At 52.7% G+C, this 140,942-nt stretch overlaps 2 protein-coding genes across 4 annotated transcripts; one reads left to right on the forward strand and one right to left on the reverse strand.

Moving 5' to 3' along the window:
* Nucleotides 1-4,666: 4,666 nt before the first annotated feature.
* On the reverse strand, nucleotides 4,667-95,124 carry LOC143842846 (solute carrier family 12 member 9-like). 2 transcript variants are annotated; one of them, XM_077348106.1, is made up of 13 exons: nucleotides 94,598-94,952; nucleotides 71,727-71,861; nucleotides 66,523-66,660; nucleotides 64,675-64,974; nucleotides 63,151-63,258; nucleotides 62,894-63,005; nucleotides 52,441-52,598; nucleotides 47,803-47,885; nucleotides 40,183-40,307; nucleotides 17,427-17,619; nucleotides 10,898-11,072; nucleotides 6,903-7,049; nucleotides 4,667-5,986 (listed from the first exon to the last, which is right to left on the reverse strand). In XM_077348106.1, exons 1-13 carry the CDS (start codon nucleotides 94,800-94,802, stop codon nucleotides 5,181-5,183), a joined length of 2,685 nt encoding a protein of 894 aa, XP_077204221.1. In that variant the 5' UTR covers nucleotides 94,803-94,952; the 3' UTR covers nucleotides 4,667-5,180. The 2 variants fall into 2 exon arrangements, with proteins under 2 accessions (XP_077204221.1, XP_077204220.1); XM_077348105.1 differs by lacking the exon at nucleotides 71,727-71,861 and having other exon boundaries at nucleotides 66,523-66,683; nucleotides 94,598-95,124.
* A 19,846-nt stretch (nucleotides 95,125-114,970) lies between these two features.
* Nucleotides 114,971-137,503, forward strand: PRSS56 (serine protease 56). 2 transcript variants are annotated; one of them, XM_077348108.1, is made up of 17 exons: nucleotides 114,971-115,184; nucleotides 116,803-116,964; nucleotides 118,791-118,991; nucleotides 119,160-119,213; nucleotides 121,915-122,104; nucleotides 122,312-122,420; nucleotides 122,531-122,690; nucleotides 123,444-123,586; nucleotides 124,460-124,619; nucleotides 126,157-126,345; nucleotides 127,518-127,679; nucleotides 128,061-128,160; nucleotides 129,072-129,213; nucleotides 130,174-130,303; nucleotides 133,703-133,792; nucleotides 135,385-135,509; nucleotides 136,288-137,503. In XM_077348108.1, the coding sequence occupies exons 1-17, from the start codon at nucleotides 115,079-115,081 to the stop codon at nucleotides 136,459-136,461; spliced, it is 2,397 nt and encodes a 798-aa protein (XP_077204223.1). In that variant the 5' UTR covers nucleotides 114,971-115,078; the 3' UTR covers nucleotides 136,462-137,503. The 2 variants fall into 2 exon arrangements, with proteins under 2 accessions (XP_077204223.1, XP_077204222.1); XM_077348107.1 differs by having other exon boundaries at nucleotides 130,174-130,301; nucleotides 133,695-133,792.
* Nucleotides 137,504-140,942: the final 3,439 nt, after the last annotated feature.

The raw sequence follows: 140,942 nt of genomic DNA on the forward strand, positions 1-140,942 counted from the left end.
CTGCTCTGTGAGGACAGCTCTAAGAGAACTGTGACTGGTCTCTGAGTACCTTGCTCGCCGTGAAGGAGGATTTCTGGGGTCTGGGATTTGGAATTGCTGTAAGTCAGCAGCATCGCTTTTGAAGGACATGTGAGCAGGGGTATTTCTCTGAGCATCCGGAAGGTTCCTTGCAGTGCACCTTAAAGCAGGGGTAGTCAACCTGTGGTCCTCCAGATGTTCATGGACTACAATTCCCATGAGCCCCTGCCAGCGAGCGCTGGCAGGGGCTCATGGGAATTGTAGTCCATGAACATCTGGAGGACCACAGGTTGACTACCCCTGCCTTAAAGCATTAATGGTTGTTTGTAACTCTGCTCAGTACCAGGCATGTCCAGGAGGAGGGGAGGGGGGCAGGCAGAATGAGAAGGGACCTCCAAGGTCATCTAGTCCAACCCCCTGCAGAATGCAGGAAACACACAAGTATTTTCCCACCCTAATTCCGTGCCCAGATGCATTTGCATGGGCTCGTTTCCGGAATCTTTTTTTTTGGCTGCTCGTTCCTAATATTTTAAGCCGTTTCGTTTCCTTTGCTTTTTAAAACTGTCGCTGTCCCTGAACTCCTTGGATGAAGGAGGGATCGACAGGCACCGATCCGGTCACCTCCTCCCCGGTTGCCTCTGTTCACATCGGCTTTTTTAGAAAGCTGCCGATGCTGGGCGAAAGCTTCTTCCTCCGTTCCAGCCACGGTGAAGTCACCCTTCTTTGCTCCCAGAAATAATGGCAAGATTATCGCTCAAGGAAGAGAGGGAGATTTATAGCTCCTGGTGTTTGCTGTAGGATGCGTAAAATGCCACTAGCTTGCACCGCGTTTAGAAAGGGGAAAAGGTCTGCCCAGGGTTTATGGAAGACAGAGCTGTCGGCAGCAATTAGCCATGACAGAGCTTCGGTGGGTAGAGGCAGTCTACCTTTGTTGCCGAATACAAGGGAGCGGGGAGTCGACAGTGCTTTCGGGCTTCTTTTGTACTGGATGGCCCACCGGTATGATGCAGAGAAAATATTTTGGGGTTCCTATAAGGGGAAGGAAAGCAGAAGAGCATAAGCCAAAGAGAAGCCGTGTTGGATCAGACCACTGGTCCCTCTAGTCCGACATTCTGTGTCACACAGTGGCCCAAACCCAGGTGCCCTCACTGGTGGGACCAGGATTCACATAGTCCTTCCACTGTGGGCCCCCAAGCACCGAGAATACAGAGCATCACGGCCCAAGATATAAAAGGAACCCTGTTGGATCAGGCCAATGGCCCCTTGAGTCCAACACTCTGTGTCACTCAGTGGCCAAGTCCAGATGTCATCAGGAGGTCCACCAGCAGGGCCGGAACTCCGGAAGTTTTCTCATGTTGTCCTCAAACACCAGGAATTCAGAGCATCACGGCCCCAAACATAACATAACAGAAGCCAAGGTGGGTCAGGCTAAAGGCACATCATCCAGCACTCTGTGTCACACTGTAGCCAAATCCAGGAGGCCCACCGGTGGAGCCAGAACCCAAGAAGTCCTCACACTGTTGTCCCCAAGCACCAAGAATCCAGGGAATCACTGCCCCAGACGGTGAGGCAGATAAGGCCGAGAGGGTTCTGAGAGAACTGTGACGGTCCCAAGGTCACCCACCTGGTTGCACACGGGAGAGTGGGAAATCCAACCCAGCTCTTCAGATCAGAGTCCGCTACATTTAGCCACTACCCCATGATGGCTCTCGCTTTGTCTCTCCACAACAGACACCCTGTGAGGTAGGTGAGGTTGAAAGAGCTCTGAGAGAACGGTGACTAGCACAAGGTCACCCGGCTGGCTGCATGTGGCGGCGTGGGGGAATGAAATCTAGTTCTCCTAATCAGACTCTGCCGCTCTTAACCGCTCCAGCCTGCTGGCTCTCGGGTCTGCTGTCTATGCTCTCCTAGCAAAACTTTCCACGTATTTTCCTCTTCCCGAGGGCTTGAGGGGGCACCGGTGCGGAAAAGGGCTTACGAGCCTCATTTAGCCGGAGCAGGAGGGCTTCTAATTCCCTCTGCGCTGGAAGATCCCCGCTACACCTTCCCAAGCCCCCTGGCCGCTTCCGCAGCTCCCCAACGGGAAGGGAAAGGACAAATTATTAACTCCCTCCCCGTCAGGTGGCACAGCGCCTTCACAGAGCTTATTACCGAAGTCCCAACCCCAGCGGGCGCTTCTGCCACGTGTTTCCTCAAGGAGGACGGACGGCACAAGGGGGTGATCGGGGGTGCCTGTGCAGAGGCAGGGCTGCGGTGACAGCCGGCGGTGGCCTGTCAGGAAAAGTGACAGGCGTGATGACGGGAGGAGAGCCCCAAGGGGAGCCGTTTCTTGCGGCTGGCAATGACACCGGTAATTGAATCCTGCCAGCTTGGTGGATGGCCCGCGCCCTGCCCGCCAAGGAGAAAGGAAACTGGGAGGGAGGCGGTTTGAGAACGGATGGGGAAAAGAGGCACCGTTCAGGTTCGGACGCAGGAAGCGGCTGCTTGCGGAGTTGGGTCCTTGGGCCTCTGTGCAGCATTGCCAGCTCTGACTGGCAGCTGCTCTCCAGGGAGCTCCTGCTGAGTATTTTCACATCAGTGATTCCCTAGGTTTTGGCCACGGTGTGACCCAGAGTGCTGGAGTGAATGGGCCATTGGCCTGACCCAACATGGCTTCCCTTTTGTTTTCTGTATTTTTCGTGTATGGGGGGGGCAGGAGTGGGAGGGCTTCTGGAGTTGTGGCCCCACTGGGGGACCTCCTGATGGCTCCTGGGGTTTGGCCATCGTGTGATCCAGAGCAGGGGTAGTCAAACTGCGGCCCTCCAGATGTCCGTGGACTACAATTCCCAGGAGCCCTGGGAATTGTAGTCCATGGACATCTGGAGGGCCGCAGTTTGACTACCCCTGATCCAGAGTGTTGGACTGGATGAGCCCTGGGGCTGACCCAACCTGGTGTGAGGTTTCTACCGATTGCCACAATAACTTGACTCAAAAACGTTGGGGACCCGAGACAGACAATTTTGACCGCGATGGACCAGTTACTGGATTCAGGAAAAGGCAGCTTCCTACATAAACAGCTGGCGAGAGGAGAGGGCCAGGCAAAAAGCTAGCCAGATGTTCTAACCGCTGCGGTTGGTGGCTAGAGCGCCACGGAAAGGAGCAATGCAAGAGCGCATTTGCACGGGGAAGACAGATCTTGGCACATTCACTCTTCCAAGAGGGCAGCCGAGTTGAGGGACGTCTAGTACCAGACACAGGACGGTGACGGCTTTTCGTTTTTCTTCTGGCACTTCCAGCGACGCTGGCAAAGAGCCTGTCTAAAGGACACTGCTAGGGTGAGGACACCCATACAATTTCCAGTGTGGCTGTGAAGGGTGAATGCATCTTCTCGACCCTGAAAACAAACTTATCCCGGAACAGGCTCTATTTAAAAAACAGCAACAGATCTGCAAGCGTGTAAGGAAGTCGCGTACGATGGGCATCTATTGGCTAGCGTCTGGAGCCCTGTCTGCTTCCTCCCTTTGTTCCCAGAGCTATTTTGGAACGGGCTTCCAGAGCACTTGTGAGGATCTTTTAAAAGGGGAGTGATGGACGCGCAGCTGAACGGATTGAGATGTAACTAGTGGCGAGATCTCCCAATGACCCCCCTCCCCTGTTGACTTGCAAAGTGTATAGGCGTAAGAGGCCGTCTGTAAGGTCATTTTCACATACTGCAGGAAAAGGAAGAAGAAGAAGAAGAAGAAGAAGGAGGAGGAGGAGGAGGAGAAGAAGAACAAGGAGGAGGAGAAGAAGAAGAAGGAGGAGAAGAAGAAGAAGGAGGAGGAGGAGGAGGAGGAGGAGAAGGAGAAGAAGGAGGAGGAGGAGGAGAAGAAAAAGAAGGAGAAGAAGAAGGAGGAGAAGAAGAAGAAGGAGGAGGAGGAGAAGCAGCAGCAGCAGCAGCATCCATATCCATTTGCAGAGGGTTGGACTAGATGTCCTGTATGGCCCCTTCTGACTCTATGACTCTGTGATTCTATGAAGAAGAGTTGGTTCTTAGATGCCGCTTTTCTCTACCCGAAGGAGTCTCAAAGCAGCTTCCAGTCGCCTTCCCTTTCCTCTCCCCACAATAGACACCCTGTGAGGGAGGTGAGGCTGGGAGAGCTCTGAGAAAACTTGGACCTGCCCAAGATCACCTGGCTGCCTGCCTGCCACTCCTCTAGGAGAGGTTTAATTGGGGGAATGAAAATAATTGAGTGAGTTTTTCCACGGTATTTTCATCTTCTTTTTGATTAATTATGTTGTTTTTGTGTCTGTGGTTTCAATGGGGTTTTATTCAGATACTTGTTACCTGACACGAACCGGCTGGGAATGGTGGGTAATAAATTGAATAAACAAACAAACAAATAAATAATAATAAACTGAACCCGGTTTCCCAGATTAGAGGCTTCCGCTCCTAACCATGACAACAAGCTGGCTCTAGAAGTGTGCATCTTATCACTTCCCCGGATCACAACTGGCCCTTCGTAGGACCCAGAAACCAGCAAAAGTTGCCTAAAAACACAGGCATGGTTCACAGGTCCAGGGGAACTAAGCAGCACCTGAAATGGACGGCCAGGCCCTCACTGCCCACCACTCATGCGCCGTTCAGGACCCCAGCGAACGTCACCCCAAAAGACTGCTCGGACCCAACTTTAATTTTACTCCAACTTTAATTTGACTGCCATTTCTCCAGGTGCCCTCTGGACTTTTATTTCCATTTTTGACGTATAAAAAAAGAAAAGCGGTCGCTGGCAGCGTTCCCAAGGCCGCTGACCCCTCCCAGGAGCCTCTTCGCCGAAAGGTCTGGATTCAGGGCCCCCCGTGCTGGGGTGGAGGCCCTCTGAATGCACCGTGACCCACCTCTGCTGGGGCGTGCAGAGAATTCCGGCTCCGGGGAATGGAACGAGGTGGGGACCCATTTGTGGCCTGCGCCCTTGCTGGGGATGGCTCTGCCATGCGCAAGGCCTCAACGGCATCTCAGACCGCAAGGAAAAAAGTCTGAATTTGGGAAAAGCCAGCGAGGGAGCCCAGCCTGGCTGCTTCCAGCTCACCTCGGCTCCACTCCTGGCTATGCCTTGCTAGTCCGGGGGCTACTCACTGACCCCGCGACGCAGCAGGTGAGCCAGTCAGCAGCCACGGCCCCCTCGTTTGGGCCGGGTTCACGCCTACAGCTCTGTGCTGGTGACTGCGCTCACCCCGTGGACCAAGAGGGTGGGGCCCAACCCCCGGGTGAGCACGTCCAACTGTTCCAAGTACCGCGGGTAGAGGCTGGTGTCCGCGGGGGGACGGGTCAAGTAGAGGAAGCGGACGGTGGGAGCCGAGCTCTCCTCGAGGATGAGCCGGTTGACGGCGCTCAGGTAGTCGTCCGAGACGCAGGCGATGTTGCCGGGGAAGTTGAGGCCGGCGTCGCTGGCCGCCTCCTTCCGGCTGTGCCAGTGGAGGGCCACGGCCTCATCCCAGGGCACCATGTGGATGTCCGCCAGGATGCGCAGGTCTTTCAGGAGCTGCCGCAGCTTGTCCTCCTGGCCGCGGGGCCGGGTGCCGCTCTCCACGCAGAGGAAGAGCCGCAGGTGGGCCCGGCGCCAGGCCCGGGTCATGGCCAGGACGCACGCCATCTGCAGCAGGAAGAGGCTGCAGGTGTCCACGTAGCGGGCGCTGTCGGGACGCAGCAGGTTGATGGGCCAGACGTCGATGAGGGGCTGGGCCCTCCACCCCAGCTCCTGCGGCAGCTTCAGCTGGTCGAAGGCTCGCGCCAGCAGGACGTTGCGTTGCATCTTCACAGCGTCCGCAACGATGGCCACGTACTCGTGGGGGGTCAGGCGCCTCCGCTGCGCGGAGTCCCACAGGGGAGGGAAAGGGAGCCACGCCGCCGGATCCTTGCCGCCTCTAAAGGCAGGGTGCTGGGGCAGGCCGTCCTGGGAGGGCGCGTTGTCATAGAAGCCCAGCGCGATGGTGTTGGGCCTCATGCCTCCTGCGGGGAAAGGAGAACTGCTGAGTGGAACGACAGGTGGGCCTTAAGACAGGTGGGCGAGTCAGCCCACCCCCCTCACTGGGGCTCTTGGGTGTCAGACCTGGCTTTTCTCTACACCGGGGCTGGGGGGGGCGCAAGCTGTGGCTCTCCAGATCAGGTGTAATCAAACTGCGGCCCTCCAGATGTCCATGGACTACAATTCCCAGGAGCCCCTGCCAGCATTCGCCAGCGAATGCTGGCAAGGGCTCCTGGGAATTGTAGTCCATGGACATCTGGAGAGCGACAGTTTGGCGAACGCTGTCTACACTGAGGAGTCTCAAAGCGGCTTCCCTCCCTCTCCTTGCCATGGGCACCTTGTTAGGCAGGTGACGCTGAGAGAGTTCGGAGAGAACTGGGACGGGGACAAGGTCACCCCGCAGGCCTCGCATATCCCAGAAAGGCTGCCAATCGCCATCTCTCCGCACTGCACAAATGTTCATTCCTTAGTTACCGATGGAACGGCTCACTCCCTGGCTCGCAAGTCTTCCGGATTCACGCGCCAACGCGCAAACGGTTTTGAAAGAAAATTTTCTGGGTTTACCCCACCCCCCGACAAACTCCTACTGGCCCCGCTCCCTGGTTGTGTTGTCTGTACATCCATTATGTTGTTATTGTGCTATTGTGTTCCCGAGCATTGTACCCGTACATCCTAGACTCTGTTATAATGTTTTAAATGTTCTAATGCTTTGACGCTCACAGCTTTGGGGACCCGACGTGAATGGAGAGGCAGCGGTGAAATGCTTCCAACAGATAAGAAATAAACACAGGCGCACACACACACAAAGATAAGATTAAAAGACGGTCTAAAATCCACACAAGCACTCCTAAAAGTAGAAGACGCCTCCCCCACTCTGGAGTCCGCAGCCCGGCCACTCACCCAAGCCAGAGATGAAGAGGAGCTGTTGGGTGCCGTGCCGTACGGAGTCGGACAGGGTCAGGTTGACGAAGGCCTTGATATTCAGCCGGTCCACGAGCTGCAGCCATGAGTCGGACTGGGCCGGGAGGGGATCGGCGGGCAGGGAATCTGAGAGCACGGGGGAGAGCGTTAGCAGGCCCTGAGACTCAGTGGCCGAGGAAATGAAGGCTGGAGACCTGCTCTAGCAGGGGTGGGCAAGGAAGGAGGATAAGCAGGGGGTGGGCGGGGGAGGGTCTGGCTTAGTGCTAGAGCATCTGCCCTGTGCGTAGGAGGTGCTAGGCTCTATCCTTGGAGGTGATGAGTTCTCCTTCTTTCTCCTTCTTCTCTCTCTCGACCTAACCTACCCCACAGGGCTGTTGTGAAGATAAAACGGAGAAGGGTGGATTATTCTAAGCAATCCTGAGAGAAGCGGGGTATAACAGAAGTCCATAAACGGGGCAGGGCTTCACCTGACCTGAACCCGCCTCCAAGGAGAAGGCTGTTTTGTGCGATATGCAGATCGGTACATACAAGGCCAGACTCGTGTCAATATGTGCTTGGATCTTCTGGTCAGATCTCTTTGGTGTCCATTCCCCGCCACTCTTGCTGCCTCATGCTCAATCGGACCCTGGGACCCTCAACCTCAGTATCGTCTGCTCTGACTGGCAGCAGCTCTCCAGGGTCCCTTTCGCATCACCCACCACCTGGTCCTTTTAACCGGAGACTGACGCGGGGGCCTTCTGCATGCCAATAAATAACCATCAAATTTTATTTTTATACCCCACCCTCCTCGAGTCGACTCAGAGCGGGCGACATTGGGTAAAAAGCACAATACTATCTAGCACATAAATAACAAGTGGGTCAATATCAATTGAGTTTTAAAATTGTATTAAAACCGCCTCCTTTACAGTTTCCAATCTTCTGGAGGGGTTAATCGATGTTCTGCCAGGGAAGGCTTGGTGGGTCCTCAGGCCAGGAGGCCGCCATGATGCTGCTTCCTGCACCTCCCCTCTCCCGTTTGCATGCGCGAGCATGTCTGCACACAGACCCTTAAAACTGAAATGGACAGGCCCGTGTTGACGGCCATCTGCCATCTCTGTTGGGCCAGCTGGTGTAGTGGTTAGGAGTGCAGACTTCTAATCTGGCATGCCGGGTTCGATTCTGCGCTCCCCCACATGCAGCCAGCTGGGTGGCCTTGGGCTCACCACGGCACTGATAAAACTGTTCTGACCGGGCAGTGATATCAGGGCTCTCTCAGCCTCACCCACCCCACAGGGTGTCTGTTGTGGGGAGAGGAATGGGAAGGCGATTGTAAGCCGCTTTGAGCCTCCTTTGGGTAGGGAAAAGTGACATATAAGAACCAACTCTTCTTCTTCTTCTTCTGTTAGAGCCCTTCCCCACCAACAGAGCCACCTGTTGGAATGTTTGCAAGCCTTCCGTGACCTCCGCTGCAGAACCCGCGGCCAGGCAGGGCCCGTTTCCCTCTGCTGCACTTCGGAGTCACACTGACGTTAGCCGCAGACGGCTCAGACCACGGCACGTCCTCGCGTCGGGGCTTTCGTTCTATTGTCCCATTTATCTGATTGGCAGAACCATTCTTTCTCCGGCAGCCTATTTAAAGATCAGCACAGGGTGTCCTGGCCTGAGATACCGGCCTCTTGCTTTGTCAAACTCCCCGAAACTCCAATGCTGACCCCGCTGATGAGGGCTGCAGAAAGCGTGGTTTGTGGCCAGCGGTCCGTTTGCAGAGGGGCTTGACAACTGGGCCCAAGTCACCCCTTCTCCGTGCAAGAGGTTCCTGCCCTGCGCAGACGTGCCCCTTGGGGCTAACCTACCACGTTTATGCTCTCCGATCTGCACAATCATTGAGATTTGATCTTTCTTTTTTGGCGCGGTTGAAAAATGAAATTAGCAATTCCCCCCTCCTGGTAACTTCTCCCCCGTTCAGGAAAAAAAAAAAATCCATTAGTCACCATGGAAACCAGAATGGCTCCAGGAGGGGCCAATTTACAGCCTTCAGAAAAGCGGCAAAGAAATCAATTTGGAGCACAAAGGACAGGAGTTAGGCAAACACGGGCCACCGTGCAGGGGGAGCGCACCCCTGTGGGGCTTGGGGTGTGTTTAGCTGGCGTCTGCGCACCTGTGACTGGGGCGGCTGTGAGCACGTTACCTCCCAAAGGGTCATATGCGGCTCGACATGAGCAAAGGCCTGATTGGCCAGTGTCAGCAACTGCTTGACCTCCAAGAGGTTCCAGCTGAGCGGCTGTGAAAAATTGTCGAGTTGCCTCATGCTCGTGTCCCGCACATTGCCGGAGATGACGATGAATCTGCCAAAACAGAACTGGTCGCCTGGATGACAAGACAGGTTCCGGGCCTTGTGCATTCATCGTAAGAACCTCAGAAGAGCCCCGCGACATCAGGCTGGTGGTCTATCTAGTTCCCCCACCTGCCTCACACAATGGCCAACCAGTTCTTAGGAATGGCCAGCCACAGAGGCTGAGGACTTCATAAGAACATCAGGAGAGCCCTGCTGGATCAGACCTAGTTCTGCATCCTGTCTCACCAGGGGACAACTAGGGAGGCAGGATCAGGGTACCGAGGCTGAGGACTTCATAAGAACCTCAGAAGAGCCCTGCTGGATCAGACCTAGTTCTGCATCCTGTCTCACCAGGGGACAACTAGAGAGGCAGGATCAGGGTACCGAGGCTGAGGACTTCATAAGAACCTCAGAAGAGCCCTGCTGGATCAGACTTAGTTCTGCATCCTGTCTCACCAGGGGACAACTAGAGAGGCAGGATCAGGGTACCGAGGCTGAGGCCTTCATAAGAACCTCAGAAGAGCCCTGCTGGATCAGACTTAGTTCTGCATCCTGTCTCACCAGGGGACAACTAGAGAGGCAGGATCAGGGTACCGAGGCTGAGGCCTTCATAAGAACCTCAGAAGAGCCCTGCTGGATCAGACCAGGGAGGGTCCATCTTGTCCAGCACCCTGTCTCACATACTGGCCAACCAGTTCCTCATCAGGATGGCCAACGCTGGGGCATAGAGGACTTTCTCTTTTGTTCGTATGTAACTAATCCTGTTACTGGGGAAGGGCATCTGTAGTGGGGCACCTGAACCGTTGCCCCAGTTCAATGCCCTGAATTTATATATTATAACAGGAAGAATACAGGTAACTTAGTTTAACAATAATGAAGTGATAACAACAAGCCACATGGAACAGTAGGAAAATGTTAAATTAACTCCTACTGATAGCCCAGTGGGTTGAGCGGTGTTATGGTGGGTGCCATAGCAGGGGGCTCAGGAGGTGGGCCAATTGGAAGTGGTGGTTCTGGTCAACCTCAAGCAAATGCCTGGTGGAGGAGCTCCCTTCTGCAGGCCCTGCGGAACTGTTTAAGCTCCATCAGGGCTCCGATCTCCTCTGGGAGCTCGTTCCACCAGGTGGGGGCCAGGATGGAGAAAGCTCTGGTCCTGGTTGAGGTCAAGCGGGCTTCCGTGGGGCCAGGGATCACCAGGAAGTTGGAAGTGCTAGAGAAGGGGTAGTCAAACTGCGGCCCTCCAGATGTCCATGGACTACAATTCCCAGGAGCCCCCTGCCAGCATTCGCTGGTGAATGCTGGCAAGGGCTCCTGGGAATTGTAGTCCATGGACATCTGGAGGGCCGCAGTTTGACTACCCCTGTGCTAGGTGTCTTTAGGGGGGTAGGTGGGGAGGCGGCTTCTCAGGTACACTGGGCCAAGACTGTGTACGGCCTTAAAGGTGATAACCAGAGCCTTCAGTCTGATACAGCAGGGGTAGTCAACCTGTGGCCCTGCAGATGTCCATGGACTCCAATTCCCATGAGCCCCTGCCAGCGTTCGCTGGCAGGGGCTCATGGGAATTGTAGTCCATGGACATCTGCAGGGCCACAGGTTGACTACCCCTGTGATACAGGACATGACTGCCAGACGCTTCCTCCCTCGGCCTCCGGTCCCTTACCTAAGTCATCCAGCTCCACGTGGCCGAGGACGTACAGGCCGCTTTTCTTCAGGTCGTTGATGAAGCTGATGAGCCGCATGGATGTCCGCGGGTTCCTGACCATCAGGAGCACCTGTGGGCGCCAAAACTTGACGTGCTCTTTGCGGATGTCCAGCATCAGCAGGTATTTGCGGACCTGGGAGGGAGGGAAGCAGAAGGGGGGTTGAGAGGACCCTGCAGGAGAATCCAGGCCTCCAAACCTTCACACACACTCTGCAAGTTTCCACACTTTTGATGGTGGATGGAGGGATTGGCTTGGTTGTGTAGATGAGGCCTCGAGGGTAATCTCTGCATGCAACCGGAGAAGTCACCTGGCCCGCTGCCCCTACAGAGGAAATTTACTTTACAAGGTTGTTGTAAGGATAAGAAGAGTTGGTTTTATACTCTGGTTTTTACTACTCTCAAAGTTTCTTTCCTCACAGCAGGTGGTGAAGAAGAAGAAGCAAGAAGAAGCAAGAAGGAGAAGAAGGAGAAGAAGAACAAGAAGAAGAAGGAGAAGGAGAAGAAAGAGAAGGAGAAGGAGAAGGAGAAGGAGGAGAAGGAGAAGGAGAAGGAGAAGGAGAAGGAGAAGGAGAAGGAGAAGGAGGAGAAGGAGAAGGAGAAGGAGAAGGAGAAGGAGAAGAAGGAGGAGGTGGGGGGAGTGGGGAATCAAACACAGCTCCTGCTTTTTTCCACCCGCAGAAGTCTCAAAGCGGCTTTCCATCGCCTTTCCTTACTCTTCCCAGAACATACACCCTGTGAGGTAGGTGAGGCTGAGAGAGCTCTGAGAGAACTGGGCCTGACCCAAGATTACCCAGCAGGCTGCACGCGGAGGAAGAGTGGGGACCAAAAGGCAGATTTCACCAGTTTTCGGGATCAGCCTCATGGACTATTTGATATGTGCAGAATATCCCTAAGAAACTATTTCTCAAACCTTTTTTTACCTCCTGTAAAAATGTTACAGAAGCTTTGCTCAAAGAGAACCTCAAATATTGTTTTGAACTGCCCCCAAATTAAGAGTTCAGGCCATGCTAGGAACTTTCCGGTAGCTTCCTGAAGGAGTTTCACGAATTCTCTCCACCTGTTGAAAGGGAACGACAACCCTGCAAATCATCTTGGCCTTCACGGTGCTACTGACTCAAACCCTCAGTTCCCTCAAGACCTTACTGGCTGCTGCTGGAGGTTCCACCGATACCGAAGCTGCGGAATGAGTAGACTTTGGTTCAGATTTTTACCCTGGGAGAAGTTTCAGACGCAAGGCCAGCATCGTTTTGTGGTTAAGAGCGGTGGCTTCTAACCTGGCAGAGCAGGTTTGATTCCCCGCTCCTCTACATGCAGTCAGTCAGGTGACCTTGAGCTCATCACAGTCCTGATAGCACTGTTCGCGCCAAGCAGTCCTCTCTCTCAGCCTCACCTCAGACCTCTCAGCCTCCCCTCCCTCACAGGGTGTCTGTTGTGGGAAGTGGAAGGGGAGGTGATTGTAAGCCACTTTGAGACACCTTAGGACAGTGAAAAGCAGGGTATACAAACCCAAATCTTCTTCTCCTGTCGGCTACGTCCAGTTGGCAGCCACCAGCTTTCCCTTCTTTGGCCCTCCCTGGATGGGGGCCTTCCCCCCTTTCTGCCGGCCACACTTGAACGGGCAGCGTGAGGAGGCAGATGGGGAGCGGAAGCGAACCACGGCAGCTGCCTGTCAGGCCCCGGATTGGCAGCAGGGGGGTTCTGCCTGAGTGCCCCACTGCCCGTGAGGCGCTGAGGGGATAATGAGGGGCGGCAGCCGCTGACAGGACCATATGCTGGCGGTTCCGCCTTGACGGGTGGGTGCGGCTCCGTGATGGCGCCGGCTTGTTAGCGCCTCAGTGGGCACGAGGAAGGCTGGGAGGGGAGGTGCCAGCTGGGGGCCCGGGAGGTTCCCTTCCAGGGCATTGACGTGGGGCAAGATTGTGCCCACACGCTTCTAGTCTTCAGGTTTCACACACAGACCCATTCCTGACCGTGTGGCCTGGAGGGCCCAGTGAAGGGACGATTGCAGTGCCGCCTGCTTCCCATTTCCCACCCCCTCGCCTCATACGGTCTTGGCTCCCACACCCCTTTCTGTTGCCGTCTGCTTCTAAGATGCCTCCTCCTCATCATGCCTGCTGCCTGAAGCCCCTTATCTCAAGGACATCAAGAAGAGCCCTGCTGGGTCAGACCAGTGAGGGTCCATCTAGTCCAGCCTCCTGTCTCACTCAGGGGCCAACTAAGTCCTCTGGAGCAGGGGTAGTCAACCTGTGGTCCTCCAGATATCCATGGACTACAATTCCCGTGAGCCCCTGCCAGCAAATGCTGGCAGGGGCTCATGGGAATTGTAGTCCATGGACATCTGGAGGACCACAGGTTGACTACCCCTGCTCTGGAGGGACAACAACAGGGCACAGAGGCTGAGGCCTTAATAAGAACATCAGGAGAGCCCTGCTGGGTCAGGCCAGGGGTCCATCCAGTCCAGCCTCCTGCCTCACACAAGGGCCAGTCAGTTCCTATAACAGTTTGCTACTGTTTTAAAGGTGGTGCTACTATTTCTAATCTGGACAACTGGCCTCTAATCTGGCCTCTATTCATTCTTTCTTTCTTTCTTTCTTTCTTTCTTTCTTTCTTTCTTTCTTTCTTTCTTTCTTTCTTTCTTTCTTTCTTTTTCTTTCTTTCTTTCTTTCTTTCACACACTGGTATCCTACTATTTGTGCAGATACTGGGAACTGAACCTTGGTCTTTAAGGTGCCACATTATTAAAGAAGAGGAAGGAGGAGGAAGAAGGGAAAGAAGAGAAGGAGGAGGAAGACGATGAGCTGGTTCATTGTACCTCAATTCTTATAAACTGAAGGAACGTCCAAGTAGCTCCTAATCGCCTTCCCTTCCTCTCCCCACAACAGCTGCCCTGTTGGGGCTGAGAGAGCTCCGAGAGAACGGGGATCAAGGTCACCCCGCTGGCCGCAGGTAGAGAAGGAGCGAGGAACCCGGCACTCCAGATTAGAGGCCTCTGCCCCGAACCACTATACCACAACTGGCTCTAAAGTCACATCCCCTGACTTCTCTTCCCAACCTTTCGAAGGAAAACGCAGAGCCCAAATTCGCCTTGGCCTGAGCTGCTGGCAGTTCCTGGGCTACGGAGCGAGGAAGGCACGGGCCCCTTCCCCTTCCCCTGAGCGCCAGCCGCTGCCTGCCTGTTTGTGCGCATTGCGTGTGTCGCTTTGACAAGCCAGAGCCCGGCTGGGCTAATGCATTTATGTGCTCAGCTGCCGGCATTAGTCTTCACTACCGAGGACATGTGTGTTTGATCAGCGCCCGTCAGGGCAACATCACCCCGGAGAGTAAATGTTATTACCCCAGACGCGCAGTGGAGAAACTCATTCTCTGCCTCCCCGGCCTCCCCCCTCCCCACCACGGCATCCAATCTGTCGCTGGCTTCGGGCCAAGCCCCCCCAGCTCTGCCTGGCTGCTAACTAGAGGTTGCAAAGGGAAAATCCTCACACCGTTCCCGGTCCTTTCCTTTATCTGCCTGCTCAGGGCCTCCTTTTCCTCCTGCTAAGCTGCCAGAGTGAATTGAAGCGGACGGACGCTTGCGGTCACCTTCCTGGCCCCGGCAGAACAGGGAAGATATTAGGAAGGAGGTGGAAGGGGGGAGGTCTCTGGGTTGCCAGCCTCCAGGTGGGCCCTGGAGATCCCCTGGGATTGCAATTAATCTCCAGACGATCGTTACTCTGGAGAAAACGGCCGCTTTGGAGGGAAGATGAGTGAGGTTTGTATACCCTGCTTTGCTCTGCCGAAGGGAGTCCCAAAGTGGCTTACAATCCCTTCCCCTTCCTCAGCTGTCACCTAATGAGGCAAGGAGAGTTCTTGGAGAACTGAGAAGGCCAAAGGTCACCCAGCAGGCCTCGTGTGGAGGGGGAGGGGGAAATCAAACCTGGTTCTCCATGGCTCTTAACCACTATGCTAGACTGGTTCTGTGTACCCCACTGAGGTCCCTCCCCATGTTCCACCCCCACATCTGCAAGATTCTCCCAACCAGAGGCTGGCCACCCCAATATTCTGTTCCTGACATGGTTGGTTTATCTATCTTCCTCCAGGAGGGATGAGATGGACTATTGGTCTGACCCAGCAGGGCCCTTCTGATGTCCTTAGGAAGTCCTTAACCTCTCTGCCTTGTTGTTGGCCCTCCAGAGGAACTGGCTGGCCCTTGGGTGAGACAGGAGGCTGGACTAGAGGGACCCTCCTTGGTCTGACCCAGCAGGGCTCTCCTGATGTTCTTATGAAGGTCTCGGCCTCTCTGCCCTGTTACTGGTTCTCCAGAGTTACTGGCTGGCCACTGTGTGAGACAGGAGGCTGGACTAGATGGATCACTGAGCTGATCCAGCTGGACTCTTCCTCATGTTGTGTTGAATGCTTTGGCTTCCCTGCCCTTTGTTGACTCTCCAAAGGAACCTGTTGGCCCCTGCAGGTATTAGCGCTTCTTGTGACCAAGCACCCGAAGACCCTGTACAGGGTGCTCCACAGTCCAGGTACAGGAGCCCTAAGAAGCGTTCAAGTCCAAGCAGTTACTCAGGATTCCTCAGGAGGTGGTCGGCTCTTCTTTGAAGCAGGGCCTGTTGGCCCCCTCACAGCTGTGATTCACTATGAATTTCGGTAGATGGTTTGAGTGAGGGGTGGAAGGCATGACCCAGTGCTCAGCTCTCCTGGCCCTTTCCTACAGGCCTGCGGTAATGCCAATCGCAGCTTTGAAGTCAGGAAGGAATATTCCCCTAGGCAAGACTGGTCTGCAGACCTTGGGGTTTCATTTTGTCTTCCTTTGGGCAGGGGGCGGAGTCGGGGTAGCTGTGAACTTCCTGTGTGGTATGGGGGGGGGGGTAGGACTTGACGTCCAGCTTGACGCTTCTGTAAGCCCCGAAATTCAGAACCTGGCCCGGTCAAGTCAGGTTTGGCCTGTGGGGGACATCAAACAGCAGCTGGCAAATAAGAATATTCCATTAAGCGCTGACGGGATTTTTTGAGTGCATGTTTTTTATGACACCAGAATTAAAAGGCTGGGGATGGGCAGTGGGCCCAATTTGTCGGGGCTGGGAACGGGGCCCAGGGAAAAGAGGCATGCCGGGGCTGGGGGGGGGGGGGGTGGCGAGGCACGGGGACGCTGCCAACGGGAAGGACAACCCGGCAAAGTGAGATGCAAAAGGACGTGCTCTCCTCTCCCTCCACCCCCCCGAGGAGAAGGGACGGGCGGGCTGAAAAATTAATTACTGAGCTGGAGAAATTGATCCAGACTGAACAGACATAGCTACCTGCAAGGGAGTCAAAAAGGTCCAGGACTCTCAAATTAGAGGGCAACCCTCTCCACCACCCCAGGGAGGTGAGGAGGAAGGCAAAGTTCCTGGGGGAGAGGGGGGGGGGCTGCTCATAACCCATCCAAGTTGGGAGCACGATGATCCCCTATTGCAGGGAGAGACATTCTTTTCTCTGTTTCTCAAGATACAAAAGTCAACGAAATTACGAGGCTTAGAACAGAGAAAAACTCCTTTGCTACCCAAAAGACTCATTCACACATGGAATTCACTGCTGCAGGAAGGTGGGGGCAGCTGCAAGCAGAGACGGCTCCAGGAGGGGATTGGAGCAACACCTGGAGCAGAAGCCCATCAATGGCTCTTGGCCCCAAGGTATAGATGAAACACTCTGTCTGGGGCAGCGATGCTCTGTCTACTTGGTGCTCAGGGGTCAAGAGTGGGAGGGCTCCTGCAGTTCTGGCTCTGCTGGTGGGACCTTGTGATGTCACCTGGGTTTTGGCCACTGCGTGACACAGGGGGTTCTACTGAATGGGCGACTGGCCTGACCCAGCATGGCTTTTCTTTTGGGAATCTGAATGCCACAGTGGTTAAGAGCGCCAGACTCTAATCTGGAGAACTGGATTTGGTTCCCCACTCCTCCACCTAAAACCTGCTGGGTGACCTTGGGCCACTCCCAGTTCTCTCGGGACTCTCTCAGCCCCACCTGCCTCCCAAGGTGCCTGTTGTGGGGAGAGGAAAGGAAGAAGGACATAAGCCGCTTTGAGACTCCTTGAGGAAGAGAAAGGGGAATGAATATAAGAACCAACTTTTCCTCTTCTTCTCTTAGGTTCTTACGATTAGCAGCAACCTCGTTCGTACGGTGACCCACCAGTCCAAATTTACTTGGCACGGTTACCCATATCCAGGGCTAGCCCAATATTTTTTTTTTGCAGCCTAGGCAAACTATGACCGTGGCACCCACCTTGTTCAGTATTCCCCTTTCTACAGCAGCCAGCCAGAACTTTGGGGGAAGCAAACACAAATGGTAGCTAGGAACCCCAAACCCCCTGCTAGGAACCCCAAATCTCTATCATTCTGACATACACAACTTTTGGAAGTAGAGGCTCCACCCCAGGCTTTGATCACCCCACTCTTCCCCAACAGCGCATTTCAAGGGTCTTTATTTGTTACGATTTTTTAACGAGGGAAACGCAGGCGGCTCTTACCTGGTGGAAGATGAGGGCCTGGCTGATGTATCCCCAGCTGCTGCTGGGCGACAGGTAGTGGAGGGCCAGGAGGAGGACGATCATGAACGCCACGCTGGCCGAGGCGTAGATGGGGCTGATGAAGAACACCATGACGGTGCAGCCTGCGATGCCCAGAACGCAGGTATGCCAGGTGAAGTACCGGAAGGTGGGCCTGGGGAGGGAAGGAGGAGAGCAGGGGTGTTACGGGGCAGGGCTTGTGTATCCCCAGGGCATCCGAGACTACAAAGGGGGCTGTGAAGAACCCCTCCGGCCCAGCTAGGATTGAGGGCACGAGTGTGGGATGCATAGAGTTGCCAAGCTTGTGGGTGTGTGTTGGGGGGGAACAGGGGGACAACTTCTGGAATTCCGATCCCACCAGTCCAGTGGACCTGCTAAGGGCACCTGGGTTTTGGACTTAGGAGGTCCACTGGTGGGATCAGAATTCCAGAAGTTGTCCCGATGTTCCCCCCCAACACACACGCACAAGCTTGGCAACTCTATGCATATATAAAAGATTAACTGCCACCCATTCAAGAAACCCTTCCAGGGCTACCAAAGCCCCCCGGGATTTCATGAAACCCTGGTTGAGAAAGCCTGCCACAGACGTGTGTGGAAGACTAGACTGTCCTGTGTTACTTCCAGGACAGGATCGAAGGGACAAGGGCAAACTGGAGCTCCAGTGGGGTGCCAGGCCTGCCCCACCCCCAGTGCTCCCACGGAAGCCCCATGGACCCGAGGGAGGCCTGGTAGCCCTTGGGGCTAAAGCCAAGGCTGCTCCGGGACGGAGCTCCCGTCAGGGTTATATTAATCACCTTATCTAACTTTAACTTCCCCCGTCTCTGGAGTCTCACGGCTGGTTAGCAGCATTTAAAGGCAATGAATAGGTAATAAAAATACTTCTGTCCCAAAGGAACCCTTAGGAGAATCCGGCATTCATCTCCAACCACAAGAAGCTGGCTGAGAAAAGTGAGGCGGGCAATTCACTCCCTTCTCAGGCAGCCTGGGGTTTATATGGGCCAGAGGGGCACAAAATTAATCTCTGCAGGTTGAAGGGCAGCGGCCTGTGCAAATTCAGCAGCATCATCAGGAGGAGGAGGCAAAGAAACTGGGTTTTTATACCCTGCTTTCACTAGCTGGAGGAGTCCCAAATTCACTCAGTTGGCTGGATATCGGCGTGAGATGTCAAACCCAGTTCTCCAGATGAGAGACTGCTGTTTATAACCGCTACACCACGCTGCTAAAAGGAAGAGGAGGGGATCCATTGAGCCCAGCCTCCCGTCTCACACAGGGGCCAATTAGCTCCTCTGGAGGGGCAGGAACAGGGCAGAGAGGCCGAGGCCTTAATAAGAACAACAGAAGAGCCCTGCTGGATCAGGCCAGTGGTCCATCTAGTCCAGCCTCCTGCCTCTCACAGGGACCAGCAGGTTCCTCTGGAGGGACAAAAAGAGGGCAGATAGACCAAGACCTTTCTAAGATTATCAGAAGGGCCCTAATGGATCAGACCAGGGGTCCACCTTGTCCAGCACCAATCTACCCCATCGCCAGTTTTCACCTTTCGACCCACAAAGACCCTTGTGAAAACAGGGCCAAGCCATTATGGCCACCAAATATCTATAGCCATTTTTTGCAGTACCAGTTGAAAAGATGGGCAAAGCTCCAGTACAGGGGGCAGTCTGTCTGAGCCCCCAGCGTTTCAAGAAATAGCTGCATAAACTGCAAAGATGCCTGCAGGCCAAGCTCTCCCCCTTGCTTACAGCTCCATGCTGGTTGGGGGGGGGGGGATCCAACAGTTGAATTTCTGCCTGCCAATATATTTTAATGGCGGTGTCAGGAAGGAGGAGGGCAAACAGGTTCTAAAGCCAGGATCCCCAGTGGTTAGACACAATGGCTTCGCTACAGGAATTAATCAGAGCCAGTTTGGTGTGGTGGTTAAGAGTTGTGCCTTCTAATCCGGAGAGCCGGATTTGATTCCCCACTTCCCCTTCCCATGCAGCCAGGAGAGTGATCATAGGGCTAGTCAGTCCTGTTAGAGCTGTTCTCACAGAGCAGTTCTGTCAGAGCTCTCTCAGACCCACCTGCCTCACAGGGTGTCTGTTGTGGAAAGGAAGGGAAGGCAACTATAAGCCACTTTGAGACTCCCTCAGGAAGTGAAAAGTGGGATATAAATATCAACTCTTCTTCTCCTAACTGGTACAGAAGGAAAGTCTAAAAGCGCACCAGCGGACCAACGCGTCTTCATTTTATTTGCTTTTTTGCTACCCTGTCTTTCTCTCCAACGGGAATCCCAGTCAGCTTACACAATTCTCCTTTCTTCAGTTTTGTTTTCACAACAATCCTGCGAGGTAGGCCAGGATGCAAATCTATGCCTGGCCCCAGGGCTTCTAGTGAGCTTTCTCAGCACAACGGGAATTTGAATGTGGGAATCCCAGCCCTATAAACACTACACTGCTTTTTTTTTTTTTTAGGAGAGCCAGTTCCAAATTCCCATATTTTGCAAAACCGCATATTGCACAGTAGGCGTCTCCTTTAAATGCCAAACACCCCCCACCCCAATAATTGCATCACACACTATTGTAAAAATTAATATTTTAATCACACAACTCTAGCGAAGCTATTCCCACCCACCCTGGTCCAATTATATGTGTAATTAACATTAAGGGACCAGTTGCTATTCACTGGAACGTTTCTGGTGCATTCATTGGGGCGAAGGATGGAAAGGAAAATTTTCCTCTCTCTTTTGGAACTCGAGGGTGTCTAAGGGAGCCAACGGGCAGTAGGTTCAAGATGGGACAAAAGGAAATATTTTTGTACAGAGAGAGTGATCAAAATGCAGGATTCACTTCCAGTGATGGTCACAGGAATACACAGCTTTAAAAGGGGATTAGCTAGATTCACGAAGGATAAGTTTATGAATAGCTACTAGCCATGGCGATTGAGGGGAACCTCCATGTTCAGAGGCACTAAACCTTTGAATCCCAGAGGCAGGAGGCAACCTCAGGAACTGGTTGGCTCCTGTGTGGGACAGGAGGCTGGGCTAGATGGACACTCATTGGTCTGATCCTGCTGGGCTCTTTTGATTTCAGAATAGTTCAGCCGTGGAATGGGCTGCCTAAGGAGATAGGGAGCTCCCCCTCCCTGGTGGTCTTCAAGCAGCGGCTGGACAGATCCTTCTCCTGGATGCCTGAGGCTGATCCTGCACTGAGCAGGGGGTTGGACTAGATGGCCTGGATGGCCCCTTCCCACTCTAGGATTCTAGGAGTCTAGTTCAGCAGAGGAAGGGGCTGCCTAAGGAGGTGGGGAGCTCCCCCTCCCTGGTGGTCTTCAAGCAGCGGCTGGACAGATCCTTCTCCTGGATGTTGGAGGCTGATCCTACATTGAGCAGAGGGTGGGACTAGATGGCCCCTTCCCACTCTAGGATTCTATCTCCTTGTGTGTGAACAGGCACACAGAGCTGGGGTAATAAAGCAGTTGGGATTGTCTGACCAGGGAGAATCAAGTCCGAATTCCACCACAGCTACGTGATTTTGCTGTGGGGCCATCCGCTGCCACACCGTCTTAATTGGCCCCCAAGGGCCGCTGGGCCAATCCAAGCAGGTGGCACCTCTAGCACGTCGCTCGACCGACCAGCGGAATATGAATTGCCCTGAACTTTTCTAACGGAATTGGTTTTATGGACCCGGCTCCCCCGGAGCTGTTTATCTGTCCCCAGGGAGATGGGGATTCAAATTCTCCCGCAGTAATAAAGGCCGGTTGTGGCTGGCGCAGCCCACAAACACTGTCGGTCTGAATCGCGCCGGCCGGCCGGACCCAGCGAGGTGTTTGATTGTTTTTAATTCCAGCCTCGGTTTTTAATTTCGGCTCCTGGCGGGGAGGAGGGAGAACGAGGCAAAGGGGCTATCAATCCCATACGGGGGGGGGGGCTCGTGGACAGGCCGTGGCACCGCAGCCAAGCAAGTCTCTGCTCCGGGAGCGGAAGAACTTGGCAGCGAGCGCCCCGCTGGCCAGGGCGCCGGCTAAGCGCCGTGCGTGTGTGTGTTCTTTTTTTGGTTTTTGTTTTCAATACGGCTTAATTAAATTGTTCTCATCTAACCCGCTGTCTTATCTATATTGCTCTGGAAGATTTAAAAAAGCAGCGGAATGCTAATCATTTCCGCTGTCCGCTCTTCCGCCCCCCCCCCTTTCCGCCAGTGTTGCGGAACGAAACCCCCACAAAGGAAAAGAGCACAAAGAGAAAGACGGGGATGGGGCAGGGGGGAGGGAGGGAGGGAGGGGAGGCGCATCTTCAGAGAGGGGGAAAGGTGAGGGAGAAAACGCAAATTGCGGGTTAAGTGCGAAATCGATGTGCATAAACGGGGCACTCTCCTGGGCCTGGGGGAGGTGCTGGTGGGGCTGGAGCATGCATTATCGCCGCTCCAAAGCATGCGGATGTTAACCCACTCGTGGGGCTGCCGCCGGTCTGCTCTCCCAAAGAGTCAGCCTCTGGTTCCAGAGGCTTAAAGGGACAGCTCGGTGTGCTGAGAGACCTATGTTTGGAATCACGCAGGGCTGGAAGGGACCACAAAGGGCCACCCGATCCAACCCCAGCCCCGCCTTAGAGATCCAGCAAGGTGCAGTGGTTAAGAATGGCAGCTTCTAATCTACTGAGACAGGTTTGATTCCCTGCTCCTCCTCATGCAGTTAGATTGGTGACCCTGGTCTAGTCACAGTCCTGTTAGAGCTGTTCTCACAGAGCAGTTTCTGTCAGAGCTGTCTCAGCCCCACCACCCTCACAGGGTATCTGTCATGGGGATACACACACACACACACATTTTGTTCTTAATTCTTTCCCCGAGAGCAGTGGTCTATAAATCATCAAACTATAAATAAAATAAATAAAAACATAAAAATAGACCTGTTGTTAGGAACACGCTCACCTTGGGCTTGGCTCACGCATGAAAAAGAGCGAGATTTGAATCCAGGAGCATTTTGAGGACCCAGAAAATTTCCACGGAATAAGCTTTCCCGAGCAAAAGCTCCCTTCTTGAGATTATGAATGAAGTCCCTCAGTGGCCCTCAGGCATTCAAACACAAATGGCCTCAGCCCTGCATCTGCCTCCATTCCTCACCTTCTTCCTGTCCTGCTTGGGTCTGCCGCCTTTTCACACTCCTTACACTCCACATGCCCGCTTGAAATGGCGGAAGAGAGCAATGGGCTCTATGCTCAACTCTCTTCCGCCTGTCAATCAAGCCAGGCAACCAATCCCCTTTCTCAACGTTTTAAAGGGCCCACGATGCCCGCTAATTTTTTTTAAAAAAAATTCAAGCCTTCTCCGTTGAAATGCCCATGTATCTAATCATAGATGCATAGTTCTCTTTGAATGTCACCCATTATGGAATCATGAGTCTTTTGATATCTTAAAAAATTAATCCTGTTCCTGATTTGGGGGGGGACTTTAGAGAGGCATGCTCTGTGTGACAACTTTTGGGAAAAAATTATTTTTCGCTTTCCTTGCATGCTTGTATGCCTATTCATTGCTCCAGGCAGTTTGCTTTTAAAAAAGAAAAACACTCCTGTCCGCGGGAGAAAGGAGAGGGAGGTGGATGCGAGAGCAGGACAGTGGAGGCAGAGATTGCGCTTCTTCACCTCCATACATGTCTTTTGCTGGCGGCCTGCTGGTTGCTCTCCTGTAGCTCGTGCTTTTTAGGTTGGGGAGTCCACTTTATGTGATTCCCCAACTACCACTTTAAAATGGAGGATGTAGGGAGCAGTTTGCTGCCTGGACACTGGATGTTGGCGACGTCATGGGGAGCGTTCGGAATATAACGACTACCTAAGGTAAGCATTACACTATATTTATTGGGTGCGGAATTGCACCAAAGGTTCTTCACACCCCTGGAGCCTAACCCTATTCATGGGCAGGTGGGTGTGCTACCAACGCACAGGAGGGGAGAATACATTACTAGGTGTGGAATGAAAGAGTCTTGTGTGTTTTCTCCCCCTCAAAAAAAGAATAAGTTCCTGCCCTAAAAACAGTAAGTCTCTACTGCAAAGTGACACTAAAAAGTGTGTGGAAAATACCGTCCGGCTTGCAGAAGAGAGAGCACAGGACTTCCAGCAGATGGGAAGCTCCGAACAGCTCCCTCCCGCCCCTCCCTGTGTCTAAATTATGCATAAGTAAATCACGCACATTTGCGCCATTTGCATAATGTAGACAATTATGCAAACTGTTAACGCAAATCCTCCCCCACCCCTTACTGGAGCTCCAGCGCTTTGGTTGGCAGAGGGAGAGAACTTTACGTTTTCGAAGGGTCAACGCACCAAGCTCTGGCTGCACAAACGGGATATAGAAATATAGGAGGATCATTGAAAACAGAGAGCTGCCCATTCCACAAAGACACAGCCCTTGTAGTGCCTGCAGACCTGCTAAGGAACAAGCCTGAGGCCCCAGGCAGGATCGTATCTTACAATGAAATTGACCCCTGTGTGGCTAGATCCTGCCTGCCAGAGTTGGTTCTTATGTGCCGCTTTTCTCTACTCGAAGGAGTCTCAAAGCGGCTTCCAGTTGCCTTCCCTTTCCTCTCCCCACAACAGACACCTGGTGAGGGACGGGTGGCTGAGAGAGCCCAGAGATTACTGAAGAAGAAGAGCTGGTTTTTAGATGCCGCTTTTCTCTACCCTAAGGAGTCTCAAAGTAGCTTCCAATCGCCTTCCCTTTCCTCTCCCCACCACAGACACCCTGTGAGGGAGGGGTGGCTGAAAGAGCCCTGAGATTACTGAAGAAGAAGAGCTGGTTCCTACCCAAAGGAGTCTCAAAGCGGCCTTCCCTTGCGTTGTCTTTCTTCTTGGGCCAGTCACAGTCCTGATAGTGCCGTTCTCACTGAGCATCCTGTCAGAGCTCTCTCAGCTTCAAGGGGCGGGGGTGGGGGTGGCTTGAGGGTTTTTATCTTTGTTAGTAATCTATTCTGATTTTTCTCTTGATATAAACCACCTTGAGCCAGGTAGCTGCAGGTAACAAATACCACAACAACAACAGCAACAAGAGAAGCCAAGCAGTCCACCAATGGCTGCAGTCGGCGGGGGGGGGGGCGTCCACCGCTTCTAGGGCTGTTTGCAGCCTTAAGCCCCTCCGTTCCCCTCGAAGCCAATTCTATTTACAGGCCTTATCAAAAACTCAGTTTCCAATCGGAGCTGTCTTGTCCCATCTTGACAAAAGCATCTAAGCCATCAGCATCGCTTTCCCCTGGTGGCAAAACCACTCAGCCAGCTCCAAACCCACTTTCTCTAAAACAGGCGGCCTGGGGAGGGGGGGGGGCGAATTCTTCAAAAGCCTCGTTTGTGAGCTCTCCTGGGAGGGAGGGGGGCGGTCTGGCATTGGGCCTCAGCTAGCCTGTGGACCAGCAAGGGCAACGAGACGACCCCCCCTCCCAGTTCCAGAACAAGTAGCAGAAAAAGCCCTGAGCTGCCTTCCGTTTCTCAGAACAGCTGTGGAAATTCCAAACCAGGCCTGAAGTCCACATGTGCATTTCGCGAGGCGTCAGGCGAAGCGCATGGGGACAAACATTCCCAGCTTCAAGTCTAGGCTGATGGGGTTTGAACTTGCGGAGGTTGAGACAGAGAAAGATCTTGGGGTCACAATGGGGAATGCAATGAAAATGTTGAATGGGCCTGCAGTGGTGAAAAAGGCAAACCATGTGTTGGAGGAGGAGGAGGAGGAAGAAGAAGAAGACATGGTTCTTTTTCTGCCAGGAGTCTTACAATCACTTTCTCTTCCCTCTCCCCACAACAGACACCCTGGTGTCCATGGACATCTGTAGTCCTCTCCCCACAATAGACACCCAGGTGAGGCTGAGAGAGCCCTGAGATTACTGAAGAAGAAGAAGAGTTGGTTCTTAGATGCCACTTTTCTCTACCCAAAGGAGTCTCAGAGTGGCTTATAGTCTCCTTTCCTTTCCTCTCCCCACCACAGACACCCTGTGAGGGAGGTGAGGCTGAGAGAGCCCTGAGATTACTGAAGAAGAAGAAGAGTTGGTTCTTAGATGCCGCTTTTTCTGCCAGGAGTCTCAAAGCGGCTTACAATCACCTTCTCTTCCCTCTCCCTACAACAGAAAAGAAACGCTCCTTGACACAGAGAGGTGGAATTCACTTCCAGAGGATGCAGCGATAGCCACAGAAATAGCTTAGAAATGGGATCAGACAAATTCACAAAGGAGAGCTCTGTCAATGGCTACGTCCCATGGTGGCTGAACAGACCGTCCCTCTCCGAATGCCTGAGCCAGGAGGCAATATCAAGGAAAGGCCTCGGCCTCTCTCCCGTTTTTGAGCGTCTCGGCGATCACCGAAGCCTGAGGTGGCCAGTGCCACGGAGGGGAGGGACAGTGCCGGCAGCGCACCACTGCCCCTCCCCTCCGCGCCACCGGCCACCTCCTGCTTTAGTGACACGGCCAAACTGCACTGAAGAGCTCACCTAGTCTCCACTGTGTTGTTGCTGTCCAAGGTGCTGAAGTCTCCCCCCCCATCCTTCTCCTGGAGAGCTCTTTTGAGGACTAGCAACTCCAAACAGGAACGAAACAGCTGCGTAAGCACAGCATATTTTGGCGGCAAGAGAGGGGCCAGATTCCCTGGACGGCAAGTCTGCTTCACGGACTGCATTCCCGGCACTGCCATCTTGGTCTTGCTAAGGGCCCTGCGCTTTGTCCCATGCTACACACAACGGGGGCATATCCTCACCCCACAGGTTTGCACCCATGAAGGCAAAGGGGACAGGAATCGTCGGTCACTACAACCTGTCCTTCCCTGTCCTTCTGTCTATACCGTCCTCCTTCAACTTCTTTACCATTGAGAACCCCCTGAAACATTCTTCAGGCTTTGAGAAACCCCAGAAGTGCCTTGACCATGAAGAATATGAATCATAGAATCATAGAGTTGGAAGGGGCCATACAGGCCATCTAGTCCAACCCCCTGCTCAACGCAGGATCAGCCCCAAGCAGAGTTGGGAAGCAGAGCTGTGGACATGCTCACCCAGGGCCTCTTCCCTTCCCACCGCCTCCAGGCCTGTCCTTGGCCATTTGGGGAGGGGCGGGTGGGTCAGAATGACAATACATGGTCATATCGCCTGATAAATGTTTCATGAATTTAACCAAATATATAAAAAATTAATTAACTCCCACTCACTTGGGAAACCCAGGGCCTTCAAGAAACCCCAGGGTTTCACAAAACTCTGGTTGAGAAAGCCTCATGAATACCATACGTGCGTCCGATGCCCCTACTGAGCTTTCGTATTCAGCAACCTGAGAAGCTAAGCTTTAATTTCAAAAAAACAACAACAAGGTTCTAGTCCTCAATGACTAACAAGGCAATGCCTGCGGAAACCGCAGAAACCCACCGGGTTTTTATAACATGAAGCTTCCTTCTACTGAATCAGGCGATTGGTCCACCGAGTGCAGTGATGTCTACTCAGGCCGGCAGCTGTTCTCCGGGGTCTAAAGCAGAGGAGGCCTTTCGTATTATCTGCAAACTCTCTGGGATCTCAGGCAGCAGTTTTTCACCTGAGGACGCTGGAGGCTGAAGGCCCTTTGGCACGCCAAACAGGAGATCTACCAATCAGCCACGCCACTCCCCAAAACACACAGGCATGACCACAAAGCGGCCTCCTACAGAATCAAGCAATCAGTCCACCAAGGTCGGTCCACCAGGCTGGCAGCATCTCTCCAGCATCTCAGGTGGAGATCTTTCAATCACCTGCTGCCACATTTTTTAACTGGAGATACCAGGGATTGAACCTGGGACTTTCTGAGTGCCAAGCAGATGTTCTACCACTAAGCCACAGCTTCTTCCCAAGCACACAGGAATCTCTACTATAAACATCCCTCCAGATCAGTATTTTCTACTCAGACTGGGTCTCCAAGGTCTCAGGCTGAGGTCTTCCCCATTCCCTCCTGCCTGGTCCTTTTAACTAGAGATGCCGGGGATTGAACCTGGGACCTTCAGCATGCCAAGCAGGGGCTCTGCCACTGAGCCACAGCCTCTTCATAGAATCACAGAGTTAGAAGGGAACTCCAGGGTCATCTAGTCCAATCCCCAAACACACATGAAGCTGCAGTATCATGAACCAAAAATCTCAGCCCTTAAGGCCAGTTTTTCCTACTCACTGGCAGCTGCACTCCGGGTTCTCAGGCTGAGGTTTTCCACATGACCTCCTAGCCAGTCCCTTTAACTAGAGGTGCCGGGGATTGAACCGAAGTCCTTCAGCAGATCATGGAATGCTCTCCTTTTGAGCCTCGGCCCTTTCCCCAAACACAGGTGAACACACATAAAGCTGCCTTATGCTGATTGGTCTACCCAGGTCGACACTGTCCATCCAGAGCAGGGGTAATCAAACTGCGGGCCTTCAGATGTCCGTGGACTACAATTCCCACGAGCCCCTGCCAGCGAACACTGGCTGGGGCTCCTGGGAATTGTAGTCCATGGACATCTGGAGGGCCGCAGTTTGACTACCCCTGATCCAGAGCAACAGCATCTGCTACGGGGGATTGAACCTGCGATCGTCCGTGTGCAAAACAGATGCTCTTCCACTGAGCCACAATTCCTCCAGCATGGGGGCAGGGGAGGGCAGAATAAACGGGGCCAAATATATACAAACCCAAGGCAAATGCACTTTATTTGCTGTCGCCACCAAGCCGCAACTGTCTCAGCGCAGAAACCAGACTTTGTTTTACAGCAGGATGTAAACAGCTCTGTTCATCACGCAAACTGTCTCCGTGCTTCTCCCTCCGATGCATTCGCCGGCGTTGTCGGCCCGCAGCTTGGCTGGGCACCAGCGGACGAGGTGGAGGGGCAGCCCACCGCTCGGGACGGGACCCATGTGGGCATCTTCGGAGGCAGAGGGCCTCCGAGGAACAAGTACCCCAGCTCACCGGCCTGCCGGTTGTGCAGGAGACAGCCGGTGTTCCCGGCGCCTGTTCTCCACAGCGGCGCAGTATATCAAGGCCCTTCTTTGTGATTTACAGAGCACGGTACAATATAATCACAACTTGGCAACAATGTACCAAACAGATTTACTTCTCCTGAGCAAATATGTCTCGGAGTAATTCATTACCCGGCGGGAGGCCCGTCCCGTAATCCATCACCCGCCTACTAACCAATGGGGACACAGCTCACGACTCATCTCCGACTCCCCCCCCGTCCAACGGGACCGGGACCGTGGCTTCATCATCCGCGGGCCGCCCAATGGGAGAAGAGCGGTCCGCTTCCCCATCGATCCGCCGTCCAATGAGACGGCTGGACGGGAGACAGGCTGCCCCCAAAGGGGGCCGGAGCCTGCAATTCACCATTAAGTGATGCGCTTTGGGTTTATGGAAGCCGAGATTTACGGCTTCTAAACAACTTATTATCCGACACGTTTCACCTCATTGAAAAACAGAACTGCCGGTCGTAAACAATTCATTATCCGTCGTGTTGCCAATATGCGGGCAGGCCGAGGCCGCCGTGAATCAGGCGACGTCAAGAGCGATCAGCGAGCAGAGCGTGTGGCGGGGAGGCGGAAATCGGGGCAGAGCCAGCCGGGGAAGGGCCGTCTCAACATGGCGGGGAATCCCCGTGACGCCCTGCCCACTTGATGCCTCTTCACCTCGGTGCGCAACTCTGAGCTCCAGTTCCCTTGATTTACAAGAGGATTCCCAATGAGAACTAAGGTCCGGATAAAACACCTCTTGCTTGCTCCACATCCCGAAAACCATCCCAACAGGGCAGCCCTGGGACCTTGACAGAGCTGCGCCTGCATGCGTGTGCCAATTAGCGCGCCGGCACCAGTGCTGCCCCTTCCCCCTCGGGCCGTGGTACTGCTGCCTGCTTCGGGCTAGAACAGCCTCTTTGGTGGCCAAAGCACACAACCCTAGCCTAGGCCCACCCGAATCCCTACACAGGAAGGAAGATGGCCATGCCACAGCAGTGGACTGCTCCCGAGCCCAAAGCACAGGTGAGATTCGCACCTGGGACTGGGCAGATCAAACTCATCCTCTGCATCTAACAAGGAAAGTTGTAGCTGATGCTAACTCTGGAGGGCAGAGTTGCAGGGGAGTTGCAAGGGCTCTGAGCTCACCTTCCTCTTTTCCGGGACACGGTCCCGCTGACTAAGAGACCTCTCCCAACTTCAAGAAGTCAAAGTTAGACCGCCATTCATGGAACAAGAGAGAGGAGGGAGGAGAAGCATGAATCAGATGTAGACGGACGGTGCATGGCGTACGCGAGGCGTGTGCACTGGCGCACATACGAAGAGCTGAGCGTCTGCTTGCACACAGGGAGGGGAAGATGCTGTCTTGCAAGCACCCACCACCACCAATGCTCTCCGTTACCGCTGGCAGGTTACTCCGTGGGCTGATGCTATTCAGAGACTTCTGGGGCAGGCGGGGGGAGGGGAGCGGGGCCGGAGAGCAGCAGGGTGCTGTCGCTCTGCCTGAAAAGCTGTCAATCCCCCCCTTCAATTTCCCCGCTGTGTTCCCCAACCAAAAAAAAACCCCCTACCACCCACTCACTCCCATTCGCGGGCTCCATAATAGAACTTAATCATAACAGCCATTAGCTGGCCCCGAAAGGCTACAATTATGACCATCTCCAACGGCAGAGCTCTCCCCCCCCCTCTCCCCAGCAATAATGCACCCAGCTGGGATAATGGCTCTCAGCTTCTTTGTCAACAGGGAAGGGGCTCCCCCCCACCACCCCACCCCCTTTTGGGGCATTTGAACAGGGAGTGAGAACTGCCCTGGGTAGATGTGATCTTTCATGCGCAGCGCAACAGGCACCGGTCGAATCTTTGGCTCCTCTCCCCCTCCCCAAAAGACTCATGCAAACCCCCCAGAACAAGCAAGCGAGAAAACCCCATAAGTGTTTCCATCTCGAGATTGACTTCCAAGTCCCAAGAGCGGCCGGCAACGAATTTGAGAGTGGCTTTCTGAGCCAGGCAATTCGGCCAATCTGAAAGGCTGATTAAACGCCGCCCTCCCCCAAATTTCAGAACCAGGCCAGCCTCCCTGAAGACCCCTGGGCGCTGAGCCCGGGTCAGACTGCATTACTGGCCAATCTTTTCCCTCCCCGCCTGAATTTGTGGGTTTCCACCCACCTCCAAGATTCGATTCACGGAGGCTCTCTGGCCCCAGAACACTAAGGTCAAAACAGCACCGAAGCTCATGGTGAATAAAGCGTGTGACATAAATTCCCCTGGATGTTAGTAGGGTCGCGGGCTCTAGATGGCATTTGGGGGTGAAGCCGGGGCGGGGGGGAGAAGAGCAGTGCCATGCCGAGGGGGCGCCCCAGCCATGGCGGCCGCTGGAGAGCACCAAAGGTGAGCTGGCGGCAGAGTGGCAGGGCAGCCCCCGAGGCAGCAGTTGGAGAGGAGGACGAGGAGGACCCGCGGCCCAATACCGACTGATCCACGAACCGGTCCCGGTCCCAGGACCGGGAGTTGGGGACCACTGATATAGAGGATGGAACAGAGTTGTTCTCTCTTGCCCCGGAGGGACGGACCAGAACCAGTGGGATGAAATTAATTCAAAAGAAATTCCGTCTAAACCTCCGGAAGAAGTTCCTGACAGTCAAAGGGGTTTCTCAGGGGAACAGGCTTCCTTGGGAGGTGGTGGGTTCTTTCTCTTTGGAGATTTTTAAACAGAGGCTGGAGAGCCGTCTGACAGAGAGGCTGATTCTGTGAAAGCTCAAGGAGGTGGCAGGTGACAGTGGATGAGCGAGAGGGATGTGAGTGTCCTGCACAGTGCAGGGGGTTGGACTAGATGACCCAGGAGGTCCCTTCCAACTCTATAATTCTATGATTCTAAATTCCGTCTCAACGTCCAGAAGAAGTTCCTGACAATTAGAGCGGCTCCTCAGGGGAACAGGCTTCCTCAGAAGGTGGTGGGTTCTCCCTCTTTGGAAATGTTTAAACAGAGGCTGGAGAGCCATCTGACGGAGAGGCTGATTCTGTGAAGGCTCAAGGGGGTGGCAGGTGACAGTGGATGAGCGACAGGGTGGTGAGTGTCCTGCATAGTGCAGGGGGTTGGACTAGATGACCCAGGAGGTCCCCTCCAACTCTATTATTCTATGATTCTATGGAGAGGAGGGATCCAAGTGGAGTATAATGCCATCCAGACCAGCCTTTTTTCAACCTTTTAACCATAAGAGGAGCCCCCGAAACAATTTTTCAGACTTTGAGCCCAGGAAGTCACCCCTGGATGGGAAGGAATCCCTGCTGTAGATCAATAGTGATAGCGGCAGAACTCCAGCTACCGCCTGGAGGTTGGTGACCTGTAGATGTGGCTAACAGTGAAATTTCCCCTCTCAACCTCCTCTTCTCCAGGCTGAATGTTCCCACATGTGAACACTCCCCCGACAGGATCAGGCTCCAGTGTGGTGCAGTGGGTTACAGTATTACTCCATGATCTGAGAAACGCATTTGCAAATACCCACACTGCCTTGGACGCTTGCTTGGGAACCCCTTGGCCGGTCATGTGCTCGCCGCCTAACCCACCTCACAGGGTTGTTGTGAGGATACAAACTGGAGAAGGGGAGAAGGACGCAAGATGCACTAGGCCCCTGTTTGGGGAGAAAGGCGGGATAGAAATAAAGTAAGTAAACCAATAATGCCCTGAATCTTCCCCCTTCTCCCTTGCTCCAGGCTTTAGGGCAGGGGTAGTCAAACTGCGTCTCTCCAGATGTCCATGGACTACCATTCCTATGAGCCCCTGCCAGCATTCTTCGGACTTTTTAAAAAGACCTTCATGGCATGACAGACAGCCAGACAAGGGAGCGATCTCGTTTTTTGTGGCTGGCTCTGCCTCCAGCAGCTCCTGTTTTGTGGCTTGTGCCTGCCATGCTGGGTCCAAACCCCCAAATTGCCTGTAGGTTCCAAAAGGTCGGGGACTCCAGACGTCGGGGATCCGGTTTCCCCTACCGGAGGTGGCCAGGTGGACAGAGGCTGAGGTGTGGGGGATTCAGGGCAGGTTAGGGCTGATCTAGACTAGATGGCCTGTATGGCCCCTTCCAACTCTATGATTCTATGATTCTATGAAAGGAGATTCCGCACATCGGAGAAGCCGGAATAACGCCCTGGGCGTGGGTGGGCGTTGCATGCATGCGCGAGAAATCCATTAGAAGGTTTAAAGGCCCCGTCTGTGAGCAACGGACCAGGCGGAGAAATGCGGAGTGTGCGTGTGTGTTGGGGGGGGGTGGCCTTTTGGCCCCCCTTTCCCCCCTCCATTCTGCACTCAATGCTGGAGTGTGATTAGCCAGGCCGGGGGCGGGAAGCCCACAGGCTGTGATTTTCCCTAATTGTTGTTTTTGCTGAAAGGTAATTAAAATCCCTTTTTATTCCATGTGTGTCAGAGACCTCAGTGGCGGCTGCAACACAAGGGGTGGGGGAGAGATGGAGGGACAGAATTGCCCTTTTAAAGTTTTTTTTGGGGGGGGGAGAGGACAGCGATGGGGAGGGCGGTTTGAGGGAAATGAAGCCCTGCCTGCTTCTCAACATACTGCCATGCCAGGGCTAAAGCTTGGGCTGCCAACCTCCAGGGGGTGGCTGGAGATTGCTCGGGCTTACAAGTCGTCTGCAGGTGACAAAGAACATAAAACAGAACATGGCTGCCCTTCAGTCTGCGGCAGGAATACTCTGTCTTCTCAGTGCTTGGGGTCAATAGAGGGAGGGCCTCTGGAGTTCTGGCCCCACTGGTGGTCCTCCTCATGCCCCAGGGTTTCCACCACTGTGTGACATTCAGAGTGAGACTGGATGGGCCATTCCCCTCATCCCACATAGCTTCTCTTAGGTTGTTATGTTGCCCTGTGTTCTTCTTGGGGGGCAAGAGTAGGAGGTTTTCTGGAGTTCTGGCCCCTCTGGTGGACCTCCTGAAGGCACCTCGGTTTTGGTCACTGTGTGTTGGACTGGAGGGGCCACAGGCCTGACCCAACAGGGATTTCTCTTATGTTCTTATGTTTGGGGTAGTGATCTTCTGTCTTCTTGGTGCCCGGTGGGTCAAGAGTAGGAGGGCTTCTGGAGTTCCTGCCCTGCAGGTGAACCTCCTGAGGGCATCTGGGTTTTGTCCCCCTGAGTGACCCAAAGGATTAGACTGGATGGGCCCTGATCCAGGCTGTCCCTCTTATCCACTGCACTACACTGGCTCACTCAAGCCCTACAAGGCAGTCAGGGGCGCCCCTCTGAGTCTGGTGCCCTAGGGCAGGGGTAGTCAACCTGTGGTCCTCCAGATGTCCATGGACTACAATTCCCATGAGCCCCTGCCAGCAAATGCTGGCAGGGGCTCATGGGAATTGTAGTCCGTGGACATCTGGAGGACCACAGGTTGACTACCCCTGCTCTAGGTGACAGCCATAGGGTGTTTGATTGGTCCAGCTGGCTGTGAGGCTGCTATGCTTCCTGCTGGAGGTTCTGCAGTTCTTCCTGCCAGGGCCCAGCGCCCAGACCTTGAACACAGGACCCTCTGCATGCAACAGGTGGGACAACCCTCTCTGACTTGCAGATCTTGGGTGTCTTTTATTGAAATTGCGTGGGAGGTATGCTGCTGTCCCCTCCAAATATTGCAATCAATTCAGCTGCTTTACAGAGATAATAAACTTTCCCCATTAAACTTAAGAGCCCGCATCTTTTCCCCCGAAACAGAGATTCGGGTCCTATATTGCAAGGATGCAAGCCCATAATTTTTGTTTAATATTAATCTGACACTTGAACAAATCAAGACTCTGCCTCAATTCTACCAAGTCAGACTAACAGCCCACCCAGCCAAGCCCCCCCCCCTCGATCAACAGCTCTCCAAGGTCATCGGCGGAAAAGGGACGTCCCACCCCACCCTCTCATTCCCAAATCTTTTCAGCAGAGCCAGCATTTTAAAAGAGAGATGTGTAAAGTACTACATTTGGGTAATAGAAATGTGATGCATAAATATCAGATAAGGGACACCTGGTTTGATAGTGGTACTCATTAAAAAGAGACTTAGGAGTTCTGGTGGACAATCAGTTGAGAATATGCACCATGGGAATTGTAGTCCATGAATATCTGGAGGACCACACGTTGACTACCCCTGAGCTACAGCACTGAAAGGACGGCCTCCAACTCTGCCAATTGATTTCCTCTCCAGACTTGACTTTGAGGTAAGGCTGGAGGGAAACAGTTAGGGACCCTCTTTGGTGCTGGCACCTCACCACTGGAACACCCTCTCCGTAGCACTTAATTTCTTTCAGCCTCTAACTAAAGGGGTATTAGAGACTGCGTCCGGCCTGGGAATAATTTTTATTGATGGCTTTTTAGGTTGCCCGGTGCAAAGCTCAGGGGCTTTACGATGACGTCAGCCGGCTCCTAGCAGCTCCTGTGACGGATTTGCTTCGTCTTTTTTTTTTAAAACTGGTTTTGCAATACTAGTTTTGCTTTATCGGCTGAGCTGTTAAGTCATCTCAGGGAGGTCTCCGGAGAGGCAGTGTGTGCATGCTCTAAATCAGGGGTAGTCAAACTGCGGCCCTCCAGATGTCCATGGACTACAATTCCCATGAGCCCCTGCCAGCATTCGCTGGCAGGGGTGTCTGGGAATTGTAGTCCATGGACATCTGGAGGGCCGCAGTTTGACTACCCCTGCTCTAAATAAATAAGTGAGCAAATTATCAGCCAGCGGAAGAAAGCGAGCGGACGCTGGCAGGGGCGTCTGGGAATTGTAGTCCATGGACATCTGGAGGGCCGCAGTTTGACTACCCCTGCCCTGGAGGCTGGCACCCCAATGCAAAAATGTCCTCCCCCCCCCCCCAAGTTCGCAGAGATCATCTGGGACAGAGAAAGGCACGTTGGCATCTTAGACTCCATTAATGTTGCACCTTCACCCTTCAAGCTGGCAAGAGCTGGAAACTGAGTTAAGGGGGGGGGGCAGGCAGCCGTTCCAGGAATGCTCTCCACCCCCCCAAAGCTCCCAACCGTCTCCTGTTCCCCCTCTGTTTAATTACCACTAATGTAAACTGTGCTCCATAAAAACCGCTGGCGCACCGCCCCGAGGAGCCGAGCGGGACAAGTCCCATAAATCCACGGCAAAGAGCTGAAAGCCCTCCCTGGGCCTGTTCTCGTCTCTCGACGTGCCCCCCTCCCCCCCCCGCCCCCGCCTGACGCCCGCCTTCCCTTTTCCCCTTCTTGGCTAAAAACGGTATTTGCTCAAGGGCAGAAGCTTTTTAAACAGGATCATAAATGCTTATTACACGGCCAATGTGCTCGGCCTGATGGGATTAAGCAAGGGGGAGAAATTGATCGGCAGCCCTTCTCCCCCCCCTCCTCCTCCTCCTCCTCTGAACGGAGCAGGAGACCGCCTGCCTGCAAGGGGAGGGGGATCCCCGGTTAGCTAGCCAAGGGGGGGGGAAGAGTGGTATTTTCTGCCAGCAAAGAAGAAGAGTTGGTTTTTATACCCCGCTTTTCACTACCCGGCGGAGTCTCAAACAACTTTCCCTTCCTCTCCCCACCACAGACACCCTATCAGTTACGTGGGCCTGAGAGAGCTCTAAGAAAACTGGGAGTGGTCCAAGGTCACCCTGCTGGTTGCACGTGGAGGAAGAGTGGGGGATCAAACCTGGTTCTCCAGTTTTTTTGTACCCGGCTTTTCACCGTCTCAAAGCGGCTTACAATCGGCTTCCCTTCGCCTCCCCACAACGGATACCCTGTGAGGAAGGCAGGGCCGGGAGAGCTCTGAGAGAGCTGCGCCTGGCCCAAGGTCACCCAGCTGGCTGCATGGGGAGTATGAATCCAGCTCTTCCGATTAAAAGCCACTGCTCTCTATCCACTATATCATGCTGACCCTCAAGTAGGGGAGGAGAGAGGAGGGAGGTTTGCTCCTCCCCCACCTGGAGGGGCACATTGATTACAGCTGGGAACTTTTCCAGCAATGTCACTCACAGGGTGCATACAAGGGGCCCGCGTCAATATAACTCAAGACGGGAAGCTGCCAGGGCTGTCTAGATTTGCCATAGCTTTCCTCCCCAGGAGCAACCGCCTTTTAATTTCTTTGCTGCAGTCCCCATCTGCAGTGAGCCCAGGAAAATAAAATCTGTCACTATCTCTATTTCTTCCCCATCTATTTGCCAGGAATTGAGAGGGCCCGATGCCATGATCTTCGGGTTCCACCCCTAGTCTCCAGCGATTTCCAGAGTGGGCAGCCCCTAGGAGCACTCTTAGCAGCGCTAACTCCCACCACCTGGAACATTGGGGGAAAGGTGAGGAGACACTGTGGGCAGCTGTGACTGCAGGTGACGGGAAGTTTCCCAGTGGGTAGGGGAAGGACACGCAGGGAGGTGGGTGCAAGAAGGCTTAGAGTAGGAAAGCCTGAGGGAAAGGCAGAGACCCGGGAAGGCCCCGAACGGATGCCCAGCCAGCTCAAGGTCTATTGCAGGGGTAGTCAAACTGCGGCCCTCCAGATGCCCATGGACCACAATTCCCAGAAGCCCCTGCCAGCGAATGCTGGCAGGGGGCTCCTGGGAATTGTAGTCCATGGACATCTGGAGGGCCGCAGTTTGACTACCCCTGGTCTATTGGCTTGATTTATTCCTTTGCTTTGTTCAGACCTGAACTCAAATTTCCCAGATCCTAACTTGACCCTTTAACCATTGCGTCCCCTACCTCCTGGGAAGGGTGAAAGTTCCTCTGAGGAACAGGCTTCCTCGGGAGGTGGTGGGTTCTCCATCTTTGGAGGTTTTTAAACAGAGGCTGGAGAGCCATCTGACGGAGAGGCTGATTCCATGAAGGCTCAAGGGGGTGGCAGGTGACAGTGGATGAGCGAGAGGGTTGTGAGTGTCCTGCATAGTGCAGGGGGTTGGACTAGATGACCCAGGAGGTCCCTTCCAACTCTAGGATTCTTTGATTCTACGTCACATTGTGGCCCAATTTGGGGGGGGAGGGCTGTTGTATTTGCACATAAGTCTCTGGCCCAAAGAAGCCAGGGGGCCCCGGTCTTGAGGTTCTGCTTCAACTAAGCTGGTGTTGCATAATGGTGAAGGGTTCCGGACCGGCATAATGGTAAAGTGTGCCAGAGACCTGCGTTCGAATCCCTGCTTGGGCCACGCAAGCTTACCGAGTGACCTTGGCCCAGCTCAGCCTCCCCCCCCCCCCCAGAGTTATGTAGTTAGATGGAGAAAAGAACCGTGTAAGCTGCTTTCAGTTCCCGTTGAACCAGTTGGATTTCTGCTTGAACGAGCAATCCGTCCCCGAATTTCCTTTTGGGGATTTTTCAGAGCCTGATTGGTTGGAATCCCTACATCAATGTCCTGCCTGTTTCTGGCTTTTTTTTTTTTTAAGTTCTTGTTTCGGAAGGCTTTTGAGCAGACAGATGGTGAACCATGATTTTTTTTAGAGCTCAGATTATTTTATGATCGGCTGCTGTGTGTTTCTGAGACCGTGTTCAAGGGTTTTATTTTCGGGGTGTCATAATTTGTCTTTTTACTGCTTGGAAGGCTGCCATCTGAGCATACGAGCAGGCCAGGCAGCAGAATGAGAACTTCGGAGATAAAATCAGGAGTAGTCAAAAGGTTTCTCACTCCCCTGGCCTTTTCACCCACCGTTTTCCTCACACCGCCCCCCAAAACCTCTCGTCTCCTCAATCGTCTCCTCAAAACACTGAACCCACAAAAATGTTCAAAAGGTCCCCAAATATGTTTAAGCCTACAAGCTCCTTAGGAAATCTGACACGGGCTGGTGGGAGCAACCACAAAATGGCTGCCGCAGGAGGTGGAGCAAACTGCAAAATGGCTGCCACATGAGGAGGAGACAGGCGCAAGCTGGCCACCAAAGGAGGTGGAGACAGGCACAAAAATGGCGGTTACAAGAGGCAGAGCCAGCCACAAGAGGAGCCGGTCGTAAAAACGTAAGGGAATGAGGTTATGCGTACATCCAACAGTAACTCCCCAACATACCAGAGAGAATATCTTTTCTAACAGGATGCTTTAAAAGATGAAACTATTGTTTAACAATCACATTCTTGCATACACACGAGTTACCTCCAGCCACATGGAGATATGTATGTGTGGTGGTAGCAGTTGCTGTGGTTTTAAAACCTGCACAGCCAATCCGATCTCCTCTGGTCAGTCAGAAACCTTGCTGGGCAATTACGCCAATTGGCCCAATCCATTTTCAAAAAGCAACTGACAGGTGTCAGAAAGGTGTCGGCAGACACCTCGGTGCCCCTGGGCTCCCTGTTGGTGACCCCTGATTGGGACAAACCCTAGCATCCTTGTCCTAGTCAGCTGCACATCCCTACTCATATTCCTGGTCTCTACAGCTGCAGTAAACCAGTTGGCCCACTCTTCAACCTGTCTAATGTAGTTAAACACCGCTACCCTAACACCCCTCGCCCTCCTCTTCTCCAGGCTCCAACCTCACCTCATAAGAGCGTCTTGTGGCGCAGAGTGATAAGGCAGCCGTCTGAAAGCTTTGCCCATGAGGCTGAGAGTTCGATCCCAGCAGCCGGCTCAAGGTTGACTCAGCCTTCCATCCTTCCGAGGTCGGTAAAATGAGTACCCAGCTTGCTTGCTGGGGGGTAAACGGTAATGACTGGGGAAGGCACTGGCAAACCACCCCGTATTGAGTCTGCCAAGGAAACGCTAGAGGGCGTCACCCCAAGGGTCAAACATGACTCGGTGCTTGCAAAGGGGATACCTTTACCTTTACCTTTTACCCATCACCCCTCGCCCTCCTCTTCTCCAGGCTCCAACCTCACCTTATAAGGAGTGGATTCCAACCTCTCACACGTCCTAATCACCCTTCCCTGAACACGTTCCAACACGTCAATATCCCGGCTCTGAATTATTACAGGAGACGGATTCTCCCTATACAATTTTTTAAACTTGCAATGTCTGCACGCTGGCAGATGTCACCAAAGGAAGAAAGAAAGGCTCACAAGCCCCTATTAATTAATGAACGGACATGCATAAAAGGCATGGATTATTAGACCACAGGATACCCCTGCTCCATTCAGCCCAGATAATTCATCACGATTTGCGTTCCAAAGTGATTCTCCCACTTTATTTTGTTCTCAGCCTTGTAAGTCAGACCTGTAACCCCATTGTCTTCCAGACAGGATAGATGGGGTGCGGAAGAGCAAATGGCTTAATACCGGCAAGTAAATGCAACACGGGGAGTTGAACTGGGGGAGGGGGGGGATATCCCAAATTACAGCTCATCCCCTTCCCGCTTTCGCCAAACTAGTTTCTCTTGTTTCTGTGTCCCATGCCACGAAATCTGTTAATTCAGAACATCAGAGGAGCCCCGCTGGATCAGACCAGTGGTAACTCGAGTCCCGTATCCTATCTCATACAGTGGCCACCCAGTTCTGCTAGAGGACCAGCAATACAGCAGAGAGGCTGAGGCCTTCATAAGAACATCGGAAGAGCCTTGATGGATTGGACCAGGGGTCTATCTAGTCCAGCATCAATCTGCCCCATCGCCAGGTTTCACCTTTCGACCCATAAAGACGCTTGTGAAAACAGGGCCAAGCCATTATGGCCACCAAGTATCAACTCTATAGGCGTTCTTTGCCGCGCCAACTGAAAAGACGGGCAAAGCTCCACCACAGGGGCAGTCTATCTGGTGTAGGGCAGGGGTAGTCAAGCTGTGGTCCTCCAGATGTCGTCCATGAACATCTGGAGGACCACAGCTTGACTACCCCTGGTGTAGGGTCTACTTTCCACTCAAGGCATTCCCACCCCCCTCTGCTTATCCACCCCTCCCACCCATCAGAACGCGCCACACACCTGAAGTTTGGAGCAGACGCCCATTCCAGCGCGAGGCAGGCCAGATCCACGGTGGCGTAGACCAAGAGAAAGAAGATGGTGACGATGGCGGCGATGGTGTTGAGCTTCCCGGAGAAGAGGACCAGCTGTGAGGGAGGAGAGCAGCAGAGACGGGTGCGGGTTACAAGCAACCGTGGAAACAGCTTCAGAACCCAGGAGCCCGACTCAGGGGCTTTGGGCCCTTCACCAGAGACAATTGAGACACCTGGTGATTGAGCCCCGCCCTCCTTCCCCTTCTCCCCCTGGCCTAACCCCTCCCCTCAACACCCACAGCGCAGGGCACTTTCCTGAAGGCCTCTGAGCATGTGGCGAGTGTCTTTCGCTCAGCACAGAGTGCTTGCAATCGACACCTGGGTTATCACACACGCCTATGCCCTGGTGTTTGTCTTGAGATGTTAAGGAGAGATGCTATGGCAGAAATAAGGCTGATAGCTTGTTGGGTACTGCCATGCACCAAAAACCCCTCCATTGGTTCCTGCAGGGCAGTGTTATCCATTTGGACTGGAAGCAGGACTCCAGGGTCATAAGAGTATCCACCTAACACCTCCCGATCCTTTGACGCAAGGTGCCCCAACACGGTGCCGACGGGCACCATTAAGCCTGGCAGTGCTTTCCCTGGCGTCTGCTGACTTTTGCAGGAACTGTACGGCACAGCTTGTTATTAGCTTGCCCAATTGCAAGATAGTTTTTTTTTTTAAGGCTGCTACAGCCACTGGAAGATCAGGTGAGCTGGTAAAGGCCCGGGCTTCCCTTAATCAGTGCCTGGATTCGTTGCCCCATCACAGCTTCTGTTCTTTGCCCACCACTTTCTCTTTCTACCTTCCTCCTCTTTACCCTCTCTTCTGAGGTTCTTTTGCAAAGCACACAGGCCAGTAAAACCTCTGGCCCTTTCTCCTGTGGCAGCTATTTTGGGGGTAGCACTCACCACTCCCTCTCAAAATCCCCAAGGCTCCAAAAGTTTGGGGACCCCCCATGTTCATTGGAAGTGCCAGGGAAATGAGCCTCAATGGAAAACATGCGCTCAGCCACTGAGCCATGGTCCCTCTCCACACGGGGAAACATGGTCCCTGGTTCAACCCCCTGAAACTTCAGCTTAAAAAAGTCCTTGAGAAATGAGGCTGGGGATTCTTAGTGCCTGATGCTCCATGGAGCCTTGGAGCATGGATAGGCAAAATGGGGCATTGGCCCTTCAGAAGCATATCTGAGTTAAAACTGCTTGCAGGGAACCCCAAAATAGATCAGGGGCCCGGTGCACTCCCCTCAGTTGCTTCTAGCACCTCCTCTGGCACTGCTGGGGCGAATGGGAGAAAAGCACAGCAAGGACCTGAAGACGGTCAACCTTGCAAGTCAAAGGGGTTCGTGGCGGCTTTTTAAAACCGCAAAAAGACATGCAAGTACAGATTCCCTGCTTCCCAGATTCCCTGCTTGAGTTGCTCGCTCAAAGGAGAAAACGCCGGGCTGGGCGGATGGACGGAGTAACGCGAAGATGAAACAAACAAACAAAAAGAACGGTCCGTGTGGCTTGTTTAAGACCAACATATTTTCATCATTTACTTAAAACACATCTCCCGGCCTCTCAATACGCCTTCACCAGAGGCGAGCCATGCGCCTGTCGCATGTTCTGCCACCGCAAACTGAACACCCACGCCTGCCCCCCTCCCCCCCCCCCGAAGAAGGCATTTTAGACAGTTCATGTATATTCAGATGGGTCGATTTTCGCTCCCCTGCAAACGTTCTTGCAAGGACGGCGCACCTTCCGTGCACTTCATCCTGCCACCGATCCACATGTCTCGTCATGCTCCGCTATGAGAAGAGCCCTCTCTCTCCTGCACGCGCATCATGTGCACGGCCAGCAGCCCGTGGCCCTTCCCATGGGGGCAACCCCCCCAAGCACATAGCTATGCAAACTATTCTCCGCCACTCCCTGCTGCTTCTTCGGCCGTAGCTCCTTCATTCCCAGCACAGCCCGACCCGGAGAAATTGCTCGGGTCGGGAGGGGGAGGGGGCAGATTATTCAGACACACTTAAGCAATTGGGGATTTTCAGCCGGTTGTGAGTTAATAGCGTGCGCCAAGCGGAGACCGTGCCTGGACCCTCTAATGGGTTCCCCCCCCTCTCCCCGCCTTTGATTTATAATTCATTTAGCGGCTTGTCAAGGTAAAAGGAGCCATTGCTGAAAGGTATCTTGCCCCGTGCGCTGAGGGAGGGCGGCGTGAAGCCCGTGCGCAGGTGTACATAGGGGTAGGGAGGGGGTGGAGAACGGCAGGCCAGGCTGGGCAAGGGGGCTGGTATCGACGGGCATTTTGAATGGTGGCAGATGGCAGGAGCGGAAGGTCCAGGCGCCAGCAATGCTCCCCGAGTGGGAAGATGCGCTTGGGCGAGGGCAAGAAGACTTGGCCGATGGGGACAAATCACGGAGAAGGGAGAGCTGGGTAAGACCTAAATGTTTCCGTCCTGGCATTCCTGTTATGCGCTTGAGGGCCGCTGACGGGAGGGGTTCTGTCTCACGGCGAGGGAGTCAGCCTAGACGGCTGTCGTTTGCAGTTTGCATTTCCCCAACCTTGCATTTATTTTAGGGGCGGGGGCAGTGGTCACGGTCGGTCCGTGGTTACAAATGCACTCTCCCGAGGACCCCAAATATGTTCTGTTTGAGGTGGGGAGAGCGTTTCCCCCTCCCGGTGGCTAGTGGAAATAATTCCACCCTCCTCCCCAAGATTTACTTCATTTATACCCCACTTTTCTTCACAATGGGGACCCCAAGCGGCTCCCTTTCTCCTTTCATCCTCACAACAACCCTGCGAAAAAGGTTATATCGAGAGCGCATGGCAGTTCTCCCAGCAAATCCCAAGGCAGGGCAGAGATTTGAACCTGGGTCTGCAGTCTAACCGCTACGCCGTGCTGCAGAGGATGAAAGAAGAAAGGAGGAACGGAACAAAGATGGCGTTGGATTCTTTTGTTATATAGCACAAACCTGCCTGGAAGGGCTTGCAGGACCCTGGTGACGTGGCGGTGAAGAACGCACGCTCTGCTCATGCTCAGAGGCGCTCTTGAACATTTCCAATGCTCTTCTGCAGAGTCTTTGTCGTGCAAGCAGGTTTCTTGGCTGAGTCCCGAGAACCCAAAACATAAACGAAGTGCTGGCCATGGTGCACTGAGGACGCTAGCTGATCCATGCTGAGAATTCATGCCAGTCGGATGACGCCTGCCGCTGGCCAAAGGTGCCAGCCAGGGGCTCCCTGGTTTCCCCTGCGCCCTCAACAAGACAAACACGCCGCGAGCCCAGCCAGAGCTGTCTCCTTTGGCTCCCCCTTGCTCTTCCGCGCCGTGAGTGACTCCTCCAGTGCTGGGAGCTGATTTTGATCCACGGCGGCTTCAATTGGGGCTGAAGAACCTAATGGTCTCCCCCCTCCCCTCCCCCCCCCCCCCGAGTGCGGCAATGTTCCTTGCCGGCTAATGGGGCAATTTTTTTTGCATTACATGTATTTGTCCAATTTGGCGGAGCGGCGCGCACGACGGAGGGAGCCGAGGGCTGGCGGCTCCTGCAGATTAGCTGATGGGAGTCTCCGGGGTGCCCCGCCACAGATCCGTCTCCCAGGCAGAGAGGCGCATCTCGTGCGGATGCACTCACGCAGGCGGTGGCGGGCCGATTGTTCAATGCACCTGGGATGCCTTGCGCGGCGCTTGATACAGATCTCACGTCGGGACTGGGCTTTCCGGGCGGCTCCTGTCTCAGTCCAGGCTTGCCCAAAGGGAACAACCAAGAGGCTCTAGAGCAGGGGTAGTCAAACTGCGGCCCTCCAGATGTCCATGGACTACAATTCCCAGAAGCCCCTGCCAGCATTTGCTGGCAGGGGCTTCTGGGAATTGTGGTCCATGGACATCTGGAGGGCCGCAGTTTGACTACCCCTGCTCTAGAGTGATTCTAACTTGCTGTAAAGGGGTCCCTGTGATGCATTCATGCGCTCTGTTTGGGGCTGTCCTGGTGCAGCTAGTGGAGAATGCTGCGTCTACATGGCCAGTCAGGGTCGGCTATCAGGAGCATGTGACCCCAATATTACACTTTTAAAAAACTTAGAAGTGCTCAACAAACAGTTAGAAGAAGAGTTGGGTTTTTTTATACCCCGCTTTTCACTACTCAAAGGAGTTCCAAAGCGGCTTACAAACCACTTTCCCTTCCTCTCCCCGCAACAGGCGCCCCATGAGGTAGGTGGGGCTGAGAGAGCTCTAAAAGAACTGATCTGTGAGAACAGCTCTAAGAGAACTGTGAGTAGCGCAAGTTCACCCAGCTGGCTGCATGTGGAGGAGGAGTGGGGAATCAAACTCGGCTTTCCACGTTAAGAGTCCACCGCTCTTTAACCACTGGTTGTGAAGGGTGAAAGGCAGCCTTGACTGACAGGATGCTCCAAAGAATCTAATCAGTTAGTGCCCACTGAGCAGAGAAAGACTAGAACTGGATGCTGAGTAGAGAATTGGTCAGATTTCAGCACTATCTGAGATGAATCAAGTGCTGACAGTTTTGAAATTCAGTCCCGACTAAGAGCAGTTTAACACAGACAAGAAAACTGAGGAGGCTGGCAAGGAAGAGTGGGAGGTTAGGTGAAAACTCCCATTTGGACCAAGGAAAGGGGATAGATTTTTTAGAGAGAGAAGAATTTCCTCACCCAATTGAAGCTGGGATTGGGGAGATTCCCAGACTAGTGTGGTTAGAGACTGCCTTGTGAAATCTTATGAGTCAATTAAGATTTAAGAATAGTACCAATGTCTTTAGAAAAGGGGTTTTGCTACTGGAAAGAGAATCCCAACCTCTTGGGAACCAGAAGAGCCAGTGAATACTTAAAGGAAGTGTACTGGAGTGTTTGGAAAATACTGAAACAAAAGCCTCCCAAATATAAAAATTCTAAGTAACTCTGAGTAGCTTCAGAAACTCTCAGTAACCTGAAATGTAAGAACTAAAGTCTGTGAATGTACTGATTTTATCTCAGAGTTATCTATATTGAATTACCTCAGGAAAGTAATCCCCGACTTCGCCTGTCCTTTCTGTTGAATAAAAATTTTCTTAATTTGGAATATAAAAGCTTCTTGAGTGCCATTTTAGTCATATAAAAGGGGGCTCTCCCATCCATTCCCTCAAGTATTTTGTACCCTGTTTTTTACTACCTGACAGAATCTCAAATGGCTTACAATCGCCTACCTCTCCCCACAATAGATGCCCCGTAAAGTAGGCGGGGCTGAGAGAGCTCTGAAAGAACTGCAACTGGCCCACGGTCACCCAGCTGGCTGTAGGCGAAGGAGAAGTGGGGAATCAAACCTGGTTCTCCAGACTGGAGGCTACTGTTCTCAACCAGGGTCTTGGAAAGAGGTATTTCATGTCACCTCCTGCCTGGTCCGTTTAAACTGGAGCTGCTGGGGATTGAACTTGGGACTTTCTGCATGTCGGGCAGGTGTTCCACTATTGTGTCCCTCTCCAAACTCACATGAAGCTGCTTTACATTGAATCAGACCCTCTGTCCATCAAGGTCCGTATTGTTTACTCAAACGGGCAGCTGAGGCCTTTCCTATCACTTGTTCTCTGATTCTTTCTACTGGCGATGCCGGGGATTGAACCTGGCACCTTCCCCATGGCAAGCAGATGGTCTCCCGCTAAGCTACGGCCTTCCACCTCACCAAAGAGCCAGCTTGGCGTAGTGGTTAAGAGCTGAGGCCTCTAATCTGGAGAAATGGCTTGAATTCCTCTCTCCTCCACATGCAGCCAGATGGGTGACCTTGGGGCAGCCACAGTTCTCTCAGAGCTCTCTCCGCCCCTCCTCCCTCACACTGTGTCTGTTGTGAGGAGAGGGAGGGGAGGCGATTGTCAGCCGCTTTTGAGGATCTTTTGGGGAGTGGATAAGCGGGGTATAAGATCCAGTTCTTCAGAAATCTTTGATTTGGTTTCTGCTTTGGGCCACAGACAAAGCATGCGATCAAGGGAGACATTATGTCCCTCCTGTCCCCCCCCCCTTCCAAGCAGCAACCAGCGACTGCCTACCTCCTCCCCCCTCCCCGGCTATTCATCTTCTCTCACACCGATTTCCCATCTTTCTCATCTAATGCATTTATTCATTTATGTGCTGTTTTTTTTTAATAAAAAAAATTCTAGACTGCTCTGAGAGAATGGGGCCCTCAAGGCAGCTTACGACAAACATAAAATGTAGAAATCGAGACATTAAACAACACTCCAACAAACCCCAGTCGCCTTCTTAAATATAACAGCAATATTAAAACAGCAGACGTAATTAAACATTTTTAAAACGTGGCTGGGAAAAAAAAATTCGGATGGAAATAACCAAATTATGTAGGAAATGCCTCCCCAAAGACCTCTATGGACTCGACAATTTGGAGTGTATTTTCAAGGAGCTCAGAGTTTTGTAAAGCATGGTTTCTCCCCCCCCCTTTATCTTCACAACAACCCCACAGGGTAGCAACCAGGCCATGGTTGGCCAGCGAGCTTCCATGGGAGAGCAGGACGTTCAAATCCAGATCTTTCAAATCCTCATTTGGATACTGTAACCTTCAAACCAGGAACCCCTCACCTTTTTGAGAGTGTGGGCACCTTTGGAAGGCTGATGTGGGATTGTGGGCACCAGACACAAAATGGCGCCTACATAATGGCTACAAAATGGCACCCACATAATGGCTACAGCTAGAGGTGTTGCTGGCCCAAAATGGCAGCTGCAACTTCACTCAACATACAGAACCTAGGCAGAATTTCCCGGTGCCCACCAAGTGTTTTTAGTAAGTGGTTGAGGCACTTGCCCAGTAGGACTTCTGACTGGCCAGGCAGATTTAACCAACACTGATTCCATGCAGCTAATACCTACACTATTGTTTTTTACTTCCTCTTCTTTTTCCTGGGGGATTTCATAAATTTCCCATCTTCTCCCCTGCACTTGGGCTTCCTTTATATGTCTGGCTCTGCATCTCAGGGCAGCCATTTTGTGGCAGATGCCATTCCCTTTGACAGCTATATCAAAGTGAGCTCCACTTCCTGTGGCAGCCATTTTGTGGTGTTCTCCGCTCCCTGTGGCAGCCATTTTGTGGCGTTCTCCGCTCCCTGTGGCAGCCATTTTGTGGTGTTCTCCGCTCCCTGTAGCAGCCATTTTGTGGTGTTCTCCGCTCCCTGTGGCAGCCATTTTGTGGCGTTCTCCGCTCCCTGTGGCAGCCATTTTGTGGTGTTCTCCGCTCCCTGTAGCAGCCATTTTGTGGTGTTCTCCACTCCCTGTGGCAGCCATTTTGTGGTGTTCTCCACTCCCTGTGGCAGCCATCTTGTGAGGGCATCCATCACTCTTTGTCAGAATTCGTAAGGTTCCCACAGGCTCAAAACCCCCTGCTTTCCTAAACAGCCCCACCTTCTTGCCTGCCTTCCAGCCGCCTGTAAAGTCTGCACCAGCATTTCCTTCCAAACCTCCATCCGATTTTGCCAGGCCTAGGTTCTCACTCAGCTGCCCATGTCCCAGGAATGACAGGGACCCCACTCAAAAAGTTGGGCATTAGATGTTAACCACAGGAAAAGGCCCAATCAAGCAGCGTGGCCCCCACACTCACCTGCACCAGCACCCAGGACAGAACCACGGCCACCCACGGGTTCCCACCAGCGGACGTCCGCTTTGCCGGGACTAGAACTTTGCCTTTGTAGGGAGAAAAGTGGGGGGGGGGGGGAAAGAGGGGAGTGTCAGAGTAGAATGTCCTTTAAAGAGATGTTTCCCAAAATACGCAAGGAGGGGATGCAAGACAAGTAATGTCAGATCAGGCCAGCAGTCCATCCAGTCCAACATTCTGCATCTCACAGTGGCCAAAACCTACGTGCCCTCAGAAGGTCCATCAGTGGGTCCAGCCCTCCCACTGTTACCCCCACCCCCTGCACTACGGAGACAAAGCATCATGGTCCCAGACATAATAGAAGTCATGTAGGATTAGGCCAATGCCCCATTCAGTTCAGAACTCTGTGTCCAAATAGTGGCCAAACCCAGATGTTATCAGAAGGTCCACCAGAAGGGCCAGAACTCCAGAAGCCCTCCCCACTCTTGCCCCCAAAGCACCAAGAAGACACAGCATCACTGCCCCAGATAGTGATTCACCTATAAGAACATAAGAGAAGCCATGTGGGATCTGGCCAGCAACCCATCCAGTCCAACCTACAGGGTCACTCACTGGTCCAAACCCAGGTGTCATCAGGAGGTCCACCAGCAGGGCCAGAACTCCAGAAGCCCTCCCATGGTTGCCCCAAGCACCAAGAAGACAGAGAATCACTGCCCCAGACATGAGGACATAAGAGACGCCATGTTGGATCAGGCCAATGGCCCCTCCAGTCCAACACAATGTGTCACATGGTGGCCAAAACCCAGGTGCCACCGGGATGCCCACCAGCAGGGCCAGAACTCCACAAAGTGTTGGACAGAATGGGCCATTGGCCTAATCAAATGTTCTTATCTACAGAGGGTCTGGCATAACTATACTACACGGGAGAAAATGACGTTCTAGCCTGCTTCCCATTTCTCCCAAAGACCTGGCATCCCAGACGCAACCGTGACTGGTGGGACAGCCTTCAGACACGGAAGAAAGCCAGTAATTTTTTTAATCTTCTGGCAGGATGAGCCCAGGTTGTAACAGAGATCCTCTTATTGGCCGTTCCCCAGTTGCCTGGAGCCGAGGACTCCTCGGGCTTCCAAGAGGTCTACGTCTCCGCTTGGGAACTGAGCCCCGCCAGCACCTGCCAAGTGACGGCGTGGGCAACCCGGGAGCTTCCAACGGAGCGCAATGCTGTCCGGGCAGCCCGCCAACAAGGCAGAGGACTTCGAAAGGACGGCCAAGCTGGAGCGGGGGAAGCCGCCGGAGAGCGACTCGGACGGAGAGCCAAGTCAGATGAGAGGTAGAGGACATGGAAAACAGGCTGGGAGCTAGAGACCGACTTTTGGTGCTAGGAGCTCATTGCAAGGGCTTCTAGAATTCCCCCAAAGCAGTTTGCCTTGCAGGGGTATTGCAGGCGAGTGTGCACGATGGCTAATGTCCGTATCAACTGTTACTGAGATACCATCCTCAATTGTGATGTGTAGCCTCTGCTCCTTAACATTCAAGTGGTACTTAGAGGAGCTGCTGGGAGTCTCTCAGGTGGAACACAGAACCCCACCTAGTGGATCGTGAGACCCTACAGAGCTGCCTCCCTCCAACCCCAACTTTATGACAGTTCTGCTGATAAACCAAAACAATGAACAGCCCTGCGGGATCAGGCCAGGGGTACATCCGTTCCAGCATCCCTGCTCCCTCAGGGGCCAGCCAGTTCCTCCGAGGCCTTCATAAGAACATCAAAAGAGCCCTGTTGGGTCAGACCAGTGAAGGTCCATCTAGTGCAGCCTCCTGTCTCACACAGGGGCCAACCAGGTCTTCTGGAGGGCCAACAACCAGGCAGAGAGGCCAAGGCCTTCCTAAGAACACCAGAAGAGCCCTGCTGGGTCAGACCAGGGGTCCATCCAGTCCAGCCTCCTGTCTCACACAGGGGCCAGCCAGTTCCTCTGGAGGGCCAGCAACAGGGCAGAGAGGCCGAGGCCTTCCTAAGAACAACAGGAGAGCCCTGCTGGGTCAGACCAGGGGTCCATCCAGTCCAGCCTCCTGTCTCACACAGGGGCCAGCCAGTTCCTCTGGAGGGCCAACAACCAGGCAGAGAGGTCGAGGCCTTCCTAAGAACATCAAGAGCCCTGCTGGGTCAGACCAGGGAGGGTCCCCTGTAGTCCAGCATCCCGTCTCACCCAGGGGCCAACCAGTACCTCTGGAGCACAAAGGCCTTCCCCTGATAAGAACATCAGAAGAGCCCTGTTGGATCAGATGCTGTTAACGTGATGCTGCTAAGCTATTAATAGGTTTTCAAATCGTTGGATTGTTAATAATGTTTTTCTGTTGCTTTAATTGCAGTTATTGGTAATTCGGTGTCTGAGCTGGTCTCAGGAAGGCAGTCTAGAAATATAATAAATATAAAATAAAGAGAAAGCCAGTCTGAACTCCGTGGCTGGTCTCCTATCCAAGGGCCGACCCTGCTTCGCTTCTGACATCTGAGGAGATCAAGCTGGCCCGGGCAAGTTTCAGAATTCTAGATTTTGCCACAGACACACAAGTTGTCCCCCCGTATCATTGCAGCCTGCCCAGAATGGTAATTCTGAGAACGCGTTTATTGTTCTGCAAATGGAGTGGTTCACGTGGGCATTTTTTATAATGGAAACAGGATGGGTAGGGAGCAAGAAAAGATAAATCAAAAGGGAAATGTTCAGCAAAGCTCTTATAAGAATAACAGCACCATCTTTTTGTGCCTGAAAAGTGTACACCGTTTTTCCCCCTTCGCATTCATTGCCGGATGAATTACACTTGACTTTGTTTAATTCACTTACGCCCTGCCTTTTGCCCAACAGGGACGCCAAGGCAGCTTTGATTATTCTCTGCTTGTTTTATCCTGACAACACCCCTGTGGAGTGGGTCAGGCGATGGACGGATGGCTGACAAAAGGACACCCAGAGCCAGGATTCGAACTGGGGTCTCCAAGATCTCAGTCTGACACCCCTACCACATCATACTGGCTCTCTTCTGCGCTCTCTAATTTGGCAATCTGCTTTATTATTTATTTAATTCATTTGCACCACACCTTTTCCCCCCCATGGGAACCCAAAGTGGCTGATGTTGTTATCTCCTCTATTTTATCTTCAAAACATCCCTGCGAGGTAGGTCAGGCTAAGAAAGCATGACTGGCTCAGGGACACCCAGCAAGCTGACACAGCACTAGTGAGGATTCGAACCCAGGTCTCCTAGATGCTACTCTGATCCTATTCATCACTGCACAACTGTTTTTCATACATATTCGACGAGTATTACTGTACGAATCAGACTAGCATTGTATGTATTAGTCATTACTGCATTGCTTTCCTTGGCGTAGCTGTTAAGAGCAGCAGCTTCTAATCTGGAGAAACAGGTTTGATTCCCCATTCCTCCACATGCAGCTAGCTGAGTGACCTTGAAGTAGTCACAGTCCTCTTAGAGTGGTCCTCAAAAAGCAGTTTTGTCAAAGCTTTTCAGTCCCACCGACCTCACAGGGTATCAGTTGTGGGGAGAGAATGGGAAGGCCATTGTAAGTTGCTTCGGGTAATGACAAGTGGCATATAAAACCCAAATCTTTTTCTTCTAATTCTGTAATCTGCCTTGTATCCCAATAAGAAAAGCGGACTATAAATGTAGCACATTTAAAAAGGAGTGTACAAGTACAGAGCTTGCCACTGCCCTCTGCTGGACAACGTTGATCCAGCACAGACTTTCTCCAGATCTTTCCCAGATTGTCCGTCCCCCACAAGAAAGCTGTATCTGTTTAACAATCAATACTATGAATTCAAACATAAATAGTGATCCACTGGTACAATGTCAGACAATCCACCACAGTTAGCGCTGTGTTTCAAAATGTTCTTCATCAGCAATAAAGGTAAAGGTAAAGGTAAAGGTATCCCCTGTGCAAGCATCGAGTCATGTCTGACCCTTGGGGTGACGCCCTCCAGCGTTTTCATAGCAGACTCAATAGGGGGTGGTTTGCCAGTGCCTTCCCCAGTCATTACCGTTTACCCCCCAGCAAGCAAGCTGGGTACTCATTTTACCGACCTCGGAAGGATGGAAGGCTGAGTCAACCTTGAGCCGGCTGCTGGGATCGAACTCCCAGCCTCATGGGCAGAGTTTCAGACAGCTGCATTACCACTCTGCGCCACAAGAGGCTCTTCATCAGCAATAGCAAATTCAGAAACAGAAGTCTTTATAGGGGAAAATCTCAAATGGCTCCAAAATGTATCTGTGGGACCAAAAACTCTAAGGCAGCATGCATGCTTGCAAGGCTTTTTTTGAATCTGGAAATTGCTGCTGCTGCTGAAGGACAATTCAAAACACAGCATTAATTGATGGCTTATCTGACATTGCACCAGTATATCAGTATTTATGTTCAAATACGTAGCACTGATCGTTTTGAAATTCAAGTCTATACCAAAAATTGAAGCAAATCGAGAATTTCTAACATTGTATTTGGAAGTATCAGCACAGCAGCTGCATTTTGCTGGTAACTCACAGTTCCCATCACTACCGTGACTCTATTGACTTGACTGTCCCTCACAAGAGGCATTCCTCATCACCTCTGGGCAGGGGTGCCACTGGCAGCCTCAGGTCACTCACCAAAGAGGTCGTCCTTGGCCAGAGCGTAGAGGATCCGGGAGGCGCCAATGAGGTTGCTCATAGCAGCTGAGAGGGTGGAGCAGTAGACCCCAATGGTCACCAAGGGCGACCAGATGTTGATGGCCTTCAGGAAGCCGTAGTCACGCTGGAGGAGGAGCCTGGGGAGAGACCCAGAGAGGTCATCAAGGATTGCCAGGATGTGCTACTGGAGCAGCCGCAGAGAGGCAGAATCTTTACGGCAGGGAAGGGTGGTCTGAGACAGGGGTAGTCAACCTGTGGTCCTCCAGATGTCCATGGACTACAATTCCCATGAATCCCCGCCAGCAAACGCGTTTGCTGGCGGGGATTCATGGGAATTGTAGTCCATGGACATCTGGAGGACTACAGGTTGACTACCCCTGGTCTGAGGCACAGGGTGGTAGGTGACAGTGGATGAGCGATAGGGTTGTGAGTGTCCTGCGTGGTGCAGGGGGTTGGACTAGATGACCCAGGGGGACCCTTCCAACTCTCTGATTCTAGACAGCGAGCCCCGCGAAGGACAGGATATCCGAAAACTAGGGAGGAGGGGACATTTGGCAGGAGAAAGGATGCCGCCATGAGCGACAGGGTAATATATTGTGGACTCATCTGTGATTTCAGGGAAATTTACAATGGAAACTTACAATGTCAGATAGGGATGCCACCTCCAGGAGGGACCTGGGGACCCCTGGAATGACAGCTCAGCTCCAGACTACAGGGAGAAAATGGCTGCTTCGAAGAGGGGGGGGGCTCTATGTAGGGATGCCAGACTCCAGGTAGTAACCTGGGGATCCCCTGGAATGGAAGCTAAACAGGGTTGAGTAGTCAGAGTAGGTGAGTGGTAGAAACGGCTGCCTCAGGAGGAGGGGAGCTCTCCCCCCCTCACTGGCGGCCTTCAAGCAGCGGCTGGACAGATGCTTGAGGCTGATCCTTGAGGCTGATCCTGGATGCTTGAGGCTGATCCTGGATGCTTGAGGCTGATCCTGCACTGAGCAGGGGGTGGGACTAGATGGCCTGCATGGCCCCTTCCCACTCTAGGATTCTAGGAGTCTAGTTCAGCAGTGGAAGGGGCTGCCTGAGGAGGTGGGGAGCTCCCCCTCACTGGCCCTCTTCAAGCAGCAGCTGGACAGATCCTTATCCTGGATGCTTGAGGCTGATCCTGCATTGAGCAGGGGGTGGACTAGATGGCCTCGATGGTCCCTTCCCACTCTAGGATTCTAGGAGTCTAGTTCAGCAGTGGAAGGGGCTGCTTAAGGAGGTGGGGAGCTCCCCCTCACTGGCGGCCTTCAAGCAGCGGCCGGCCAGATCTTTCTCCTGGAAGATTGAGGCTGATCCTGCATTGAGCAGGGGGTGGGACTAGATGGCCTTCATGGCCCCTTCCCACTCTAGGATTCTAGGAGTCTAGTTCAGCAGTGGAAGGGGCTGCCTAAGGAGGTGGGGAGCTCCCCCTCACTGGCCCTCTTCAAGCAGCAGCTGGACAGATCCTTATCCTGGATGCTTGAGGCTGATCCTGCATTGAGCAGGGGGTGGACTAGATGGCCTCGATGGTCCCTTCCCACTCTAGGATTCTAGGAGTCTAGTTCAGCAGTGGAAGGGGCTGCTTAAGGAGGTGGGGAGCTCCCCCTCACTGGCGGCCTTCAAGCAGCGGCCGGCCAGATCTTTCTCCTGGAAGATTGAGGCTGATCCTGCATTGAGCAGGGGGTGGGACTAGATGGCCTTCATGGCCCCTTCCCACTCTAGGATTCTAGGAGTCTAGTTCAGCAGTGGAAGGGGCTGCTTAAGGAGGTGGGGAGCTCCCCCTCACTGGCCATCTCCAAGCAGCGGCTGGACAGATCCTTCTCCTGGATGCTTGAGGCTGATCCTGCACTGAGCAGGGGGTGGGACTAGATGGCCTCGATGGTCCCTTCCCACTCTAGGATTCTAGGAGTCTAGTTCAGCAGTGGAATGGGCTGCCTGAGGAGGTGGGGAGCTCCCCCTCACTGTCCGTCTTCAAGCAGCGGCTGGACAGATCCTTCTCCTGGATTCTTGAGGCTGATCCTGCCCTGAGCATGGGGTGGGACTAGAGGGCCTTCATGGCCCCTTCCAGCTCTGTGTACCTCATGGCAGGGGACACGGCCGATCTGTTTTAAAAGTCACAAGCCCCATTTTGCGTGGCAGCAACTGATTAAAAACTTTGGGCTCGCAGGGAGGTGTCCAGCCAACATTCAATACAAGGAAAGGCGGGCGGGGGACGGGCAGAACGTTTGCTGACATTATTAAAGTATACAAATGGCCAGGCCTTAATTGGATTTTAACAAGAGGCACCAGGCAGGTGGGCGATAAATTAGCACGGGCTCTCAAACGCCACTGTCTTTGACCAATTAATACCCAATTACCTTCCCAATCGATCGCCCGGCACATCGGAGGGACCGGGGGGATGGGAGCACACGGGCCCGGTTGGCGGGGCCTTCCTTGGGGGCGCTCCCCACCCTGATGAGTTTTGAGGGAGTTAGAATCACAGTATCATAGAATATCAGAGTTGGAAGGGATCTCCAGGGTCATCTAGTCCAACCCCCTGCACCATGCAGGACACTTGCAACCCTCTCGCTCCTCCACTGTCACCTGCCACCCCCTTGAGCCTTCACAGAATCAGCCTCTCCGTCAGATGGCTCTCCAGCCTCTGTTTCAAAATCTCCAAAGATGGAGAACCCACCACCTCCCGAGGAAGCCTGTTCCACTGGGAAACTGCTTGAACTGTCAGGAACTTCTTCCAGATGTTTAGATGGAATTTCTTTTGAATTAATTTCATCCCATTCGTTTTGGTCTGTCCCTCTGGGGCAAGAGAGAACAACTCTGCTCCATCCTCAACATGGCAGCCTTTCAAATACTTGAAGATGGTTCTCAGATCAATATACAAACAAACAAACCCTTCTTTGCTTGTGACGGGCATTCTGTGCTTGGCTCCGCCTTCTGTGGCAGCCATTTTGATCGAGAGCCCACTTATTTGTCTGTTTGGCAGTCCAGGGTATCTGTAAAACTCTCCTTCAACACTGTGTGTCAAATTCTAGCAAATTAAGCACAGTTCGGCTAGTCAAAATGCGAAGTGTGAACTTCTTGACACAATCTACAGCATCAGACGATGGCGATAGTTCCGCCGTGTGACAGGCAAATGCAACACAACAGATGTCCCCAACCTGGTATGCGTGGGGGCCACAGTGCCCTCTGACACTTTCCCTGGCACCTGCCAAGTGATTTTAGAAAGGGGATGGGGCCCGATGGGGCTGTTACCCAGCAGGTCTTCGCGCTGCCCACTGAGAATCTGAGCGGCTGAACAGATTCTTTAAAAAGTTGCTTTGGTAGCAGCCAGCATGAAGATCTCAGCTGCACTACTGAAGAGTATAAATAATGTGCTTATTTTTGAAAAAGAATCCTGTTAATGAGACTTCTTCCTCAAACACTGAAGAAGTTATGTATAACCTCACTCCCTGACATTTTGAAGCCGGTTCTGCCTCTTGTGGCAGCCATTTTGTGCTTGGCTCCGCCTTCCGTGGCAGCCATTTTGTAGCCCCACCCATCGCCCTGTGTCAGAATTCCAAAAGAGTCCGCAGGCTGCAAAAAGGACAGGGACACCTGGACTAAAAACGTATCTTAAAAAGCTTTTCACACAATCCAAAAGAGAACCAATTCTGAATCCAAGAGTACCTTTAAGACTAACCACGTTTTATTCAAGGTATGAACTTCTGTGTGAAGGAATACTGCTTCAGATACAATGTCAAGATGCATTGTATCTGAGGAAGTGTGCATGCACAGGAAAGCCCACACCCTGAATAAAACCTGGTTGGTCGTAAAGGTGCCCCTGGACTCAAAATTAGTTCTGCTGCTTCAGACCAACATGGCTACCCACTTGAAACAACCCAAAAAAGAAATTTCTTTTGTTTGCTTGCTTTGTTTGACATTCCCTCGTTAAATCTTATTAAGCCCTCCTCCTGGCTTGAGGGTTGTTTTGTGTTCATATTTTTTTTTACACCTTTGTGTTCTGTTCCATTTGCTTTAGATATTTTATATACGTGTGTATTTCAAACCTTTTTAATATTTGAAATGTTTAAATGTGCCCTGGAATTGCATGGCAAGGTGGCCTATGGAAGAAGAGAGTGAAAGAACGACAGAAAGAAGGACAGAAGGAAAGAGGGAAGGAAAGAAAGACAAGTAAGAAGCAGGGAGCGAAAGAGAAAGAAAAGTATGAAAGAAGGAAAGGGGGAGGAAAGGGAAGAGGGAAAGAGGGTAGGAAAAGGAGAGAAAGAAAGAAGAAAAGAAGGCAGGAGGGAAAGAAACAAAATAAAGAGGGAGAAAAGAAGGAGGGAGGGAGGGAGAATGTGTATTAGAATTTGTTGTTTTTTGGGGGGAAATATTGAAATTTAGACCCGAACCAAAAATACCTAAGTGGAAAAAACCACACACCTCAAACCTTGAATAAAATGTGGTCGGCCTTAAAGGTGCCACCACATTTAAAACTTGTTCTGCCTATGTTCTTTGTAATGTTTAAAAGCAGGTATCACCATGCTGAATGAAACCAGTTATCCCTTTCCCCACTCCCATCCCAGTCACGGCTTTACCTACACCTTGGGGTGCCAGCTAGAGGTTGGCATGAAACCCTGGGTCCAGAAACCCAGGGTCAGACCCCCGGGCGTAAAGGGCTGCTTGGCTGGACTCTGCCCCCCCCCTCTTCAAACCCCGTCCCCCCTCAGCTCCACCCCAAAAATCTCCAGCGGCTTCACATCTGAGTTCTCGCTCCAGTTTTCTGCTCAATATCTTCGCTTGTCGATGAGGATACGATTCATTGGCCGATGGAATTTATGGCCCATCATTTCCACAAAGACACTAGGTGGCTCATGTCAGAGGAGTCGATATGCTAGATGGGAAGGGACGGTTGACAAACGCTGCCAGGGATCAGAGTTGCAGGCCCAAACAGAGCATATGCAAAGCAGAAGGGTGACTGCGACACCTCAAAAGATGCAAAATTCCCTAGCGAGGGCAGCAAGCTGTGCACAGTGGTGTAAACTGCAGTTTTGGGGTTGCCAGGCCCCCACGGGGCCGGAGGAAACCCCGTTTTCCTGTGGCTCACCTTCCCTGCTTAGGGCTTTCAGAAACCAGCGGGGGAAATCCTGCCCAAACAGCTGTTGTGCTTGTAGATCAGGGGTAGTCAAACTGCGGCCCTCCAGATGTCCATGGACTACAATTCCCATGTGCCCCTGCCAGCAAACGCTGGCAGGGGCTCCTGGGAATTGTAGTCCATGGACATCTGGAGGGCCGCAGTTTGACTACCCCTGTTGTAGATCATCACTTGCAATGTAACTGACTAATGATTGGCCAGATCCCTTCTGCCGGATCCAGTCGGTTTAAACTGAAACTGACCAACAGCGTGGACTGGTGGGAAGATCCACTGTTTGCTTGTGTTTATAGGTTGGGGTGTTTCTGGGGGATTTTCGGCTCAGTTCATGGCTGAGATCAGTACTTCTTGTATAATTCTGGCGTCCTGGTTAAGCGCTCAAGTCTCTGCCAGTGTCCGGGTCACCTCTGGACTCACGGATTTAACAACGGCCACTTTCGCGGTGATCCTCGCCTGCCACCCGCAATCCCAGGAAGATCGATCAGCATGCTGGGAGAATGCTTTGGGCTGATCCTGCGTTGAGCAGGGGGTTGGACTAGATGGCCCCTTCCAACTTCTATGATTCGATGTGGTGCCGTGGTTAACAGTGGCGGTTTCTAAGCTGGCAAGCCGGGTTTGATTCCCTGCTCTTCCACAGGCAGCCAAATGGGGTACCTTGGGCCAGTCACTGTCCTGTTAAGAGCTGTTCTTGCAGAGCAGTTCTGCTAGAGCCCTCTCAGCCTAACTCGTAGGGTGTCTGTTGTGGGGACAGGAAGAGACTCCCTCGGGTAGGGAAAAGCGGGGTATAAAAACCAAATCTAATTCGGTGGTTCACTTTTTGTTCGCTTTGAATGCTATCCGGAAACCTCAAGTCAACAATGCACCTAGAAGGGAATCTGTAACAGATCCTCGATCAAGACTTCCCCAGCCTTTTACTTGCATCGGCCCAGGATTCTCCTGGGTTTGAAAGTGACTGGTGACCAAGCAAAAATTCTTTGGGTGGGTTTATTTTTTGACACCTACTTGCAGCCAGACCTAGAAAAGAGGTGAGGAGCGACAGAAAAACGAACGAGGCAGAAGCAAAGGGAGAAAAGGGGAGGATCAACGAGAATGGATGCGGTCAGGAGAGGGCTCACTGCCTCCCCACCAACTCTCACAGCCTCTCCCCCCCACCCTCCAATCCCTTCACGGGCAAACCCTGAAAAAACTGCCGGCACATTTCCCCTTCCACTCCTGCAACAAAAAGGGCAAGAGACTCTGATTATTACTTTTTAAAAGCTGAGGAATTAGAGGTAGGTGTGGCCTATTTTGAGGGGGGTGTTGCTCCCCAATTCCCCCCGATGGTTCTGGATCTGCAGTAACCTCATCTTACAATTCCCAACCTTTTTAACACTGGTGAACGCCCCAAATCCCAGCACCCCCCTCACAGTGGCCCGGGGGATTTCAGCTTCTCTTTCTTCCCCTTCCTCCCTTCAAGGCCCTTCGATCCCATGATACAGAACAGCAGATAAAGAGCTTTTACTCCTTCAAGGAAAATATGGACGAGAGAGAACCGGCTGCCATCAACGTAAACCTTGGGCCTCTCCCCACCAACAAACAAGGGACTGTATTGCCTTTTATTGCAGGAGAAGGTAATTTAGTTAAAACCGGGGCAATCTAGACATTGTGATAAGCGTTCCAGTGAGGACAATCCATTGTCATACGCAACGGGGAATTAACCTTTTCCAAATCGCATTGGCAAAGCCTGTCCAAACTCATTAATGATTTCGGATGAGGCAATAGGTTTATTGCTCGGATTTGCAGGTGACAATACACTGGGTGGGGGTAGCTAATGCCCCAGAGGAAAGGACTGCTATTCCAGGAGATCCAGGTAGGTTGGGGAAATGGGCCACAGCCGACAATGTGAATTTTAAGAAGGAGGAGGGTAAAGGATGCCATCTGGGTAATAATAATGGGAGGCAGAAATATAAGATGGGGGATACCTGGCTTCATCGTCGAATCTATGGAATGGACTTGGGAGTTCTGGTGGACAATATGAGCCAGCAGTGAGATAAGGCAGCTAAGAAGGGAATGGGGTATCAAGGCTGCATTACGTGGAACTTAGAACAGGGGAATTAAAATGCCACTCCATTCCGCATCCAGTTCTGGGCGCCACACTTTAGGAAGAAGAAGAGTTGGTTCTTATATGCCATTTTTTTCTGCCCAAAGGAGTCTCAAAGCGGCTTCCATTCGCCGTCCCTTTCCTCTTCCCACAACAGACAACCTGGGAGGGAGGGGCGGCTGAGAGAGCCCTGATATTACTGAAGAAGAAAAAGAAGAAGAAGAAGAGTTGGTTCTTATATGCCGCTTTTCCCTACCCAAAGGAGTCTCAAAGAGGCTTCCATTCGCCTTCCCTTTCCTCTCCCCACAACAGACACCCTTGTGAGGGAGGGGAGGCTGAGAGAGAAGAAGAGTTGGTTCTTATATGCGGCCCGTAAGAACCAACTCTTCTTCTCCTTCTCTGTCAGCCCCACCTACTTCAAAAAGTGCCTGTTGTGGGGAAAAGAAGGGAAAGGCAATTGCAAGCCGCTTTGAGACTCCTTCGTGTATTAAAAATCAGGGTATAAAAAACACCAGCAGTTGTTCTTCGATGATAATGAAGGGAAAAATGGTGTATGAGTGGGGGGGGGGGGACATCTCTTTCTATAAACATGGCCCTTGTCTATCTGGGGAGAGGAAGAAGGGGGGTGAAAAGAGAGCCATGGCTGAGTTTTGGGCCAACGCATGGAGAGGCGCAAGTTGCCCACTTTCGATCCTGGACCTTTCCAATTTCACCGAAAGGGTCAGAGAACGGGTGAAGTGGAAGAGCTCCGCCTGAGACCCTGGAGAGCAGCTCTGCCTGGCCTGTCTCAGCAGGCGGCTGCAGAGGAGGGGCGAGGGAGGGAGAGGGCCCCGCTCCGTGTCAGGCGCAGTCCTTCCCTGACACCCTGTCCCCTGTCATTATGAGCAATGGCCGTGCATTAAGGTATTAGAACATGACAGCTATAATTCTAACCTGTTCCTGCAGCCTGTCCCAGCACGGGCACAATTTATAGCAGCACTTTCCTGAGCAGAAAATTAACAAAGCGTGTGCTCTCCGGAACAAGCTGCCCGGACGCGCAGACATGCGTGGCAATTGCACCGGGCCCCCGCTTTGATAATGGTCCCCCCTCCCCAGGTCGAGGCAGACGCTGGTTCACCCACGACCCTTACATCTTCGATGCTGGTTGTGGGTAGAGTGGTCAGCTAGGACCCAGGCGACCCCAGTTTGAACCCCCACTGGATCCCTGCTGGATCAGACCAGGGAGGGTCCATCTAGGCCAGTATCCCGTGTCACACCAGTTTCTCCGGAGGCCCAACGACGGGACACAGAAGCTGATGCTTTCCCTCGATTTTGCCTCCTGGCTCTGGGACTTAGAGGTTTAGTGCCTCTGAATGTGGAGGTTCAACCTCAGCCGCCATGGCTAGTAACCGTTGACAGCGTTGCCCTCGAATCCCCTTTTCAAGCTGTTAATTCCTGCGGCACCTTTAGGATTTTGCCGTGACTTCTTGGGCAGTCACAAAATGGCTGCTGCAAGAGGCGGAGCCAGCCCCAAAATGGCTGCCGCGGCTTGTCTTTAGTCACACGCTGAAGAACTTTGTGCTGAGGCGTCAGCTGCTGCCGAAGCACCGTTTAAAAAAAAATCTGCCCAGCCTGTCAAATCTTCAGCAGCCAATCGGAAGCCTAGCTGAACAAAAGCAAGCTCCACCTGGCCCTGCCCGTTTTCTAAAACCAGTTGGCCAGCACTGTGGTGCCCACAGGTGCCACCTTGGGGTACCCTGGATGACATGGACCCTGGGAGATCAAATCTGGCAGAGCTCTTCCCAAATAGCCAGGCCTGGTGATGTTCAAAAGCCAGAAAATAAACAGGAGTGGAGGGAAAGCAGCCACGCACTAAAGACACGGAAGCATCCTTTTTAGCCAAAGGCAGGGCAGACAGAAGGTCAAGGAGGTACCAGGAGACAATGACCTGCAAGCACACGAAGGAACTGGACTGTCCCCTGGGGAAGGAATCCTGGAAATTTAGCACACCAGTCATCCATGTGTGTGCATTTGCGTGTGGAGTGGAGGAAGAACTGCAGAGGCAGGAAGGAAAAGAAGGGAAAAGGCTGCCAGTTCTTCAGCAGGTCAGCATTCCTGGCATCTATGTTCTAGCTGGCAGTAAGGGCAGGTCAACGCAATCCGAACTGCACTGAACGCTCCACCCTCTCGCCACTGGCCTGATGTCCAGGTTTCCAAGAACGATGCAATAAGTGAGGTGTTTGTGCATGCTGGGATAGAGGGGCTCGCTAACAAAGTCGCCATCACTTAAAAGTTATTTTCAGGAAATAATTCCTTTGTTCAGTACACATTTCATCCTCTGCCTAGAGGGAAGAGGACCATCGTCTCTAGTCCAGCTCTTCTGATGCAATCTCGTTCTTTGTTTTCGTTATTCACCCGGATGAAATGTTTTCTGAAGAAAGGATTATTTCCCGAAAGCACCTTTAATCGGTAGCTTTTCAAAGCTCAGTTCGGAAGGATTCATTCATTCATTCATTCATTCATTCATTCATTCATTCATTCATTCATTCATTCATTCATTCATTCATTCATTCATTCATTCATTCATTCATTCATGTGTTTGTTTGTTTGTTTGTTTGTTTGTTTGTTTATAGTCTGAGCAGTTGGGGGATTCCTGTAAAGACGCTTGGGTCAGAAAAAAATTACATTACAATTTATGTCCATTCCTATTATTTGCCTCTCACGGGATTTTCCAAGCCCACCTGGAGGGCGTCAACCCTAGAGGGGCATGAAGATCCGAAGAGGGACATGATCTTTTGGAAAGTGAAACTTTCTCCTACTGCTAGCTCGCTTCCTTCTCCATCAGATACCGATCTTCTACACCCAAGGGCATTCCCCGCCTCCTACAGGAAATCGTTCAAGGACGGAAATCCCCACCCATGCTCGGAAGTGGTACAGTCCGGGAAGAGCGCCACCATTCATTCACTGGCAGAGATGCAGAAACTAGCTTTGGTGCCTTTCAATCTCTGCTTGAAAATCCCCGAGGCAGTGGGAGACAACCGGAAACTAGCAGGACAGCTCATTTGAGTGATTCCCGGCCACCCCAGAAAAAAGCCTTAGATAAAGAGCCTCAGTTTCCCAGCCTGTAAAATGGGGAAAACGGCAATTTGCCTCAACCAAGGGTGGAACAAGCAGGCTGAAAGGAGAAGTAGCAGCAAGCAGCTCTCCCTGGTGGCCGGCGCGGCACATACCTCTCGCAGGTGCAGCTCAAGAGGACGGCCAGGAAGTTGTACACGACGTAGGTGAAGACAACGGCGATTATGGTGCCCCGGGGGATGGAGTAGCTGGGCCGCTTCAGGTCCCCTGAAAGGGGGCGGGAGGAGGACAGAGATCAGGGCAGCCCATGCCCAGAGAGACCCCTCCCCTCTGGGCGCATGCCCAGAGCATCTTCCTTGGCGCACCCTCCTGTCTCAGCCTTCTCTCACCAGACCCGCAACGTCACACTCACCAGACATGTTGGAGCCGGCCATGATGCCCGTGCAGCCGTTGAACATGACGGCAAAGACTGTGCTGAAACTCATCATCCGCCCAGTGGTGTAATCCACAGTGTAACTGGCTGCGGGAGATAGAATCATAGAATCATAGAGTTGGAAGGGGCCATACAGGCCATCTAGTCCAACCCCCTGGTCAATGCAGGATCAGCCCAGAGCATCCTAAAGCATCCAAGGAAAGTGTGCATCCAACCTTTGCTTGAAGACTGCCAGTGAGGGGGAGCTCACCACCTCCTTAGGCAGCCTATTCCACTGCTGAGATGGGGGAGAATGGAGGGGGGTCATATAGGGGTAAGAGCCAGGGGAGGGCGAAAGCCCCCAAAGACCCTGTCACTACCAGCAGTCAGGCTACATTCCATTAACCGTTCCACAGAAGACTCTGAAGACTTTCACACTGTCATTCTAAACAGGATGTTATTTGTTGCTGGCCCGGTTTTGAGTACAGCGATACAGGGATGGGGATTTCGTACAACGAATTTGCTTTGTTAATAAGCCGTCTCTGAAGCATTGTTCATTTCACACCCTCTGCTCCTTTTCACCATGCAAACTTTCCTGGATTTTTAAAAAAGGAACACTCTAAGCTGAGCGTTATAGCACTACGTTCTAATTTGCGCGCTGTAGCACTAAGTTCTAAGTGGAGTACTATAGCGCTAGACTAATATAGCACTTCAGTGCTGTAGGGTCCATTAAGTAGAAAGCGCTACAGATGTTTTAAACATATTTGAGTCCACTAGCACCTTAAGAACATCAGGAGAGCCCTGCTGGATCGGACTAGGAGTCCATCTAGTCCAGCATCCTGTCTCACACAGTGGTCAAACAGTTAGTCTGGAGGACCAACGAAAGGGCAGAGAGGCCAAGGCCCTGCTAGTGATCCACCTCATCCAGCATCATGTCTCACGGTGGCCAACCAGCTCCTCTAGGGCTGAGCTCCGATCAGAGGAAAGGAAGGGAGGTCTAAAGCAGAAATTAACACACTGACCTGCAGCTGAAATGAGCACATTGACCTGCCCAGCCTCAGCTTGAGGCATTGCTCTAACCTCTGGGCCTTCCAGCTTCAGCCGCTAAACCTGCTCTCTGACTGGGAGCGTGGGAAAGCCACATGTCTTTGCTGTTTAGCCACAGCCAGTTTACGGCAACGAACACCACGTTTTAATCACTTCCTGTGTAAAGCAGTCTTTCCTTCTATCCATTTGAACCTACTGCCCATCAACTGGGGAGAGGAAGGAAAAGTTCTTTCGGACAACGTTCTCCATTCCCCCCCCCCCCAATTATTTTATAAACACCTGTCAATGGGGGAGGCTGGGGATAAAACCCACGACCTTCTGCATGCCAAGCAGAAACTCCAGTACTGAGCCACAGGCCGTTCCCTGAGTCTCAATGTGTCATTTTGGATCCAGCAGGCAGCAAGGAAAGGGCAGTCCAGGGAAGACGGGGCAGGAAAGCAAACGGAAGGGAAAGAGTCGGACCGCCGCACAACTCACCTGCGAGGTTGTCCCGGAGGGTGCTGAGGTTGAACCCGGTGAAGGAGGCGCTGTCTACGCCCGTCCCGTTGCCACCGCCCCCAGGCAGCAGCACTGTCCGGGGACCCACCAGGACGAAGCTGAGGCAGACGGTGCCCAACACCCCCATCACGATGACGAAGATGAGGAAGGTGGCTTTGGCGTAGATGTCGGCCCCCACCAGGCACACCAGGAGGCAGAGCAGCAGGATGACGGTCCCGTAGAGCACCTCAAACCAGTAGCCGCTTGGCAGGACGGGGACGCTGTTTCCTGACCCGCTCTCTGATGCGAGAACAAATTGGGGAAGGGGTGAGGCTACCGGTCAAGCATCGAACCTGCCGCCTGTTGGGATACGGAACTAGCAGCTTAGGCAGAATATCCTCCAGGGGGCATCAGAGAAGATCTGCAGTTGGCATATTCAGATTAGCACAATAAGATCGGCGTCCAGTGGAACCTTTAAGACCAACAAAGATTTATTCAGGGCGTGAGCTTTTGAGTGGAAGCACTCTTCGTCAGACTAAGAACTGACCATCATATCAGTAGGAATATATAAGCAAAAGTTGATTCCTACTGTAATGATGAAGAGCCTCTTGTGGCGCAGAGTGGTAAGGCAGCCGTCTGAAAGCTTTGCCCATGAGGCTGGGAGTTCGATCCCAGCAGCCGGCTCAAGGTTGACTCAGCCTTCCATCCTTCCGAGGTCGGTCAAATGAGTACCCAGCTTGCTGCTGGGGGGTAAAACGGTAATGACTGGGGAAGGCACTGGCAAACCACCCCGTATTGAGTCTGCCATGAAAACGCTGGAGGGCGTCACCCCAAGGGTCAGACATGACTCGGTGCTTGCACAGGGGAGACCTTTACCTTTACCTTACTGTAATGATGGTCAGTTCTTAGCCCGAGGAAGAGTGCTTGCACTCGAAAGCTCACACCCTGAATAAATCTTTGTTGGTCTTAAAGGTGCCCCTGGACTCGGATTTTATTGTGCTGCTTCAGACCATCCCGGCGACCCATTTGAATATATTCAGATCAGGAATTTCCTCGTGTTTTACAGAACTACGAGTAGTACAGCCCTAGCACTGGTTTGGTGTGGGTTTAGTGCAGGGGTAGTCAAACTGCGGCCCTCCAGATGTCCATGGACTACAATTCCCAGAAGCCCCTGCCAGCGAATGCATTCGCTGGCAGGGGCTTCTGGGAATTGTAGTCCATGGACATCTGGAGGGCCGCAGTTTGACTACCCCTGGTTTAGTGCCTCACTTGGAATCCGGCAACCCTAAGAGGAGGTCTCTCTGTACACAAGTCAGGTTTCTGCACACTTAGGTAGTGTGGAATTCCAGAACATGAACCTACACCGATCTAGTAACCTTATCTCCTCTCTGCAATGTTTTCTTGACCTGAACTAGGTCTAGAGAGAGTTGCAGAGAAGAATTACACATGGCTTCTTCCCTCCAGCTGAGAGACCAGCCACAGTGGTATTTTAAGTGGGAAGGGGCTTTTCTGCGGCCTCCCTGTCATCCAGGGGTTAGGCAGAAGGATTCACCCTGACTCACAGCCAAAATTTCCAATAACGTATGAGGAGTCTGCAGGAGGTTGACTGGCACAGTCTGATCCAGCTCGACTATCAACCATCCCTGAGGACTTCAGAAGAGCCCTGCTGGGTCTGACCGGTGGCCCGTCTAGTCCAGCATCCCATCATCCCCTGATTTCTCCTCTTGGCACTGCGATCCGGAGGTTTACTGCTCCTTAATGTGGAGGCTCCCCTCAGTCGCCATGGCTACTAGCTATCGATAGGCTTCTCCTTCCCAAATCGATCTACCCCCCACGCGTGGCACTCACCTCCCGGAATGCCGAAGTCATCTATGACGGCCTCCACCAGCCCCAAGACGTAGAGGGCGCTGCCGCAGACGTTGGCCAAGAAGAACATGATCCCGATGCTGCCCCCGAACTCAGGCCCCAGCGCCCGGCTGATCATGTCTGTGCCAGGAAGGGTCAAGGAGCTGCAAAAAGTACGGTGCAAGGGGAGAAGGAAGGCCAGTACTACGGAAGACCGTGAAAGAGTGGACCTGTGGCTTTCCAACGGGGCAGTGTTCTGGCTTCTGGGGGATTGGCCAGGTAGGTGAGGCAGCTTGAAAGAGTTCTAAGAAGATCATAGAATCATAGAGTTGGAAGGGGCCATACAGGCCATCTAGTCCAGCCCCCTGCTCAATGCAGGATCAGCCCTAAGCATCCTAAAGCATCCAAGAAAAGTGTGTATCCAACCTTTGCTTGAAGACTGCCAGTGAGGGGGAGCTCACCACCTCCTTAGGCAGCCTATTCCACTGCTGAACTATTCTGACTGTGAACATTTTTTCCCCTGATATTTAGCCTATATCGTTGTACTTGTAGTTTAAACCCCTTACTGCGTGTCCTCTCCTCTGCAGCCAACGGGAACAGCATCCTGCCCTCCTCCAAGTGACAACCTTTCAAATAATTAAAGAGGGCTATCATGTCCCCTCTCAACCTCCTTTTCTCCAGGCTGAACATTCCCAAGTCCCTCAACCTATCTTCATAGGGCTTGGTCCCTTGGCCCCAGATCATCTTCGTCGCTCTCCTCTGCACCCTTTCAATTTTATCTACATCCTTCTTGAAGTGAGGCCTCCAGAACTGCACACAGTACTCCAGGTGTGGTCTGACCAGTGCCGTATACAATGGGACTATGACATCTTGTGATTTTGATGTGATGCCCCTGTTGATACGGCCCAAAATGGCATTCGCCTTTTTTTACCGCTGCATCACACTGCAAGATGCAAAGCTTTGGCCTTGAGATAAAGCAGCCAGGTCCCTCTGGCCGCCAGCAGGGGATAAAGAGGTCAGGTCTAGGATGGGGCATTCCTGAAACCAGAAATATCAGAGGGGCACTCTTGAAATAAGCTGTAATTCCAGGGGCTTTCCCAAGTCCTTCCTGGAGGCAGGCGTCTCTACGATGTGGTGATGATGGAGGAAAAGATTACGCATTTCCGATGATACAATCATAGAATCATAGAGTTGGAAGGGGCCATACAGGCCATCTAGTCCAACCCCCTGCTCAACGCAGGATTAGCCCAGAGCATCCTAAAGCAATGCTTATGATCATTCAGTTACCGGAAATTATACTGCAGAATGAGATCACTCTGTCTTCTCTGCATTAACGGACGCTGCCTGCTTTCTGACCTTCCTCCCAGTAAAATACAGGAGAGTTGGCACTGAATTGTGCTAAAGGCAAACTTGTAGATAATACGGAATGTTTCGATTTAAATCAAGGGCCGTTTTGACTTTACATTTCTGCAAAAGCCATGCCTGGCCTGAAACTCTACTGGCAGCCAACGTAGCTGTCGGAGGGCAGGTTGTCTGTGAGCCCTTCATGCGGGTCCACGTAACCTTTTGTTCTGGGGAACAGGTCCTTTGAAGACACGATTTCTACAATGTCACCATTTCCCCCCCTTCTGCTGCAGTAAAATAAAAAAGCATTAAAAACATGTTTCCAGTCTGGTATGTCTTTGGGCCCCCTTCAAGGATCGCTGCCTTGTTGTGGCAAGGGGGCTTGCGTAGTTCAGTGAAGCTATGAGCTATACCGTGCAGGGCCACCCAAGACGGACAGGTCATAGCTGAGAGCTCTGACAAAAGGTGATCCACTGGAGAAGGAAATGGCAAACCACTCCAGTATCTTTGCCATGAAAATTCTATGGACAGTTCCAATAGGCATAACGATATGACGCCGGAAGATGAGCCCCTCAGGTCGGAAGGTGTCCAACATGCTACTGGGGATGAGCAGACGGCTAGTACGAGTAGCGCCAGAATGAATGAAGCGGCTGGGCCAAAGCCGAAAGGACGCTCAGTTGTGGAAGTAACTGGTAGCGAAAAGACAGTCCGATGCTGTAAAGATTTTTATTCCATAGGAACCTGGAACGTCAGATCCATGAATCAAGGTAAGCTGGACGTGGTCAAACAAGAAATGACAAGACTGAACATCGACATTTTAGGAATCAGTGAACTAAAATGGACAGGAATGGGTGAATTTAATTCAGATGACCATCAGGTATACTACTGTGGACAAGAATCTCGCAGAAGAAATGGAGTAGCCTTCATAATCAATAAGAGAGTAGGAAAAGCAGTCTTGGGATACAATCCCCAAAATGACAGAATGATCTCAGTTCGAATCCAAGGCAAACCATTCAACATCACAGTGATCCAGGTCTATGCCCCAACCACTGCTGCTGAAGAGGATGAAGTTGATCAGTTCTATGAAGCCCTACAACACCTTATAGAAGCAACGGCAAAAAATGATGTGCTTATCATCATGGGGGATTGGAATGCTAAAGTAGGAAGCCAAAAGATAACCGGGATAACAGGCAAGTTTGGCCTTGGAGTACAAAATGAAGCAGGGCACAGGCTGGTAGAATTTTGTCAAGAGAATACAATGGTCATAGCAAACACTCTTTTCCAACAACCCAAGAGACGACTCTACACATGGACATCACCAGACGGTCAACACAGAAATCAGATTGACTATGTGCTCTGCAGCCAAAGATGGAAAAGTTCTATCCAGTCAATAAAAACAAGACCAGGAGCTGATTGTGGTTCAGATCATGAGCTTCTTGTTGCAAAATTTAGGCTTAAATTGAAGAAAGTAGGGAAAAGCACTAGGCCACTCAGGTATGAACTAAATCATATCCCCGACGAATACACAGTAGAGGTGACAAATAGATTTAAGGAATTAGATCTGATAGACAGAGTGCCTGAAGAACTATGGACTGAGGTTCGCAACATTGTACAAGAGGTAGCAACTAAAACCATCCCAAAGAAAAAGAAATGCAAGAAATCAAAATGGCTATCTGAGGAAGCTTTACAAATAGCTAAGGAGAGAAGGGAAGTGAAAGGCAAGGGAGAAAGAGAAAGATACACCCAATTGAATGCAGAATTCCAGAGAAAAGCTAGAAGAGATAAGAATGCCTTCTTAAATGAATAGTGCAAACAAATAGAAGAAAACAATAGAATGGGGAGGACCAGAGATCTTTTCAAGAAAATTGGAGATATGAAGAGAACGTTTCATGCAAAGTTGGGTATGATAAGGGACCAAAATGGTAGGGACCTCACAGAAGCAGAAGAAATTAAACAAAGGTGGCAAAATTATACAGAACAACTATACAAGAGCGAGCTTAACATCCCTGATGACCACAGTGGGGTAGTTACTGACCTGGAGCCAGACATCCTGGAATGTGAAGTCAAATGGGCCTTAGGAAGTCTGAGCAACAATAAAGCTAGTGGTGGTGACAGCATTCCAGTTGAACTATTCAAAATCTTAAAAGACGATGCAGTAAAAGTGCTACACTCAATATGCCAGCAAATTTGGAAAACTCAACTATGGCCACAGGATTGGAAAAGGTCAGTTTACATTCCAATCCCAAAGAAGGGCAATGCCAAAGAATGTTCAAACTACCGCACCATTGCACTAATTTCTCATGCTAGCAAAGTTATGCTCAAAATCCTACAAGCTAGGCTCCAGCAATATGTGGACCGAGAACTTCCAGAAGTACAGGCAGGATTTCGAAGAGGCAGAGGAACTAGAGATCAAATTGCCAACATACGCTGGATCATGGAGAAAGCTAGGGAGTACCAGAAGAACGTCTACTTCTGCTTCATTGACTATGCTAAAGCCTTTGATTGTGTGGAGCACAACAAATTGTGGCAAGTTCTTAAAGAGATGGGAATACCAGAGCATCTTATTTGTCTCTTGAGAAATTTATATGCAGGTCAAGAAGCAACAGTGAGAACTGAACATGGAATCACTAACTGGTTCAAAATTGAGAAAGGAGTTCGGCAAGGCTGTATACTGTCGCCTTGCCTATTTAACTTGTATGCAGAGCACGTCATGAGAAATGCGGGATTAGAGGAGTCACAAATTGGGATCAAGATCGCAGGGAGAAATATCAACAACCTCAGATATGCAGATGATACCACTCTAATGGCAGAAAGTGAAGAGGAACTAAAGAGCCTGTTGATGCGGGTGAAGGAGGAGAGTGCAAAAGTTGGATTGAAACTCAACATCAAGAAAACAAAGATCATGGCATCCGGCCCTCTCAATTCATGGCAAATAGATGGGGAAGAAATGGAGATAGTGACAGATTTTATTTTCCTGGGCTCCAAGATCACTGCAGATGGGGACTGCAGCAAAGAAATTAAAAGACGCTTGCTCCTGGGGAGGAAAGCTATGGCAAATCTAGACAGCATCCTAAAAAGCAGAGACATCACCCTGCCAACAAAAGTGCGTTTAGTCAAGGCTATGGTATTCCCAGTTGCAATGTATGGCTGCGAAAGTTGGACCATAAGGAAGGCCGAGCGTCAAAGAATTGAGGCTTTTGAACTCTGGTGCTGGAGAAGACTCTTGCGAGTCCCTTGGACTGCAAGGCGAACAAACCGGTCAGTCCTAGAGGAGATCAACCCTGACTGCTCTTTAGAAGGCCAGATCCTGAAGATGAAACTCAAATACTTTGGCCACCTCATGAGAAGGAAGGACTCCCTGGAGAAGAGCCTAATGCTGGGAGCGATCGAGGGCAAAAGAAGAAGGGGACGACAGAGAATGAGGTGGCTGGATGGAGTCACTGAAGCAGTAGGTGCAAACTTAAATGGACTCCGGGGAATGGTAGAGGACAGGAAGGCCTGGAGGATCATTGTCCATGGGGTCGCGATGGGTCGGACACGACTTCGCACATAACAACAATGTCTTTGGGTGTTATCATGTCAGGCAAAGGATCCTCTTCAGCCTGCAAAGCTCTCTGGCCTTCTAGCCTGTCACCTCAGTGGGGGGGGGGGGGGGGCACGGAGAGCAGAAATTAAAGGCCGTGCTGGTTCAGTGTGTAGGGTGGGAGGGCATGCAGCCCAGAACTGAGTGATGGGCAGCTCAAAGTTTGACCAGATGGTACTGAGAACCAGCAACTTTCCTGAGGGCTGTCCCAAGTAAAAGCGACCTTCTTTGTGAGTATTTTCCTTTTAAAAACCTTGTTTTGCACAGATAGGAAGGATACAATAAGCGCCGCCAGCATCCAAGGCCCCATTGGTCGAGATGGCGCACACCGACAGGACCGTCATGCCAATGATGAAATACGCCACCACAAACATCCCCAGGGATTGGTATAGCCCAGCCTGGCCCACCACAAAACCTGCCAATGAAGAGGGGGAAAAAAGGGGGGGTCACCTGAAAGGAAGGAGATGCACCCAAAGCCCCCCCCCCCCCAGCTTTCCCCAAGGGGCTCCCTAAGCCATGCAGACAACTGTGAAGGGGGAATCCATGCAGGCTTGGTTACAGAAAAGGATTAGGAAAGGGAGAAAATTGGTGGGAGGGGGACATCAGCATAATTCTGTACATTTCAGATTGAAGACTATCAGAAGAGCCCTGCTGGATCAGACCAGGGGTCTATCTGGGCCAGCATCCTGTCTCACACAATGTCCAGCCAGGTCCTCTGGAGGGCCAGCCACAGGGCAGGGAGGCTGAGGCCTTCCTAAGGACATCAGGAGAGCCTTGCTGGGTCAGACCAGGGGTCCATCTAGTCCAGCCTCCTGTCTCCCACAGGGGCCAACCAGTTCCCCTGGAGGGCCAGCAACAGGGCAGAGAGGCCGAGGCCTTCCTAAGGACATCAAAAGAGCCCTGCTGGGTCAGACCAGGGGTCCATCTAGTCCAGCCTCCTGTCTCCCACAGGGGCCAACCAGTTCCCCTGGAGGGCCAGCCACAGGGCAGGGAGGCTGAGGCCTTCCTAAGGACATCAGGAGAGCCTTGCTGGGTCAGACCAGGGGTCCATCTAGTCCAGCCTCCTGTCTCCCACAGGGGCCAACCAGTTCCCCTGGAGGGCCAGCAACAGGGCAGAGAGGCCGAGGCCTTCCTAAGGACATCAAAAGAGCCCTGCTGGGTCAGACCAGGGGTCCATCTAGTCCAGCCTCCTGTCTCCCACAGGGGCCAACCAGTTCCCCTGGAGGGCCAGCCACAGGACAGGGAGGCTGAGGCCTTCCTAAGGACATCAGGAGAGCCTTGCTGGGTCAGACCAGGGGTCCAGCTAGTCCAGCCTCCTGTCTCCCACAGGGGCCAACCAGTTCCCCTGGAGGGCCAGCAACAGGGCAGAGAGGCCGAGGCCTTCCTAAGGACATCAAAAGAGCCCTGCTGGGTCAGACCAGGGGTCCATCTAGTCCAGCCTCCTGTCTCCCACAGGGGCCAACCAGTTCCCCTGGAGGGCCAGCCACAGGGCAGGGAGGCTGAGGCCTTCCTAAGGACATCAGGAGAGCCTTGCTGGGTCAGACCAGGGGTCCATCTAGTCCAGCCTCCTGTCTCCCACAGGGGCCAACCAGTTCCCCTGGAGGGCCAGCAACAGGGCAGAGAGGCCGAGGCCTTCCTAAGGACATCAAAAGAGCCCTGCTGGGTCAGACCAGGGGTCCATCTAGTCCAGCCTCCTGTCTCCCACAGGGGCCAACCAGTTCCCCTGGAGGGCCAGCAACAGGGCAGAGAGGCTGAGGCCTTCATAAGAACCTCAGGAGAGCCCTGCTGGATCAGACCAGGGGTCCCTTCAGTCCAGCCTCCTGCCTCACCCAGGGGCCAGCCAGTTCCTCTGGAGGGCCAACCACAGGGCAGGGAGGCCGAGGCCTTCCTAAGAACCTCAGAAGAGCCCTGCTGGGTCAGGCCAGGGAGGGTCCATCCAGTCCAGCCTCCTGTCTCACAGAGGGGCCAGCCAGTTCCTCTGGAGGGCCAACCACAGGGCAGGGAGGCCGAGGCCTTCCTAAGAACCTCAGAAGAGCCCTGCAGAATCAGACCAGGGGTCTATCTAGGCCAGCATCCTGACTCCCACAGGGGCCAGCCAGTTCCTCTGGAGGCTCAACAAACAGGGCATAAAACATTCATAAGAATGTCAGGTGAGGCCCGTTGGATCAGACAGATCCATCTTGTCCAGCACCCTGGAATAAGGAGGAATCGGGCACGGGTGAACCTGGGAGAAAACGAAGGATATAAAATGAGTAGGGTTTATTTTATTTTTTTTTGCTTGTTTCAAGTGCCCCATTTTCACGCGTCCCCTGTAATCCGAGTGCCTTGGAAGACAAGTGTCCCCAATTGCAGATTTCAGCTACCGCAGCATCCGAGCGAGTGGCAAGTTATGAATCAAGCGTCCGCGCGTGCCGCAGAGAAAACATAATTATGATCGAGGGCAGGAGGGCGCAAGCAGTGAAACGTAGCTCACAGACGCTAAGCTGAGGTCACGTTACGCAGCGAACCGGGCCACGGGCAGGTTCGAGGCGCGTTTCAGGAAGCGCTTCCCTTCTCCACCTTATAATTAACCAGCCGAATTCCCTCTCCACAGGATGTTGTGACGGGAACCAGGCAGGTGCCTTCAAAAATAAAATTCAAGTCGAGCAACAGCTCTTAGCTGACTCAATTGCTGCAGGTGAAGCCTCCATGTTCAGGAACAGTATACACCGATTAGCAGTGTCTAGGGACGAACAGGGGAGGGGGCTGTTTCTGCAAGGGTCCAAAGACGCGCCCAGTTGCTGAAAGTTTAAAGCAGGGACAGTCAACCTGTGGTCCTCCAGATGTGCATGGACTGCAATTCCCATGAGCCCCTGCCAGCGAACGCTGGCAGGGGCTCATGGGAATTGTAGTCCATGCACATCTGGAGGACCACAGGTTGACTACCCCTGGTTTAAAGCACGAAATGCAGCTATGCCTACTTCAAGGTACCGTTTTGAGAATATTCTGTGAGGTTATGGGGAGGAAAACCCCTCGGAGCAAATGAAAAAGAAAGCACGTTTGCGCAGCAGGGAAGGAGCTGTTTACGAAGAAGCCCCTCACAAGATGGGACGCTTCCCCCCCCCCCCACCTTTAGCAACTCATGCGACACCCAGCCATCCTGCTACAGGGTGATGGGTGCAACTCCCAAACGGCTGCGGCTGGAGCAGGAGCCAACCTCAAAAGGGCTGCCGTAGAAGGCGGAGCCAAAGGAACAAAGGCCAGGCGGAAGAGGAGTAATTTGACCAACTTGACAAGGGAGAGGAGGGAGAGGCAATTAAACAAGATTAGTGGCAGCTGTTAAGACCAACCAAGTTAGCCAATGTATATAGAATCGTAGAATCATAGAATTGGAAGGGACCCCTAGGTCATCTAGTCCAACCCCCTGCACTGTGCAGGACACTCACAACCCTCTCGCTCATCCACTGTCACCTGCTGCCCCCTTGAGCCTTCACAGAATCAGCCTCTCCGTCAGATGGCTCTGCAGCCTCTGCTTAAATATCTCCAAAGATGGAGAACCCACCACCTCCCGAGGAAGCCTGCTCCACTGAGGAACCGCTCTGACAGGAAACATCTGGGCTGCGTGGAGATTTGAACCCAGACCTCTCTAGTCCTAGTTTGATGCCTGAACAGCTTAACCAGCGCCACGCTAAACTATTTCTTCCAGGGTGCCTCTTGACTTTTATTTATCAGGCACAGAACCAGCACGGCACGGTGAATAAAGAGAAAGAGGTGGGATTCAGAAAGCTCCCAGTCAAATTCTGCCTTCGGCCCCAGCTCTCCAGTTGCCTTTCGGCAAAACACAGCCTCCGGTAATTCAGAGACTCTCAACGCTGGACTTTCCTACCCTGCAGGGGCGGTGCAGAGCACCACAATCGGGTCACCGACGGGCTTTGCCCACATGCTAATAGTTATTATTCTAAACCAGCCCCTCGAGGGTGGTCAAACTGTGGCTCTCCAAATGCCCATGGACTACAATTCCCATGAACCCCTGCCCCTGGCAGGGGTCCATGGGAATTGTAGTCCATGGACATTTGGGGGGGCAATTTTTTTATTGCATTTGTATACCACCCTCCCCTGAAGCTCAGGGCGATTCACATGGAGCATAAAGAACAATACATTGAACTCTGGTTGTGTCATGAAAAATACAGCAATAGCAACAACTACAACAACAACAAAAGCAGAGAATAACTGTTTAAAAGAACAGCAATCAAACAGGCCCATGGTGTTGTTCAGGGGTCCAGTGATGTTACTGGTTTCGGTCGACCTCAACCAAACGCCTGGCGGAAGAGCTCCCTTTTGCAGGCCCTGCGGAAATGTTTTAGTCCCGTCAGGGCCCTGATCTCCTCCGGGAGCTCGTTCCACCAGGTGGAGGCCAGGACAGGTAAGGCTCTGGCCCTGGTTGAGGCCCGGAAGGCTTCTTTAGGGCCAGGGACCTTTCGCTGGTTGGTGGTGGTGGAGTGTAGAGCTCTTTGAGGGGTGTAAGCAGAAAGGCGGTCATTCAGGTACACTGGGCCTTGACTGTGCATGGCCTTGAAGGTGATTAACAGAACCTTTAGCCTGATCTGGAATTTGACTGGGAGCCACTGTAATTGGGACATAGGTGGGACCTCCATGGTGTTGCTCTGAGGACCATCTCCACTGTATTTTGGACCAGCTGTAGCTTCCAGATCAAGGCCCAGAGGCAGGCCTGTGTAGAGAGAGTTGCAGAGATCCAGCCTAGAGGTGACCGCTGCGTGGATCACTGTGGCCAGGTGTTCCGGGGCCAAGTAGGACGCTAGTAGGCCACTCCCGCTACAGTCAGGCTGTTGGGAGATAAGTAAGCTTGCCAGATCTAGGTTGGGGAAGCATCTGGAAGTTTGAGGGTGGAGTCTGGGGAGGGTGGCGCTGGGGAAGGAGAGGCACAATACCCTGCGGTCTACCTTGCAAAGCACCCATTTTCTCCAGAGGAACTGATCTCTGCAGCCAGGAGACCAGCCGTAATGGCGGGGGCCTCCAGGCCTCACCTGGAGGTTGGCAACCCTACTGGTGTGTGCAATAAGTCATCCGTGACATTCTGGCCCTGAGCACAGCTCTCCACTCGATGCATTGTTCCCCTCCCCCAGCACCTTGCTCCTCAACTGGGCAAAGGTTCTTTGTCCCTTTGAGGCCTGTTCCGGGACGCATGCAGAGACCTGCAGGGGAAGGCAGGTTCGGTTGGCCACACGCCAGCCGCTGAAAGCTACCCAGGAAGGAAGCCATCGATCTGCCTAGCCGCCCGCACCTGCCAAAGCGTGGCATTCCCCTGCAAGCCTGGTCTCCTTCTTCCTGGGCCTCAGGTGACAGAATGCAGGGGAACTCGATGGGCGAGAAACGGAGACGCAGGCAGGAGGCAGGAGAAACGTCGCTGGCTGGGAGCCACGAGAGCGACCCAGTGGTAACATGTCTACTCTGCATACAGAAGTTCCCCGGCCTCTTCTCTTGCAAAGGACTGGGCAGGAAGTAACTGAAAGATCTGTCTGTGAACCTTGGAGAGCAGCTGCCAGCCTGAGTAGGCAATACCAACCACAGCAGACCGAGGGGCTGCAGCTCAGTGGCACAGCCTCTGTTTGGCATGCCGAAGGACCCAAGTTCAGTCCCCGGTGTCTCCAGTTACAAAAGGCCAGGCAGGAAGTGGCAGGAAAGATCTCGGCCTATGACGCTGAACAGCTGCTGTCAGTTGAGTCAAGCGATACTGATCTTGATTGATCATGGGGTTTGCGGCTCAGCGGCAGAGCCTCTGCTTGGCGTGCAGAACGCTGCGTACGGCAGCTCCAGTTCAACATCAACAACAAGCCTTTAATAATTATAGCATATAAAATTACAATCTAAGAAGGGAAAGTGCAAAAAGGATCCGCTGCTATACAGAGTAAACAAAGGCAGAAATCATGCCTTAGCGAGTAGGACAAAATACATTCACGATCTCTCATGGCAAGACATAGAAACTTTGCAACCGGTTCGATTATATCAGGGTCCTGGCATCTCCACTTAAAAAGGGCCGCGCAGGAGGCAGCATGGAAGAACTCCGCCTGAGACCCTGGAGAGCGGCTGCCAGCCTGAGCAGGTGAGACTGAGCCTCCTGGACCGAAACCAAAGTTAGAGTCCAGCAGCGTCCTTATGACCAACGACGCGGTTCTTTCCCGGCTTCTGTGTGCGTGCACGCAATGCGGACGTGGGCGATTTGCTTCCTGGTCACAAAACACAGTGTTCTAGGCCCTGGGGGAAGGGAAGCTTAACAAGGAGAAGGAAATAAAGCTGAGCAAATGCTCTGGACCAGGGGTAGCCAACCTGTGGTCCTCCAGATGTCCATGGACTACAATTCCCATGAGCCCCTGCCAGCACGCTGGCAGGGGCTCATGGGAATTGTAGTCCATGGACATCTGGAGGACCACAGGTTGGCTACCCCTGCTCTGGACAACCCCCCCTCCCCCCCACATCCCTGTGAACTCATGAACCACAGCGTAGTTTGGAGGTAGCCCCGCAAATCAGGAAGTCCCTGAAGCACGAACCTCAACTCACGAGGTGGCCTACAGAAGCCCAGCAACAGCAACGCCAAAATGAGCCCAAGAGCAAATCCTCAGTCTCCCCGTCCCCGGCAACTATCAAAGGCTCCAATACCTGTTCTTGGCAGCCCCAAATCTGGATTGGGCCTCTGCACGTGTGCAAGAGAAAGGGGTCAACCTCTCCACGCCCACGTGGATTTGCTCAATGAAACCCACCTCCTCCAGACCTTTCTTCCGTCCCAGATTAATAACGGAGGGGGGGGGGCGAGGCAATTAAGAGAACTGTGCCAGAGTGAAAGGGTTAATCTCCCCCCCCCCCACGCACTGCGATCGCTATTAAGAAATGCGGGTAATCACTGCCTGCTTGACAGCATTTTTGCAAAGATTACCAGGCAATGCACACAAAATGCACAAACATCCCAAAGCACTATGGAAAAGACGGAGTATGGTGGGAATGTTTGGGGTGGGAAATTGCCCCCATCTCGTGAAAAGGCCCAGATTGGTTAAGAAACGCCTTAAAGTCGAAACCCCCCACCCCGCATCCGACTCACGCCTCTGCCACAACGCTGCCGGCTGCTTTGTCCGCTGATCCCTTCTCTCCATAACCGTTTCCTCTGTTTCAACCCCTTCTCTGGCCTGCACTGCAGGACTGTTGTAAAAATGCACGAGGAAAGAGAACCGCAGGCGGCAGCCTCCAATCTGGAGAACCGGATTTGGTTCCCTATTCCTCCACATGCAGCCGGAAGTTCTTTCAGAGCTCTCTCAGGCCCGTCTCCCCTCCCAGGGCGTCTGTTGTGGGGAAAGGAAGGGAAAGGGGTTCGTAAGCCACTTTGGGACTCTTCCGGTAGTGAAAACCCAGCTCTCTTCTTCTACGACGGACCGTCGAAACGCTCTCAGCCATGTGCCAATTACAGTACCGAAAAAGAGCAGTGGGGTTCTGGATTCGAATCCAGGCCCATGCGGGAATTCTCCGGGTGGTTCTGGCGCTCTCTTTCCCAGATACGAGAACAACAACGCCAGCCTCTATGCGGTGATTATCAGCACTACAAATGCACATGAAGCATTTGGAGCACTTAAAAGCATTCTATACAAATGTGGAGTGTTAGAACGGTTAAGAATCATCGCATGAAGATGGCCTGATTTGCATAAAACTATCTGGAGAGCTCAGTTTCACTGGCCGTAGCAGTGGGGGGGGGGACGTCGTGGGACGGGTGCACCGAGGGGGCTCCTCAATCAAGCACTCCAGCATTAAATCCACTCTTAATTGGCTGGCAGAGCAGGAGGCTTCTTCCCCGAAATTCCTCTGCGGGGCTGCCACGTCCAGGTCGAGAAATCCCTGGAGAATTGGGGGGATGGGGAGATTTCGGGGGAGGGGACAGGCCTTGGTGGGGTACCATGCTGTGCACGCCGTCCTCTGAAGCCAGCGCCCTTTGCTCCTCCGGGAGCTCATTCCACCAGGTTGGGGCCAGGACCGAAAAGGCCCTGGCTCTGGTGCTCCAGACAGACGAATGTTCTCTCAATCTACCCCGCAAGGCTGTTGTGTGGACAGTGCCCCCCTGGCCAAGCTGCTTGCCCTGCTGCGACCCCTGTGAAAGGGTTGTTTGACCCCCCTAAGGGGTCCCGACCCCCAAGTTGAGAACCACTGGTGTAAAGCCTCTGTCAAGTTGGGAAATAATTTCTTCCGCGATAAAAGGTATTTTTTTCGTGAAGTTGTCAATTTCGCAACTCGTAGTAAATTCGAGCAAGAAAGACAAGCAAGAACTCCCGGGTTCAAAAGCCAGCCTCACCGATGCTGGAAGCGCCTATGAAGTGATATTCTCTATGGAATTGGTGCCATGCATATGTCCCAAAGAAAGTTTGATATAGGTTGAAATCGATTTTACCAAAGACGTTCGACTTTCCTTCTTTCTTAGAAATTATTGCCCGCCCCCGGGGGTGTGGGGGTTGCAACTCTAGCTTGTGGCAGAAGTCAGCTTTTGAACTCGGGACTCCTGCTTCGCAGAACAGACTCGTCTCCAGATCCTCACACTGCCTCTTCTGGAAACAGTTCGGTTCCCCAGAAGCCCTTGAACGAACGCAACTATTTGAGGTTGTTGTTTGGAAACGCAAAAGAAAAAAGAAACCCAGGCGAATAGCAAGCCATTGACCTGCAGCCTTACTATGCCAGTGGCGCTCAACAGAGGAGGAAGTGAGCACGGCCGCTGGACAGCCGCACGGATTGCACAAGCGGAAGTTTCCTCAAAAGCCCTGGGGTTCCCGGCAAGCTACGTGCAGCAAAGAGAGAAACCAGCCTTTTGCAAACCGAAGCAGAAAAGAGAAGTCCAAGGGCCCTGGTTCTGGACGTATTTTGTTGCTCCTCCTTCAGGAGGGGTGGGAAGGCATGTGACCAATTCATGCACTTATTCCGGATCTGAAGCTCTCCTGCTTTGAGGAAGGGAAGCCAGAATCTGGGACGCCGTTAAGAAAAGAAGGGGGGCAAAATCTGCCATCAGGACGGAACCTGCCAGCAGGTTTCTCTGGGTAAACCACTCTGAAAGGACTGGGAGGCATGGGAGAGCATGGTTGAGCATTCATGGATGCAGCCATGTGGACAGAGCATCAAAGGATGTTGCCTTTCTCAAGGAACATTTCCGCTGTCACTAAAAACTTTGCTGCAGCCTCCCTGTACCAATCAAGAGACCTTACAGAGTTAAATTCTGGAGGATCAGTCATAATATTAAGAACATCCAAAGAGCCCTGCTGAATCAGACCAGGGGTCCATCCAGTCCAGCATCCTGCCTCACACATTAGCCAACCAGTTCCTTTGGAGGGAACAACAGGGCAGAGAGGCCGAGGCCTTCATAGGTACATCAGAAGAGCCCTGCTGGGTCAGACCAGGGGTCCCTCTAGTCCAGCCTCCTGCCTCACACAGGGGCCAACCAGCTCTGCTAGAGGACCAACAACAGAGCATGGAGGCTGAGGCCTTCATAAGAACATAAGCGCCTGGCTGGAGCAGACCAGGGGCCCATCCAGGCCATCTAGTCCCATCCACTGCTCAATGCAGGATCAGCCTCAAGCATCCATGGTAAGTATCTGTCCAGCTGCTGCTTGAAGACCACCGGTGAGGGGGAGGCCCCCCACCTCCTTAGGTTGCCAGTTCCCTTGCCTGAACTACTCTGACAGCTATTCGCTAGCGTTATCCATGTAGTTTAAGCCCACGTGGTTTAAATCCCTATCCTCTGATACCAACAGGAACTTTCTGAATGCAGAGGTCCCCCCTAGTCCCCCTAGCTAGCAGCCGCTGATAAACTTATCCTCCGTGGATCCCTCCAATCCCCCTTTATCATGATATGGTTGATTTACATCATCATCTCAGACATAAAACAGGCATTTCCCTCCCATGAATCACAGGGTGGGATCCTGCTGTTTGTCCTTCTGGGAGACCACGTGATTTCTCTGGCGAGTCACAGCCAGTTTAGAGCGACCCTGTAAGGTCTTTCAAGGCCAGAAAGGTTTTTCCGTGGTGTGTTTTTATCTTTTGGCTGTTCCCTGCCTCTGCACAGCCACCCCGGACTTCCTTGCCCATCTCTCGTCCAAGCACTACCTAGGGCTGACCCCGCTTAGTTTGTGAGACCTGATGTAATCCATTTCTCCCGGTGTATTGCTCCTAGCCTCTTGTGGCGCAGAGTGGTAAGGCAGCAGACCTGCAGTCTGAAAGCTCTGCCCATGAGGCTGGGAGTTCGATCCCAGCAGCCGGCTCAAGGTTGACTCAGCCTTCCATCCTTCCGAGGTCGGTAAAATGAGTACCCAGCTTGCTTGCTGGGGGGTAAACGGTCATGACTGGGGAAGGCACTGGCAAACCACCCCGTAATGAGTCTGCCATGAAAACGCTGGAGGGCGTCACCCCAAGGGTCAGACAGAACTCTGTGCTTGCACAGAGGATACCTTTACCTTTTTATTGTTCCTAGCAGGGCAAACCACAGATCCCTCTGTGTGGGTTGAGCATGATTCTGCACAGGGCTCCACTGAGAATCCCAAACTCTCCTCCAAACAGGAGAAGAAAGGGATGTGGATTTCACTGTCCAGCTAAAAAAGCGTAGATTCGGGTGGGAAGCCATGTTACTTACTGATCTACTCTCCCCTATATATGTGCAAATGGGGTTTTGAATGGGGTTTTAGAAATTCCGTCTAAACATCAGGAAGATATTCCTGACAGAGCGGTTCCTCAGTGAAACAGGCTTCCTCGGGAGGTGGTGGGTTCTCCATCTTTGAAGATTTTTAAACAGAGGCTGGAGAGCCATCTGACGGAGAGGCTGATTCTGTGAGGGTTTAAGGGGGTGACAGGTGACAGTGGATGAGCGAGAGGGTTGTGAGTGTCCTGCACAGTACAGGGGGTTGGACTAGATGACCCAGGAGGCCCCTTCCAACTCTACTATTCTATGTTTCAATTATTCTAAGCTTTCGAGTGCATGCACCCCTCCTCAGATTAATGAACTACCATCATAAGAGTGGAAATATAAGGCAAAAGCTAACTATGGTAAATTAGTAAACTGTGTCACAACATCCTAAATCTGCCATATGATAATTCTTTGCCAAAACAGCCAATCAGCCCTTTTGAGTTCACCTGCAGTTCACAAAAACATTGGAGAAATAAAACTGTCCACGTTAGTAATTAATGTCAGACACTTTCCCAGTTTTTTCTGGCCACTGGCAACTATCGTGTCCTGAGTCAAAATTACATTACACATTACTAACATCACATTGCAGCCACGCTGTCCCAAGTAAAATCAATTAAAAAGAAGAGGGGATTGTAAGGAATGTGGATATAAGAGTTGAACGAGGTTAGCATGCATAGTGAGATAAAAAAAAAACCTATGTCCTTGTTGAGTCCGGGGTATGCCATTGTTTTGAGTGTTGTAACTACTTGCATTTCTGCAACCTCCCTTTCTTGCCTGTTCTTGAAGTTCCTTGGCAATAAAACAGCTACTCTGAGGTCCCTTATTGAATGTCCATCTAGGGGTTAATGTCTTCCCACAACTTGTTTTCTCAGCAAACAGAACAAGATATTTGAGAATGTCTCTGGGAGCACGTGAGGATTAAGGCGGCTGAATAATCAACCTCTGCATTTGTGCTATAATTTCCAACAGCAAGGAATTCCATAGGCCGTGTCCTAAATCGTAGCTTTCGGCAAGCTTGAAAAAACCTAGTTAAGACTCCTGGAGCGTTCAGGAGGCTGGCAACGATGATATTTGTCAACTAAGTTTTAAGAAAACAACAAAACCCCAAGGAAATCCAGTTGCATTTTAAGGCCGAGCACTAGGGGGTTTAAGGCTATTTAAAACAGATTGCTTTAAAACAGGGCTTCCCAACTAGGAGTCTCTGGCTTCTCACCTCCGGCTTTAATCAATCAATTAATTAATTTGCACATTTCTATACCGCCCCTCATGACAAGATCATCTCGGGGCAGGTTCACAACATAAAACCAACACAATACAGCATAAAACCCCCTTAAACACACAACAGCTTAAAAAAGAAGTCAAAAGACAAGCAATGACCTACGTTCACCAGCCCGATATTTGTTCCAGCCAGGTCAGAATTGATTATCCTATAATCCTGTCCGTCCAGGGGCGGATCACACACATGGGGGGGGGAGCCACAAACCGGGGAACCACAGGCCCCTGGTTGGGAATCCCTGTTCTGGATGCTTTCTATCAATAGGAGTAACTCTTCCGCTCCGGAATAAGGCACAAAGCACAAAATTCCATGCTTGTGCAGAATGCATGTGCCATAGAGAAGGGGTAGTCAACCAGTGGTCCCCCAGATGTTCATAGACTACAATTCCCAGGAGCCCCTGCCAGCGTTTGCTGGCAGGGGCTCCTGGGAATTGTAGTCCATGAACATCTGGAGGACCACAGGTTGACTACCCCTGCCCTAGAGAAAACGAGGAACCACTGGGTCTTCGATGCAAGAAGGGAACGAGGGTGGCTTGCCATTGCCTTACTCCCCCGCGCAGCCCTTGTCTGATAAAGCTGTTCTGATGGAGCAGTTCTCTCAGAGCTCTCTCAGCCCCTCCTGGGTGGGGAGAGGAAAGGGAAGTTGACTGTAAGCTGCTCTGAGCCTCCTTCGGGTAGAAAAAAGCGGCAAATAAGAACCAACTCTTCTTCTTCTTCTACTTCAAAAGAGCCAACCTGTCCCCCCTCAAACTCCTCTTCTCCAGGCTGAACATTCCCCAAGACCCTCAGCCTTTCCTCTCCAAAAAGGCCCCTTAAGAGTGCCTTATGCGGCTACAGGCAAAACCACAGAGGTGGCTGCAGAAAGATCTTCAGAAGGACATCCTGTAAAGAAATGCCACTCCCGGAGTTCAAGCACCATCACGACCCCGCCTTCTTTGAATTGAGCCTGGCCAAACCGGACTTGTCCCAACCCGGACTGTCCAACACGGGCGGGTGGAACGAATACTTCCGAATGACTCCCGCAAGGGAGCCCGGTCATGTGTTTGTGCCGCCGATCTGCAAGCCCCACCAGAGCCGGCGTGAAAAATTAAAAGTTTGCTTCTCTTACGCCTCCCTGCTGAAGGCTCCCGGTCTGAAACTGATGCTGGAAACGGTCCAGAATTTGGGAGTCTGAGGAAACTCAGAGGGCACGGGGGAAAGAAGGGGAGGCGATGGGAGAACTGTGGGAGGGAAGGGCTGATCCGTGCAGAAGGAGGGTGAAGAAGAAGAGCTGGGGGGTTTGCACCCCGCTTTTCACTATGTGGGGGAGTCTCAAAGTGGCTCCCCCCCCATAGATACCCTGTGAGGTCGATGAGACTGCGGGAGCTCTGAGAGAACTGGGGTGGCCCCAAGGTCGCCCAGCTGGCTGCTTGTGGAAGAGGAATGAGGAATCAAACATAGTTCTCAAGATCAGAGGCCCTCGCTCTTCACGACGACATCAAGAGAAAGGAATTTTGTTTGCCAAAGAAGAGCTGAGCTTCTTGTAGTTCATTTTTCACTGCCCAAAGGAGTCTCAAAGCAGCTTACAACGGCCTCCCCTTCCTCTCCCCACGACAGACACCTTGCGAGGTAGACCAGGCTGAGAGAGCTCTGAGAGAACTTGGACAGATTCAAAGTCACCCCGCTGGCTGCACGCAGAGGTGTGAGGGAATGAAACCCGGTTCTCTAAACAAGGGGTAGTCAACCTGTGGTCCTCCAGATGTTCATGGACTGCAATTCCCATGAGCCCCTGCCAGCAATGCTGGCAGGGGCTCATGGGAATTGTAGTCCACGAGCATCTGGAGGACCACAGGTTGACTACCCCTGCTCTAAACTACAGGCTGCCACAAACCATCCCATGGCAGTCTACAATATAAAACAGTAAAAAAAATCACAATAAAACCGCATAATTTCCCAATAAAAACTACCAAACAATAAAGAGAACAATATAGGGCAGCATAAAATGCAAGAAGAATCTCTCAGTCCCAGCTCTCCTATTCCAGCTTGGGAGTCTAGGCATCACCTACATAATACAAGCCTGGGAATTGATCTCGAAGCATAACCAGGGGGGACCCACAGCTGAAAACCCCGGTCATCTGCCCGACCTCAAACAAACCCCTGGTGGAAGAGCTCCATCTTGCAGGCCCTGTGGAACCTGGGTAGTTCCGTCAGGGCTCTCAGCTCTTCCGGGAGCTCATTCCACCAGGTTGGGGCAGGGCCTTTTCGGCTGGTCGATGCCAGGTGAACTTCCCAGGGGCCTGGGATGGCCAGCATATTCCTACCTGCAGAGCAAAGAGCCCCGTGGGGTGCATAAGCAGATAAGCAGGACCCAGGACCCATATAGAAGAAGAAGAGTTGGTTCTTATATGCCGCTTTTCCCTACCCGAAGGAGGCTCAGAGCGGCTTACAGTCGCCTTTCCCATTCCTCTCCCCACAACAGACACCCTGTGGGGTGGGTGAGGCTGAGAGAGCGCTGATATCACAGCTCGGTCAGAACAGCTTTATCAATGCCGGGGCGAGCCCAAGGTCACCCAGCTGGTTGCATGTGGGGGAGTGCAGAACCGAACCCAGCATGCCAGATTAGAAGTCCGCACTCCTAACCACTACACCAAACTGGCTCTTAAAGGTCACAACTAAAACCCTGAACTTGATCTGGCAGCAAACTGGTAACCAGTGCAGATGACGTAGCACCGGCTGAATGTGGGCCCTCCAAGTTGCCCCAGTGAGGACCCTTGCAGCCGCATTTTGGACCAGCTGCAGTTTCCGGGTCAGAGACAAGGGCAGGCCCACAAAGAACGAGTTACAGAAGTCTAATCTGGAAGCTGCTGTCTAGATTCCCTTCCGGGAAACTTTCAAGGCCAAATTAAGAGGCAGTGGCTTGGCTGTTGGGAAAATATATACCTTTTGAAGATTGCACAAGGGGCAAAATACGTCCGGAATCACCGACGGAAATCAATCCAAAGGCTTTCCTTTAACCACCATCAAAACCAGGGGTAGTCAAACTGCGGCCCTCCAGATGTCCATGGACTACAATTCCCAGAAGCCCCTGCCAGCATTTGCTGGCAGGGGCTTCTGGGAATTGTAGTCCATGGACATCTGGAGGGCCACAGTTTGACTACCCCTGATCAAAACACTCAAGTGGGCGAACCACTAAGGCGCACAAAACGCCCTTACGGAGATGGTTCAAACTCAGAGGTTTCCATGCGCAGGGAGTGTTTAGCTGCCAACCTGTTTCTGGCACGCGGGCAAATTGCTCTCTTGAATATGCAGAAAAAAGCCGTCTCAAACAGACCCAGAAAAAGCGGCTATTCCTTCTCCGTAAGACTCCTGTGCCCGTTGAGAGCGCACAGAAATGGGGCATGGATCAAAATGCATCACAGCGACCCTTTCTGTCGCTTTGCCAATCCGACAGTGCGGGCGCTGGTTCGTAAAAGCAGACGCCACTGGCGCCGTCCTGTGCCACCCGATGTACGCAAACCTGCCAGGCGTTACATGCAATGCATTTTTAACATTCAGAAGACTCGCCCTTAACGTTCATTCTGGCGCATTTATTTATTTCTATTCCGCTGCTCGTCCCCCAGTGGGGATTCAGAGTGGCTTTTTGGAAATTGTGCTCCCATCTTCCTTTCTCCCACAACAACAGCCCTGTGAGGCAAGGCAGGCTCAGAGGTCATAACAGGCCCCAGGTCACACGGCTTGGCACAGTGGTTAAGGGCTGTGGCCTTCAGTATGAAGAACTGGGTCTGATTTTCCACTCCTCTACATGCAGCCAGCTGGGTGACTGTGGGCCAGTTACAGCTCTGTCTCTCTGAGCTCTCTCAGCCCCACCTTTGCCCCACAGTTGTGGAGAGAGGAAGGAAAATGTGTCTGCAAGCTGCTTTGAAACACATGAGGCCTCCTAGTGACCTTGGGCCAGTGACAGTTCTCTCAGAGCTCTCTCCGCCCCACCCGCCTCACAGGATGTCTGCTGCGGGAAAGTGTTTGAAAACCACTTTGAGACTACAAAAACTCAGCTCTTCTTCTCAGAGCTCTTCATGGCGGAGGTCAAGACTCAAACCTGGGTAGCCTCGGGTCCTTGACTGCCATCCTTCCCCCTACACCACTCTGGCTGTCAACCTCGGAGCCTGAAATCTCCCCACCCGTCCACCCAGTTTCTAATTTCTTCACTCTCCCGCCGGCCAAAAGGTTCTGAAGACCGAACGTCTCCTTCCGGCCCGTCCCAAGACCAACCCAACATGACTTTACTGCTGTGGCACCGTGCCAGGCCAATAAATCGGTCAGCCTTCCGGGTGCCCCTCCCAGCTGCCTGCTGGCCTCGTTGCAAACTGGAGGGCCCGGCTTCCCCTCTGTTTGGGATAAACGAAAATCCAGCTGCCAAGGGACGGGCAGCTCCCCCGGGGCAAACCCTGGCCAGAGCCCAAGGCCGCTCCCTTCCATGGCCTTAAACCGAGCTGGAGGGGGGAACGGATTTTTAGCGTCTGCTTCTTCCTCCTTGGCTTGTTGGGGGCTGTGGGTCGGATAAACCAAGGGTAGTCAACCTGTGGTCCTCCAGAGGTCCATGGACTACAGTCCCCATGAGCCCCTGCCAGCATTTGCTGGCAGGGGCTCATGGGAACTGTAGTCCATGGACCTCTGGAGGACCACAGGTTGACTGCCCCTGAGATAAACTTCTTCCTCATCCGAGCTGGGCTTGTGCCGTGACGGGAGCCAGGAAAAGCCCCTTGCAAGGGCTCATGGGAACTGTAGGCCATGGACCTCTGGAGGACCACAGGTTGACTACCCCTGAGATAAACCTCTTCCTCATCAGAGCCGGGCTTGTGCCGTGACGGGAGCCAGGAAAAGCCCCTCGCAAGGGCAATTCACAACCGCTTGGCTTTTTCCGCACTGCTTTTATGGAACACGCCGTTCCAGACGGCAGGTGCTGCAAGGCATTAATCACGACAAACGGAACATAAAGATCCCAAGACCCCTTGCTGGACCCGGCCTGGGTCCCTGCGAGCACCTACTGGCTCACGCAGGCTTCATTTTCTAACCTGCCAGGGCAATTCCAGAGGCCGGCTCTCCGGCTTCCCCCCGGCGAGAGAGAGCTTTTTTTGATTGATCGCCGGGTGGAAAGCAAAGAACCGGTCGAGCGGACCCTTGACAAAGAGAAGGGGTTTGCCTGATGGCGGTGCGTTAAACTCGGCAGAAAACAGCTGCAGGTCAGGAAGCCCGGCGGGAGAACCGAATTCCAAACCTCGCTCGGCCACGCAGTTGCTTGTCGGTCACGGCCAAGTCACTCCACCCTCTGCTTCCATCTCTTTCTCTCTTTCTCTCTTTCTCTCTTTCTCTCTTTCTCTCTTTCTCTCTTTCTCTCTTTCTCTCTTTCTCTCATTCTCTCATTCATTCATTCATTCATTCATTCATTCATTCATTCATTCATTCATTCATTCATTCATTCATTCATTCATTCATTGCCCTCCCCTGAGGCTCAGGGCGGTTTACACAGAACAGGAGAAAAAACAGTACAGATAACGTGATAAATTGAACAACAACAGCGATACAGACATAACAGGAGAACAATAACATAATGGAACAGACATGGTGAGAACGTCCATTCTGACTGTAGCATACTGACGGCCCCATGGGATGGACATGTCAGTGGTGGTTCCCATAGGAGTGGGGGCCTCAAGGGCCAATGGGAAGTGACTGGATTCAGGTCAACCTCAACCAAAGGCCTGGTGGAAGAGCTCCCGTGTGCAGGCCCTGCGGATCAGTTTTAGTTCCCCTAGAGCTCCGATCTCCTCCAAGAGCTTGTTCCACCAGGTGGGGGCCAGGATGGAGAAAGCTCTGGCCCTGGTTGAGGTCAAGTGAGCTTCCTTGGGCCAGGAATCACCAGGCAGTTGATAGTAGCGGAGCATAAGGCTCTTTGAGGGGTGTTGTGGGCAGAGAGCGACCCCTTAGGTTTCTTTATTTGAAAAGAATAGAGAGTCCAGAAGCACCTGAAAGTCCAACTGAGGGGTGGGGGGAGCGTTTGAGAGTCATGGCTCACTCCAGAAAGCTCCTTCCTGCCACAGGTTTTGTCCATCTTGAAGGTGCTCCTGGCCAATTTCTCTTTCCTGGTGCGGCAGACAGACTAAGGCAGTGGCTCGTCTTGAAACAGCTCCACGGAAAGCAACACATTTATCAGTGCAGAATGGAAATCCAGGCGTCTGACAAAACGAGCCGAGGAGGCCTGGAGTTTGACTTGGGGATGGCTCAGTGGCCAAGCCTCTGCTTGGCATGCAGGAGGCCCCAGGTTCAATCCCCGGCATCTCCACTTAAAAGGACCAGGCAGGAGGGGATGGGAGAGGCCTCAGACTGAGACCCTGGAGAGCAGCTGCCAGCCTGAGTAGGCAATCCTGACCTTGAGAGACCAGGCAGGGTCTCCCTCTGGCAGCCGCACGTGATCCCAAAAACCAAGCTGCAAATCCGTAAGACGGTGGCTAGTAAAACAACAGCCGGACAGGGGAGAGCATTTATCTAGGGCAGCGGTTCTCAACCTGTGGGACAGGACCCCTTTGGGGGTCGAACGACCCTTTCACAGGGGTCGTAGCTTGGCGGGGGGGGGGGTGTGCCGCCACATTTGCCATTCCTCCTGCAGGTGCCGCCTGCACCCGCCCCACACAGGTGTGCAGCCTGGCCCGAGGAGGCAGCCGGAGAGCGTCCCTTGATGGACATGCGCCCTGGCCCGGCCCAGACGTCATGAGAAGCTCTGCTTTCGGGCCCGCCTGTGTTGCCTCCCCCAAATCATGGGTCTTCTTGGCTTCTCCCCTATCCCTTCTCTTCAAGGGGGACCCAAAGTGGCCCACACACCTTTACCGATGTCTCCAAATCAGTTTTGTCTGAATGAGGTTGCATGGACACTAAAGCTCACGCCTTGAATCAATCTTGGTGGTCTTAAAGGGGCCCCTGGACTCAGCTTTTGTTCTTCCAAATAATTGGTTTTCGTTATTCGGTTCGTCTCCCGCCCTTCACTCCAAGAGGGTCCCAAAGTGGCCAACACTGCTCCTCTTCCATTTAATCCACACAACAGCCTTGCGGGGTAGATAGAGATAGAGAGTTCGTTTGTCTGGAGCAGCAGAAAAGAGTGAGATCAGCACGGTGGGACAAGAAGAAGAAGAAGAGTTGGTTCTTCTGTGGGGTGGGTGAGGCTGAGAGAGCCCTGATATTCCTGCTCGGTCAGAACAGCTTTATCAGAGCCTTGGGGAGCCCAAGGTCACCCAGCTGGCTGCATGTGGGGGATTGCAGAATCGAACCCGGCATGCCAGATTAGAAGCCCACACCCCTAACCACTACACCAAACCGGCTCTCAAGAAGCAGAACTGAACTGAGAAACCCGAGAAAAAAACCCAATTTATATACAATCCTGAACGATGGATCTTCACGCCATTGGCCAGTTTCGGTTTAATTTCTGTGAAAGAACACTTGCATAATTTTATGGTTGGGGTCACCACAACAGGAGGAACTGCATTAAAGGGCCACGGCATTAGGGATCCTTGGCCAGTCTGGCCTAGAAGAAATTTGCCTCCTGACTCCACAGTGGTGAGGGGCATTTCCCTGGGCAAGCAAGAAAAGGCCTCAAGAGCCAGGCACGGACTCAATCCCTTCTGCCCACCCACCCACCATCTACCTAATTGCACAGAATGAGCATTTCATCTACTTAAGTCCAGAGAATCAGAAAGTCTGTGAACTATTTTGTGTGCCCGCACATGAAAGCTTATACCCAGAATTCAATTTTGCCAGTCTTCAAGGAGCCAACGGACTCAAACTTTATTCGGTTTTGCATAGTCTGTGGAAGGCCAGGAGTGGTGGGATTTTCCAGGCCTCCTCGGGCAGGCCTATCCGGAAGGTGGGGGCCACGACGGAGAAAGCCCACGTTCAAGCCACTGTGGATTTTGACCCTTTGCAAGTTGGCATGTGCAGAAGGCCCTGTGGAGTGGAGCAAAGTTGCTCCTTAAACCGCACTGCAGGAGGAGATTTGATGGGTGGTCTAAACTCTTGGTCGCTCACAACGGATTGGCAGCCCCGATTCCGTGGCACCTGTGCCACTGTGAGATCACAGAAAGGGTGAAAGTCAGCCTGGGACGAGCTGGAGGAAGGCTCCCAAGTTCACGAGGCCGAGTGAAATGTAAACAGAGCTGGGGGGAAATAACGCAGCAGCCTGGTAAGTACACAAAACGTACAGGCCCAAATGTACAAGATTTTGCTTCTTTATCTGCCTTCTCCCACCGTTCACAAATGTCCTTTTTTGCTGAGCCATGAGCCTGAAAGTTCCCACAATCTATAAAAGAAGGCCATTTGGAGTCACCTGCCTAAAAAGCCAGCGTTTCCTTTTAAGGGGCAAGGATTTTCCTTTACACGTGCGCGCCAAGTCATTTGCACCCTGCATTCAACTTTCACACAGGTGAACCGAGGCTACGAGGAAACAAAGAGCCACACCGGTCACAAAGTACGAAAATAACAAAGCTTTGGCTTTTCATACATGGAACGGGTGAGACAAACAAATGACGCTACAAAGGCCAGGCAAGAGCAAACAAAATCATCTCAGATTCAACGTTTAGTAAACAGCGTACTCGTTCCATTTCAGCTATGGGTTGATGACCCACAACTCCAGAAATATTGGAGACGTCACAGCAGCTACCATATCACGCACGATGGTCTGAAGCAGCAGAACCAAGTTTGAAAGACCAACATAATTTACTCCAAGGTGTCAGCTTCTGTGTGCATGCCATATCATAAATATTTAATCTGAGATTATTTTAGAAGAAAAAGAGTTGGTTTTTATATCCCACTTTTCACTACCCTAAGGTGACTCCAAATGGCATGCAATCACCGTCCCCTTCCTCTCCCCACAACGGACACCCTGCTGAGAGAGCTCTAAGAGAACTGTGGGTAGCCCAAGGTCATCCAGCTGGCTGCATGTGGAGGAGCGGAGAATCAAACCCAGCTTGCCAGATGAGAAGCTGCCGCTCTTAACCGCTATGCCAAGATGGCTCTCTTTATTTGTTGTGGCTTGACCCTCGTAGCATTATTAGTATATTTTGGGTCAAGTTAATGTCCCATCTTCCTTCATTTGTAGGTAAACCCCACATTTAGTCAGGTACTGGTCCCGGGTTTCCTTCCTAAAGCGAACACACCCTGGGTCTCCTTACAAAGCATTGCCGTTCATCCATCCACGCAAGATTCACACGCGTTCCCTGCAACAAATAAACTACGGAGTTCCGCATGGCAAAATGTTCTTAAGGCTCAGGGGAACTCAAGTGCTTCTCGAGAACATACTCTTAAGGACGCCAGAACAATATGGGGCGTGCCATGCTAGACAAAAGGCCTGATGCCACAATGCCTGGGGTGCCAGGTTGATTAGTGAGCCAAGGAAGGGTAAACACAGGTGAGCCAAATATTTATGGGGCAAGCTAATTATAAGGCGCCGTGAGCATACCAGTGCCCTCAAGATGGAGGTCAAAGGTGCTGTTCCTGAATGAACACACAGGAAGCTGTCTTAGACTGAATCAGGCCATCAGACTAGCAAAGCCAGTATTGTCTACTCAGGCTGGCAGCTGCTCTCCAGGGTCTCAGAGGGAGGTCTTTCCCATCCCCTCCTGCCTGGACCTTTAAACTGGAGATGCCAGGGATTGAACCTGGGACCTTCTGCTGGCAGACCAGAGGCTCTGCACACACATGAAAACGATTTATGCTGAATCAGACCCTTGGTTCATTGAGGTCAGTACTGTCTACTCAGGCCTGTCTAAGGCCTGCAGCCGCTCTCCAGGGACTGGGGCGGAGGTCTTCTCCATAATCCGCTGCCTGGTCCTTTTAACTAGAGACTGAACCGGGGGGGGGGGGGGGGCTTTTGGCATATCAAGCAGATGCTCCACCCCTGAGCCAGAGCCCCTAAACTAGACCAGAGTCAAACTGCAAGTCTCCTGCGATTTGAGGGACATTCCCCGTGTGTAGAAAACTAGCACAACAGGAAGATGGCCAGGCTCCAGGCACTCAGAGAAAAGAAGGAAGAGAAAAGAGCAGTGTTGATTCTGATTTCTCAGAAAGTGAAAGAAGAACGAACTTTGGAAGCAGGGGAGGAAACCAGGCCAGGCCGTTGGCAGGGAGACCGGGGAAGGGTGCCGAGTTCCAGGGCAGGCTAGTTTAGCTTGGAATTTCCCATGGGCAGACCTTCTTGGCAACACTCAAAACTTATGGACGGGACTCCCCAGGCGTGTTTTCCTTTGTGTGGATTTAGTTGCGGAAGACAGCTGCAAGGCAGGAGCTCTGAATTTACACAGCTCTCGTAAGGCACATTTGCTCTCTCAGCAGCCTTTACAACAAGCCTGGAAGGTGGGCCAGTGTCATTTCAAACCAGGAGAGGGTGGAGGCAAAAACGTTTAGGCTTAGAACAGGGATGTGAATCAGTTCTTATTCGCAAAAGCTCTCCTAATGCGCATCCCGGTCTCTCTCGCTCTCAGGGACTTTTACAACAAGCCTGCAAGGTGGACCAGTATTTATTTATTAAATTTCTACCCCGCCCTTCCCTTGTGGGCTCAGCTCAGCCTTAGGACACAGATACAAAGCAGTCGCCATTCACAAGTGCTCTTTGTAGTTATACAGCTCTCAGAAAGTTCATCCCGGTCTCTCTCTCCAGGACTTTTACAACAAGCCTGCAAGGCGGGCCAGTATCATTTCAAAAGAGGGGAGAGCAGAGGCAAAAAGGTCAGGCTTGGAACACAGATGCGAGGCAGTTGTCATTATCAAGAATGTATTTATACAGCTGTGGTATTTATACAGCTGTGGTAAAGCACATCCCAGTCTCGGGGCAATAATTTCAAACATGGAGGAAAGGGGAGGAGACGATTATCAAGCACACTTTGTATTTAGCCAACTCTCTCAGGCACATTCCCCACCCACCCCAATCGGCGGCTCTGACAACACACCTGCCAGGTAGGCCAGTCACATTACAAACCCGGGTGCTGGAAGTGGGAGAGGAGGCAAACGCGAGAAAAAGAGGCTCTAGATTCACTGCAAAGGCTCCCCCCCGGAGCGGCCCGAGGGCTGCCAGCTCTGCAGCCTGTCCCCTGAGCATATCCAGAGTGCATTTTTCCTCCCTCCCTCCCATCCCCCCCTCCAGGGCGGGGGTCGGGCGCACTCACCGAGGCGCAGGAAGAGGACCACGCTGAACATGGACAGGAGGGTGGGCACCACCACGCCCAGGAAGGTGGGCAGCTTGCGCGCTCCTCCGGCCGCCGGCCCGGCCGCCTCGCCGTCCACCGACGTGCTGCTGCAGAGGCGGTAGGTGAGCAGCGGGCTGCGCTCCGACGCCAGCCCGGCCCCGACGCTGCCGCCCCGGCCCGGCATGGTGGCCGCCCCGCTGCGAGCCAGAGCCGACTGGGCCGCCAGCCCCGAGCCAGCCCAGGCAGGCAGCCGCCCGACGCGCCGCCCTCCGCTCGCCGCCCGCCCCGCTCTCCGCCTCCTGGCCCGGCTCGACCGCCGCGGGGAAGGCGGAGACACGACGCCGGGCTCCTGCTGCCGCTGCCGGCCGAGCGACGCGCAGTTCCGCGGGAGAGGAGAGGAGCGGAGGGCGAGCCCGGGCGCCACTCGCAGCCCGCCGCTTTAGTAGGGCCGCCGAAGGGGGCGTGCTGCGCACGGCGCTTCCTCCCCGCATTTAAAAAGCCCGGCCCGGGCATGGAAGCGCGCCGGCCTTAAAGGCGCCCCGGGAGACACGCGCGGCTCGGAAGAAGAAGCGCGCCTGCGCCGGGAAGCTTATTAGCCTCAGAAGGGAGCCTCGCTGGGGTTTAAGGTTAAGGCTGACCAGATTTTAACATTGGCAAAGCGGGGCACCATTGACCCTGGGGGGGTGGGGGGTGTCTTGATTAAAATTTGGTCTCTATGGAGCAACAAAAGTTTTCAGAGAACGCATAGAATGCAAAAATTGTATTGTAATATATATATTTTTTTGACTTTCAACATAAGTACAATTTGCCAGGTACCCCCAGATGTCCCTCCAAAAGTGGGACAATCTGGTCACCTTAGTTTAAGGTGCCCATCGAGACATGCTGGAAAAGGGTGCAGGCACCCCAAAGCTGATTCCTGGAAGAAAGTTGGGTGGGCTCCAAGGGGGCGCTGGAGACAGGTGTGGGTCTAAAAAAGGGGGCATGCACACACACACACACACATACACACACACCGCCCGCCATAAACAAACTTGTAGAGGTTTATAAAAAGTGGGCATGCACCCCCCCCACACACACTCACACACACACAAACAGACTTATAGGGCAATAAAGTCAGAGTCCAAAAGCACCTTTAAGACCGAACAAGATTTATTCAAGGTGGGAGCTTACGAGTGCATGCACTCTGTGCATGCACTCGTAAGCTCCCACCTTGAATAAATCTTGTTCGGTCTTAAAGGTGCTAGTGGACTCTTATTTTTGTGGTGCGACTTCATACCAACAAGGTTATCCACTTGAATCTAGACTTAGAGGTTTATAAAAAGTGTGCATGCACACACACACACACACACACACACCCCACACACAAACAAACTTATAGAGGTTTATAGTGTGCATGCACACCCCCATACACACAAACAGACTTATAGAGATTATAAGAAGTGTGCATGCACACACAAGCAGTTGACCAAGAGGACTTTTTCTTCCTCTCCCCAAATACTAGCACTGGAGGGCATCCAGGGAAGCCGATGGGCAGTAGGTCCAGACGGGCCAAAGGAAAGACTGCTGGACACAGGGGGGTTCCCAGGTGGAATTCAACGCTAGTCAAAATCCCGATGGCCACAGGAACTTTCAGAGGGGATTAGATCGACTCATGGGGGATAGGTCTATCAGGGCCCTAATCCTCTGGATCCCGCAGCCAGGAGCAAGATTAAGGGAAGGCCTCAGTCCCTCTGCCCTGTGGTTGCTCCTCCAGCACTTGGCCACTGAGTGTAATGGGATGCTGGACTAGGTGGATCCCTAGATTGATCCAGCGGTGCTTTTATATTTTTATGAAGGCCTCGGCTTCTCTGGCCTATTTTGGCCCTCCAGGGGAACCTGGTGTGAGACAGGAGGCTGGACTAGATAGACCCCTGGCCTGGCTCACCAGGGTGTAAACCACACGGAGCTTTTATTCAAACCCCAGATCGATTCAGTCCCTGCCTTCTACACAGAATGCGATTTCTGTTTTGATTTGGGGCGATTTAAAATTTCCTTCTGCAGCAAGAAGGATTGATCCGGAGTGACCCTACCTTTATTGTGCGATATCTTGGAGTGCTTTTAATGCTCAATATCCAGATTGGGAAAGAAAGCTCTGTGGTAGAGAACCTCTGATAGGCTACACCTGGCCTTGTGACACGCTTGCCTTAAAGGAGAAGCCCCTAATTTCTCTCAACCTCTGTCGGTCCTGGATTTTTCCTTCCTCCTCTGCCTTTTTCGATCCTCTCCGCCACCACCCCTCCAAGAAAAGAAAGAGGCTCCCTGCCTGGCTCCTCTTCCCCCCCTTCAAGAAAAGAAAGAGGCTTGGCTCCCCCCTCCCCGTCTGAGCCTCCCTAACCACGTGCAGAAGACTTTCCTGTTTCAATAGGGAAGGGGGGGAGAGAGGAAGACCTGAGTTCAAAGCGATCTGAATTCAACAGGATTGACAATGGAATAAAGAAAGTAAGTGCAGACTCTGCCCTGGACTCTTCTGATGTTGCCTTGAAGGCCTCAGCCTCTCTGCCCTATTGTTGGCCCTCCGAATGCTAGACTAAGGAGGACCGTGGGCCTGATCCGCAGGCCTCTTCTTCTGTTCTCCTATGAGTGTGTCTAGATTTCAGTGGAAGCTACGCCCCCCCCCTCCCCTGCAGCTGTGCCCTTCTCTTTCCACCTGTTTAATTACTTTGCATTCAGCAGAATTGGTTGCTTCCCCGGCTTTTCCCCTCCGCCCAGGTGAAAATCAAGCCGAACACGGCTGCCTGCTGCTCTTTAATCGCTCCCCATAAATCCTTCTCCGGAGGCCTGCCTGACTTGGCAGCCACTCAGCGCAAAGGGGGGAGGTGGGGAGGGGAGGGGAGAGGAGAGGGGAGGGGATCGCTCTTCCCAGCAATCGAATTTCCTGGAAAATCCGAGTGCAAACAGGGCAGCTTTCCCCAAGGGATGAGATCTGTCCGCATTACAACCCCAAATCCGGGATACCAAATTTGCACCCGCTGTTCTGCACATTTGCACATCATTATAAGAGCCTCTTGTGGCACAGAGTGGTAAGGCAGCAGACATGCAGTCTGAAAGCTCTGACCATGTGGCTGGGAGTTCGATCCCAGCAGCCGGCTCAAGGTTGACTCAGCCTTCCATCCTTCCGAGGTCGGTAAAATGAGTACCCAGCTTGCTGGGGGGTAAACGGTAATGACTGGGGAATGCACTGGCAAACCACCCCGTATTGAGTCTGCCATGAAAACGCTGGAGGGTGTCACCCCAAGGGTCAGACATGACTTGGTGCTTGCACAGGGGATACCTTTACCTTTTACCTTTTTATAAGGCTAATAGAAAAAAGCAAGAGTCCAGGCGCACTGTTGGGAAATTCGTAGAGATCTGGGGATGTGGCTTGGGAAGGAGTGAGACCCCATTGGGGTGCCATGCCCCACTGCCCACCCTCTCTCTCCCTCACTTCCTCCTGGGAATCTCATATCCTGGAGTCAAGATGAGCTATAATTCTGGGAGATCCCCAGGTCCCACCTGGAGGCTGGCATCCCTACCTCGTTAAAACAAAAGCGGAGGTTAATACAGGAAAATATAACAATTCAGACTTCGATTAGGAGCGGGAGAACACTGAGATCTCCTCCACTGGGCTATTTCGGTGGATTAAAGAGTAAAGATCAACCCCTCTGTCCACCCCTGAGTCTATTATTGCATAGGATTTGGTTGCTTTTTCACCGCGGAGCATCTTGGTGGTTATGTATAGATCATTGCATTTCAGTGCTTGGGTTTTTTAATAGTTTTATGGGAATTTTATTGGGGTTTTTATGGTCATTGTTGTCCGCCACGAGCCTTTGCGGGAGTGGCTGGCTTGTTGTTGTTAGGTGCGAAGTTGTGTCCGACCCATCGCGACCCCGTGGACAATGATCCTCCAGGCCTTCCTGTCCTCTACCATTCCCCGAGGTCCATTTAAGTTTGCACCGACTGCTTCAGGGACTTCATCCAGCCACCTCATTCTCTGTCGTCCCCTTCTTCTTTTGCCCTCGATCGCTCCCAGCATTAGGCTCTTCTCCAGGGAGCCCTTCCTTCTCATGAGGTGGCCAAAGTATTTGAGTTTCATCTTCAGGATCTGGCCTTCTAAGGAGCAGGCAGGGCTGATCTCCTCTAGGACTGACCGGTTTGTTCGCCTTGCAGTCCAAGGGACTCGCAAGAGTCTTCTCCAGCACCAGAGTTCAAAAGCCTCAGTTCTTTGACGCTCGGCCTTCCTTAGGGTCCAACTTTCGCAGCCATACATTGCAACTGGGAAGTCCATAGCCTTGACTAAACGCACTTTTGTTGGCAGGGTGATGTCTCTGCTTTTTAGGATGCTGTCTAGATTTGCCATAGCTTTCCTCCCCAGGAGCAAGCGTCTTTTAATTTCTTTGCTGCAGTCCCCATCTGCAGTGATCTTGGAGCCCAGGAAAATAAAATCTGTCACTATCTCCATTTCTTCCCCTTCTATTTGCCAGGAATTGAGAGGGCTGGATGCCATGATCTTCGTTTTCTTGATGTTGAGTTTCAAGCCAACTTTTGCACTCTCCTCCTTCAACAGGCTCTTTAGTTCCTGCAAATCCTAGGAGTATCCAAATACTAGGCAGGGTCAGCACTGATAATCCAATGACATCTGGCAGAATCAGGCTTGGCTGGGCTAATGGGAGTTCGCCTGCTAGAGGAAGAGGGCAACTGAAGGGGACAAATCTCCCAGGGGAAAGTTTTGGTGCCACAGGTGTTGGTGGACGTCATGGCACCCCCAGGCACCGTGTTGGGGACCACTGGCTTATCCTGTTCACAAGAATGGGGCAGCTTGCTGGCCCCAGGACCATCTAGCCTGGCCCCTTTTTCGAGCACCTGTTCCCAAGAAACCTTTGAGCAAAGACTGAAGGCACCTGCCTTCCTCCTGTTCTTCCGGCAATTGGTATTCTAAGGTACACTGCCTCCGAGTCAGGAGGTTCTATGTTGCTGTGCTGGCTGACAGCCATCAAATACAGCCGAACTGCTGTTCGGCTTGCTGCTTCTCTGCATGCCTTCGGCGGCTCTCCACCCGCAGGGCTGCATTCCGGGACGTGCAGTTTTCCTTTCCCAGCAGCAGAGGTGCGAACCCCGTGACTCTCCCATTTCACAACAACACCCCAGATACGGGAGCTCATCTGAAGGGAATGTTCCTCGCACACGGTGGCCAGGAGTGAGTCATTGGGCAGGGACAACAACCTTGACAAAACAAGGCCTCCTGGGGGGTAGGTGGAGGGGGGCCGGGAGCACAACGCCGATAGTCGAGGGTGCGATAGACAGACCGAATCTTGCCAAGTCGGATAGAAGCGTGACTCAGAAGTCGGCCGACTCTTCCTGGTTGGGAAGGGAGTGGCAACGGAAGAGCCTGGAACTGTTTTCATGACCAGCTTTGCTTGTTGAGGGAAGGGAGGGAATGCATCGTAGTAAAGGTGAAGGTATCCCCTGTGCAAGCATCGGGTCATGTCTGACCCTTAGGGTGATGCCCTCCAGCGTTTTCATGGCAGACTCAATACGGGGTGGTTTGCCAGTGCCTTCCCCAGTCATCACCGTTTACCCCCCAGCAAGCTGGGTCCTCATTTTACCGACCTCGGAAGGATGGAAGGCTGAGTCAACCTTGAGCCGGCTGCTGGGATCGAACTCCCAGCCTCATGGGCAGAGCTTTCAGACTGCATGTCTGCTGCCTTACCACTCTGCGCCACAAGAGGCATCGTAGTACGTTGGATAATTAGGGAGTTTGGGAGAGATTCCTTTTGTTGTGATTTGCAGAAGGCTGTGGCCAAGGACTCGGGGAACTGTCCCTTCTTCAAACACTGATCAAACACTGATGAGGCTTGGTGTCGTGGTTAAGAGTGGCAGCTTCTAATCTGGCGAGCCGTGTTTGATTCCCCGCTCTTCCACATGCAGTCAGCTTGGGGACCTTGGACTAGTCTCAGCTCTGTGAGAGCTGTTCTCACAGAGCAGTTCTTCCACAGCTCACTCTACCCCACCTACCTCAGAGGGTGTCTGTTTTGGGGAGAGGAAGGGGAGGTGATCGGTAGCCACTTTGGGACTCCTTTTGGCAGGGAAAAGCAGGGTACAAAAAAGTCAGCTATTCTTCAAGGGTTGTGATGGTTCCCATTTTACAGAAGGGCCGACTGAGGCAGCTTTGCCCCAAGATGCTTGAATTTGCATTTCAACATCAGAAGGAGGACAGACTCATCCCCAAGCCTTTCGATGGGTGTCAAGGGTCAAGCAGCATCAAATAAAACATGAACTATTTAATATATATAGTGTGCACATATAAAATTAAACAGATTAGGGGCCTGATTTTCAGACTGTACAGTTTACAAACGTCCCTAGTGGATGAATATCTCCTCCGAATCAGTTTCAACTGCCTGTTTAAGGTGGGGGGCGGGGCTAGGTGTGCAGGCTCCACCCCTTCCCAGGTGCAGAAACCACGAGAGAATCTCTCCCGCTTCAGAGGGGGACCAGTGGAAATAGCTGGTTCCCTAGATTTTGGCCAAGTCGATTAAGGTAGGAGGGGAAAGACCGTGGACCCCCTCTGGCACTTCTGCGGACCCCCCCACCCCACCCGGGGGTCTGCAGACCCCTGGTTGGGACTCCCTGCATAAGCCTATGGTTCTCATGACAGTACAGCATTATTATTGCACTGTACCATTGTTTAATTATTTCCATTTTGATATAATCAGAACCAGTTGGAAAGCCATTAATGGGAGGGGGTGGGAAGGGGAGGGGTCCCAGGGGGGCGTGTCCACAGCTCTGCTTCCCAACCATCTTCTGCACCATCGTGCCACTTCTGGGGTTTCTCGAAGCCTAAAGGGGGTTTCAGGGGTTTCTCAGTGGTCAAAAAGTTGAGAAAGGCTTGTCTAGGGCATAAAATGGAGGAGGGGGGAACTGACACTGCAAGTCGTTTCGGGACCCCGCTAAAGCAAAACAACTGAATAGGTTGCCACGAATAAATCAAAACAATAATCAATCCCAGCCGAAGGAGCAACACATTTTCCAAGCCCTGTTGACTTCCGTAGATGCCGATCAGCATAGCCTTAATGAATAGCAGGCAGAAATCCCACAGGTACGCAGGATGGGACCAAGGCAGTCTGCCGGCCAGGAAGGGAGGAAAAAATGCTGGCCTTTTATTTAAAGCCGTCCTTTGATATGCAGAAATCAGCAGGTTTAAGGTCTTCTTGACACAAGAGCTAAAATGTAGTCACCTGCTAATTGTGGCAGATGAAAGGGCCCCTAACAGCCCTTTCAAACGCTTTGTTCTCTGTACAAAGGTGAGGATGGACTTTTATCACAGGAATCCCCTTAGAAACAAAGGAGGAGCAGCCTTTGAGTACCCCTGCCTCTTGAACAATGTCATTTTGGGAAAGTTCTATTGCACAGATACATTAGAGTGGGAGTGGGGGTGGGGGTGGGGGTGGGGGTGGGGGTGGGGGTGGGGGGCAGAACTGCCACTTTAAAATCCTAATATACACGCAGCTTTGGTGCAATTGCAGGCCATTTCCAAACTGCCTTTGAATCCTGTTTTAGTAACTGGTTGCTAATGGATTCCCCCCCCCCCCGTCATCTCTGTTTTAAGTAACAGGTTACTGGCAGAATTTATTTACCTGCTTGAGCTGGGTTGGCAAAGCGTGGTTCAATCGCTTTTCTGGGAAACTGCTTGCTTGTACCTCTGAATGGCTGTAGTGTTGTCTAAAATGTCCATAGCACTTCCGAAAATGTCACTGTCCCCCCTCCGGAGGAACTGGTTGGCCTAGAGGGACTCCTGGTCTGACCCAGCAGGACTCTTCTCATGTTCTTATGAAGGCCTCAGCTTCTCTGCCCTGTTGTTGGCCTTGCAGGGGAACAGGTTGGACTAGGTGGACCTTTATTGGTCTGATCCAGCTGGGCTCTCCTGATGTTCTTATGAAGTCCTCGGCCTCTCTGCCCTGTTGTTGGCCCTCCAGAGGAACTGGTTGGCCCCTGTGTGAGACAGGAGGCTGGACTGGAGGGACCCTCCCTGGTCTGACCCAGCAGGGCTTTTCTGAGGTTCTTATGAAGGCCTCAGCTTCTCTGCCCTGTTATTGGCCTTGCAGGGGAACAGGTTGGCCACTGGGTGAGACAGGAGGCTGGACTATATGGACCTCTGGTCTGACCCAGCAGGGCTCTTCTGGTGTTCTTAAGAAGGCTGTTGGTTGTCCAGATGAACAAGTCAGCCCCTGCGTGAGAAAGGAGGCTGGATGAGGTGGACCCCTGGTCTGACCCAGCAAGGCTCTTCTCACGTTCTTATCCACAGTCATCAAAACCGGTCCGTGAAGCAGAAAGCCCTTCCTGCAGGTTTTTGCCCACCCAACCACTGTTAACAGAACCACCACAGATCCGGGGAGTAAAGACAACTCACGTTTGTGCCACAGAGCAGATGTTTGCGTCTTTCAGCTGGTCTTTTAATAAGGAAGAGAGCAGCTGATGATGCATATAAATTGGCTCTAGGCTGTGCCCGACACCGATTTCTACAAGCAGAGCTGGTTTCTTTCCCTGGCTGGCTGGCTGGCTGGCTGGCACCCCCCTGGGACGGGATTCGTTTGCATTCCTCCATGGGCAGCCTTCCAACTTCTCCCCTGGCGTTTCCTTTCCCCCTGGAAACATAAGAGGAGCCCCTCTAGATCGGACTGGTGGTCCGTCTTCTCCAGCAACGGCGGCCAATGATCAGACAGACAATGAAAACGGACCCTTTGTGCCCCCTCCCCTTTGGCCACCCTGTTGCAGCTGATGCCAGCCTCCTGGCGGGACCTGGGCATCCCCTGGAATTCCAGCTCCTCTCCACACGGCAGAGGTCATTTCCCCTGGAGCAGGGGTAGTCAACCTGTGGTCCTCCAGATGTCCATGGACTACAATTCCCATGGGCCCCTGCCAGCAAATGCTGGCAGGGGCCCATGGGAATTGTAGTCCATGGACATCTGGAGGACCACAGGTTGACTACCCCTGCCCTGGAGAAGAGGGCTGCTTTGGATGGGGGACTTGAGTGCACTGCACTCCACTGGAGTCCCTGGCCTCCCCAGGCACCATCTCCAAATCTCCAGCCAGGATCTGGCAACCCTGGCCCCCACCCCCTGCCAGTGGCTTGGGTGGGTCTGGCAGCCCTTCAGCTGACTCATGTTTGACCCCGGCTGGTTTTCAAGGCAAGAGAGGGGTGGTTGGGCCTTGCCTGCATAACAGAGTCCGAACCAGGGCTGACCTGTTTTAGCCTTGCCCCATTTCAGAAGTCCTTCTCTTGCCCCCCTCCCACCCTGATTTCCTTCTCATCCCCATGCAGCTGCCGTGTTCCTAAAAGGCCCCCAGGTGCTGAGGAAGGGCCCTGCTCAAACTTCCCTTCAAGGTGGTGGGCAAGGTGGCGAGGCCTCCTTCGGGTCCAGATTTTGCCATTTTGGGAGGCTCTCAGGTGACAAGAGGACAAGCTTCGGCCCTCCCCTCCCCTCCCCGGGCTCTCCTTGTACCTTGCAAAGGGGCTCCAAATTTCAGCGAGGGGTGTGAGATCAACCCGGGACAGTGTGTCTTGGGTACTTCCCCAGGCTGGTTGGCCTCGCAGGGCCAGGGCAGAGAGCGTCCTGGGAGCTGCGTGTTTTAGGCTTGCTATCTTGGGTTTGGGAATTGCTGGAGATTTGAGGGTGGAGACCAGGGAGGGTGGGGCTTAGGCGGGAAGGGGGGATGCCACCGAGCCCACCCTTCCAAAACCGCCGTCTCGTCCACGGGAACCAACCTGGACCTTCTGCAGTTGGATTGTGAGAGCAGAGCTCCGGGTGCCACCTGGAGGTTGGTAACCTTGGGGCGTTTAGTCTACCGCATGTTGGGATGAGCAGATCGGAAACCTGGGGATGGATTGGAAAAGCAGCCCCAGTTCCCCAGGGGCGACTGGCTTTTGTGAGAAGGTGCACAGGACTTATGAAACAAGAGTTTCCCGAAGCTGTATGTGGCCTCTTAGAAGAAAATTTCTCCCCACAGGGTTGCCAAGTTCCAGGTTGGCCCTGGAGACCTCCTGGAATTAAAACTCATCTCCACGCTGCAGAGATCCTTTCCCCTGGAGAAAGTCTCTGCTTTGGAGGGGGGCCTCTAGGGCTTATATCCTTTGCCTCCCCAACTCCCACCCTCCTCAAACGCCATTCCCAAATCTCCCAACCCAGTCACCCAGAGAGGTTGTCTCTTCTGAAATGGGGCCTCTCACAGAAGGATGAAGGTTTCCACCCTCCAGGGGCTGGCTGGGATTACAACAGAGATCTCCCCCATGGAGAAAATGATCATTTTGGGGGTGGGGCACTATACCCATGGGAGCCCCCCCAAAAAAACCCTGCCCTCCTCAATCTCTACCCTCCCCCCAAATCTCCAGCAGCCTTTAAAAGGGTCCCCATTGTCCAGAAACATCGAAAGAAGACTTCCCTCCCCTATACCTCCACAGTTTCGGTGGCCCATGGACATTTTTGCGGATTTAATGTGGCAAACTGATCACTGGTAAATCTGTCAATTAATCGATGGCAATTCCGGTGACATTTAAGGCCGCTTTCGTGGCGTTCCTGGTGGTTCTCTGTATGATTATATACTTTGTTTTTTAAACTGCAGTCCGTAAGCTGGCTTTATTGTCCCATAAGTGACAGGCAGTTTTTCAGCTCATTCTTCTCCAGTCATGTAATCCTGCCCTGTGGTCTGAACTGAAGCAAACCGTGGGCCTCAATCAATCCCGGGAGTTTCCAGAGAATTTGTACACTTCAACTGGAGGTCAACGTGAAGCCCGGCAAGAAGAAAAGTTTCTCGTCTTCAGTGGCTTTCATAAATCATCATCAAGACTAGTGTCAAAAGTAACAGCTAGTTTCGTCTTTGGACTTCCTCAGTTGTAAGCTAATTGCACGCGACCAATGAATTCAGGTAGAATTCAAAGATCCGCGACCTGTTTTTTTGTTACCCAACCAGTGGAGAGCCAGCTTGGTGTAGTGATTAAGAACAGCAGCCTCTAACCTGGAGAGCCTGGTTTGGTTCCCTGCTCCTCCAAATGCAGCCAGCTGGGTGACCTTGGACTAGTCCCAGTCCTGTTAGAGCTGTTCTCACAGAGCAGTTCTGTCAGAGCTCTTTCAGCCCCACCTACCTGTTGTGGGGAGACAAAGGGAAGGTGATTGTAAGACACTTTGAGACGCCTTTGGGTAGTGAAAATTTGGGGGTATTCGAAACAACTTTTCTTCCTCAACATGAGATCCTAGAGGGCAAGGTTGCCAGCTGTGGGTTGGGAAATACCCGTAGGCTTTGGGTGGGTGGGGTTTGGGTGAGATTTGGGACAGGAAGGGCCTCAGTGGTGCACAATGCTATGGCCCACCCTCCAAAGCATCCGTTCTCTCCTGGGGAACTGATCTGGAGATGAGCTTTAATTCCGTAGGATCTCCAGGTCCCACCTGGAGGTTGACATCCGTAGGCCCAACCGACCCCTCCCCTCCCCCTTCAGCCTCTGTTTCTCTCCTGTTCCTTTCCCCTTCCAGCTTCATGCTGTCTGGCTGCTAAGCCGTCACAGCCCCAAGCACAACGCAATACCCTAAGAAACAGCGCTAATTCTTCGCCATACTTTTGATTTCCCCGCATTTCTGTCTCCTATTTCTCCCCAGTGCCGACCCCAAAATGGCTTACAGCATCCCCACCTTCTCCCATTTTATCCTCACAACAACCCTGGGAGGGAGGTTAGGTGGAGAGGGTGCAGCTGGCCCAAGGTTCCATGGAAGAGTGGGGATTTGAACCTGGGACTCAAGGATCGGAGTTGCAGGCTCTAACTGCTACGCCACGCTTCCTCCTGCCTGCTTAGATCAGGCTTTTTTCAACCTTTTGACCGTGGAAGAGCTCCTGAAATATGCTTCCGGCTTCAGGAAGCCCCAGAACTAGGCCGGAAGTGATGTCAGTGGGCCACGCCCCCTTGCCACGCCCAAGGAGGACTGGGGTGGGGGACAGGAGGCGGTTTGAGGCAGCTCCCAGGCTCTGTCTCCTATCCAAGTGAGAACACCTCCTCCTTTCTCAGTGGAATGGGCCAGTTCCCTGCTTTCAGGGCAATGCCGGGAATAACTTGTGGCTGAGTCCATTAAGGCAAGAAGGGGGGAAAGGACCTGGAGCCCCTGGGGAGCTCTCACGGAACCCGAGGAGTCCAGGCAGCCCCGGTTGGAAATCCCTGGGCTAGACCATCCCTACTAGTTCCTGCACGTTGCCACGCAACGGTTAACTAGTTCTCTCCCCCGCGCCCCATCCTGGCCCAATGACATCACCGATTTAATTGCGGTAATTAGTTGGACATCCTTTTAATGCCATGCTTTTATTCTGGTGGCTCTCGGCCAAGTGTCTTGTGCTCTGCGCACCAAGACGGGGAAATGGGTTAGAGAAAAAATGCTCCAGATGTGGAGAATACTGGCCGAAGGGGGGGGGTGTGTCTTCCTCTCCCTCCCTCCTCTGGATCCACCGCAGATTTTTCTGCCTGCTTAATCGAGTGGGCGGTGCTCCCCGGGGCCCTTGAGCTTGCTTGGGGAGATGTCCCCCCTCCCATGGTGCTTAGAAAGAAACCTTCTTGGCGAGGAGACATCCCCAAGGAGCTCCCAAACCAATGCCATGTCCCCAACATGGTGCCCATCGACACAGCTCTTGGTAGAACTTCCGATTGGCTACTAACCCCTCTTTCCCAGGGTACTTTTAGCAAGTACCCCTCTTCTCATCTTTACTTCCTCTGTCTCCGCCTCCTGCTGCTGCCATTTGGTGTCTGGCTCCGCCTCCTGCAGCATCCATTTTGGGGTGGCGCCCTCCACCCTTTATCAGAATTCCAAAGGTGCTCGCAGGCTCAAAAATGTTTTGGGGACCCCTGGTTCTCTCTTCGGTAACCACCATATTGCAGAAGCATGCGCATGTGTTTCTATGTATGCATGTGTGTGGTGTCTTCTGCCAGCGCTGTTTCTGTTAAGAATGTGATAAATTCTCCCAGGTTTTCAGGACTCTGGCAGAACAGCCCGCAATTCTGATGTGGAACACATCTTCTGGCGCAGCCCCTGGGACGGAAATGGGTACAAACGTGACGTCTGTAGCCCCAGCCCAGGGAGCGTGCCACAAGCCGGGACAGCTGCGGGGTGTTGTGGGAGGAGCCCAGGCCACTGCTGCATTGCCTGAGGAGACCTGGGCATGGTGGCCTAGGGCCAGGACCTGGGCACCTAGTGAGGCGGTGCGGAGGCCGGGTGGGCCAGTGTCACCGTGAAGGTAAGGAGGTGGGGGGAGCTGGGAGGGAGCTGGGAGTCTGGGTGGAGGGACGGGGAAGGAAGTAAGGAGTCTAGGTGGAGGGGAGGCCCTGGGGGTAGGCGCAGGCTGTGTGGCTGGCGGATGCCGAGGCACCACATGGAGACCTCTGGGGGCCTGGGCAGAGGAGGTGTGGCTGGCAGAGGCCAAGGAGCTGACCCAGAGTCCGGGCCACTGTCCTCCTGGGCCAGATGAGGCCAGGACCCTCCTGAGAGAAGAGGTAAGGATGAATGGGGGAGGACTCTTTGTGTCCTGCTTATGTGTCTCTCTGTGTCTGGGTGAGGAGGGACTGGGGAGTAGGTTGGGGAAGGGAGAGAGAAGGAAATCTTTGGAGATTTTTAAACAGAGGCTGGAGAGCCATCTGACGGAGAGGCTGATTCTCGGAAGGTTCAAGGGGGTGGCAGGTGACAGTGGATGAGCGAGAGGGTTGTGAGTGTCCTGCATAGTGCAGGGGGTTGGACTAGATGACCCAGGAGATCCCTTCCAACTCTGTGCTTCTATGATTCTAGGGGGAAATGGGGAGGGGAGCGTGTGTATGTTTGTGTGTGATTGTGAGAGAGGAGGGAGGGGGAGGGGGGAGGGGGGAGGGGAGATGGATTACAGAGCTCTGGAGCAGGTGCGTGTTCCACAGACCTGTGAGAGCCTGGGTGCCACTACTTTTATTTTACGCAACAGTGAGGACTAGGAACTTAGTTTTCAAAAAAAAAAAGAGAGAGAAGAAAGCCCATGATTAATTTACAACAGGACTCCACCGTCATGCTGCCTCATGCAAAGAGAGAGGAATATATGCAGCCTTGGTTGGCAGAGCACGCCCCGAGGATATGCCTTCTGCAAGAGCTTCAGCTTAATTCCTTCCTCCTGATTGAAGCCTTCCAGGTGCATCAAATGAGCTCTCAGTGGGAGAGAGCATCCAGTGGGTTCTTTCTTTCCCTTGGAGAACCGAGGGCCTGGGACCAAGGCAGGTGCAGGGCTCCACCTTGAGGGCTCCATTGGAATTGCCTCTTCTAGGACAAAATAGAAAATCAGAGTCCGGTAGCGCCTTTAAGACCAACAAAGATTTATTCAAGGCGGGAGCTTTCGAGTGCAAGCACTCAGTGCTTGCACTCGAAAGCTCACGCCTTGAATAAATCTTTGTTGGTCTTAAAGGTGCTACTGGACTCTGATTTTATCGTGCTACTTCAGACCAACACGGCGACCCATTTGAATCTAGGACAAAATACGTTCGTTTTCGCCTTTCACCTGAGCGGCCGATCACTCTGACTCAAAGTGGAGGATGCCCAAGGACAGGGTCTTTGTGAATTTCGGCCTGCATTCTGCAAGAAAGAAGGGCGCATTTACCCTCCTCTCTCCGATTTTGATGGATGGATTTCCTCCACTGTATTTCTCTCCACAAAGAAACCCAAACCAACGGTGACCAGATGCATGAAGCTTGTGATTCCAGTTCGAGCCACGCATTTTGTCCACTTCTTTTAGTATGCTTCTGCCGATTTGCGCTCGCCCTCCACCTGGTTGTACGGACAGGTAACGAACCTTTAAATGCGTGCATGCACGGGATAGGGCATACCCAGAATTAAACTTGGTTGTTCTCAAAGGTGCTCCTGGACTCTGCAGCTCAGTCAGCTGGCTCCATAAGGAAAAGCCCTGAGGGGAGAGGATTGCCAGCTGTGGCTTATAACATGCCTGTAGATTTGAGGACAGATTTCTTGTTTGGGCAGGTTTGGGCACCTGGGCTTTGGATGCTGTGGGGCACAGAGGTTGGCCTGGAGAGGCCACTGGCCTGATCCAACATGGCTTCTCTTATGTTCTTTTGGCCCTGCTGGTGGACCTCCTGAGGGCACCTGGGCTTTGGATGCTGTGGGGCACAGAGGTTGGCCTGGAGAGGCCACTGGCCTGATCCAACATGGCTTCTCTTATGTTCTTTTGGCCCTGCTGGTGGACCTCCTGAGGGCACCTGGGCTTTGGATGCTGTGGGGCACAGAGGTTGGCCTGGAGAGGACACTGGCCTGATCCAACATGGCTTCTCTTATGTTCTTTTGGCCCTGCTGGTGGACCTCCTGAGGGCACCTGGGCTTTGGATGCTGTGGGGCACAGAGGTTGGCCTGGAGAGGACACTGGCCTGATCCAACATGGCTTCCCTTATGTTCTTACAGCCCTGCTGGGGGACCTCCTGAGGGCACCTGGGCTTTGGATGCTGTGGGGCACAGAGGTTGGCCTGGAGGGGCCACTGGCCTGCTCCAAGATGGCTTCTCTTCTCTCCTTAACTGGTGTGCATCTCCCAGTAGGCCAGCAGGGGGCTGCAGCGCCTTCTGCTCCACAGTCCAGCTGGTAGCTTCCCTGGAACGGCCATTCCTGCCCGGGGTCCATGGAGGAGAAGGCGGTTGGTCAGCCTCTTGGGCTCCAGTCGCCCCCTCCCTCCAGCCCCCTCCTCCCTTCTGAAGCCTGAGCCCCTGGCTGCCTCCTGGGGCCCGATTGTCGTGGGCTGGTGTTTCTCAGAACCTGGCGCCATTCTCTTCCTCTGTGTGTGTGTTTGTGTGCGCATTGTTTTCCTCCTTGTGCCGTTCCCAGGGCCGGCTTGCCCTCGCCCCCTCCAGCCGCTCGCTCCAATTACCGGACAATGAGCGGTGACGCCATGCAGTGTCCTGGATGCAGCTGGGGGCTGCGCGGAGCCCACCTTCTCCCTTGAACTGTGACCAGGAGCCCTGCCGGGAGACGGGGGCAGGGGTGGGCCGCCGAAAGGGTGGGATCGACTGAGACGGCATGATCTCACCCACGGGGCCCGGGCCAGAACTGCTGAGAAAGCTGCCAATTAGGGGGCCAAAGTGGGGGGGGGCGCACTGAGAATGGCAGGGGAAGCAGGCATGGAAGCAAAGGGACTTCTGTCGGGGCCTTGGGGGGCTTCAGGGTGGCATTTGAGGCTGGGACTGGAAGGTACTTTGTAGGGTTGCAACTCTGGGTCTGGAAATTCCTGGGGACTGGCCGGTGGATGATTTGCTCAGGGGATGGACTCTGCAGGGCACGATGCCACAGGGGATGCTCACAAGAGTCTAAACTTCCTTGGTTGGGTGCAACGGAGACCTTCACGTCTCTGCTTTAGGATGCTTTGGGCTGATCCTGCGTTGAGCAGGGGGTTGGACTAGATGGCCTGTGTGGACCCTTCCAACTCTATGATTCTATGATTCATGTCCTTCTGTCCCAGTCTGAAGTAGGTTTTCCAGTTCTGGGTTGGGAGATACCTGGGGACTTTGGTGACAAAGACAGGAGTGGGTGGGATTTTGGGGCCATGGATGATTTGGTGGGTGGACCTTATGGCACTGTGCCCTCATTGAGGCCCATCCCCTCTGCCCCTCTTCACCTGGCATTCCTGGATCCATAGGACTTAAAAGTCCGTGCTTTGGGCTGAATCAGGTCCCGTTCTGTCACACACATAAGGAATTCTGGTTCCTCTGAAGCGTGAGCCAGTGTGGCGGCGTCATGGTCCGGAGTGGCAACCTCTAATCTGGAGAACGGAGTTTGATTCCCTGCTCCTCCTCCACATGCTCGACCTTGGGCTAGTCACAGCTGTAGAACTGCTTGCCCAGAGCAGTTCTCCCAGAGCTCTCTCGGCCCCACCTGCCTCCCAGGGTGTCTGTTGTGGGGAGAGGAAGGGAAAGGTGCTCGAAAGCCTCTTGTGGGCAGTGAAAAGCAGGGTCTACAGAACCAAGCTCTTCTTCTTCTTCCAAGCACAGAGTTGGCCGCCCTATGTGGGCACTTGTGCCGTGCGTGCGTGGGATACAACGACCCGGGCCATTGGCATGCCGGCCTCTTTCATCTTCCCCTTTTCCACAGGCCAGTGCCAGCCTGTTGCCCCCCCCCTCAACCGCCCCCCTTGGCAATGATTGTTCTTTGATCTGCCCTAGAAGCAGCGCTAATTAAGGCCTCCGAGAAACCATTGCATTATCAAGGATGGATGGAAAGGGGGGGGGGCGGAGTGCGTGCAGGAGAGGGTCTGCGGCCCGTGGCCCCCCCCCCATCTCTCCGCTTCAGGGGAGGAGCAGTGGGGAGAGTCCCCCCCCCTTTCTTCCTTTCAAAAGGCATTTGGGAATCTTTCCTCAATGGGATGCTGCATCAGTGGCCTAGTTCTGAAAGGAGACCCACCGGCTGGCTGGGGAGAGGGTGTTTTCCTGGCACGCAAGCTCAGGGCGATCTCTGTTATTGGTTTTGTTTTTTCGGGGTGTGTGTGTAATGGGCAGGGTTGCCAGCCTCCTGGCGGGGCCTGGAGCCCTCCTGGAATGGCAGATTTCCAGGCATCAGGGATCAGCTACCCTGGAGAAAGTGGCTGGGGCTGTGGGTGGTATCTAGAGGGTTGGTGGAGTTTAAATATGAAAGAGTGTGGAGCACACAGCTGTTTGAAAAGAAGTAAACTAGTTTTATTGAGAGGAGGGACAACTTGGTATAGAAAGAGAGGAGAAAGAAAACAGGGTGCAGTCTGAATATTAACTTTTATTTAGAAAGACCTGTTGGCAGTGAAGCAGCCAAGCTGTTTACGAGAATAAAATAGTTTTGTTGAGAAGAGAAACAACTTTGGGTAGAAAGGAAGGAGAGGGACCTAACTGACTGTCTAACTGCTGTTCGGCACTCATTCTGCCTCTTCTAGAGGCTAGCAGGAAGGAAGTGTGAGCAGAGGAGCAGGGAGTCTCCAGATTAGCCAATCAGGGCGCTGGTGGAGATTATCAGAAAAAAAACCAGGAGGTTCCTGTTCTAACTATGCTAAATATGCATCTCCTCTGATGCCCCCTTCATATACCTCTGAAGCATGCACACCACAGGCCTTGCCTAGCCCAGCAAAGGGCAGCGTACCCTGCCAAGGTCTCCCCATTGCCCTTTCCGGACTCCAGCCCCAGAATGTCAAGGTTTCTTAACACCGAATCGACAACCGTCCGCATGGTCCGTTTCTTTAACTGGGAACCAGCACCTCTGTTAACTACAGTTGCCAACTCCAGGCAGTGGCTGGGGATTCATTCATTCATTCATTCATTCATTCATTCATTCATTCATTCATTCATTCATTGGACTTATGTGCCACCCTTTCTAGACTGGCTGACTCGGGGCGGTTCACAATAAAAGATAACAAAAATACAACAGTAATTTAATACAAAATTACACAACCTTGTGAGTGACATGATGCTGGGGATGGTTGTTTGCTGAGGTGTGGGGCATTCTGCTAGAGACAGAATTCCCCGAGAGTCCCACGGCCCCCCAGGCAGGGCTACGTTCTCCCCGTCTGTCTCTAACCAAACCAGGAGTGAGGGGTCCTGCTAAGTCCGTGGGTTAGGGAGGCATCGACCCTGGGAGTTCATTTCAGCTCTTTATTGACCCCAGCTCTGAGGCACACGAGAACCAAAACTGAACTGAAAACACCAACATATATACCACCAAGAACTAGGGGAGATTCCTGCCAGTGTGTGCTATTGGTCAGTTTCACTGTCAACTGATTGGGTCCAGCCATCGTGACCCAGCCACAAGCTGGCCAATAGCAACTGCAGGATTACGATCCTGTCTCGGATCTCAAACTCAGGTCCTCAGCAGGTCCCTCTGTCGGTATTTCTGGATTAAAATATTTATATCCTACTTTTCCTCTTTGAGGAGGATAAGGACCTCAGTGGGGTACAATGCCGTAGAGTCCACCCTCCCCCAAGCATCCATTTTCTCCGGGGGAACTGATCTCAGTAGTCTGGAGATGAGCCGCAATTCCGGGGGATCCCCAGGCCCCACCTGGAGATTGGCATCCCTACAAGCGAGGCTACATGACTCGCCACTATGTTAGTTGCCACTCTGAGGCGACTTGTTTTAGAGGGGCGGTATAAAAATCAGAGAAAGAAAATTAATAAAGTGAATAAATAAACAGGAGCCTGTGCAGTGCAGGTTTTAGAGTTTCAAACAAGGCTATTGTATTGATTTTTATTCATCGTAGACCATTCTCAGCTCGCTTTCCCACTTTGAGAACCTCTAGTTGGTTTACGGCCTAAAATCAACGATGATTAATATTTTTACAGAACATGAAAACCAACGGTTTATAATCACCCTTCAGGACTGCGAGTAAATGAATCAAAAGAAAAGAAAGAAATAAAAGCTGGCTCGCTCTTGCTCGTCTCCCAGAATCCTCTGGGGCGAGCTTTTGTCCGTTCCTGAGGGAAAGCGGCCTTCGAAAACCCACCCGTCCTTTTTCACACGCGCCAGTTCCCAAAAGCTGACACGAATCTCCGGACGGATTCTCCCAAACGCCCCGCACAAACAAAAGCCTCCCCCCAGCTTGGCACTTTTCACACGCATCCCCTCGCCCGCTGCCGCCTGCCTTTGAACTCGCCGCCCTTTCATGTGGCGGCCGGGATGCCCATCCTCGGGGCAGAGGCCAGGGTGGTTCATTAGGGCCAAGGGGGCAGCTGGCCGGGATTTATAACCGCAGCCCAGGAGAGGTGGGGAGTCCATGCCCCAATTTGGGGGCCCACCACCTGCCGCTCGCTTTGCTTCCCCAGACCCCCTCGTCCCCCCGGCCCAAAGGTCTAGCGAGAAAGGATCTGGACTCTTCTCTCCCTCTGCCGCCACCCCTGCGTCCGGCCTCCCGGCCTCCCCCCGCCTCCAGCGAACTGGACGGACAATATTCCGTTGGCGAGGAGGAAAGCGTGAAAATGATCAAGCCGGGCGGGCCGCCTCTGATCATCAGACGGCCTTTTGATGGTGCCGTCTTCTCGGGGGCCCGGGAACAATGGGGCCATTCAGCCAAGGGAAACGAGCCGGCTTCCTTTGGCCGGGCGGGGGCCGGGGGGCAGCGCTTGCCCCTAATGACAGCACAGGGGAGCCCCCCAAGGTTGGCTGCACCTCCCCACCCCCAGACACTCCCATCCCGATTGCCGGAGGCTGGCATCACCGACGGCCTTAATGAATCCGTCTGTTTGTGTGCCCCCCCCCAATCATGGGAACCTCAGCCCCCACCCTCCTGCCTGGTCCCTCTTGTATATATACAAAGACAGCCTCCAAACTGGTCCACTTTTGTATCTGGTGGAGAAGAAGTTGGTGGGACGGAGTGGAAAGGCAGGAGCTGCAGCTGGCCACTGGTCCAGAAGCAGTGGGCCGAGCCCTCGGAGAGGTGCCCTCTGGGGCTCCCAGGCCATGAATTCCTTGCAGTTCGTTCTGTTGCTGCCCTGCCTGGTGGAGCGGGCAGTTTCTGGGCCACTGGGGAAGGACCTCTACCCCATGCCGCCTGATGTTTTACAAGGTAAGGTCGGAGGGTATCCAGGCTCCCCTTGGCCACCAGCAGGGGATGCAGGTCTGTGCCAGATCCAGGTTCTGAAGCTACTGGAGATTTGGGGATACAGCCCAGGGAGGAGAGGAAACTAATTAGGGCATAATGCTGTGGAGTTCACTCTCTAAAGCAGCCATTTCCTCCAGGGGAACTTGTCTTTGTCGCCAGGAGATGAGCTGTAATTCTGAGGGATCTCAGGGTTCCACCTGCAGGCTGGCATCCCTATAAGATAGGAAGGAATACTGGCAGCATTCAAGCCCTGGCTGAGTCATGGGGTGGCAGATGTGGCACATGTACATTGGTTACTGTGTCCAGTGGCAGGTACAAACATGGGAATTTGAGACTGTATGTCTGTGAGCTGGGCCCTAGGGATGCCAGGTCCAGGTCAGGAAATTCCTGGAGATCTGGAGGCAGATCTTGGGAACGGTAGGATTTGGGGGAAGAGCTCATGAGGGTATATTTGCCATAGAGTTCAATCTGCAAAGCTTCTTCAGATTCTTCATGGGGACTGGTCTTTGTCGCCTGGTCTTTGTCGCCTGGAGTACAGGCGACAGCTTGGGAAATCCCTGGAGATTTAGGAGTAGAACCCAAGAAGGGTGGGGCTCAGGGAGGGGAGAAAGAGGGACCTCATAGGAGTATATTTTTATAGAGTCTGCCCTCTGGAGCAGCCTTTTTCACCAGAGATCATCTGTCTGGAAATCATTTCTAATTGTGGAAGCCTCCAGAACTCACCCAGAGGTTGGCATTCCTTCTTCCCCTCTTTCCGTATCGGATTGGAGCAGATCTGGGTTTGTAGGCACCGATCCTACACAGATATAAACAGAGTTCTGCCCCGTGGCATCTATTGTGGATCCTTGACCACCGTCTCATACGCAGTTGCAAATTTCTGCGCATGCTCTGCACTCTTGCACAAGGGCTAGTTGTGTCGCTGGCAAAGGGAGCCGGTATTATTTGCCACCACGCGCCAGAGGCCAGCAGCCAAATGTTTCTGAGAAATGCTGGGTTTGGAGACAGAGATGAATCTGGGAGGAAACCCGGGGGGGGGGGGAGAGAAAAATTGGGCCACTGGAGAGGCAAGTCAGAGCTTTATTGCGAGTTTCCAAAACACGAACCAGCCTCTTTGCCTTTTTTCTTCTTCTGATCTTCTTCTGATCTTCTACTGGCTTAAAGGTCTGGAAGTGACGTGAAGTCGCTTCCGATTTTGGGGTCGCAGGTCCCCCAAGGCCACTGGTCGAAATGCAGCGTGGGGATGTGCACCGGGAAAAGCTTTGTTATTTTCAACCGAATCTGTGATTCGGCACAACGATTCGCATCTAGCCACTTTTGGAAAATTCGGATTGATTCGCCTGAATCAGCTGTCAGGCAGCTGATCCTGTTGCAGAGAGAGGCCTCTCTCTGGATCAGCTGTTTGGCGGGGCGGGAGACATTTAAAGGGACCCAGTTCTTTTAAAAGGCCTCCAGCCAGCCCTTCGCACCACTTCGGCTGATGGGTCTTCGTTCGCTTTCGCTCAGCTACCTGGAAGTGGCCAACCCTCGTCGCTCCTGTGTGTGACCAGGGTGCCTGATCTCTCTTTCTCTCCTGCCACTCCAGCATTATCCAAGCGGGGCACGCTGGTGCTAGAAGCTGCCATGAAGAGCGCCCTGCTGGCCCTGGAGCAAGCCCTGGCCCAACATTCACAGCAGGTGCAGGTGTGTGAGGACTGCGTCCCCTGCCTCTTTGAGGACTGCGGCAACCAGACCAGGGAATGCACCCGTAAGTTCCTCCTGCCTAGGGGTGCCAACTCCAGTGGAGGAATTCCTGGAGACGGGGAATGCAGCCTGGGGGTGAGGCCCAGGCAGCATCATGGTGACATACTGAGTTGTTTCCTGCATGACCCAGGTGTGCCGTCATTATTCGGTTTCTACTGGAGAATTGCTGCCCAAGTAGCAGAGCATGGGCTGGGCGTCACAAGGGGATGATGTCACTTCCAGGTTGCACTGAAAAAGATGTAGACACATCGCAGCAATGTCGGCTGGGCCTGCCTCTCGCTTGTGACAAGTTCTCCCCCCCCCCCCATCCCTCAAATATATTTACATCCTGACCTGGAGGGAGTTCTCTGACATGCCTTGCAACCAGCAGCCTGGCTTGCAAGTAGGGTTGCTAGCCTCCAGCCTCTAAGGCAGGGGTAGTCAAACTGCGGCCCTCCAGATGTCCATGGACTACAATTCCCAGGAGCCCCTGCCAGCATTCGCCGCAGTTTGACTACCCCTGCTTCCAGGTGCCCACCCGGTGCTTGCAGGTGCCCACCCTCAGGATGGCTCAGTTAGCTATCTATTGGTTGCCAGGTCTACCAGTCTGGGCAGGGGTCCTCTGCTTTCTGGACGCCCCTTCCCCCACCTAACTGCCCCCAAACTTACCCCAAACTGGAAGAATGCTGTATTTTAATGCAACGTGTGAACATCACCCAGAAGTGACATCACACCGTTGGGGGCGTGGCGCTCTGGTTTGGGGGCAAAGCTAGAGTGTTGCCCCTCCCAAGGTCTCTGACGTGCCCATGTGACTCCCAGAAAGTGCCTTCATCCCCTACCAGCTCTGCCAATGAACCTGGCAATGAACCTTCTTAGTTGTGGCCCCTCCATAGGGAAAGAATCTTGGGTAACATCCGTGCTCTGCCAGATTTGTTCAGTTTCTGCAGGGCATGCAAGGCCAAATTGTTTATGTGGGCCTTCTGATTTTTATTAGTGGTACAGTAGGGGTGCCCTGGTAACCAGTGAGGGATTGGAGGGATTTACCAGGAGCAAGAGGGAGACCCCTCCGATTTACAGTGGCACGTCCACATCACTGACCACGTGACCCATGATGTCATCACTCCTGGGACGTTGCAGTGACACTCTGGTATTTGATCCAAAAACTCTATGATAGGTATGGCTACTACCATAGAGTTTTTGCCCAGATACAAGAACATTGCCCCGACGACCCGGACACGCCGATGTAACTCCTGGATTGTGTGGGGCTAGATCTGGGAGTAAGAGCCTCTTGTGGCGCAGAGTGGTAAGGCAGCGACATGCTGTCTGAAGCTCTGACCATGAGGCTGGGAGTTCGATCCCAGCAGCCGGCTCAAGGTCGACTCAGCCTTCCCTCCTTCCGAGGTCGGTAAAATGAGGCCCCAGCTTGCTGGGGGGTAAACGGTAATGATTGGGGAAGGCACTGGCAAACCACCCCGTATTGAGTCTGCCATGAAAACGCTGGAGGGCGTCACCCCAAGGGTCAGACATGACTCGGTGCTTGCACAGGGGATACCTTTACCTTTAGATCTGGGAGAGGGTGGGATTTGGGGTGGGGAGGGTTCTCAGTGGCGTAAAATGCTACGGAGTCCATCTTCCAATGCAGCCGTTTTACCCAGGGGAACGGATTTCGTTAGTCTGGAAATGAGCTATACATCCAGGGGATCCCTAGGCCCCACCTGGAACCTGGCACCCCTGGCCCACCCCACGGCCCATGCCCCGAACCTCCAGGAATTTCCCCGCTCCAACGCTTGACCTCTTCCTCTGTCTCTTTGCACGCCAGGGCTTATGTGGGTCTCTGCCCTCTTTCTGCAGCTCCTGAGTCCCCGTCCAGCTCCCTGCCCAGCTGTGACGCCCTCTTGCAAGCCCAGGCCGACCCAGAGACGCCCGCAAGGAACTGGGCCCTCAGCCGACTCTGCACCCCTTACCGCCGCCTGTGTTCGGGCCGGGAGCGAGGCACGGACGGCTGCCTCCGCCTGATGGCTGAACACTGCCAGCTCCGCCTGCAGGAATGCCGTGAGTGATGCGACGGCCGCAGGTTCTCGAGCAGAATGGTTTATCCCAGTAGTGTATGTTTCAGGGGCTCCGCGGTGCTCTGTGGTTAGGGGGCCTTCACATTCTGCATTGGTCCTTGGGAGGAAGGTCTCAAATGACCATCTCTCTCTCTCTCTTGTCCTCCTCCAGGCCTGGAAAACGACATGGACTATTTGAACACGGTGGCCGACCAGCCTGTCCCAGGTGAAAATGGGTAATGATCAAGGGGAGCCCTGGAGATTTTGGGGAGTGGGTCCGGGGGAGGGGGAGGTTGGCAGAGTTTAACTGGGTGGACAGGTAGTTGTGAATTTCCTGCATTCTGCAGGGGGTTGGATTAGATGCCCTTAGAGGTCCCTTCCATCTCTAGAAGAAGGTTGGTTCTTAGATGCTGCTTTTCTCTACCCGAAGGAGTCTCACAGCGGCTTACAGTCCCCTTTCCTCTCCCCACAACAGACACCCTGTGAGGTGGGTGAGGCTGATAGAGCCCTGAGATTCCTGCTCGGTCCGAACAGCTTTATCAGTGCCGTGGGGAGCCCAAGGTCACCCAGCTGGTTGCATGTGGGGGAGTGCAGAATCGAACCCGGCATGCCAGATTAGAAGTCCTCACTCCTAACCACGACACCAAACTGACTGTATGGGATGCCAGCCTCCAGGTGGGACCTGGGGATCCCCCGTAATTTCAGCTCCTCTCCAGACTACAGGTACCTGGTCCCCCTGGTGGACTTCCTTGCATTATACCATACCGAAGTCTCTTTCCTTCCCAGGACCTTTCCCCAAACCTCCAAAAGTTCCCTAACCTGGAGTTGGCAACCTACTGTGCCCCAATCTGCCAATGGACCAGGGAGAGGGGAGAGGGAGACATGGAACTCTTCGGAGACCAGTTGCAATTCTGGGAGGTCTCCAGCTACCCCCTGGAGACTGGCAACCCTAGGAGTGGGTTCGGTGGAGGAGATCTCCCCTCCTGGTCACGCCGAGAGGCAGGCAGCTGGCCAAGTGACCCCTGGCCTGCCTTGCGTGTGTCACGGAGAGGACAGGCCCGGCCCGGCTGTGTGTTTTGGTCAGGGCCTCCTGCCGCTTCCCTCGCAGGGAGAGGTCAGCGTCGGGTGATGCCTGGCGGAGCTCCCCTGGAACAAAACACGGCCTCTCACAGGCTTGGTTTGGTGGGATTAAGCTTGACAGCGAGAAGAGCAGGGGGGGGGGCACGGCTGCTCCCCCCGGAGTCACATTCCTTGTTGTGGGCTTGACTCTAAGCTGGAGAGTCGGCTTTGATCCCCCAACCCTCCCCATGCAGCCACCGAGGTGACCTTGGGCCCGTCCCAGTTCTCTCAGAGCTCTCTCAGCCCCACCTCCCTTATAGGGTGCATGTTGTGGGGAGAGGAAGGGAAGACGATTGGAAGCCGCTTGGAGACTCCTTTGGGGAGTGAAAAACAGGGGTATAAAAGCCAGCTCCTCTTTTTCTAGCTGAGTGAACTAGGGCTAGTCACAGTTCTCTTAGAGCTGTTTGTGCAAAGCCATTCCCCCCAAAACTTTGTCAGCCCCGCCTACATCACATCGTAGAGGAAGGGAAAGGGGGTTGTAAGCCACATTGGGACTCCTTTACCTAGTGAAAAGTGGGGTATAAAAATACAGCTCTTTTCTTTCTTTCTTTCTTTCTTTCTTTCTTTCTTTCTTTCTTTCTTTCTTTCTTTCTTTCTTTCTTTCTTTCTTTCTTTCTTTCTTTCTTTCTTTCTTTCTTTCTTTCCTTCCTTCCTTCTCTCTCTCTGTCTCTCTCTCTCTGTCTCTGTCTGTCTGTCTCTCTCTCAATTGATATACCGCCACTCCCAGCAATGCTGGCTTGTGGCAGTTTACATATAATAGATAAAAACATCATAACATTCTCATAGAATCCTAGAGTTGGAAGGGGCCTCCTGGGTCATCTAGTCCAACCCCCTGCACTGTGCAGGACACTCACATCCCTATCGCTCACCCACTGTCGCCTGCCACCCCCTTGAGCCTTATAGATTAAGGTTCTAGAACAAGAGAAAACATTCTAACCAATAATAACACTAACCCCAGTTAATCAGTAGCATAGTTCCAGTTAGGGATGTGCGCCTCGGCTCGGTTCGGCCACCTCAGCAATGACCAAAGCCCGAAGCAGCGCATAGGAGGCCAGTGCCAGGGCGCAGAGAGGAGCTGCAGAAGCGGTTCACCAACCAGCTGTGCCTGCGTGCGGCTGCCGGCCGGTGTGCCACTGCTGCCCCTCCTCTCCACACCATGGCGCTGACCTCCTGCGTGCCGTCTCGGGCTTTGGTCATTGCTGAGGCGGCCGTAGATCTATCTATCACAACTGAGACCGGTTTCCGTAAAATGCAGCCTACCAACACTGCTGATGTCAAAAAGGAGGGGGACAGAGCATTAAGAGGGGACAGACATAGCCACCCCGAGCCTTTTCTAAAGAGGGGCGGCCAATCAAGCTAATACATAATAGCAGAGACAACAGCAACAACAGCTGGGGTCAGTGTCAGGTGGCGATTGGAGATGTCCTGCCGTTCCAGCTCATCTCCAGGCTTGCGGGATTAGTTCCCCTGAAAAAAAGGTCTGCTTTGGAAGGTGATTAGGATGTTTAAGGCTGATCCTGCGTTGAGCAGGGGGTTGGACTAGATGGCCTTTATGGCCCCTTCCAACTCTATGATTCTGTGATTGACCCGCCCCTCCCCAAACCCTCCTTCCCCAAGCTCCACTCCCAAAATCTCCGGGTATTTTGCAACCCAGAACTGGCAAACCCACCCGTAACTGAGCAGGTGAGGAGAGGAAGGATCTTCTCAGCCTGCAGGTCAGACCGTGGTTTGGCATGCCTCTGAGCCGACCCTGATTCGAATCCTGCTGGGCCTTCTCTTCTGACTTGTCTTTTCGTTCCCCTCCCTAGGCTCGTGCGGCCGCCGTGGAGTCCCGACCCCCAATGTGACGATGGCAAAGGGGAAGATTGTGGGCGGCCACAGAGCTTGGCATGGGGCGTGGCCTTGGCTGGTGTCGGTCCGGCTCAACGGGGAGCTGATGTGCGGAGGGGTGTTGGTAGGGGACTCTTGGGTCCTCACGGCAGCTCACTGCTTCTCCGGGTAAGGCTAGGATCTTCTTCTTCTTCTTCTTCTTCTTCTTCTTCTTCTTCTTCTTCTCCTTCTTCTTCTTCTTCTCCTTCTCCTTCTCCTTCTCCTTCTCCTTCTCCTTCTCCTTCTTCTTGGTGGTGGTGGTGAGCTTTTGTGCCTGTCCCACAAGGGCTGGTGAGGGGGGCCACTGCTAACATTTCTAACGCTTTCCTCCTGCAGCAGCCGGAATGAGTTGGCGTGGTCTGTGGTCCTGGGCGACTACGACCTGACGAAGCCAGACGAAGGGGAGCGGGCCGTGCCTGTCAGTCGCATCCTTTCCCATCCCAAGGTGAGCGGGCCACGCCCTCCTTCCAGCATCCTGCCGTGGGAACCCCCTGTCCGCCCCCTGGTGTGGCTCCCCTCCCAGCTCCTTACGTTCCCTCTTTCCTCTTTGCACAGTTCAACCCCAAGACCTTCCACAACGACATGGCGCTGCTTCAGCTGAGTAGCCCCGTGGCCCCCTCAGCTTGGGTCACCCCGGTGTGCTTGCCAGAGAGACCCGCAGACCTGGGCCCAGGGGTGTTCTGCTACATTGTTGGCTGGGGGTCGCTTTATGAAGGTAGAAAGACTCTGTGGGGGTGGGATTGGCCAGAGTCCCCTGTGTGTATCGTATGTTCCCGAAAATAACTTAATATCTAGGGAGCAAAATCTGCTCTACACCCCTGGCCCCAAAGATCATAGAATCATAAAATCATAGAGTTGGAAGGGGCCATACAGGCCATCTAGTCCAACCCCATGCTCAACGCAGGATCAGCCCTAAGCATCCTAAAGCATCCAAGAAAAGTGTGTATCCAACCTTTGCTTGAAGACTGCCAGTGAGGGGGAGCTCACCACCTCCTTAGGCAGCCTATTCCGCTGCTGAACTACTCTGACTGTGAAAATATTTTCCTGATATCTAGCCTATATCGTTGGACTTGTAGCTTAAACCCATTACTGCGTGTCCTCTCCTCTGCAGCCAATGGGAACAGCATCCTGCCCTCCTCCAAGTGACAACCTTTCACATACTTAAAGAGGGCTATCATGTCCCCTCTCAGCCTCCTTTTCTCCAGGCTGAACATTCCCAAGTCCCTCAACCTATCATCATAGGGCTTAACCAACTCTGAATGTCTCTTCCCTTCAAAGTCTTACCCTCTCTTAAGACACTCAGGGCAATTTACACGGTCTTTTCTTGCCCATTTTGTCTTCCCTGAGGCCGGTTGGGGTGAGGCAGAACACTTGGGACATGAGTGGGGATTTGAACCTGGGTCCCGCAGAGCTCTTCTAACCACGACAGAAATAGACCTGTCCCTAACATATTCCCCTTGCTTCTCAGATGGGCCAGCGGCAGATGTGGTGATGGAAGCCCGGGTACCACTGTTGGCCCAAGATGTCTGTCGTGGCACACTGGGGAGGCAGCTCTTCACCAATGCCATGTTCTGTGCCGGGTACCTTTCTGGGGGCATCGACTCTTGCCAGGTAACTGTTTGCAAGGAACCAGGGAGGTAAGAACAATGTCATTTGGCAAGGGTCCACGTGCCGCATAGCTTAGTTCATGATGAATTTCGGCTTGTTTGTTGTTCGTGAACTGAAGTTCATGGCAGGACAAGTTTCCGTGAACTTTCAAGTGGTTTGTGGTGGTTCACGAATGGATACATTTCCACACAGACTGTCTCCGCTCAATCAAAGGTTTTACCAAACATCAAAGCAAGGTGGGAGGGGGGAAGAATTCCTAAGCCTGGTCAAGAGTGGTCAAAAGGTGCCTACAGGCTCACAAAGGTTGGGCGACCCCCTTGCATATTTTGCAGTTTTGGATTGTGGGGCAGTAACAGGACTTCGAAACCCAAGGTTCAGAGTAGGAATGTGGCATCAAAACTTGACATGAGGATATTTTCATAAGTAAAATGAATGATTTGGACCTCTGGAGAGCTCAGTTGTGGACTATTTCTCTCTGCACCAGGAGAACCAGCTTGGTGTAGTGGTGAAGAGCGGCGGCCTATAATCTGGAGAGCTGGGTTTGATTCCCCGCTCCTCCACATGCAGCCAACTGGGTGACCCTGGGCTACTCCCAGATCTCTCAGAACTCTCTCAGCCCCACCTTGCCTCCCAAGGTGCCTGTTGCGAGGAAAGGAAGGAGAACATAAGCTGTTCTCACAGAGCAGTTCTGTCAGAGCTCTCTCAATCCCACCTACCTCAAAAGGTGTCTGTAGTGGGGAGAGGAATTGGAAAGCAAGATGCTTTGAGACTCCTTTGGGTAATGAAAAAGGGAAAATTAAAACCAGTGCTTCTTCTTTCTCATCTTGTGCTTGTATATATGCCTCCTCTTTAAACATGCACCTCATTTCCTGTCAGGGAGACTCAGGGGGCCCTCTGACCTGCTGGGACCCTCTGTCAGAGCGATACGTGCTGTACGGGATCACCTCCTGGGGTGACGGCTGTGGGGAGCGAGGGAAGCCCGGCGTCTACGCCCGTGTCACGGCCTTCACGGACTGGATCCATCAGCAGATACAGAGTGAGTGGTGGGAGTCCGGCTTTCCTGGAGTCCCGCACGTGCCCAGCAGGGGGGGCTACTGAAATATTAAATTGCTCTGATTATTTGATCTTCTGACCGATTGTCTAACTACATTGTTACCTGCCCTGAGCTATCCAGGAAGGGCGGGTTATTTTTATAGAATCATAGAGTTGGAAGGGGGCCTCCAGGGTCATCTAGTCCAACCCCCTGCACAGTTCAGGAACTCACAACTACCTGCCCACCCACAGTGACCCCAATTTCACGCCCAAGTGACCCCCTCCACCCAAAATCTCCAGAATCCAGCCTGGCATACAGGAAGTTCACCTACCATCCCACAGTGGCCATAGAATGAACAGTGGCAATAAAATGAACAGAGTGTCACTTTGGGAAATAGAATATTTTTAGGGTATCATCCTGGCCTCTGGGCCCCATAAGTGCCCACATGGTGTAGTGGTTAAGAGTGGCAGTCTCTAATCTGGAGAGTCGGGTTTGATTCCTCACTCCCCCACATGCAGCTAGCTGGGTGCCCGTGGGCTAGTCACAGTCCTGTTAGAGCTTTCCCCCCACTAAACAGTTCTCTTAGAGCTCTCTCAGTCCCACCTACCTCACAGGGTGTCTACTGTGGGGAAAAGAAGGCGAGGTGATTGTAAGCTGCTTTGGGTCTCCTTCGGGTAGTGAAAAGCGGGGTATAAAAACCAGCTCTTCTTCTCTTCTTAATGTGATGGAAGAGGGATCCCAAGTGCAAAAAAATGAGAAAATAGCTCTTCTGGTGCAAGGCTGGTATGGGAAGTTCTGCCTCCAAGCTCTAAAGCAGTGGTTGATCTGGGCTTCCTCTCCTGGTGATGTTGCTTTACAGGGATGGTTATCTAGTCCAATGGTCCCCAACCTTTTTATCACCAGGGACCACTCAATGCTTGACAATTTTACTGAGGGCCGGTGTGTGTGGGGGGGGGGTAGCTTACTCCTCTACTCTCAACCACTGCCCTGACGCTCTCTGATCGCTATGGTAATGTTTAAACATCCCTTCAAAATAAGAGACAGACACGCCACAACAAGGAACATAAGGAACATTTTATTTTCATGGAAATTTTAACTCATGACAATGGCAAATCAATGGGAACCCTGAGCTTGTTTTTCTGCAATGAGATAGTCCCATCTGGGAGTGATGGGAGACAAGGGCACCCAAAGTGTGTTATAAAGGGCCGGGGGGGGGATGAAGTAAAGGGCCGTGGGGGGGGGGAGAAGGCGTCCTTCGGGGCCCACCTCCAATTAGTCGACGGACCACATGTGGTCTGCCGCCCACAGGTTGGGGATTGCTAATCTAGATCCTCAGAGAAGCATGGCGAGACAGAGGAATTGTTTGGGGAGCGGGAAAATGAACAAGATTTTGGGCATCTCTCAAGCAAGACATATTCCGTGAGTGCCTTTAAGCAGGAAATCCTAATTTGTCACACGTGGCTCTGCCCTATCCCGGCCACACTGCCAGCCCCTTCTTCGTCTCCCTTTTCTGTCTCTCCCCCCTCTCCGCTCTGTGCAGATCTGCCGTCCAGCCGGGAGCCCACCTGCTTCGAGTTGCTGGCGCTGGCCCAGATGCCCCCGGAGAAGCAGTGGGCAGAACTCAGCCGCCTCTGTGCCTTCTACGCCCAGCCGTGCCCCCCGTCTACCGACCCGGCACTCTGCGTCCGTGCCGCAGAAGAGAAATGCAAGACAAAAAGGCAGCAGTGTGGTGAGCATCGAGGGAAGGAGCCGTGGCTTAGAACAGGCTTCTCATTTATTCATTTATTCTTTTGTTGAATTTGTATGCCGCTGCTCCTGGGAGGAGGGTGCTCAAGCTGTGGGTGGAGATCTCCTACAGTTTCAGCTGATCTCCGGGCATTCAGAGATCCGTTCCCCTGGAGAGAATGGCTGCTCTGGAGACCGGTCGGCAGGGGCTCATGGTCATTGTAGTCTATGGACATCCAGAGAGCCACAGTTTGGCCTGCTGCATAGTAACCTTCTGTTCTGTTCCTGACCCCACAACAGCCATTTCTTCCTCCAATGGTCCCCAGGGTGGGCAGTTTTGTTTTCGAAAAATCAGCAAAGGAATCTTGTTCTTCCAAGATTAAAACAAGGTCCTGTATATCGGTTTTTGGTCCGTTCAATCTTTGAAAAGCATCCATCAGTATACAAGGAGAAGAGTGATTATTATCGATGGCAGTTTACATATCTTTTTTAGAGATATTTTTTATTCTATTTGATAATGAAACAATATAACAAAAGATTATCAGAATAATTTGCAGCCACATCTAAGATACAGTTTGCAGAATTCTGATGCCTGCCTCCATCCTATCTCGGATATAACCGCCTAGTTAATTTTGCATCTGAACTCTAATAAAAGCAGCCTTTCCCAAGGTTTTACCATCGAGAAACCCCTGAGACATTCTTCAGGCTTCAAAAAACCCAGAAGTGGTGCAATCATGCAGAATAGGATTGGGGAGCAGAGTTGTGGACACGCCCACCTGGGGGAGGGGGTGGGCCAACGTGACCATATACGGTCATATCGTCCGATAAATGTTTAGCAAATTTTAAAAATATATTAAAAATAATTATCTCCCACCTATTTAGGAAATCCTTCCAAGGTCATCACAAAACCCTGTTGAGAAAGCTTGAGCTATTAACACCCTGGCCATTAACACACACACACACACACACACACACATATATATATATGGTCGAGGAAATTCTGTTCCATTGTATCTGATGAAGTGGGCTTGCCCATATGGCTTATGCCATCAACAAAACTTTGCTGGGCTTAACGGAGCCGCAGAACTCGAACCTGGTTCTTAATCTCCTTCAGCCACACCAGGCGGGGAAGGTCCTGTGTGAAATCCCTTCAGGCCTCCTCTTCTTCTCCCGCAGAGCTGCGCTCCTACGCCCAGACTCTGCTGGAGTTCTTGCGCCGGGCCGAGGAGTTCTTCCAGACCCAGGTGGACTTCTCGTTCTTCACGCGCTCCCTGCCGCAGTTCATGGAGCAGCTTTACCGGCACCTCTTCCCCGCTCGGGCGCTCCGGGAAGCCGCAGGTACTTCCTGAACAAGTCCGGCAGGGTGAAAATGGGCTGCCAGCCTGAGTTGGCAATCTTGGCCTCGAAGGACTACGGGCCTGGTTCAGTCTCAGGGAGCTTCATCTGTGTTGGGGAGGGGTCGTGGCTCAAGACTGAAGCATCTCCCTGGCAAACAGAAGTTCCCCGGTTCGATCCCCGGCAGCATCTCCAGTTAAATGTACCAGGGAGCTGGAGCCGGGGAAGACCTCTGACTGAGACCCTGGAGAGCTGCTGGCAGCCTGAGTAGACGATACCAGCTTTGATGGATCAGTGGCAGCTTCATGTGCATAAAAACCAAAGGAGGGGGAAAGGTCGGTGACGGACGGTTTTCTCCAAAGTGACACCTGTCTTCTTCCAAAGTGCAGGACTCAAATCCAGAGTTGGACCTCGCTAGAGGAGAAGGAGGAGGAGAACAGGGCCGGAAGAGGCAGCCAAGAGAATCTCAGGCTTCCCAGAGGAGGTAAGAATGATTTTTTTGGGGAGGGGGGCACAAATCTAGTGCAACAGCCACATGGTGTCCGACCACACGTCAGAAGAGAGCAGAAATGTCAGCCCTTTAAAGCCATCTCTGAGATCAAGCATGGTGTGGTCGTTAATCTGGAGAACCAGGTTCGAATCCCCACTCCTTCACGTGCAGCCAGCTGTCAGTCCCAGTTCTCTCTGAGTCCTCTCAGCCTCCCCTCCCTCCCAGGGTGCCTGTTGTGGGGAGAGGAAAGGGAAGGGGATTGGAAGCCACTCGGAGACTCCTTTGGGCAGTGAAAAGCAGGGTACCAAAAAACAGCTCTTCTTCTTCTAGCTAAGAGAGGGGGAAAGGCTGAGCATGGGGCTTCGGCACAGGAGGAGGAAATGGTCCTAAGAGTAGCAATTTGGGGACGGACGGGTCCTGATCTTGCTCTGCTATCTAATTGTCTTCTCGCTGCCTCTTCAGGGTCTTCTCCTTCTTTGCACACCAGATATAGCCTTTCCAACACCCCACTCCCCAAATCTATTTCCCAGCCCCAGGCCCAATCAGGCCTCAAAGGAGGAGACCGATTGAGAGATCTATGACCGACATAGAATCACGGAGTTGGAAGGGACCTCCAGGGTCATCTAGTCCAACCCCCTGCTGAATTCCCTGCCCACCCACAGTGAGCCCGATTCCATGCTCACATGACACTCCTCCCCCCCAAAAAACCTCCAGAATCTGGCCTGGAAGAAATTCGCTTCCCAATCCCAAGGTGGCAATCGGCATTTCCCTGGGCATGCAAGAGCCAAGCACTGAGACAGCAATGCATTCTGGGAAGCGTGACCCTGGGCTTCCCGTGTCTGGCTTTCCCCACATGGCATGAGGCCGGGTATTTATTTTGTCTCTCTTGGCATTTCTTCTTGCAGGCGGCCCCGCTCCACAGGTCCCTCCTTTGCCTCGTTGTTCCAGGGAACCGGGCCGAGTCTGGATGCCTGGGTCCAAGCGCTGACCGCCATGGCTAATAGCTCAAGAATGGGATCAAGCAGAGAGGAAGAGCTTTTCCTGCAGGTAGGCGGGTTGTTGTGAGTGTGTGTGTGGGGGGGTGGGGGCAGGCTTAACTGCAGTTGCAGAGAAAAATCAGGTTGTTGTGGGTTTTCTGAGCTGTGTAGCTGTGTCTAGTGTATGAACAGTTGCTGGGCATTTTATTTACTTATTTCCCTGTGTGTGTGTGTGTGTGTGTGTGTGTGTAACACATCACATTCCTGACTTATCTAGGGGTCTCCCAGCTGGTGGGCTGGAACAAGGGAGTGCTTTTCCCTGAGGTCGGGTGGAGTTCATTAGTAAGTTCATTAGAAAGTGTTACCCCTGTGGCTGGGTAGAGTTCATTAGAAAGTCCATTAGCCAATGTCTTGCGTGTCTCATCTGATGAACTGTTGATAGCATGCTGTGGGGAAGGAGGGGTATAAATGCAAAAGCAAATAAATACAAAATAGAATAAATGGTGATGACATCACAGTCATAGATTTGACTGGCAGATGGCATCCTGCTATTCCAGATCCATCCAAGTTCTGGGGAATTGCCAAGGTATCTTTGCAGAATTCCAAGCAACACTGTCCTCTGGAATGGAGGGGGTGTCATTTGCTCATTGTCCAGAATGCCCAGGCATTTATTTCTTTAGACTTCTAGGCCCTGCTCCAAAAGCCCCCAGGAGAACTGGCACAATGGTTAAGTGGGCAGAGTCCCTCAGCAGCGTGGAAGAATCCTTCATGGGTGGGATTCTTAGTTTGTCCCTCAGTACAATCTACCAATTGGCTTTGACACTGGTGAGGTTATAATTCCGCCCCACTTCCTGTCATGTGACTCTAATGTCTCATGACTTCCTGTCACATGCTCGTCCCAGCAAGGTCTGTAAAGCCTGAAGACCTCTGGACCGCTGGAATTTGCAAGTACATATTCTCTGCAAATGTAAACGGTCTCCTGAGGCTTAACCTGTTGAATTCAGCCATCTTTCCTCCCAATGTCCTGCAGCAGGCCGATGGAGACGTGGAGGAGCTCCAGGCCCAGGGCTGGCTCTTTATTCAGCAGCTGCGGAGAGAGCTGAGCCCTGATGTGGACCCAGAGTTGGGGGGAGAGGCTGGCGCAGCTCCTGCATCCAATGGTATGTGCCCACAGAGCAGGGCGAGAAACTCAAAGTTGGGGAAGTGATTTTGGGGCAGAAAAGAAGCCCAGGGGATGGCAGGCTTGCCTCAAGTCCCGGTTGTTGGAAGAACAGGAGGTCTGTAAATATTTGAACTATCTAAATCAGGGGTCCCCAACATGGTGCCCACGGGCGCGAGGACACCCACTAACACCTCTCCAGGTGCCCACCAAGTGTTTTTAGAAAGTGGGAGGGGCCGGGGAGGTGGCTTTAGCCCAGCAAGGTTTCTGATTGGCTACTGGAGATTGGATTGACTGTGCTGATTTCTAAAAACATTGCCTTAGCAGGAGAAGTCTCCACCACACAGGGCCTTTCCCATGTCACCAGAGTGAGACTGTGGCAGCCTGGAGAGGGGGAGGGGAGGGGAGGGGTCCCAGGTGGGTGTGGACACAGCTCTGCTTCGCAACCACATTCTGCAGAATCACGCCACTTCTGGGGACTCTTGAAGCCTGAAGAATGTCTCAGGGCTTTCTCGATGGGGGAAAAGTTAAGAAAGGCTGGCCTGCACACTTGCTTTCCCAAAGAATCCGGACAGCTGAGCTGGGCAGGACGGGCCGTTTCACTGCTAGGATCATATTCCAGGCTGGAGCCAGCCAACTTGAGCAATGTGAAAGATACACAGCGCTCCTAAAAGCTGTCTCCACTCCGGCTTGTCCGGAAAAGCCCCCTTATTGTTGTTGTTATTCGATTTCTAGATCATGCCTCTCTTCCTGGGCTCGAGGCGGTTGACAGCATGTTAAAATAATACATCGATACTTTATCCATTACATATTAAAATTCTAAAAATTAAAACACTAAAATGCCCACTCTTTATCTGTCAACTTTAATTTAGAGAGCCAGCTTGGTGTAGTTGCTAGGAGCGGTGGCTTCTAACCTGGAGAGCCAGGTTTGATTCCCTACTACTCCTCCACCTGCAGCCAACTGGGTGACCTTGGGCCAGTCACAGTTCTCTCAGAGCTCTCTCAGCCTTACCTACCTTGCAGGGTGGCTGTTGTGAGGAGAGGCAGGGAGGGTGATTTTAAGCTGATTTGAGACTCCTTTGGGTAGTAGTAGTAGTAGAAAAAGAAGAAGAAGAAGTAGTAGTAGTAGTAGTGTTGGTTCTTATATGCCACTTTACCCGAAGGAGGCTCAAAGCGGCTTACAGTTGCCTTCTCATTCCTCTCCCTATAACAGAAACCATGTGAGGTGGGTGAGGCTGAGAAAGCCCTGATATCACTGCTCGGTCAGTTTTATCAGTGCCATGGTGAGCCCAAGGTCACCCAGCTGGCTGCATGTTGGGGAGCACAGAATCGAACCCGGTCTCCAGATTAGAAGTCCGCACTCCTAACCACTACACCAAACTGGATAGAGAAAAGCGGCATATAAGAATCAACTCTTCTTCTTCTTCTTCTTCTTCTTCTTCTTCTTCTTCTTCTTCTTCTTCTTCTTCTTCTTCTTCTTCTTCTTCTTCTTCTTCTTCTTCTTCTTCTTCTTCTTCTTCTTCTTCTTCTTCTTCTTCTTCTTCTTCTATAAATGACCTCCTTTCTCCCTGCATTTGGACTTCCTAAGTGGGTGTTTGGCCCCACCTCCTGTGGTAGCCATTTTCTGGTTGACCCCGCCTCATGTAGCGGCCATTTTGTGTCTGAGCCCCTGCATTAGAATTCCAAACGGTCCGTTTCTGTTGCGATCCCCAGGATCTTGGGACTGGTATCCCTATGAGCTGTCCTGGAAAGAAGGCCCTTTTCATCAGTGTACTCCATCCGATCCCCGGGGTCCAATCAGAAGCCCTGCTGAGCAAGAGCACCCTGTGGCCCCACCCACTTTGTAAAGACGCTTGGCTGGCCCTGAGGAAAGGTGTTTAACGGAATGATTTCAGGCCGGGCCTATCACTTTTTTATAGGACACTAAATAACCGCCTTGCAACCCACTTTCAAGGCACTTAGGTCTCGATTTTACTGCGTTAAATGGGGAAAAAATCTACTTGAAAATGGTCGCTGAAGTGGATTTAAATGGCCTTATTTAGCAGGTGGGAAAGCACCCGTGACATCTCACGGTCTTATACATTTACCCTGCCGAACGTCTCGTCTCAGGAAACATAAAGTGTGACGGGGCTGGCTCAGGGGGAGTGTTCGGGGCAGCAAACCAGGCTGGGCTTCTGCTCCTTTGTTTCTGCTGCTTCCAAACCTCCTGATCAGCCCCTGGTCTGCCTTGAAGGGAAGGCCTGTGATTCAGCGTTAGGGCATCAGATTGGTGAGCTGAAGGTCCCTGCTTCAACCTTGGAGATCTCCGGCTAAAAGGACCTGACCGGGAGGTGGCGTGAAAAATCTCCACCGGAGACTCTGGAGTCTGAGTAGGGGCCTGAGATGGGCAGAGGATCTGAGGTGGAATATGGTTGCCTTGTGTGACTTCCATTGAAGGTCGGAGAAGGGCAACCAAGATGACTCGGGGGTAGGTGAGCCATCCCTGGGAGGAAAGGCTGATGAGCCCAGAGATCACTAAGAGCAGGGGACGGGGGATGGAGGACGCAAATATAGGTTTATAAAATCATGCATGGGGAGGAAGAAGAAAAAGAGTTGGTTCTTATATGCCGCTTTTCCCTACCCGAAGGAGGCTCAGGGCAGCTTACAGGCGCCTTCCCATTCCTCTCCCCACAACAGACACCCTGTGGGGTGGGTGAGGCTGAGAGAGCCCTGATATCACTGCCTGGTCAGGACAGTTTTATCAGTGCCGTGGAGAGCCCAAGGTCACCCAGCTGATTGCATGTGGGGGAGTGCAGAATCGAACCCGGCATGCCAGATTAGAAGTCTGCACTCCTAACCACTACACCAAACTGGCTCTCTTCTCCAGGAGAGCGTTGATAGAGAGAAAATTTTGCCCAGTTATTGTCCCTCCAGAGAAACTGTTTGGCCACTCTGTGAGAGAGGATGTGCGACTAGATGGATTCCTGGTCTGATCCAGCAGGGCTCTTATGTTCTTAGGAAAGCCTTGGTCTATTTCTTGTTGTTGTCCCTCCAGAAGAACTGGTTGGCACATGTAAGATAGGATGCTGGACTAATTGGACCACTGGTCTGACCCAGCAGGACCCTTCTTATTTTCTTAGATGAGGGCTAAGATGAATATGCAAGCATCTGTTGAGTCCCATCTATTGTAAGGAGGGGGTGTGGCTTAGTGGAAGAGCCTCTGCTTGGCAAGGAGAAGGTCCCAGTTCAGCCTCCAGCATCTTCCATTAAGAGGTCCCGGCAGCAGATAATGTGAAGGACCTCAGCCTGAGACCCTGGAGAGCTGCTGCCAGCCTGAGCAGGCAATTCTGACCTTGATGGCCCAAGGGTCTGATTCAGGAGAAGGCAGCTCAATGTGTTCATGTATCTCCTCCTGTGGCAGAATCCCCGGCAACAGAAGCCCAGCATCCCCGAGAGAAGCGCAGCCTCAGAGCCAGTCCAGAGGCTGAAAAGGACCGCAGCTTTCCCAAAGGTATGTGGGTGCCTAAGAAGAAGAGCTGTTTTTTTATACCCCACTTTTCATTTACTGAAGGAGTCCCAAATAGAGTTGCCAGTTCTGGGTTGGAGAACACTTGGAGACTTTGGGGGGTGGAGCCAGCAGTGGGCGGGATTTGGGGCAGGGAGAGACCTCACTAGTGTAGAATGCTATGGAGTTCCCTCTCCAAAGCAGACCTTTTCTCCAGGGGAACTGAAGAAGAAAAAGGGCAATTCCGCACTCGTTAAATGTAGTGTAACGCTTACCTTAGGTAGTCGTTATATTCCGGCCGTTCTGCATGATGTTGCCAACATCCAGTGTCTGGGCAGCAAACTGCTTGCTACATCCGCCATTTTAAAGCACTAGTTGGGGAATCGCATAAAGTGGATTCCCCAACCTATGTAGCAGGAGCTACAGTAGAGAAACCAGCAGGCCAGCACCAAAAGAAATGTAGGGAGGCGAAGAAGTACTATCTGCGCCTCTAATGTCCTGCCCTTGCACTCACTTCCCTCTCCCTTCTCCTGGGGATGGGAGTTTTTTCTATTTTTAAAGTGAGCTGCCTGGAGCAACGAATGCATACAAGTGTGCAGGCAAAGCCAAAAATACATTATCCCCAAAAGTCGTCACACAAAGCATGCCTCTCTAAAGTCCCCTCCCCCCAAAAAAATCAAGAACGGGATTATTTTTTTAAAGTATCAAGACTCATGATTCCATAAGGGGTGGCATTCAAAAAGCATTATGCATCTATGACTATGATTATGCATCTATGATTAGATGCATAGACATTTCAATGGAGAAGAATTGAACTAGAAAAAAAATAGCGGGCATCGTGGGCCCTTTAAAACGTTGAGAAAGGTGATTGGTTGCTTGGCTTGATTGACAAGTGGAAGAGATTTGCATGGAAAGCGCGTTGCTCTCTTCCGCCATTTCCAGCAGGCATGTGGAGTGTAAGAAGAGCGAAAAGGAGGCCGACGGAAGTGAGACAGGAAGAAGGTGAAGAATAGCCGGAGGCACGATAGTATTTAGCAGGGGTAGTCAAACTGCGGCCCTCCAGATGTCCATGGACTACAATTCCCAGGAGCCCCTGCCAGCGAAGCTGGCAGGGGCTCCTGGGAATTGTAGTCCATGGACATCTGGAGGGCCGCAGTTTGACTACTCCTGGTATTTAGCATTACACCATTATGCTGGCGTAGCGATATTTTTTTCAATGTGCGGAAATGCCCAAAGAGTTGGTTTTTTATATCCTGCTTTTCACTGCTTGAAGGAATCTCAAAGCGGTTTCCAATCGCCTTTCCTTCCTATCCCCACAACAGACACCCTGTGAGGGAGGAGAGGCTGAGACAGCTAAAGCAACATCTCTTTAAGCTGCACAACCAATCAGATCTCCATCGGCCAATCAGACTTGGCTGCACCCCCTCTCTGAAAGCACTCAGTGGGCAACATGTTGGGGACCCTAGTTCAGAGAATCCCCAGGACTGGTTGGGTGCTCCCCTGCCCCATCATCTTTATCTTACCTGAACGGAGCTAAAGTTTTGTTGATTCCGCTTCTGTCTTCTCGCCACCTCCTTCCCTACACCCCCCCCCCCCAGTTACCACTCCAGGATCTAGTTGCCCAGGTGTGAACGAATCAGCCCAACAGATCCAGTCCGTGCGGGTGTTGTACCACTGGATCCTGCAGGTGCCGGAACGGGACTTGGCCATGACCTTCCAGGAGGTGAGGCGCCGTCCTGTCTGCTCTGCCCTTTACGGCCAAGGGATGGGGGTGACGCATGGGTTTGTCCTCTCCCGTCCTGCAGGGAAGACCCTTGGGCTCCAACCGAGCTGCCCTTCGCAGCCCAACTTGGTGGCATTCATGGTGTGACACGGTCAGCGTCGGCTGGGAGCGCTGCCTCAGATTCATAGCAATTCTTCTGTGAGCCATAAGATTTATTGAGCCCCATGTTGGGTTCCTTACCTGGTGGTTGGTCACCCAGCCCTGCGTGAAATGTCTGGGGGGGCTTGGGAATACTCAGCCTGGAGAAGAGAAGGTTGGGGGGGGGTGTGCAGCCAGGGTTCAACGAAGGCATCTAATTGAAAACTCAAGATGTCATCGTCCTGCTGAAGACCGCACCTGGATGTCTGGAGGCCTCACTTCAAAAAGGATGTGGCCAAAATGGAGAGGGGGCAGAGGAGAGCGAGGAGGAGGATCCGGGGCCTGGGGACCGAGCCCTGTAAGGAAAGGCCGAGGGGCTTAGGAATGTTCAGCCTGGAGAAGAGGAGGCCGAGAGGGGACAGGATGGCTCTCTTGAAGGATTTTAAGGTTGTCACTTGGAGGAAGGCAAGGAGTAGTTCCTGTGGGTAGCAGAGGACCCATAATTCCAGGGTATCACCAGGGGTTGGACTAGATGCCTCCAGGATCCCTTCGGACTTTACCATTCTATGAGACTTTACCATTCTATGTGATCTCAGTCTCATGCCTCCCCTAATCCGTTGCTGTTCTGCTCTCCCCGCAGATCCTCGTGGACTTGGGCTCCAAGAACGGCAAAGGCCTCTACCAAGCCCGTGTCCGAGCCACCGTCGGACGTAAAGCCGTGACTTTCGCTGGGCTGGTCGGCCTGGCCAGCGAATCACTGTATCGCAGCATGCCCGGCCTCATTGCCCTGGCCCTGGAGGCCCTGAAGACATAGCTGGTTCACTGCCAGAAGCTCAGTTTTTCCAGGGTCGCCCAGCTGAGCCCCAGGCTGAAGGAAGAGGCCTGTGCCTAAGGATGGGGCACGAAGTGGAGGCTGTGACGGATTGGCTCTCCAGTGGGCGAGGCCCTGGATCCGGGAAGAGGAGAGACCTGTCTGCAGAGCTCCCGACTGGGCTTGCCGAAGCCAGACTGGGAAATTCCTCAGGATTTGGGGGCAGAAACCGAAAAAGCCAGAACATTCCCAGAAGAGGATGCTGAGCAGCCCTTCTCCGGAGTCTCTGGTCTTCAATATCACCTGCCACCTGTCTCTTTTGCCTGGAGGTGCCGCAAATTGAGCCCGGGGTCCCCTGCCTGCTGAGCAGAGGTTCTTGCCTGCCTCAGTCCTGTGGACCAGGCTTAAGATTTTCCCGGGCAGGCGAGAAAGCAGGGACCAGTCTCCGAGCAAACCGGCACGGACTGATCCCTGCCATCAGCTGTCAACAGTAAGACTTGAGACAGTTGGCTCCAGGGGCTCTGAAGAAGTTTGCCTGCACAAGAGCTTGCACCCAGGATGAAACATTTTGTTGGTCTTCAAGGTGCCACCAGACTCCAAAATTGGTCCTGGCATAGCTTCAAGGGTGTCAACAAGTGGGTCGGTAGCAACAGAACCAAGTTTGAGTCCAGGGTCACATTGAAGACCAATGAAATGTTATTTGTGTGCAGAACTAAACTCTTCTGGTCTTAAAGGTGCTCCTGGACTCAAATTTTGGTCTGTCAAGAGATGTTCTCACCTCTCGAGATTCCGTTGTGGCTTTGAGGTTTTTTGACCCAAGAATGCGTCTTCCAGGATTGGTTCGTAGGACGTGGCCTGGAGCCACCACGGTTAAAAGCGGCGGCTTCCAATCTGGCAAGCCGGGTTTGATTCCTCACTCCTCCACATGCAGCCAGGTGGGTGACCTTGGGCTAGTCACAGCCCTGATAGAGCTTTGGTGAACGAACGGATCTCTCAGGGCTCTCTCAGCCCCACCTCCCTCACAGAGTGTCTGTTGTGGGGAGAGGAAAGGGAAGGAGACTGTAAGCCGCTTTGAGACTCCTTTGGGTAGAGAAAAGCAGCATATAAGAACCAACCCTTCTTCTGCTTAGAAAATATTTATTTGTATAAAGATTTTTTAAAAACATTTGTATAAATATATATATAAATAAAATATATTTTGTGGTAAATAATCTCTTAAAGATCACTAAGTGAGTTAAGCTTTGGGTCTCCAGGGAGGTGAGCTGAAAATTCAAAAGGGTTGATGTCCCACCCCCCACCCCCCCATGGGACATTAGCAGCTATCTAAATGGATGGATGAGGATTCTCTAGGGCAGGGGTAGTCAAACTGCGGCCCTCCAGATGTACATGGACTACAATTCCCAGGAACCCCTGCCAGCGAACGCTGGCAGGGGCTCCTGGGAATTGTAGTCCATGGACATCTGGAGGGATGCAGTTTGACTACCCCTGCTCTAGGGCGGGGGTGGCCAAATTGTGTGGGCCTTTCCGCACACCGTAAATTTAGCATTGATGCTCTGTTGGCCATTTCAAGAGAGACCTGATCTTTTATTAAGACTGCTAGTGGTTACAGGGTTTTTTTATTCCCTGTCTGCTGATTTTGTTTAGGCCAGTCAAGATTCCCTGAATTGAAACCCCGAAAAGAGATGAGCTGTAATTCTGGGACATGCCCGGGTCCCGCCGGGAGGTTGGCATCCCTAGCACTGCAGCAGGCCTGACCTGCTCCTGTCCTGACCAAGTATGTGCCGCTCTCTCCAGGCCGAGAGTCGCAGCCCGCCTCCCACAGCTGTGCCCGTCGCATAACCCCGTGGCCTGAAGATTATTTCCACTGGGACAGGAAGTGTCTGTCGGAGACATTGATGGATGGAGCAGGCTGGGCACCTCGCCACCCTGGGGTGGGGTGGGGGGACCAGCAGGGCCGGTCCAGAGACACAGCAGCAGCTGCCCTGGCAAAGCAACAAGAACTCAGGGCGTGTGCCCAAAGCTTCCCATGCCAGCAGAGAGGACACCCTTTCCCCACCTCCTGGAGCACCGTTTCCAAGCCAGAGTGACGCCGTGGTTAAGGAGCAGTGGACTCTAATCCGGAGAAGTGGGTTTAATTCCCCGCTCCTCCTCCACATGCAGCTAAACTGGGTGACCTTGTGCCGGTCCCAGTTCTCTCAGAGCTGTTCTCATGGAACAGTTCTCTCAGGGCTCTCTCAGCTCCACCTACCTCACCGGGTGTCTGTCGTGGGGAGAGGAAGGGAAAAGGGTGTGTAACCCGATTACAATCCCTCCCCACCCCAAACCTCACCCTCCTTAGACGCCAGCCCCTTAATCCCCAGATTACAACCCTAATTACAACCAATCTCCAAATTATAAGGATCCACGTCCCCGGAGAAAATGGCTGTTTTGTAGAGGGAATTCTATGGCATTATACTATGCTGAAGTCCCAGATTCCACCCCAAATCTCCCCAGGCTCTACTCCCAAATTTCCAGGATATCAAACCCGGGGTTAACATCTCTTTGTTGTCGAAATATGTAAAGCTGCCGTTTTCTCTTGGGCAGGCACATTAGAGCCCATTAGCCCCTTAGAGACCAAAAATACTTTCAGAGTATTCCCAAGAGTTCCCCAGGGGTTCTGCGGTCTTTCCCAGAGGTTCGGATAGCCACAGGCCTCATTAGACACCCCTGGAGGCCCCTTGCCCTGTTGCTCTACAGCAGGGGTAGTCAAACTGCGGCCCTCCAGATGTCCATGGACTACAATTCCCAGGAGCCCCCTGCCAGCAGGGGCTCCTGGGAATTGTAGTCCATGGACATCTGGAGGGCCGCAGTTTGACTACCCCTGCTCTACAGGCTGAGTCTCTTTCTCCACAATGGAAAAATGGGACAAGATCGGCTGGCTTCTACCTCTTTCTTCCGCACCCACCACTCTGAATTGGCACATCACCACTTCTGCGGCTCCTCTGAGCCTGAAAAATATTACAGGGGTTCTCTGCAGTTAAAAGGTTGAAAAGGCTGGGATGGGCGTCCAAGGGCCAAAGCTGCCTTCATCAGATGCAAGCTGACTGTCCCGTTCCCATTCTGAGAATGTTCTCAGCTGAGCGAGATATAGTGCTGCTAGAGCACAACAGAGTGGCTGTAAGTGCTGCATTGGTCTATCGCTATAGCGCTCAGCTCTGAATGCCGGGAAAAAAGGTTGAGGAAGATCGCAGTGTGAAAACAGATGGTGATGGGAAAGTGCTACAGGTATAATCACAAGATGTCATAGTCCCATTGTATACGGCACTGGTCAGACCACACCTGGAGTACTGTGTGCAGTTCTGGAGGCCTCACTTCAAGAAGGACGTAGATAAAATTGAAAGGGTGCAGAGGAGAGCGACGAAGATGATCTGGGGTCAAGGGACCAAGCCCTATGAAGATAGATTGAGGGACTTGGGAATGTTCAGCCTGGAGAAAAGGAGGTTGAAAGGGGACATGATAGCCCTCTTTAAGTATTTGAAAGGTTGTCACTTGGAGGAGGGCAGGATGCTGTTTCTGTTGGCTGCAGAGGAGAGGACACGCAGTAATGGGTTTAAACTTCAAGTACAACGATATAGGCTAGATATCAGGAAACATTTTTTCACAGTCAGAGTAGTTCAGCAGTGGAATAGGCTGCCTAAGGAGGTGGTGAGCTCCCCCTCACTGGCAGTCTTCAAGCAAAGGTTGGAGACACACTTTTCTTGGATGCTTTAGGATGCTTTGGGCTGATCCTGTGTTGAGCAGGGGGTTGGACTAGATGGCCTATTTGGCCCCTTCCAACTCTATGATTCTATGAAATGTACGAAGAGGCAAAAACAGGAGAGAGCCATATCCCACAAAAAATGATTCAACCAAGTAAATGGGGGTATTACTATTGGTTATGCTGAATAAATTATTTAAATCTTTAAAAAATTATTCAACCATCCTTCAAAAACCATATGCCAGCGGCTTTGTATGAAAAGGAAAACAGAAGCGGCAAGCCTCGATCCGGGTCAGAGCCTGGGCGTTTTCGGCCCTGACCCCTGCCTGGTGGAATGATCTCCTGGAAGAGCTCCCGGACCTGCTGGAGGAAATGCAATTCCGCAGAGCCTGTAAGACAGAGCTCTTCCGCCAGGCAAGGGGGACACCTTGGGCCAGGGGTAGTCAAACTGCGGCCCTCCAGATGTCCACGGACTACAATTCCCAAGAGCCCCTGCCAGCGAATGCTGGCAGGGGCTCTTGGGACTTGTAGTCCGTGGACATCTGGAGGGCCGCAGTTTGACTACCCCTGCCTTGGGCCCTTCTTCTGACATCCTCCAGTTTAGGCGGCATCTTCATCTACCTGGGAATGACAGCCAGGGTTGGGAGTGGGGATTGTATGGGAGTGGAAAGGACGGGGGAAGGGGGGATTTATGTAATGTTTTTAGTATATTTTCTTTGGTTAATCACTTTAATGTTGTGTTTCAATT

Source organism: Paroedura picta, chromosome 8 (genome assembly GCF_049243985.1).
Source record: "Paroedura picta isolate Pp20150507F chromosome 8, Ppicta_v3.0, whole genome shotgun sequence".
Lineage (NCBI taxonomy): Eukaryota > Metazoa > Chordata > Lepidosauria > Squamata > Gekkonidae > Paroedura > Paroedura picta.

Excerpts from the sequence above, each read along its gene's own strand:
- LOC143842846 (XM_077348105.1), bottom strand. The coding sequence starts at position 95,109 with ATGCGGGGAGGAAGCGCCGTGCGCAGCACGCCCCCTTCGGCGGCCCTA. Across the intron at positions 17,620-40,182 it reads GCGTCTGCTCCAAACTTCAG|GCCCACCTTCCGGTACTTCA; the intron begins GTGTGTGGCGCG and ends TTCCCTCCCCAG. Across the intron at positions 5,987-6,902 it reads CCTCTTCATCTCTGGCTTGG|GAGGCATGAGGCCCAACACC; the intron begins GTGAGTGGCCGG and ends CTTTCCCCGCAG.
- PRSS56 (XM_077348107.1), top strand. The coding sequence starts at position 115,079 with ATGAATTCCTTGCAGTTCGTTCTGTTGCTGCCCTGCCTGGTGGAGCGG. Across the intron at positions 129,214-130,173 it reads AGGAAGAGCTTTTCCTGCAG|CAGGCCGATGGAGACGTGGA; the intron begins GTAGGCGGGTTG and ends AATGTCCTGCAG. Across the intron at positions 130,302-133,694 it reads GGCGCAGCTCCTGCATCCAA|TGTGGCAGAATCCCCGGCAA; the intron begins TGGTATGTGCCC and ends TGTATCTCCTCC.